General features: G+C 37.1%; 16 protein-coding genes and 2 long non-coding RNA genes across 22 annotated transcripts; 4 read left to right on the top strand and 14 right to left on the bottom strand.

Moving 5' to 3' along the window:
• The first annotated feature begins 6,884 nt into the window (after positions 1-6,884).
• On the top strand, positions 6,885-13,934 carry LOC120005062 (kinesin-like protein KIN-5D). Its single transcript, XM_038854499.1, has 23 exons — positions 6,885-7,117; positions 7,576-7,770; positions 7,920-8,049; positions 8,233-8,388; positions 8,477-8,953; positions 9,131-9,228; positions 9,326-9,482; positions 9,661-9,730; positions 9,836-9,912; positions 10,015-10,068; positions 10,145-10,225; positions 10,339-10,450; positions 10,882-10,968; positions 11,042-11,217; positions 11,309-11,470; positions 11,554-11,661; positions 11,745-11,903; positions 11,994-12,077; positions 12,178-12,383; positions 12,513-12,614; positions 12,705-12,814; positions 12,914-13,065; positions 13,363-13,934. The coding sequence occupies exons 2-23, from the start codon at positions 7,598-7,600 to the stop codon at positions 13,585-13,587; spliced, it is 3,156 nt and encodes a 1,051-aa protein (XP_038710427.1). The 5' UTR covers positions 6,885-7,117; positions 7,576-7,597; the 3' UTR covers positions 13,588-13,934.
• A 2,910-nt stretch (positions 13,935-16,844) lies between these two features.
• LOC120010778 (WUSCHEL-related homeobox 3) lies at positions 16,845-17,903 on the bottom strand. Its single transcript, XM_038861635.1, has 2 exons — positions 17,529-17,903; positions 16,845-17,087 (listed from the first exon to the last, which is right to left on the bottom strand). Exons 1-2 carry the CDS (start codon positions 17,901-17,903, stop codon positions 16,845-16,847), a joined length of 618 nt encoding a protein of 205 aa, XP_038717563.1.
• Positions 17,904-18,853: 950 nt separating this feature from the next.
• LOC120010774 lies at positions 18,854-25,389 on the top strand. Its single transcript, XM_038861628.1, has 4 exons — positions 18,854-18,860; positions 23,500-24,323; positions 24,417-24,962; positions 25,270-25,389. The coding sequence occupies exons 1-4, from the start codon at positions 18,854-18,856 to the stop codon at positions 25,387-25,389; spliced, it is 1,497 nt and encodes a 498-aa protein (XP_038717556.1).
• A 383-nt stretch (positions 25,390-25,772) lies between these two features.
• LOC119981778 lies at positions 25,773-27,256 on the bottom strand. Its single transcript, XM_038824910.1, has 2 exons — positions 26,924-27,256; positions 25,773-26,183 (listed from the first exon to the last, which is right to left on the bottom strand). The coding sequence occupies exons 1-2, from the start codon at positions 27,087-27,089 to the stop codon at positions 25,999-26,001; spliced, it is 351 nt and encodes a 116-aa protein (XP_038680838.1). The 5' UTR covers positions 27,090-27,256; the 3' UTR covers positions 25,773-25,998.
• Positions 27,257-28,160: 904 nt separating this feature from the next.
• LOC119981771 (probable serine/threonine-protein kinase PBL5) lies at positions 28,161-32,032 on the bottom strand. 2 transcript variants are annotated; one of them, XM_038824909.1, is made up of 6 exons: positions 31,773-32,019; positions 31,253-31,305; positions 30,695-30,948; positions 30,312-30,501; positions 29,798-30,189; positions 28,161-28,747 (listed from the first exon to the last, which is right to left on the bottom strand). In XM_038824909.1, the coding sequence occupies exons 4-6, from the start codon at positions 30,433-30,435 to the stop codon at positions 28,448-28,450; spliced, it is 816 nt and encodes a 271-aa protein (XP_038680837.1). In that variant the 5' UTR covers positions 30,436-30,501; positions 30,695-30,948; positions 31,253-31,305; positions 31,773-32,019; the 3' UTR covers positions 28,161-28,447. The 2 variants fall into 2 exon arrangements, with proteins under 2 accessions (XP_038680837.1, XP_038680829.1); XM_038824901.1 differs by lacking the exon at positions 31,253-31,305 and having other exon boundaries at positions 31,773-32,032.
• A 4,194-nt stretch (positions 32,033-36,226) lies between these two features.
• On the bottom strand, positions 36,227-43,470 carry LOC120013946 (two-component response regulator-like APRR3). The gene is made up of 11 exons (XM_038865938.1): positions 43,254-43,470; positions 42,016-42,492; positions 41,099-41,260; positions 40,857-40,990; positions 40,343-40,504; positions 38,999-39,182; positions 38,447-38,882; positions 38,331-38,358; positions 37,352-38,140; positions 36,689-36,762; positions 36,227-36,597 (listed from the first exon to the last, which is right to left on the bottom strand). The coding sequence occupies exons 2-11, from the start codon at positions 42,362-42,364 to the stop codon at positions 36,519-36,521; spliced, it is 2,397 nt and encodes a 798-aa protein (XP_038721866.1). The 5' UTR covers positions 42,365-42,492; positions 43,254-43,470; the 3' UTR covers positions 36,227-36,518.
• Positions 43,471-44,670: 1,200 nt separating this feature from the next.
• On the top strand, positions 44,671-45,458 carry LOC120017215 (histone H4). 2 transcript variants are annotated; one of them, XM_038870366.1, is made up of 2 exons: positions 44,671-44,810; positions 44,919-45,458. In XM_038870366.1, the coding sequence occupies exon 2, from the start codon at positions 44,946-44,948 to the stop codon at positions 45,255-45,257; it is 312 nt and encodes a 103-aa protein (XP_038726294.1). In that variant the 5' UTR covers positions 44,671-44,810; positions 44,919-44,945; the 3' UTR covers positions 45,258-45,458. The 2 variants fall into 2 exon arrangements, with proteins under 2 accessions (XP_038726294.1, XP_038726304.1); XM_038870376.1 differs by having other exon boundaries at positions 44,683-44,810; positions 44,941-45,458.
• A 994-nt stretch (positions 45,459-46,452) lies between these two features.
• Positions 46,453-53,589, bottom strand: LOC120007767 (calcium-transporting ATPase 4, endoplasmic reticulum-type-like). Its single transcript, XM_038858199.1, has 9 exons — positions 53,428-53,589; positions 51,441-52,920; positions 50,801-50,873; positions 50,588-50,709; positions 49,368-49,649; positions 48,883-49,260; positions 48,152-48,261; positions 47,420-47,648; positions 46,453-47,275 (listed from the first exon to the last, which is right to left on the bottom strand). The coding sequence occupies exons 2-9, from the start codon at positions 52,851-52,853 to the stop codon at positions 46,694-46,696; spliced, it is 3,189 nt and encodes a 1,062-aa protein (XP_038714127.1). The 5' UTR covers positions 52,854-52,920; positions 53,428-53,589; the 3' UTR covers positions 46,453-46,693.
• Positions 53,590-58,488: 4,899 nt separating this feature from the next.
• Positions 58,489-62,038, bottom strand: LOC120007732 (receptor-like protein kinase HERK 1). Its single transcript, XM_038858140.1, has one exon. It carries the CDS (start codon positions 61,224-61,226, stop codon positions 58,728-58,730), a length of 2,499 nt encoding a protein of 832 aa, XP_038714068.1. The 5' UTR covers positions 61,227-62,038; the 3' UTR covers positions 58,489-58,727.
• Positions 62,039-64,198: 2,160 nt separating this feature from the next.
• Positions 64,199-72,512, bottom strand: LOC120007740 (E3 UFM1-protein ligase 1 homolog). Its single transcript, XM_038858153.1, has 20 exons — positions 72,184-72,512; positions 71,439-71,750; positions 71,083-71,349; positions 70,223-70,270; positions 70,028-70,093; positions 69,808-69,911; positions 69,100-69,193; positions 68,916-68,972; positions 68,266-68,710; positions 68,008-68,156; positions 67,778-67,843; positions 67,628-67,696; positions 67,416-67,508; positions 67,255-67,320; positions 66,542-66,588; positions 66,385-66,448; positions 65,801-65,878; positions 65,652-65,714; positions 64,796-64,888; positions 64,199-64,581 (listed from the first exon to the last, which is right to left on the bottom strand). Exons 1-20 carry the CDS (start codon positions 72,355-72,357, stop codon positions 64,477-64,479), a joined length of 2,460 nt encoding a protein of 819 aa, XP_038714081.1. The 5' UTR covers positions 72,358-72,512; the 3' UTR covers positions 64,199-64,476.
• Positions 72,513-73,109: 597 nt separating this feature from the next.
• LOC120013492 (ankyrin repeat-containing protein At5g02620-like) lies at positions 73,110-75,912 on the bottom strand. The gene is made up of 5 exons (XM_038865329.1): positions 75,791-75,912; positions 75,547-75,675; positions 74,873-75,452; positions 74,365-74,774; positions 73,110-74,141 (listed from the first exon to the last, which is right to left on the bottom strand). Exons 3-5 carry the CDS (start codon positions 75,216-75,218, stop codon positions 73,260-73,262), a joined length of 1,638 nt encoding a protein of 545 aa, XP_038721257.1. The 5' UTR covers positions 75,219-75,452; positions 75,547-75,675; positions 75,791-75,912; the 3' UTR covers positions 73,110-73,259.
• A 5,582-nt stretch (positions 75,913-81,494) lies between these two features.
• LOC120013514 lies at positions 81,495-82,151 on the bottom strand. Its single transcript, XR_005471417.1, has 2 exons — positions 82,078-82,151; positions 81,495-81,968 (listed from the first exon to the last, which is right to left on the bottom strand). It is a non-coding gene; the product is annotated as an uncharacterized LOC120013514 (long non-coding RNA).
• A 70-nt stretch (positions 82,152-82,221) lies between these two features.
• LOC120013502 (nudix hydrolase 9) lies at positions 82,222-88,124 on the bottom strand. Its single transcript, XM_038865340.1, has 9 exons — positions 87,893-88,124; positions 87,717-87,791; positions 87,368-87,424; positions 86,907-86,989; positions 86,295-86,353; positions 85,694-85,842; positions 85,277-85,420; positions 84,332-84,490; positions 82,222-82,768 (listed from the first exon to the last, which is right to left on the bottom strand). Exons 1-9 carry the CDS (start codon positions 87,989-87,991, stop codon positions 82,673-82,675), a joined length of 921 nt encoding a protein of 306 aa, XP_038721268.1. The 5' UTR covers positions 87,992-88,124; the 3' UTR covers positions 82,222-82,672.
• A 3,718-nt stretch (positions 88,125-91,842) lies between these two features.
• Positions 91,843-93,627, bottom strand: LOC120012185 (3-ketoacyl-CoA synthase 12-like). Its single transcript, XM_038863495.1, has one exon. It carries the CDS (start codon positions 93,510-93,512, stop codon positions 92,112-92,114), a length of 1,401 nt encoding a protein of 466 aa, XP_038719423.1. The 5' UTR covers positions 93,513-93,627; the 3' UTR covers positions 91,843-92,111.
• Positions 93,628-96,550: 2,923 nt separating this feature from the next.
• On the top strand, positions 96,551-97,944 carry LOC120010767 (60S ribosomal protein L14-2-like). Its single transcript, XM_038861620.1, has 4 exons — positions 96,551-96,607; positions 97,085-97,155; positions 97,258-97,432; positions 97,882-97,944. Exons 1-4 carry the CDS (start codon positions 96,551-96,553, stop codon positions 97,942-97,944), a joined length of 366 nt encoding a protein of 121 aa, XP_038717548.1.
• A 515-nt stretch (positions 97,945-98,459) lies between these two features.
• LOC120004921 lies at positions 98,460-99,723 on the bottom strand. 2 transcript variants are annotated; one of them, XR_005469681.1, is made up of 4 exons: positions 99,497-99,723; positions 98,889-99,341; positions 98,739-98,786; positions 98,460-98,635 (listed from the first exon to the last, which is right to left on the bottom strand). XR_005469681.1 is itself a non-coding variant. In XM_038854272.1 (3 exons), the coding sequence occupies exons 1-2, from the start codon at positions 99,356-99,358 to the stop codon at positions 98,771-98,773; spliced, it is 486 nt and encodes a 161-aa protein (XP_038710200.1). In that variant the 5' UTR covers positions 99,359-99,487; the 3' UTR covers positions 98,460-98,635; positions 98,739-98,770. The 2 variants fall into 2 exon arrangements, 1 of the variants encoding a protein (XP_038710200.1); XM_038854272.1 differs by lacking the exon at positions 99,497-99,723 and having other exon boundaries at positions 98,889-99,487.
• Positions 99,724-103,675: 3,952 nt separating this feature from the next.
• Positions 103,676-105,266, bottom strand: LOC119982551. 2 transcript variants are annotated; one of them, XR_005464424.1, is made up of 3 exons: positions 105,145-105,266; positions 104,533-104,884; positions 103,676-104,154 (listed from the first exon to the last, which is right to left on the bottom strand). It is a non-coding gene; the product is annotated as an uncharacterized LOC119982551 (long non-coding RNA). The 2 variants fall into 2 exon arrangements; XR_005464423.1 differs by having other exon boundaries at positions 104,533-105,198.
• A 3,709-nt stretch (positions 105,267-108,975) lies between these two features.
• Positions 108,976-111,168, bottom strand: LOC120008838 (exocyst complex component EXO70H1-like). Its single transcript, XM_038859200.1, has one exon. The coding sequence runs from the start codon at positions 111,087-111,089 to the stop codon at positions 109,236-109,238; it is 1,854 nt and encodes a 617-aa protein (XP_038715128.1). The 5' UTR covers positions 111,090-111,168; the 3' UTR covers positions 108,976-109,235.
• Positions 111,169-113,372: the final 2,204 nt, after the last annotated feature.

Genomic DNA, 113,372 nt, shown 5'->3' with positions numbered 1-113,372 from the left:
TATATATATCTCTGAGCTAGTTTTTCGGTGGGGAAGTTGAGAAATAGTGATGGATACATGAGGCCAAGTGGTCACCCAAAGATAAAAGCATATATGCAGTCCTTTTCATGAGTGTTTATTTCACTGAAAAAGATGACAGAAATTAACTTCTCCAAAAATGTCTCTAATCACTCACTTTTTCGTGAAGAAATCACCAATTATATGCCCCATGATAATTATTAGCCGATCAATGTCAACTTTTGTCACCGAAAGTAGAGTAGACTCGATTCGCTGCTTCCGCTCGCTGCACACACAACTGAGAATCCAATATTTTATTCAAATTCTCCATCCGCAATGAATTGAAAAAACTAAAAAGTCCAATTGAACTCAAGATTCGAGGGGAGAATTGGGACAAATGTTCCATTGATGGAAGCTTGAATTTGTTACCTTTATGTACCATGTTTGCATCTCTTAAAATCCTTGATTGAACCATAGAGATCGTACCGTTCTTGATCTACAGGAAGTCAACAGAGGATCGTTAGCTGAGATGGTGAACTTGACTGAGGTAACTCTTAACGCATGCGGGAGAACATGAATTCAAATCCCATGAGTATTTCTATTATCGCAATTTGTAGGATGGATTCTTGCTTAGCCAACGTGTTTTAATATCACCTTGCGTTATCTTTTGCATTGGGTCTCAACCCAGATCTCAACTGGTCCATGAGGATTGAAAGGGCTTCCACGTGGACTCTTTTTATTTATTTATTTATTTTTTACTTTTAATCCATTTTGCCCACCCTAAATCTCAATTATTGTCCTCCATAATATGCTTTGACCCAAGTCTCAGCCCAGCTTTCCCCCTTCTCTTCAACCTCTCATACCCTCTTGCTTGTAACAATATCAAAATATGGAAAATTGTCTAAGAACATTTGTAAATTAATTTTCAATTATTAAATCTCACAATTTGCAGGATGGATGCACTTGCTTAGCCAACGTGTGTTAATATCACCCTACATTATCTTTCGTATTGGGTCTCGGCCTAGGTCTCAACTAGTCCATGAGGGTTGAAAGAGCTTCCACGTGGACTATTTTTTTATTTTTATTTTTTTTACTTTTAATCCATTTGGTCCATCCTTTCAATTATTAAATATCACTATTATATAAGTTAATGATTTTTAGTGTTACTTTTTCGTATTTTCGAAAACATAATTAATAAATAATAAAAAATTTCCTAATTGGTTTTGCTCAACCTAACATAATATGCTGTGACCTTTCCCCCTTCTCTTCAAGCTCTCGTACCCTCTTGCTTGTAACGATATCAGAATATGGAAAATTGTCAAGAACATTTGTAAATTAATTTTCAATTATTAAATATCACAATTTGCAGGATGAGCTCCCTTGTTTAGCCAACGTGTGTTAATATCACCTTACGTTATCTTTCATATTGGGTCTCAGCCCAGGTCTCAATTGGTCTATGAGGATTGAAAGAGCTTCCATGTGGACTATTTTTTTATTTTATTTTTACTTTTAATCCATTTTGCCCACCCTTTCAATTATTAAATATCACTATTAATTGAAAATATCACTATTATATAAGTTAATGATTTTTAGTGTTACTTTTTCGTATTTTCAATTAATAAATAATAAAAAATTTCCTAATTGATTTTGCCCAACCTAACATAAATTTCTGCATTCGCCATTGATCTACAGGGAAGCCAATAAAGGGGCTTCAACTAGCAAATTGGCATGATCCAATAGATTTGACCTTTCTTAGTTCTGCACTTCCGCTTGTTCAGGCTTGGTATATCAGGCTGGACGGGTCTCATCTGGTATGATCCAATATGACATCTGACCAGTGACCACTCACATGGTTTGGGTTCCAGTTCATGTACAATGGGCTTCAACTTGAAAGTGGGCCTCATCCAACAGATTTAGAGTTCGTTAGGCCCGTGTATTGTTGAGGCCTGGTCAATCAAGCAGGACGGATCTGATCTGGTATGGCCCAATATGAAATCTGCCTACTGGTCATCAATTGGGCTCACGTTCATGCACCATACCAATTCAAATTCCCATGCAAGTGAAGGAAGAACATCTTGTTAGAAAGTCACTACCACGTTGGCAGTGTATGGGCTAATAGTCCAATATATAAGAGTGGCCACTCCATTCACTCACAACAATTGATTTTTCAAGTAAATCTTGGAGGTCGGTTGGATCTGTCCTCCCTGACCTAATTCAGAGATCAAAAATCCGCGAGGGCTCAATTTCAATAGGCCCAAATATTGAAACCTCTCGACTCTAGAGGTTGTGAAGGAGTGTATCCATTAGTAACTCCTTCAATATTTCAACTACTAATACACGTCTAATGCAGGGAAAAAGTTATGGTCATGATCGTAAAGTCTAGTTTTGTAGAGCCATTGTCACATGCTTGCCCACTTTTCTTTCACCAGAAAAGACAAAAGAGATATTATTCCTAGAGGACTGAATGAATGAGACTCCTAAACTGTTACATAGGATACCAATACAACAACATTCTAGCTGTGCTGTCCTAATTCCTAAAGCCCCCTTTGGTAGCTTGGTCGTTTGAGAATATTTTCCATCAAGCAATTACATACCACATGCATTGTGATTATTCTTAAATGTGAATTTCCCCCTTAAAGAGAAACTAAAACCTACCCCACTCATAATTTGTTCGTTTGATTTACTCCCCATATTGTATGCCATCATTCCTTCCCAACCCCACTGCGCAATCCACATGATGATGGCTCGCATTTTTGCTGTACAATGCGCGATAGCACCACCAAAGCCAATGAGACGTCCCCACATACAGTTCCAATTTACTTTTCTTTTTTTTAAAAAAAAATTTGTTGACCTGTGGACTCCGCAGTTCAACTCGGAAATTAATCTGCATGTTTTCATTGAGCCAACTCGCGCAGATTGCGTCCTACCAACTAACGAGGATGATATATTGATATGTGTGTGTGTGGCCATCATTTTTTGTTTGGGTACGTACTATATATATATATACCATAAATATAAGTTATCTACTAAAGTATGCGGACAAGTGGGGAAAATGTAATAACTAGCGGAAAAATATAGTGGAACAGTTTGAAGACTTCCTGATACATATGTATAGATGTCAGAAAAAAGAGTGAAGTAAAGCATACGAAGCATATACATAGAGTATGTCCCAAGTATTTAATGGTTCCCATTATACTTCACTGCATGAAGCAGAGCCAGCCTTTTGCTTTTTGGTATATATATATATATATCTTATCGGTGTGAAACTAGAAGTAGTGACATATTTGCTCAAGGGAAATGTAGTAACCCGCTCGAGTGGACGAGGCCATAAGTATCTATCTATAATGTCAACCTTAGTGGTGCTGGACGAGCTACCGAATGGTAAAGAGACAAAGTGATCTAAATCCCATAGGTAGGAAGAAGTGAAGTGTAGAATATAATAGGTCAAATTTTAAAACCAATATTTAGCATTTTTCCTGAATTCAAATTAGTATATGTTAGCGTTGGTTTTAGGAAGACAAAATTATGCGGGCAAGTATAGATTGCCTTCAAAACGGACAAAATGATACTAATACGGAGGGAGGAATGTGAGAACTTTATAATTAACATGCCAAAAGAGATTTAATGGCATAATCTGATACCATCCGCAGTATGTTGAGCAATCCTTTTCTTGGTATTGCTTAGGTGAAACCTTCACCTGCTGGCACATGGCTTTAGAAATTCTACTTAAAAGGTAGAATTGATCAGCTTTGTAAGTGTTATTATAAGAATGGAATGGCCAGCTCAAAAGTAGATGAAATTAATTAAAGATGGCATGCATGCTAAATCTTGTCTATATTTATTAGACGACTAAACTGGGCTTCTTTAATTTTAAGCCTCTTGTTTATGTGGGTGGGACAAGCTTGATTGTTGTTATCAGGTCTAAAATGTGTAATCAGCATTTGTTTCTCTTTTGACTATAATTTTAGTTAATAATTATGTTGGTTTATGGAAATGGGCTTGACTTAAATCCTTCTGGTATATCATGCATACATTGATGAGATTCTAGGAACCAAACAAAGCAGTCTGGTGTATGTCTTGTATCTTAATTAGAGTGTAAAAATGGACCTATCAGTGCTTGATTCACTTGCAAGCATAGTTTTTAAACCCGATCCGTGCATCGAACCATCAAGGTTGAAAGGTCAAAGGTTTCGAGGTTTAACCGTTATGAAGGAGGTTGTACCACAGATTTTTAATAAATAATAAAATAATAAATATTTATAGTTTAATAGTTATATACTATATAACTATATACTATATAGCAAGTTAGATGAGCATACCTATACAATTTAGTCTTAATTTCTATGCAAAAATTTACTAAATTCTATAAGGCCAATTGTCACAGACACCCCCTGTGGTTAGGGTCATTTTTACGTACACCCCATTGTCTTGAATTTGCAAGAATTAGATCCCTTGTGGTTTCATTTCGTGTCATCCTGGATCCTTCCATCCAGTTGACTGTTAAGACTAAAGGACACCAAAAATTGTGTAGTTTTGAAATCATTTTTTTAAGTAAATAGGACAAAACGATGTCGTTTTACAAAGTAAAAAACAAAAAATTTTAAAAAAAAGCCATAGATCAAAAGTGGGTATCTCTCTAGCCTCTAGGTCTCTGTCATTTCCAAGCTCTCAAATCCTACTTCTTCGCCCGCTTCTCAGTTGTTGTCCTCTTCGTTGAGGTTTCGATCTTCTCTGCTGCCCAAGTTTTCTGTTGATTTCCGTGGCCGAGTTTGTTCAGATTTCAATGCGAGAGTTGAATCTTCTAGGTTGTCTCTACCAAGCAACCGAGCTTTGACGGGGTCCTTGTTGTGAGTATTGCTTGGAAATCAATTTATGTTTGTGATCGTCGATTTTTTTGTTTGTGCTTTTGATGTATATGAATCGGATGAAGTTTCGAGTCCACATCCATATTATTTCTTATATTTTGAAGCCGCATGATGTTCTTGATCTTCATATGGAACCTTGAATTAATGTTGGAGTAGCGGAGTCAGATGATTTTCACTGAGCTTTCACTTTGTGTGATGCGTGTGTATCCGAAGCTTAGACCAATTACATGTGATGACTCTTTGATGCTTTTAAGAATATGGGTTTTGGTGCTTTTGAGAAGATGAAGATGTTTCATTTTTTTTTTTAATTTTATTATGTTAAAACGGTGCCATCTTATGTCTTTTATGTGTGTTCCGTTAGTCAATCACAGTCAATGGATGGAAGGACCCAGGATGACACAAAATGAAACCACAGGGGGTCTAATTCTTACAAATTCAAAACGAGGGGGTGTACGTAGAAATGACCCTAACCACAGGGGGTGTCTGTGACAATTGACCATTCTATAACAATAAGTAAATCAAATAAACAATTCATAAACCAAACACAAAGTTGCAAATAAACATATTTGGCCTCAAAATTGTTTTTAAGTCATTTTACAACACATGCGGTTTTGTTTCACGTTTGTGCGATTTTCTGGGTTAACCCACGGTTTGACACGGGTTAATGCACAAACGATCTTTTTCCAGTAAAAAACCGTGGAGGACGCCGGTTCGCGGGTTTCACGGTCCACCAGGCGGATCGGCTCAATTTAAAAACTATGCTTGTAAGCTTTGAGCGTCGAGTGTTTGTAAAGTTGATTGTGATAACTCTTTGTAAATGCTGGAAGTCTCAAGTTCAACTCTCACCCAACAGTTCTGACATTATTTCCTTGCATGAGCTAAAGGTTCATGGGAGGCTTTGTAGAGTAGACGCTTCTTTGTGGGCTTTAGTCTCGTACTCTCGTTCACCATGCATGGATTTCGTTCCTATTATACATGTCATCAGCGTGAAATAGATTGGATTGATGGTTTGATTTTAAAACAGACCTAATTGTTTGGTGAACATGTTAATGAGAAATTCTAAGAAAAAGAAAAGTGTTTGTGTTTTTAGGTCGAAAAATCATCCGGTCGGACGCAGCCAATGTGGCATGTGCCTCCTCAGTTCTCACATCACTATCTATCACGTTGGGCAGCTTTGCCACCACACACTCACCCCACTTTTGTCTTCCTTTTTTTGAACACTAATTTCCATATCCTTCTAAAAAATCACAAAACATCCACCAATCATTCTGAAATTCAATTTATCAAATTACTAAAAAAATAAATATAATTAGTTCAAAATAAATGGTAGCAAATAAAAATAATTAATTTCAAAATCTTTTTTTATAGATAATTGGGTCCACTGCATTATTCTTTTGGATGTACTAATTATTATCTTTCTTTTAAATTTAAATGTGACAAGACCAGTTGTACTAATTATATGGTTTTTCCGTTTTGTATTATAGAAAGATGATGCTATGAAAGGGCAAAAAAAAGTGCCACATAATATTTATTCTCAGATAAATAAACCTGTTATTGAAAAAATAATAACGGTTCACACTGTCCGGGTTTAACTTGGGACAATGTTATTCGGGTACATTTCGGTGTTGCTCTGTGTTTGTTCTTCGATTTTATAATTCATTTACTAGTGTTTGTAAATTCTTAGACCGTTTAGTGTAACGTTTGTTATTATGAAATAAAATAATGTCTTTTATCAAAAAAGAATGACTTAATAATACAAAATTTAAGTCAAAAAATAAAAATTTTAAAAAGTTCAGGGCCAAATATTTTATTTGGCTTAAAAATATTTATTTATCAGGTAGAAAACTAGAAATAGAAAAGGCATTTTGTCCATTTATAACGGTCATATATTGCGATAAACGCATAGATAGATCACACCGTGAAGCCCCACAGTCAATCTGTCCTCACAAATTCAAACGTGGCCGTAACGGTATAAAATCCTCTTTAGCTCCTCTGTTTGAACTCACATAACAGTCACGCACATTCTCTCTCCATCATCTTTGCTTCCCTCACACATCTCCGTCTCTACAGCTCTCTCTCTGTCTCCTCTTTCTTTTAACATCTTATAATTATACAATTAATATTGAGATTTCTCTCTCAGTCTCTCTCTAGAGCACAGTCGCCTTCTCGTCTCCAATTGTCGCCATTGTTTCAAACAATCTCTCTATTGCACGGCCGGCCTGTCGTTTCGATTTGTAGATTCTGAGCTTCGATCGGTAATTTATTCTTCAAATCTGATTCTTACGCATATGTGGATTGTATTCGACTGATAAATCCAATATTTGCATTGTAATCCTCACCTACTTTTTCTCTTGCTTGGACTTTCTGAACTGATTGATTATTAACTGGTAAGAGTGCTGATCTTCAGCGAGTTTTGTTTGAAATTGACTCAATGAGTTGATGTTTGAGGAACTCCGTTCAAATAAGGATTCGACAATTGAAGTTCGAATGACAATGTAGCTCCAAGGAATCTTTCCTTATTTTTTGGTTAATATTAATTTGTTCAAATCAAAAAAATTACATCTACGAATCAATGTTTGTTTTACTTTCGTTTCTTTCGATTCTCGTTAATAATTTGGATTTCAAACTGATTCAGATTTTCATACCACTAGTCGTAGTGTTATTAATATTTGATTTAGCTGATATGAGTTGACTCAGTGGTTTGTACTATTAGGCGTCTTTGCAGAGCTAGATACATGGATTCTTCACAGATACAGCTGAAAAGAGGAGGCTTGGTTTCACTATCGCCGTCACAGACTCCACGCTCCAGTGACAAATCAGTGCGAGATCTGCGATCTGGAGACACAAATTCAAGCAGCAAGCATGACAAAGACAAGGGCGTTAATGTGCAGGTTATTGTGCGATGCAGGCAAGTGGAGATTCTCAATTTTCAATTGTTCTCATTATCAAGTTAGAAACAAGTTCATTCATAAGTTTTTGATGGGCGTTCCTTCTAAATTGGGGGTTGTTTCAGGTATTGAATTGGTGATTGATTTTATTTTTCCTTTTAATATGCAGGCCATTGAGTGAGGATGAGGCGAGGGTGCATACACCTGTGGTGATCACATGTAATGATGGTAGGAGAGAGGTTAATGCTGTTCAGAACATTGCAAACAAGCAGATTGATAGAACATTTCTATTTGATAAGGTTTGGATACTTATCTAATTCCTTTCATGCAATGTGGTTCTTTTTAAAACTTAGCAAACACCTGAGATGAGACTTGAGAGAGCTACTGGATGTCGTGTTGATAGTGATAGAGTGATTTGAGCATCATAGCTTATAATAGGGTGACTTGGTTTTCCTCGTGTGTTCATAATTTTATTTATTTAGGTATTTGGTCCAGCATCCCAACAAATGGACTTGTATGATCATGCTGTGTCTCCAATTGTCAATGAAGTTCTTGAGGGCTACAATTGCACCATCTTTGCATATGGTCAAACAGGAACAGGGAAGACGTACACAATGGAAGGAGGGGCTAGAAAAAAGGTTACTTCATTTAGATATTTCAATTCATCCATTTTATAGTATGCTTTCAGCAACAGTTCTTTACTGTTGATTTTTGTGAAATTTGTAGAATGGAGAATTTCCAAGCGATGCTGGTGTCATCCCAAGAGCTGTTAAACAAATTTTTGATATATTAGAAGCTCAGAATGCTGAGTATAGCATGAAAGTATCGTTTTTGGAACTTTACAATGAGGAGATAACTGATCTTTTGGCTCCAGAAGAAGCTTCAAAATTCATAGATGACAAATCAAAGAAACCTATAGCTCTCATGGAAGATGGAAAAGGGGGTGTTTTTGTTAGAGGCTTGGAAGAAGAGATAGTTTGTACTGCAAATGAAATTTATAAAATATTAGAGAGAGGTTCTGCAAAAAGGCGAACAGCAGAGACTCTTCTTAACAAACAAAGCAGCCGTTCTCACTCAATATTTTCTATAACAATCCACAATAAGGAGTTTACTCCGGAGGGGGAAGAGATGATTAAGTGTGGAAAGCTAAATCTTGTTGATCTTGCTGGTTCTGAGAATATTTCACGTTCTGGTGCCCGAGAGGTATGCCATAAAACTGCAATTGACTCAACTCTTGCACATAATATAACAAGAAGGAAACATCATATCTCTGCGGTGGTTGATTGGAATCTTACACTTGTCTTTCTTTTGGCTTTTGATTGACTGGATTACCATGCGTGCTAAATTGCTAATTAACTGGATTACCAATGGATCCTGCAGGGCAGAGCAAGGGAAGCTGGGGAGATCAATAAAAGCTTGCTGACACTCGGCCGTGTCATTAATGCCCTCGTTGAGCACTCCGGCCATGTTCCATATAGGTATGAGAATGACTGGTAGTAAATTTTCAGTGTTCTCTTTGTTGTTTCCTAACCCTGAAAGTTGAATTGATTAAAACAATTACCTTGGAATTTCCAGGGATAGCAAACTAACAAGGTTGTTGAGGGACTCATTGGGAGGGAAAACAAAAACATGCATAATTGCCACTATATCACCCTCCATCCACTGTTTGGAAGAAACATTAAGCACTCTTGATTATGCTCACCGTGCCAAGAACATCAAGAACAAACCAGAGGTCAATATTTCAACTGCTGCTGTTATAACATGCACACTTTCTTTTTTTTTTCGGTCGTTAGATTTTTTTTTATGAGAAACCCTTTCTTTATCAGTTTATCTTATATCATGAGTATATCCTGTAGAACAACAACAAAAAATTTCTTGCATCTAAAAAATGAAGTTAATTACTATTTCAGGTCAATCAGAAGATGATGAAGTCTGCAATGATGAAGGATTTGTATTCTGAAATTGACCGGCTGAAGCAAGGTAATTCATAGCTTACTGAAGTATATTCAAAGAACCACATGTTATTGACAGTTGGTCTCAAAAGAACTCGTATGACAAAGCTAATGTTTGTCGTTGGTCTATTAGAGGTATATGCTGCAAGGGAGAAGAATGGGATTTACATACCACGGGATCGTTATCTTGCTGAAGAAGCCGAGAAAAAGGTTCAATTCTTGTCAGTTAGTAGATGATGGAGTTAAACCTGGGTTTTTTTTTGAAGGAATTAAGATGTTGGCATTTTCCTTATATCATTGTCTTTGCCACAGGAAATGTCTGAAAAAATAGAACGCATGGAACTTGAATCAGAATCCAAGGACAAGGTATTAGATTCAGGCAGACATCCTTCCAAGTTTGCCATGTCAAAATATCTAATTAACTAGTTTGCCTTGTTCACAGCAACTGTTGGAGATTCAGGAGCTCTACAATTCCCAGCTACTCTTGACAGCAGAGCGAACTGAGAAACTTGAGAAGACTGAGGTATATTATACAATGTCCTGGTCAACAAATACAACCCTTCCCACATTAAGTAAAAGATACATTCCCTCATCTTGTGCAAGAATTTATGTTTCTATCTTCTTCATGAACTTCAGAAAAAGCTTGAGGAAACTGAAAATTCATTGTTTGATCTCGAAGAAAAGCATAGACAGGCTAATGCAACAATTAAAGAGAAGGAATTTCTGATTTCTAATCTCCTTAAATCCGGTGAGTTAAGAGTTGCTTATACTTCAGACTACCTTTCTCATGACTAATCTGCTTATATTTTCCTTTTTGAGATGAGAGCAGTAAAGTCACTCTGGGATGTTCTTTTGTTTTTTCATTATGTTTTAACTTCGTTTGATCTCTTTCTTTTCTACACATTCATAGGGTTTAAAAGTATGCGCCTCCTCCTTGCTTTAAATTCCTTAAGCATGTACACTGACCAAACTGATTAAACTATCCAAAGAATAGTTAGAAGAAAAAAAATATATATATGTCTATATATTTGGCCAACTTTTTGGTTTAGCTCTCTCAAACTGGTCTTGTTTTCATAGTTTAAGTTTCTGCCAACTTCATCAAGCCAAACTCTGAACAGACCTAACTTAAGACTACATTTTTGCACTTTCTAACAATGCCTCTATTGTTAATTTTCACAGAGAAGGTACTCATGGAGCGTGCATTTGAGCTTCGAGCAGAGCTAGAGAATGCAGCATCAGATGTTTCTAGTTTATTTGCCAAAATTGGTATGTCCTTGCAAAAGTTGAACTGCATTCCACTTGATTAGAAACTAAGGGAATTTCTTAATATGGTTTTCAGAGAGAAAGGATAAAATTGAAGAAGAAAACAAAGTACTTGTCCAGAGATTCCAATCACAATTAACACAGCAACTTGAAATCTTGCATAAGACTGTGGCAGCTTCTGTGATTCAACAAGAGCAGCAACTGAAAGATATGGAAGAAGATATGCTATCCTTTGTATCAACCAAAGCAGAGGTGAGTTACAAGATGTTTATACACATTGCTAGATTTAATTGTCACTCGTCAGTCAGCAAGATAAAAACAATTTTTTCTGTCCTTAAAAAAGACCACCGAAAAACTTCGAGGAGAGATAGGAAAGTTGAAAACCATGCATGGTTCTGGTATCAAAGCTTTGGATGACATGGCTAGTAAGCTTGATGAAAATTCCCAAAGTACTTTTGGTGACCTGAACTCTGAAGTAGCCAAGCATTCGCAAGCTCTCGAGAATGTAAGTTTTTTACTCAACAACCATATCTAAGTAATCCGTGCTTCATGTACGTGTGCCTGACATTTATTTTGTGTATCCGTCAGCTCTTTAAAGGAATTGCTTCAGAAGCTGATGCACTACTTAGCGATCTTCAAACTAGTCTGTACAAGCAGGAGGAAAAGCTTAATGCACATGCACAACAACAGCGTGAGGTTTGTTGTTCGTTATTTTCGCTGTTTTTTATGCATTATTATCATCACCATTTTTTATTATTTCTACTTGGGATTAAATACAGGCACATTCCAGAGCAGTAGAAACAGCACGTTCTGTTTCTAAAATTACTGTGAACTTCTTCAAAACTCTAGACATGCATGTGTCCAACCTATCCCAAATTGTGGAAGATTCGCAAATTGTCAATAACCAGAAATTGTCTGAACTAGAAAAGAAGTTTGAGGTAATTTTAATGGTCTATTCAAGATGTATGGATTATCATGGAAGCTTTGTTTTCCCTGGGTGTTAAAAAAGGTATTTCTAATTCCTGTAGGAGTGTGCTGCTAATGAGGAAAGGCAACTGTTAGAAAAAGTGGCGGAGCTGCTTGCAAGTTCAAATGCAAGGAAGAAAAAACTGGTGATTATTCTGAAATGTTTAATCTGGTGTAATTTTGACCTTGTTTTTGGTTTCTGATACTAAAGGTTTATAATGTAATGATCTTCTCTTTGCTCCTCAGGTCCAAATGGCAGTGCATGATCTCCAGGAAAGTGCAACCAGCAGAACTAATAAGCTGCAGGAAGAAATGTCAACCATGCAGCAGTCCACTTCTTCTGTCAAAGCTGAATGGACAGTTCACATGGAAAAGACAGAAACACACTATCTTCAGGATACTTCTGGTGTGGAAAGTGGAAAGAGAGACATGGAGGAGGTGCTTCAAAATTGGTACAAGCTTTTGTCTTCCAGATCATCATATTTGTTTGCTATTTATTTATTTTTTTCCAAATACTAAATTCTGCTGCTTGAATGCTTCTCGTCTGTCCCTTAACGTGCCCTAATGGGAAAATTGTGCAGCTTGAAGAAGGCGAAAATGGGTCTGCAACAATGGAGAGATGCTCAAGGATCCTTGTTGACCCTAGAGAAAAGCAACGTTGCTTCTGTGGATTCCATTGTTAGGTATATTAGTTTTTTACAGCTTTCAGTTGACAATCACTGATGATTTGTTGGTAGTTCAAGATCTCTGATTTCTTTTATATTCTAAACCAGTGGAGGGATGGAAGAGAACCAAGTACTGCGAGCACAATTTTCTTCTGCAGTCTCAACAGCTCTTGAAGATGTAGATGCTGCAAACAAAAATCTTCTTGCATCCATTGATCGTAAGTATCCAGTTTTGTGCTAATGTGAATGTGAATTTGAATTTATGTTGGTGGAAAACAATATTATCAAATTATTACTAACTGTAAAATAACCTGCAGATTCATTGCAACTTGACCGTGATGCATGTGGGAATCTTGATGCCATGGTTGGACCTTGTTGTGAAGATTTGAGGGAATTGAAGAGTGGTCACTATCATAAGATAGTAGAAATTACAGAAAATGCCGGAAAATGTCTTCAAGATGAGTACATGGTAAGACCATCACTTTTTTTTTTTCCTCATGCTGTTTTAGTTGCTATATATCCAACATAGTTGTCTGGTTTAAGCAATGTCGTCACCTCTTCCAATGCTTGGTGATGTAAAACTATTTTAAGTCACTGTCAAATGTCGGACATCTTGGAAGATGAAAATGCATTATCTTCAGTAAAGAAGTCTAAGAAGAATACAAAACACAGAAAAGAAAAAACACCTTGTTTTATACATTCGAGACTAATGTTATCCAGTTTTTATAGCTAGTTCTCAAAGTTCTTCCTTCTGCAATCTCTACAGGTGGACCAGCAGTCTTGTTCAACGCCACAAAAGAGATCATTCAATTTACCAAGCATCTCATCAATTGAGGAGCTCAGAACTCCTGCTTTTGAGGAATTGTTGAAATCGTTTTGGGATGCAAAATATGCAAAGCTCGCAAACGGTGATGCAAAACATATTGTTGGAGCGTATGAGGCTGCCCAGTCCTTGAGGGATTCCAGATTTCCTCTCACTGCTATTAATTGAGGTTAGTGGAAACAAAATAGATAAGTATAGTGGCGATAAACAAAAAGGTGTGTACAGAATATACGAGTCAAGTATTAATTCTCGCCTACTATTTGTTGATTTTGCTTGTTCAAGAGTTCCATCTTGATGCAGGAAAATATAATAGATTTCGTTTCAAGTCAGGGCTGATATGCAGAGATATCTGTTACTTATATAATAAGTTTTCTAGTTTTGATGTTGCAATTGATGATATTTTTTCTTCCTTAGAATGGAAGAGATATCTGTAACTTATATACGTTTTCTAGTTTTGATGTTGGAATGGATGATGTTTTCCTTCCTTATTTAGAATGGAAGAGAATATTTGGTGATTTAACAATGTACCTAAAAACATTCACATGAGAAGATGTCTCAACCTCTTGTTATAATTCAATTTGTCCCTACCCCACCTTTATATGTAAAGAAAAAAGAAAAAGAAATCTATATATTCAATTTGATTCATTCAAAAATCAAGATAGAAAATGAAAAAAAATAAATAAATAGTACCCATCTTATTTTCCAGTATCTTTCTGTATGTGTTTGTTAGATGAGAAATCTCCATTCAGAAAATTAATCACCTGCAGCTCAAAGGCAAACACAGGACTTTTAATATAAATGAGAGAACAAAGCAAGCTATATGCGAAGCAAACTGAGGATGCAATGTACATTCAAAAATATTATTTAAGGGGTGCCAACACATAGACATCCACTATCCTACGCTCAGTCAAACTGTGAAATGCTAAGAATGGGGTTGACATTGTGTCGGAAAGTCGGGTTAAATCAAAATTCAAGTACAAAACATACCATAATTTTGAAACTCCAACAAGTTATTATCTTCTAAGGCCAAAATCCGTCCTGAAACTAAATTCTACTCAACAAGACCCAGGAGAGCCATAGTCTAGTTCAACAGGCACATGGTTAAGAATTTCTACTCAACAAGGCCAACGAGAGCCATGGTCGAACCAACAGATCCACGGTCTGAGCTATCTACTCAACAAGGCTCACGAGAGCCATGATCGAGCCCAACAGGCCCACAACCTAGGTTGTCTACTCAACAAGGCTCATGAGAACCATTGTCGAGCCCAACAGGCCCACGGCCTGGGCTGTCTACTCAACAAAGCCCACGCGTGCCTCATAATCTAGCTTGGCATGCCCACGGCTTGGGGTTTCTACTCAAAGGTCCAAAGTCTATACTGCCAGCAGGAAGCTACCTCTTAGGCCCATGACCTGATTAAGGCCTATTGCTTACCAGCTCAGAGCTCATGTGGTGAGGAGGTCTATAAATACATGTGGTCCAGCCACAAAGGGGATCCAACTTTTGGAGGTATTCTGCTCTCCCTCTCTCTCTAAACTTTTCACTTCTCTCACTAGCTACAAATTCGACCACCGTCCGCTGACTTGACCATCAGAGCTTTCTCACCGGCGCCACATCGGTGTCAAGCTTCACGATCTACTTTCAGTTTGATCTTTGTAAGATTGTCAAAGGTCTCGATCGACTTTACTTGATTACAGATCTCCAAATCTACAAATGTAATGTGGAATGTTGATAGATAAGAACACATTTTGCAAGACCCAACTAGAGAAAGGTGTTCTTCTCAGCTTGGTAACTAAGTCTATGTTTGGATTTAAGAATTTGGGGGAAGGGAAGAGAATGGAAATGAGGTTTCTTTCTAATTCTCTCGTTTGGATAGTTTAAAAAAAAAATAAAGGAAAGGATTTGAAAAGAATTGGGGGAAGATTTCCTCAAATTTTTGCCAAACTACTTCCTATTTTACCTTTCTACATAATATTTTAATAAAAAATAAGGATAAATTAGTAAATTAAATCAATTTCTTTTCATTGCATTTCTTTTATGATGTCTATTCAAACAAGACAAATAACAATTAATTTCTTTTATTTTTTATTTATCCAAATATGAGAGATGAAAAAATATTTTATCTTCCAATCTCTCCCCTTCCCTCAAATCCCTCAAAACACACCCTAAGTCTACATATGATAAACTGTAATTAGCCATGAATATATTGATACAGAGTATATAATAAGCCTAATTCTGTGTTTTTTGGAGGTATTTTCTAGTGTGGAATTGCCACACTAACCAAACCACTAAAGCGTCTTCACCATGAATTTAGCATGAATACTACGACTCTCTTCCAGTTTCATAAGGAGAACTTTTAGAGTAGCTATCACACATAGATCAACCCTAGATTTACTTGTGGAACTTTGGCTCAAAAACTTACTTAATTGGGTAGATTATGTGAGATAGAGCTTAAATAACTCCGCTCGAACAAAATCGTATGTGACATGATTTCATATTAGGTTTAAATAGAAACTAAACCTAATTTGTATTAATGTAACAGTTTATAGCCGCAAGAGAGAGAGAGTGTGAGAGCCTTTCTTGGGAGAGAAACCTTAGTCCTCTTGTAAAGTGTGAGTTTCACTCATTGTAATCTTCTCCACTCCAATATAGTGAATCGTGATATTTGTTATCTGTGAACGTAAGCTATTGTCGAACCATGTAAATCTCTTCCGTTTTTTACTGTTTTGTTTTGATTTGCTTTGATCTTCTATAAGAAGATCTCCACTTGGTCTTAATTGTGCAACTATGGCTTTTCATTCAGACTTTTGTCCACTGGCCTCAAATTCCTGGTAAATCTTCTAGTTATGTGGAATGGAGTCTGGCATTTAGATGTTGTTCATGATTTATGTGTAAAGTTGTAATGCTGCATTGACTTGTCCAAAAGTTGAAAGCTCCAAGACCATGACAAAGTTTTTAAGACTTCCATACACAAACACTTGACAACATGTGTCCACAAAGTGCTGGTATTAATTCCAACTTGTAGCATTCATATACACACACAGACAAATTGAAAAGAGCCAAAAGGTAATTAAAATCAGTGCAAAACGACACACACCCTTTTCAGGGCCAAAGCTGATTTGGAATTAATTTTACAAATTAAACACTCATACAGCAATTAAAACAAAGTTGGAGGAGCAGTAACATTATTCACTAGACAATTGAGAACTATCTCACCCTAGATACACTAGAGTCCAGACACACACCCATGCAGACATATATAAACAGAGAAACCAAGACAAATTGAAGAAAAAAAGCATGATTAGATCTTACAGTGCAGTAACCTAAAAGATCTAGAGAGGGAGAGAGGGAGAGAGGACAATTCATGCATGCAGTTGAAATTAGGTGGTTGGTGTGTGTACAAGAGAAAGGCAAGCTTGGATTTGTGTCACTCTTCTTCTTTGAGATTTGTTGCTGTGAGTGGGAAGAGTTCAAGGGTCTTGAGAGGTCTAGCAGTAGTAATAGTACTACTATTGCTGCTACATTGGATGGGCAGTGAACTCACATTCATCAACATCATCCAATCATGCTGCTCATACATCATCATGGACTTTTCTGCATTACTCTCTCTAATTTCTGGTATCTCCAACTTCCACCTATAGTTGGCTGCTCTTGCGCCTTCAAGTCCTCCCTACATACATGAATCCCAAAAGATACATACATTCTTGGATTATATATAATCAGAAGATAATATTAAAAATAAAAAAAAAACGCTTGTTGAATGCCTATGTTATCTACATGGTAAGAATATTAGGGTTTAGGAGAATGATTTATAAGAAATCTCATCCCATACATGCTAACCATATTATATTGTTCGCTTTGAGCTACCCGGTTTCCGTAGATACATTGGGTTCGCACGACTTTGTTTCTCCTTGAGCCGTTTCATTTAATGGTGCTTGAGTCCAAAGAAAAATGCTTAGTTGACATGAAAAGAGGTGAGCTTGCTCATATAAGCCACTTAGTTGGGACTTATCCAACCTATATTGTATATGAGTCATAACATGATTAGCTACCTATGGAAGCAATTCCCTACTTATTATAAGAATAATAATAACAAGAATGAAAAGAATACCTCATGAGATAGAAAAGTTGAAGAGTGGTGATGGGACAATTGATGAAAAGCACAAGCAGCTGGAGGCTCAAAGTAGTTAGGGTGGTTCTGTTGTAGCTGATGAAGATTATGATGATTGTAAAGCTGCTGCTGCTGTTGTTGTTGTTGAAGTTGGTTGCCTAGCTTCCTCCTAAGTTTCTGTCTATCCCTTGCTTTATGATTCTGAAACCAATAGAACACATTCTTGCCTTCAATCTTTCCATAGAAAGAGAGCTGGGCAGTGATGTGTTGAATTTGAGAAGCATTAGGAGTCCTAATACCAGTCCTATACAATTCTTCCAAGATCATCAATTGCTCTGGTGTTGGACACCACCTTGAAGAAGCTGCAGGAGACATACTAGCTAGAGCTACCTCTTTATATGATCACTAGATTCACTACATACAAGCGTCTTTGGCTTTGGGGTTGAAATAATGATCAGTTATGGTTCAGTTCATGGAGTGTGATCGATATAAATAGAGAGAAAGGTACAATGAAATGGAGACAAAAGGGATATGGAGAATTGGTGAGAGAGAGAAGTGGTGGGAGAGGGTTAAATTAAGAAGTCAATGAAAGAAATAGAGAGAGAGAGAGAGAGGACAAAAAAAAAAGGTACCAGTGTTGGGTTATTGTCATGCTGATGTCTCCTTGAGAGGGGCATTCAAGTGTATGTTTCAGGTCATGCAATATATTGCAGGGAATCTATAGAATGAGATAGTTATATATATATATACATATATATATATATGAATGGAGGAAAGTTTAGTGTTGGGGGTTTGAGATATGATGATGTATGGATGCATGTACTTCAATGATAATGTCATCATCACCATATCATATATTTACTTTCTCATCAACAGAATGAGACACTCCATGCATGTGAATCTGGACATTATGGAACCTCAAGGTATCCCTAACTTGTAAAACATTATGAAAACCTCATCAACACATTTTCAATGACAATATTTTATGAACCCTAAAAGGGTTATCATCAGTTATTGACCAAACTGTTGATTAGCTCAGCTAGTCAGCAGAATGACACTCAAGAAATGACAAGTAATCCTTCTAGTCAATGAATTAAATATAAGCTATATGACTCTTCCTAAATGACAACATATATATATATATATGTATGTATACATTATTGATTTTTTGGCCCCCCCAACCCAACCCAAAACTGTGTAGACATATCATTTAGCATTAGCTTTCAGATTTAGCACTTCCAAAACTGTTCGACCCTTTAAAAAGCCTGACAGTAGCATTGACGGTAGCTCGATCCTCATTCATTAGCTCTTGTAGAGAGAAGTGTATGTATAGTGTGTAGGTTGCCTTTCCCAATTTCATAGGTGGTGGGTCAAGACAAACCAGAATTATATCCCATAAATGCATGTGTAGTCCATTTGCCTGCCTTTTTGTCTTTGTATTGGCCTTGTCTACTCAACATTCCCATTAATCCCAACCCTTGCTTTTCTACTCATAAATATATGCAAATAGTCCTCATGCCAATCTTTTTTTTAAACGTGAAAACCACTCAGTTGCTCATTTGACAATTGACAAGTAAATTTTGGGCCACGTACATGGAAAATTCCACAATCTCATGGTGCTGGAAGATAATACATGGTGACATTCGTATACATTGGCTCGACTAAGTGAGAGCCCATCTCGCAAATTGTAATATATGAAAACACCAATGAGACTTGAACTCATGACCTTTCATTTGCGCTAAAAATCAACGCAGTCAAGTTCACCATTTCATGACAACCACCGTCCAATTAAAGACATCATCAAGACACTTCACTGTTATGCATAGACTCTACTATTTGTTTTTGTTTAATGGGTGCTGTCTGGTCATTGAATTGTATATTTGGCTATTTGCATGTGATGCAGTTCAGTGAGGCATTTCGTCGAACAGTTGGGAGTCCCCCCATTGCGAGCCATCAGTCACTGCATCAGCGGGGCTAAATAAAGTCAGGGCAGGTACCCATTACAGTCATGTAGTCGGAGAAAGAGCCTTAAAACAGAATTGGATGCCTGATGATGATGCCATCACCCTCAGTTTTAGAGAGGGAGAGAGGGAGACAGGTCTACACAAAATTGTCTAGGCCATCCAAGACTATTAATTGCTACACAGAAAGTGGAGGATTCCACAAGCACCGTATAATTGAACTGTCTAATCATGTATCATGTATCATGTATCATGTATCAGTGCGTACCTTCGCAACAGAAGAGAGCAAGAAAATTTTAATTTCTTCCAAACAGCAAGGAAAATAGAAAATGCCGAATCAAAGTTGATTGGTGGGGGAAGAAATGATTTATTCATTCACTTATTTATTTTGGGTAAATTTAGGTGCTTTCGTCATATTCATGGATTAAGCGTTGAACGCCTGCCTGGATCATGATTGGACACATCCTTGTGTTTCTGCGCACTTTCTTATTCTCTCACACGCCAAATCTCTCCTTTCCACGTCCTCTCTTTCATGAGTTTAATTCTTTCTTTTCAAATTAACGAAAATAAATAAATTGAATCAAAATCAACACCGGGAAGAGGAGAAGAGCACTTAGAGAGCAGCAACTTCTTCTGAATTAACTAAACAAAACTCGAATATATAAAATTTATGGAAATAAAAAAGAGAAAGAAGATACGAGATTTAACGATATTCGACATAATTTATCTACGTTCTCCAGCGAAAAACAACGAAGACTCTGATTAATATGAAGAATATTATAAAAGAGACGAGCTCACTTAAAAACTAACTCAAATCTCTCTCACTCTAAATGACACTTTTTCAGTGTTTAATTACAATTCAATACAACCGTCTCTAATCGGTTCTTCTGAAACCCTACAAATCTGCGACATCCATCTGAATGACTCAGGAAGCGGTCTGGACGAATACTAACCTGTCTTCAAAAAAGAACCTTATGTCCGGACATCTCCATGTATGAGCCAAAAAGCCTCACAACTGTGGAGGTCAAAAGTCAAGAGAAAGGATGGCAGCAAGAAGACAAAAACTTCCAGTTTTCTCCAGCCAAGGTAATCAGGGTGGGCAAAAAACAAAGTGATTAATACACGCTAAATAAGTAAGAAATGATCATTTTGATATGACTAGTGACCCATCAAACCACTGTCTCTATTTCTATATATGGCACAGTGCTATGCTGCAAAATATATATATAATTATATATGCTTGCACTATCTTATCATGTCAGCCCTTGATTAACAACTCATTAATCAAGTCTAGACAAGATTAATCATATTAGAAATCATTATTTAATCATTGATAGATGAATAAAAATCCCAAAACAGAAATCCGATCCAAATCGGAATTACTAGTTATCAAATATCAAACATGCACGGGAAAGTGAAAGACAAAAGCACAGAAAGTAAAAAATAAAAATGTTAAGGACAAAAATTATGAGATAAAGATTAAAAAGACTTTCATTCAAAGTTGGAACAGAATCCAACTAAATGTGATGGGACATATCAAGGTTAATTGGTGAGGAAACAAAAGAAAAAAGGTTACCATTTCCGTACAAAATTGTACGTGCTGTTCATAGGCAACCTAGCTACCTTTCTTGTCTCCCATATTTACAGGCACTTCTGGTTGGTTTGATTAATTGATTGTAAGAAACCAAAAGTTACATGCACACTTTACTGTACTTTGCTAGGAGTTGTGTGTGCGCCTTTTCGATCGATTTTAATTGAATTCCACAGTTTCTTCCACACATTAATTGATTACTTTGCTGTATTGGATAGTTAATTTCACGAGCAATCTTTAAGAGAATTAATGGTGCCATGAAACCTATGGTATCACTTTTGTTTCTTGTTTCTTGTTTTAGTTTTCAAAAAATAGAAAATAAAAACAAAAAATATTGTTTGTTTGTATTTTCTGTTTTGGTTTTCGGTTTTTATGAAAACCAAAAACAGGTTTTCAAAATTTTTGAAAACAAGAAAAAAACTTTTTAAAAATTTTGGAAACAGAACTAGTTACACTTATTATAGATTGCACTTTCTTTAAGATTTCAGATTGTAAATTGCATAGAGATATGAAAACAATAATCAAATATACTTTGGGTTATTGTTTTGTTTCTTATCTTTTTTTTTCTTTCTGTTGATGTTTTCAATGGTGAATTACGTTGCAATAGACACGGCAAATACTGCAGTTATGAAAAATATAGTGATGTGGATATATTCTATTATTATGAAAATAAAAGCATAAACACACATTTTTTTTTCCAATTTTACGCTTTCAGCTTTTTGTTTTTAGTTTTAAGTGTTCAACCAAACAAGTTTCAATTTTATGTTTTCATTTTATGTTTTATGTTTTTGTTTTTTATTTTTGTTTTCAAAATTTTTGGAAGTGATACCAAACACAACCTTACTTTTTCATTAATTAAAAAAATTAATGGGAATGTCTTCGCTTTACCCTTTTGTCGAAAAAGATAAGCCCTTATTGTCAACCAAATTGATTAAAAGGGCTATACATGTACAATAGTTGTTGTGGGTACTTATTTTGCTCGTCACAAAGTAGGAGGGTTAAGTATATTTTTCATTACCAAAAGATTGATCATTTTTTAATTTAGTCACGGAATATTCAAACATTGAATCATTGAATTAATGATTTAAAGTTTGAATTTATTTCAAACTGATAACTTGGTCAGATTTTATTCCAAAGTCCAAATTGAAACTTTGAGCATTTTACACCTTAACTTACTTGAGTTGGCTAGAGATTCACCACATTAGAACTCTGCATTAACACAACTGACATTTTTTTCACAAACATGCCTAGGCAAGTATTGGCGAAAATATAAAAATCCAAGCTGAGACGAGGCCCTTCTACTACCCGATCGAATCTGCATGAAATCTGGTCGCAGAGAGAGTGGTGGAAAAAAGGTCGAATGAATTGATTTCGAAGAAAACACTAGCTTTTTTGTTGAGAGAGAGTTAAATTAGTGGACTCCACGTTACTGCTATATCAACAACCGGAATGGCTGAGATACCAATTGCTGGAAGCCTAGAATCTCTAAGATTATTGGGGGGACAAGTAACGAAAATATCCCTCTACTTACAAAAAATGGTCAACCAGACCCTCTACTTTTTTTCGTGCCAATGAAGTCCCTCCACTATGAAAAACGGACCACTTTAGCCCTTTGAGCTCATTTTCCGTCAAATGATGCTGACATTGCTGTTAGTGGATGATGTGGAATTTAATTATTTTTGTTTACATTCCACATGTAATCCAGGTGTCATTGACCAATAAATTTTTGACACGTGTCATTAAAATTTTAGGTAGTTAATTTCAAACTTGAATTATGAAATTCTAGAAAGTTACAATTTCCGCCCATAGTATACAATTGTCTGTGGCCCATACATTTTACACAGCTAGCTTCGGGGTCTGCTGCCTGGGCTAGATTTTCATTAGCTGAATCTGTGGCCCATAGTCTAACTTCTAATGGGCTTCAAAAATGGCCCAAGAGTCATTGGTACCGATTTGGGCTTTTTTGACTCAGCTAGATACTGGATTCGATCTTCATCAAGAACAGCGCGGCCCACAATCTACAAGCCTATTGGGTCAGTTATCTGGGCTAGATTTTCAATAGGCAAACCCATGGCCCATTAGTCTACAACCATATAATGGGCTTCCAAAACGGCCCAACATCATTAAAATACTAATGAGAAATACCCGCAGAGCTACAAGCCTACAACTTCCACAAAACTCAACCACAAATGGAAATGAAAGATCATTTTGATTTTTCTTTCCTGAGAAAAATAAATGAAGAATCTGTCTTCGGATCCGAAGAAATCTCAGTCCAAGACTGCGTCAATTCCCCTAACCATCTCCTTCTTTGAGCTGAAAACATGGGAAGCACAGAAACACAGTTAAACAAAATCAAAAACAGAGAAATAGTTGGATCAAATTCAAAACACACAACACGTACAGATGAACTCAAAAACAGGCTTTCGAGCCTCTCTTGTATGGGTTTTTATCATCATGACCGTCCTCTACATTCTCTACTCTTCCAATCTCATCTTAACCGATGATCGCAAAGAATGCAACAACACAATCTCTACAGAAGAAAACATTGTTACATCCACCAATTTATCCTCCACCACGGCTTCTCTGCAAGCTGAAGAGCCAGAGAAATTTGAAACTGCTGTACTCCCCCACAAACCAAAAAATCAAGATTTGGAGCTTAAACACATTGTTTTTGGTATCGCAGCATCGTCAAAATTGTGGGAGAAAAGAAAGGAGTACATCAAAGTATGGTGGAGGCCTAAAGTGACAAGAGGGGTGGTTTGGGTGGACAAGAGTGTAAGGACTAGGAGGAATGAAGGATTGCCAGAGATTAGAGTCTCCGGTGACACATCAAAGTTCAGGTACACGAATAGGCAGGGACAGAGATCCGCGTTGAGGATTTCGAGGGTGGTTTCGGAGACATTAAGGCTTGGATTGAAGGATGTGAGGTGGTTTGTGATGGGTGATGATGACACAGTGTTTTTGGTAGATAATATGGTTAGGATACTATCAAAGTATGATCACAACCAGTTTTATTATGTTGGAAGCTCGTCGGAGAGTCATGTTCAGAACATTTTCTTTTCGTACGCTATGGCATATGGAGGTGGTGGATTTGCTATAAGCTATCCTCTGGCAAAGGAGCTGGAGAAGATGCAGGACAGGTGCATACATAGGTATCCGGGGCTTTACGGTAGCGATGACAGAATTCAGGCTTGTATGGCTGAGCTTGGAGTTCCACTCACCAAGGAAGCTGGATTTCATCAGGTAATAGTAATACATACATTGATCAAACACTTATTTACCTTTTTCGGATTGGATTTGCAGCGAAGTATGTAATTGTTCCTTGTGGTTGTGCAGTATGATGTGTATGGAAACCTATTAGGCCTTTTGGCAGCACATCCTGTGACTCCATTGCTATCACTGCATCACCTTGATGTGGTGGAGCCGATTTTCCCTCGCACGACAAGAGTTAAAGCCCTTCAACGCTTATTCCAGTATTCGGTCAAGCTTGATTCTGCAAGTGTGATGCAACAATCCATCTGCTATGACAAGAAACGTTTTTGGTCCATCTCAGTCTCGTGGGGTTTTGTGGTTCAAATCATAAGGGGAGTGATGTCTCCTAGAGAGCTTGAGATGCCCACAAGAACTTTTCTTAATTGGTATAAAAGAGCTGATTACACTGCATATGCATTCAACACAAGACCTGTGAGCAAGCACCCTTGTCAGAAACCCTTCGTCTTCTATATGAACTCTGCCAAATATGATAAGTCCAGGAAGCAAATCATTGGCGTTTACTCTCGCGATAGATCTCCTGCTCCTTTTTGCCGGTGGAAAATGCATTCTCCAGATAAAATCGATACTATTGTAGTCTTGAAAAGGCCGGACGGACTTCGTTGGCAGAAGGTAAGCTGTGTGTTATCCTTAAAAAAAAAACATGACATTGTTGGATGCTTTGATTGGTACTTCTCATGCCTGCATCATGCTAAAAAAAGGGCCCTCTTATAAAGAAATGGAAAATTGTTATAGATCACTTCTGCTAGCAATTGTGAAAGAAACAATGCTATCAACAAATAATGTGTTATCTATATTTTTTTCATTTCCACTTCTCCTAATGCAATGAAGTCACAATATCAGTTATTGGCAATACATGTTCTAAATTTCCTGGCAATGAATTGATGTTATAGCTAACTTGATCAACTTTCTTTTGCAGTCTCCAAGGAGGGATAGTTGCAGAGTTCTGCCATCTAGAAAAGCCTCAACTATGTACTTATGGGTGGGAAATTATCGAGATGGCGAAGTTAGCGAATTCGTGCAGCAACAGGAAGTATAGATTGTGCTACTTTTCTCCTGATTTTTACCTAGATTTCCAAAGAATGCCTCAGGTTTTGTTAGGGGTGTTGATGGGAATAGGGGTCTGAAATGATGATGAGGGTTAACTGGAACAGATGCTAGAAGATTAATTTTACATAGATTTCCAAAGAATGCCCCAGGCTTTGTTAGGAAGATGTTTCTTGATGTCTCTTTAGTGTACCAATAGAAAGAACATCTAGTTTTTTTTTTCCCCCATGCAGCAAACATAAAGATATAAGAACCTGTCCAATAAGTACTTCAAGAACAAAAATTGATTATGAAGCGAATGAATCTTATTATCCATGAACAGTTGTAACCTTCACAGGAAAAGAACTCTTTGAAACAATATTTTCTTGGCAGAACAATTGTATCTACAAATCATAGGTGCAGTAAGAATCCTGGCGTTTCTTTAGTGTACAGATTGGAAAAAAATCTATTAATTTTTCTATGAAACAAACAAAAGAATTGGGGTGTTTAAGGACATCAATGTGTGATTGGTACTTGAACAGAATCCGACTTTGGAGCAAACAAATGTCACTCAGCAATATAACTCTTGAAACCAGCTTTTCAAACAGAAGAGAAGAGTTTTTCAATCGGTCTTGCTCACCGTATGAACTTGAGTTTCATTATTCCCTGTGACATTCTGAAGCACGGAGGGAATTGGTGATGCAGCATATGCCAGAATGGCAAGCTCAACATGACTTTTATGGAGAGACAGTGGCTCATCGACTTGATATATAGCTTCAATTCTGCCATCCCTGATCTCCACATTCACTACTTTAAAAGAAATAATGAAAGAAAAAAAGGATTATGGTTCCATAAATGTCTGTTTAAAAACACAAGGAGCAGATCGAATTAGGGTTCGCAAGATAAAGTGTTTTAAGGTCTTCTTCCATAAATGTCTCAGCAATCAGAAATCGGAATTAATTAGAGTTTTGTTAAAGTGAAAGGAAAGAGATCAAGAAAAATAGCCAATTTCCCCTAATAATCTGTTCCTTTTCTTGTATAAGGATTAAGGATCAAGTAACTAAAGTTCAATTTCGCCATATGTATGCAGAAACAAAGGGAAACACCGACTATGCTGGATCTTGAAAAGGATGAAGGAGAGTGATAAAAACTGTTGATTTTGCTAAACTGCTTAAAAGATTCAATGGTTTCCTTCGTATTCGCCTTATTCTTTTGAGATTTCAGATGAAAGTTAGGTTGTTAAGCAGGCTATTTCTGAAGAGTGACTACCTCTATTTACTTGCAAGATTCATAAATTTTCTTTCCAGTTCTCTGTTTTCTTGACAACCAAACAGAAAGTGCCAATTTCTTGCCCTAAACACCAATACTCCAACGTCCACTCAAGAAATCATGGAACAAAGAAGAAAAGCATATCTCAAAGAAAATAATTGAACTAAAGCAATAAATAATCAGATCAACATCAAAGTGAACAGCAGAACAAAGTTTGTGAACCATTAAAGGAATTTAAATGAGAATGAGTTCTTGTACATCAACACAAGAAAGAGTACCTGGATGAGAGAACCAGTAGAGGATGAAGATAGAAATAAGCACGATCGCTGGAATTGCGTGGATATACCTCTTCGGCTTGCAGCATCGTGACTTCGACAGTAGACTTCCTCTGTTCTTCCGAGCGCGGATAGAGTGTGGAGAGTAGATTGGAAGACGATCATCCATGATTCTTGATGGATTTTTCACTTGCAGTTGCTCGTCTGGTTCTCGATATGAGCATTACAGTAGACGGAGAGAGCGAGAAAGTGTGTGTGTTTGTGTTGTGTGTTGACTGTGTGTTGGGTTTGTTAGTTTGGGTTCGGTTAGTTTCGCCTTTGTAACGACTTCGAGCGGGAAAATTCTCCCCCGGAGTCCTGAGGGTGCGACGCGCGTCACATTCTAAAGATGAGGGCTTACTTCGATGGGCCGCTTCAAGTTTCAATTTCGGCCCAAATAATTTTTTATTAGCGGACTTAAAGTTTGGGGAAAAGACACTTAACCCCCCACTCTTGTTTGAAAAAGACATCACCTTCCTCATTGTTGTTGATTCATTGGACACATAACGCCCCGATGTTAGCTAAGGGTTTACTAAAATTCAAAAATTAAAATACCTAAACTATCCTTCTTTTCTTTAATCCGAAATCTTTTTCCAATTAACCCTAGCAAAAGATACATGCTCAAATTACTAAATATCCAAAAAATCAAAGTCCTAGATTTCTCATAGTTAGCTTGGAATGGATCGAAGAGATTGATTAGTTACGGACGAGGTTTAACCAATCTCTTTAAAAAGCTCTCATACCTTCTCGTTGGTATTGATACTTTATTTTCGGTTGATGACCCAAACACCGAAGGCATAATAATAGTCAGGGGCATAACCAACATTGAATATTAGGCGGGTCAAAATTTTGTGCAGGAGTCCTAATGCACATGAATTGCTTTCCTACCTTTATTAATTCTAATAAATATCGAGGCTTTCAATATTAACTTGACAGTTATTTGACTTCTAAGGAACCTAAGTATCCTTTTTTTCAAACACAAGGAGGCTTGCAACCTTTTCTCAAAATTTCAAGTCACAGAGTGTATTTTACCCTTTGCAAAACCATTGCCCTTAACAATAGAATCCATACTATGCTGCCTCTTATACTTATGATTCACTCTGTATTCCATTATATATTCATGATTCGTCAGTCACCATTGGCAGACTTCAACTGCAAATCTCATTGTTAGGAATGGCATGCTCTAAAGACGGGGGGAAAAGAAGAGCAAAATTCCCATTGGAGGGGCAATTATTATTATGAATATTAAGATTGAACAACTGGTTCCTACGCAGAGGCAACTTAGGTACAAGAACCTTTGCTAGCATGTACACCGAAGAGAAGGAAGGGACGAGAAGAAAAAAAAAGAAAAGAATTTCCTGTATGTGATGCTTTAAGGATGGAGGCAAGCACCTGTTATCTTCTGGAACATGAAAAATTGACAACCAAGTACTTCCATGACAAAGCATGAATGTAGACTACTTTGTTATTGACTTGATCCTCCCCAGCTTAATCTCTTTCGAGCCTGTCACTTTCAGTTTGTTCACTGTCAATCCTTCTTGCTACATCTTGAGATGGACTTCTTCGGGAGCTACGGACTGGAGGTTTTCGAGAATCATATTTCTGGGAAGCAAGGTAATTCAGAGCTATAACCACATCAGATGTAGCTGGTCGCAAAGCTGGCTGCTCTTGGACACACATTGCAGCAATTGCAAGCGCTTGGTACAAACCTCTAACAGGGTATTGGCCTTGAAGCCTTGGGTCTATCATTTTCGAAAAGTTCCTCCTGTCTTTGAACATAGGTCGTGCCTGCAACCAGTACCAATGCTTATCAGATTTTGGCAATACAACTTCAAGAAATCTTTGATCTCTCCTCCATATAAGTATCTCTAAAACAAAGCTAATGTTATTCCGTCTAGCCAAATAGAGTGCAACAAATTCTTCATAGGTGAGCAATTAAGCATTAAACCACGAGTGTATAAAATCACACACATTTCAGGCTCCTTTATAATAGATGTCAAAGTACGAGAGAGAAATAGACACCAACTACAAGTATATAGCAGGTGCATACAGTGGCATCTCAGATTTATACATGGCACCATACCACCATTATAGTCTAGACAAGTATCGAAATTTGAATGAACGGTAGAAGTTCAAGAGTAAAAGACTGAGGACTAAATAACCAAGGATAAAAAGTACGAGGCAAGTCAGTGGCTCCTGATATTGAAAATGTTCATTTTTTCCACCTTGGTAAGATTGTCATAATAGTCTCTTTCGTATTATTGTAAAAAGCAAGGTAAACAACTCCCGCAGTGGGCAGGGTCAAGGACATGCAAGATATAAGCGGACCTTATCCCTACATAACATGTGGAGAATTTGTTACCTAGAGTTCATATGTAATTACGTACCCATATTCATTTGGCTTTTATTGAACGAATTTCATGATCCCCTATACAAGTGAAAATGCTTAAGAAAAATATCACTTAGGACGAACCAACTGCAGTAGTTTCAGCATTCAGAGGCTACTGAATAGTACATATCCTCTTGGCAAGGACACATCGCAAAATTAAAAAAAGGTAAAAATGGAGTACTAAAAAACAAAACCCCCAGCAGTGGTACCTCCAAATTACTGCAAAACTATGTAACGGGATGTCAAATATTGGCTCTAAAACAACTAATACATAGAAATGGCATTTGAGTGATCATATGGTTAAAGCAATTCCAATCAAATCTATACATCACTCCGATGACTGATGCCCAAATATGAAGTACAAAATAATAACAAAATCAATTATAAGCCTAAAACAAACCCAAAACAACAGAACATCATTAGGAGAGAGTGGATAGCAATTATCTTACCCATGCAACTAGATTTTGCTCCTCACGCTCTTTTTCAGGATCAATTGCTTTCCGGCCAGTGATGAGCTCCAGAAGAAAAACCCCAAAACTGTACATATCTGACTTAAAAGTCAGCTGACCAGTCATTGCATAATCAGGAGCACAATACCCATACGTTCCCATAACCCTAGTAGAGACATGAGTCTGTTCTCCTTTGGGACCTACTTTGGCCAGGCCAAAATCAGATAGCTTGGGCTGATACCCCTCACCAAGTAATATGTTCGAGCATTTCAGATCTCGATATATAATGGAAGGATCCATTTTATCATGCAAATACTCCAAGCCCCTTGCTGCACCAGCTGCAATACTCATTCTGGTATTCCAATCCAGAGGCGTCCTCAAGGGTGGAAGATCTGGACCAAAAAACATTGAAAGGAAAATTATTAGGAATAAGACAAATTAAGTATGGCAAGATGCAAAACAAAGGAAACAAAAGGATGATATGAGGAGAAGAAACACAAAAAGACTCACGGACCATACAGGTGATTTTCCAAAGATCCTAGAGGCATGTATTCATATACCAGTAGCCTCTGAGCTCCTTCAGCGCAAAAACCAAGCAATTTGACAAGATTAGGATGATCCGCCTTACTCAATGTCATTACTTCAATAACGAATTCCCTAATACCTTGGACCCCATTTGGATCAAGCTGTTTAATAGCGACCACCTACAATATGTTAAAGTAACAAAACATCAGGTCACCAGCAGGTCCATTCCCCAAATCAGAGCACAAACTTAGTGGGAGAGATAATTAGCTTGAATATTATTTTTGTCAATTCTAGCATGATAATACAACCTTAATGCTACTGCATAATTAACATTGCTATCTTAAAAAACCTTTTAAAACAAAATCGACAAACCTGGTTGATTTTCGCAATATGCCCCTTATAGACTTTGCCAAAACCTCCCTCACCCACGAAACAATCTGATCTAAAGTTGCCCGTGGCATCCGCAAGTTCAGCAAATGTAAATGTCTGAACGTTGCTGTCATTGCCATTCCCATCCTTAGAAACGTCAACCTTCAAATTTAGATTCTTCGCATCCAAAGATAATTGGTCGTCTTTAGAAACATCTTCCTTCTTTGAATTTACATTAGACTTCACTTTCAACAACTCTATAAGACAAACCAAAAAGAAGGGTTAAAGAAGAGTATTAACAGAAGAGCAGATACATAGACAAAAAAAAAAAAGAAAAAAAAAGAGGATGGTCTTGATACGATTTCCCAGAATTGGATAAAACGATTCAGAAGTTATTGTTGTTCAATATCAAAAACATTATGTCATTGATTACTATTTGCAATACATGAGCGCTGTACAGTTGACAATCGGATTCAAAAAAGATACAAACGTATATCTTATCAACAAAATACAAAATGTTCAAAATGTATAAAAGTTGTTGCTACGGAGATTTCAAAATACATGATAGAGCAGAAGTTGCAGCTGTCACGCCAGGCGATTCAGACAAAGAATTTCTGTTAACATCCATTAACAACAACGAAGGTTAATAGCACTTGAAACATAGCAACATGAACCCAAAAACAAAGAAACAAAATTACCTATAAAATAGAGAGAAAATAAACTATCTTGATGTGAAAACAAATCTTCAACATAATATTTATACTAAAATTCATATTCAGCAACCAGATTAAGAGAGGCAACACAGATTAAACCTAAAAAAGTATTAAAAAAAAAAAACCGCACAACACACCGGGAGAACCAACAGGGGCCGGTTTAATTCAGAAACCCATTATGGAATGAAATCTTCCGTAGCTGAATCAAATAAATTTGAGCAATTTACGCAGAAAATTGAGGGTGAAAAAGAAAGAAAAAGTAAAGGGCACGGATATTGTAGACTTACCATCTTAAATTAAATGCAAAGCAAATAATTTCCAAAATTTTAAAAAAAAATTGTGAATAAAAGCTAAACAATATGACATACCTGAAGTGGGTCTTGTTCGATCATCACGTTTGATGACATCGACGTTCTTGTCGTTGTTTTCCTCTGAACGTTTCCTTGATTTTCCGTTGAATCGAAAACAACTCATGATAGAAGTAAAACAATACGTTTTCTCCCACTTGACCCCTGTTTCTCAGCTATATCGATGACCCAACATCAAATGAAACAACCAAACAGGAACAGAGCAGAGAGAATGAGTTACAAATTCCACAGAGAGCGAGAAATCCAGTTCTTCTAAGAATTTAGTCCTTTTTTATACCCAGCTTTTCTTTTTTGTTCATTATAATTATGTTTCGCTGCGGATCACCCTACATGTTCAAACAATCTTGACCAATAGTACCGTCCCACGTTACAGAGCAGTTGGCTATCCACCGAATGAAGACACGACACGAGTCGAAATCAGGGACAGTTTGGGAAAATCACGTTGTAGCGGATGGTGGCCTTTTTTTGTCTCCTTGTGTTGACCAAATACTATTCGGCGACGTGGAGAACAGTGATGGCCTACTGTGATACGGAGTTGCAACGGATCTTTGTCGTTTCTCTAGAAGCTTTTTCATCTCCCTAAAATAAATAAAATAAATGTATTTACCTGCCTGTGATTTAAGTTTCGCTTATCACCGTCTAATTTGAATTTTTAAAAGGCAAGTCAAATCCCTATAAATTTTCTCCCACCTCGATCTGCTACAACCTAGTTGGACCCACTGACACACGCGGTTTCACATTTATGAATTTAGCGGTGATCCACGCAGTCAGATGTTGACGTCTTCGGCAACCGGGTGTTTTCGGCAGCAGTGGAACACCGCGCCCTATACGTCGCTGTGCGCAATTTAACTCGTTTGACTAAACGCGGTGATTAGTTAAAACAAACGCGGTAATTAGTTAAAACAAGGGAAGACATTTACGGGGGGTTTAGTTTGACCCCCCAACTACTCATTTATTATACGTTGTTGTTTATAACGAGAGAAACTTCATTTCATGTGTACATTCGTATTAGAAATTTTAGTTGAACATTTAATGCACATTGTTTACAACAATGTGTTAAATAACATAAGGATGAACCCAAACATATATTTATGGTTGGGTTTGATTTTTTTTGGAGGTAATAGGGTATGTTTTGCCCTTTCAAAAAAAAAACATAAGGATGAACCCAATCATATATTTACTTAAAAAATTTTGAAAATTTTTTATTTATATTCCGATCGATTTCATGAATCCAATAATATATTTTTTTGTCCTGACCAAAAATCAAATTCAACAAGAAAAATACATGATGATTTGGATCGTTTGATATAAACTCAAAACATTTTATGTATTTTTCGTGATGAATTTGATTTTTGTTTGAGATAAATAATGTATCTTTGAATTTGTTAGATTAAGTACTATACACTTATGATTTTTGAAAAAATAATGAAAATGTAATGTACACTAAATTGATTATAGCGAGGGCTGTTGTCGGCTCTAATTTTATTACAACAACACCTCAGCACCCATGACATAAACATATGTAAATTGATCGAGACGTGTCAATTTTGGTAAGTTTTTCCTTAATTTGATTTCCAAACACTAAACTAACCTTAATTTAGATTTGTTCGTCCAAATTCGAATTTTTCTGAATTCAATTTTGAACTTTAGCTGAATAGCTTTGATAGCAACCTTCACCTAAGTTTGAACTTTGAAATCAAGAGTTTGAAATATTTTTTGTTTTTTGAAAAATGAAAAAGAAAAAATATATGAAGAACAAACATACCAAACATACCCTGATATTTATCTTCCAAAATATACTATCAACACCATGATAAAGTTTCCTTTATTTTATTTTATTTTATTTTTTATTTTGAAGTCCCAATTCCCAAATGATTCTCACCTACAAATATTAATTATTGATTGAAGTGTAAAGATAAAGATCCACGAAGGACACGTACCAGTCCCTTTTGTTTTCCCTAGTTGCGTGATTCCTTTTACAACACATATAATTTATGGGGACACAAATATTAATTAAAAGTTTTTCTAAATTGTCTCAGAAAACAATGCTTGAGATCAGAAAAAATCTTCATTGATTGAGAGAACCTTGAATTTTTTTTACGAGCCACATCGTTTGGTGTTGCTAAGCGATGTGAGATTATAAACCTAATTACATGACTCGTGATAATTAATTTATAATAAAGCACAACTTTTATAAGCCATAACAAATCAATTAAGTAACATCTTCCTCTTGGTGCATGAACGGTGCAACAACCCAAAAGGGACACCATGATTGTGTTCATAGTTGGTGTATAAAGTTAAAAAGACATATATATACATAGTAGTTTTGACAGATGGAGGGGTACGTACGTATGACAAAAATGTTATGAAAATGGTGGTTTACACACTTGTCAGGGAATTATGTGTCTATTAGTCATCTTAATTTATTACACAAATGACATAATCAACGTATTTTTAATAGGATTAAACTAATAATCATAACCCACTTCCGAGATTGTTATGTCTTAATAATGGTGTATACAAGAGTGCACGCGTCCACCATATTACTCTCTCTGGATTATCTAAAAAAATAGAATTACATAATTAAGCAGTACCCTTGAAACTAATTATCCAAACAGTACTTAATTAGTCCAAATAAGTACGTATTAGTCATGTAGACTTATTATGAGATGAAAATTCAAAATTATGACAACCATTTGGATCAAATTACGAGCATCCACAATGGTTTAACTTGTACACACACTCCAAATTTCCTTAAATTATACTCTCTCTCTTCTCCTCTCTCTTAGGTGGCACAATTTAATTGGATGATTGGGTCCCACAACCTACACTATTCATCACATCTCCATACATTCCAACACTCTATACTCATTTTCTTTATTTTCTCTCTTATCGTTTTCATCATCTCTCTCTTATTTTCCATCACCTCTCTCTTCCTTTTCATCTTCTTTCTCTTTCTTTCCATCATCTCTCTTACTTTTCATCACATCTCTCTTCCTTTTTCATCATCTCTCTTCACTATTCATCAATTACCATACACTTCAAAGATCAAGTATGGACTAATTTTTCAAGTGTCATTTTTTATCATAAGTGTGCATGTAGTGCTTAACTTATCAAGAAAGTATCATCTCAAGTACCCATTGTGAACATCTAACGCTTAATTTTATCAAGAAAGTATCATCTCAAGCACTTCAAAATCATCCCATTGTGGATGCTTAAGAGCTTGTCTTTGTTATTAGTTTACTCCTTAATTTGTATGTGTATATATATGTATACTAATCATCCATCGACAATCATGATCATAATACTGACGAAGCCACCAGCAAGATATATACCTCAATCAGTCAGTATATGGCAAAAAAGGTTTGATTGCTATTGATTGGAGTTTAATTAAATCCAGTTGGCCAGCTCTTGCCTCTCAACAGGTAGCATGCAAAATAGGCAGTTAAGGACGCGTTTGTGTTAATTATGAGCTCAGATCCAAACCACAACTTTTTGATGGTTGGCACCTCTTCAATGTTGTGCGGAAGAGCGTCCATCAATTTATTACCATGCTGCATTTCTGCATACATATATAGTGGTAGTTGAGGGGCCCTGCAGTAGATTTTCAACTGCAGGGCTGGCAGTAGGCCAATTTTGACCATCAAAATTTTTTAAAAAATTGTATAAAAATTATAAATATAATGCTTATAGTGTTTAGATTAGCATTGTGTATTTTTTTAAAAAATTAAATTTTATGACAAAAGATTGATACAAATATGAAGCATTTTTTATCGTTGGATAAACACCTATTTTATTTTTTCTTATTTGTCAATGAATTTAGCTTTTCTTCCTTAAAAAAACACATGATATTGATCTATACACTAAATACTTTGCATCTACTATTTTTTTAGAATTTATTAAAATTTAATTAAGCTTTAACTGAGTCTACTGCTGTCCCTGCAGTAGATGGCCTACTGCAGGGCCCCCAAACTCGTATAGTGGCGGCCCGGCAAAACCTATCCTGCCCCTGCTCATTGTCAAAGCAATAATAATTGAGAAAGCAAGTTATTTATATATGCATTGCAAGAAGGGAAAGAGAAAAAAAGCAGGTTGGGATCTTGCCAGTCAGATGACCCATTGACTGTCGATCAGAGAGAGACCTTAACGGTATGGTCAGCCACTAGCAACTCCACTGGAACATAGAACTGAATCCCACTACTGAAGTTTAAGTCACTGAGATGACAACTTTTGAGTTTTTCTGTCTTGTCAAATAAAATTTGAGCACCCCATGCACCCCATGGATCTAAAAACATAATAACAATTCATTCTTGTAGAAAAAATACGAGACATAGAGAACCTGATTTTCCATACCAGATCACGATTACCATCAGCTAAAGCTCCCATGATCCAGGTGACCTCTCAGGAGTTGCCATTGACCTGAACGACAAGGTAAATTCCAAACGACAGAACCGTTTAGAGAAACATAAATGCATTACCATGACCGATTAATTGGACCGGAGGTTACCCTATGCAAGGGCTGCCTGCCATATAAAACCATCATGGTGTACAAACACAAGAGTCCGACCTAATAAAACACAGGCTAAAAGTATCTCGTAAAAGTTTTACAAAGATTACAAATATCTCCGAAACAAGTATCATCCGCCATAAATCCATTTACATAACATCAGTGCCGGAGTCATGTACACTGATTAACATGCACAATCAGGAACAAGGGTTGAATCAGCAATCTCCATCATTCCAATGTTATCTGGCACTCTCACTGGAATTGTCTTTGTAGCTCAGGTCATTGCCAGGACAATCCTTGGATGCTTTGTTGTCAGACCTGGAAAGCAAGACAAGCAAGAGCAGGGATATGGATAGTATGAATCATGATAGAAACCAAAGTTTGAACTCATTTTTTGGTGTTACCATACATTATCTGCCGAACAAATTGTCCCCTGACACGAGGGCGTTGTTCAGCCAACTTTTTCCTGCTTTGATATCGTACCTGAAAAAAAAAAGGGGTGAGGAAGACCTAGCTAGGTCAACCAATTATTAATCTGTTTGACAAAGCCTCCTGCCTTAATGCATCATATGGCTGTACCAACATGGACAAAACTGACTTCACGATTCCAATGCCAATCTATTAAGGTTTCTAGAGTTCAATATGTTCAATGCAATCATGCACATTATATGACGGAAAGATTTTAATGATTAACCCTATGTCAACTTCAAAAGTTTTATTATCTAGGATGCTGATTATCTCGCACAAGCTTCAACATACATAGATAATAGCCTGATGGTACCAGATACGGTGTCTACAATCACCAACTGAACCAATTAGGATAAGTTCTCCATTGAATTATCACTTCGATTAACTTCATCTCCTATTGCTTGCATTTGTTTTAGGCCACTCAGAGGATACCACTTCCATTTGGAGAAACTTTAGGTGCTGATAATCGTGGGTCAATTCTTTTTGGATTATTAACACAACTTACCATAGCCAATATGGAACTGTAACAGTGTAACTAAGCAAAACATGATGTAAATTCTAAGAAGGGCAAAAAAAAGCTTTAAAAGAAAAAGGAGCAGGTTACCCTCTTTTCAAAGCATCTTTCTTTCCTTTTCTGACGAAATTTGTTCAAGGCAGCCTCTCGTAGTGCAATACGGTCATCATCTGTTCCATTTTCACTCACTCTCCCACTGATGGCAGCAGTCCCACTATCACCAGCTGCCCCATTGTCACTTTCCATATTTGTTGCTCCAGCATTCATGGCAGTGCTGCTCCCATTTTGCCCATCACTACCATGGTTGCTCCCGGAGGCACTCCCATTCACACTGTAGTTTCCAGCATTACCTTCAAGGAGACCTCCTAACATGTTAGATGACCCACATAGTGGAGCAGTTGATGCCATATTCCTTAATGATGTATCATCATGATCTGGCTGTGATTGATGCTTCTGCTTGGTATTGACATGATAATAATGATCATGGTGATGATGGTGGTGGTGGTGATGATGCTGGACTTGGACCTGCTGGCATGAACTTCTGTGATGTGCTTGAACTGTGTTAACCACCAACTCATCTGACTTCACAGGGGTCACTTGCAGAGTTGCACTGGCACGGTCATTCTGAGCAGATTGGAATGCAGAAGACTGAAATGATTTGAATGCTGATGTCGAATCAGACTGAACATTGAAAGCTTCAGGCTTAGGGGTAACATATTCTGCAGTGGAGGCAATTTCATTGTTGTTGCTACTTCCATCAGACTGCTGATTGAGAGGAGCTCCATTCAAATCAGGTGGACTTTGCTGCATTTTTTCTGTCTTAGTTGCAATAGAACTATTGTTGAGTGGAGAACAGGAACCTACATTCGCAGTGGGAGCCTGGATAAAAGGTGAATAATTAAATATGCACCACAGAAATATATATACATACTCACACCCAATAACATTTCAGTATTTCACTCTTACTCATACAATCAAAGTGCCCTATCAAGGAAAAAGATAAGCAGAAGAAATTTACAACGCACACAATGTAACTGCAGCACGGGATGCCAGAGATTAGTAAAGATACCTGATTAGCAGAAGAGGCGGTATTGTATCTGCATATTTAATGGGAAAGGGACACAGTTATATTCAAGCCTAATCATAGTCCTAGCATGATAATCTTAGTTTGTGTTCACCACTTACTTTGAGAATGCTGACAGATCTGAATGTCTTAGAACATTACGGTCATCAGTTGTAGTATTTCCACTGTCTCCAGTTCCTTTAAGCCTTTTCAAAGTCAACTCAAGGGATGGAAATTCTCCAGAAACACAACATGCTTTATCCCTGACAAGTGATATCCCAAAAGGATCATTTGAAGCATCAACGTCTTTGCTTTCAGCTGGTGGGTTAAAATAGTTAGTAAGTGAATTTATCAATTTTGGGCCTTCGTCTGTTCGCATGCTGCTTATATTCTCATTATTGACCTCCAGTTGAGTATTATTGGGCAGCTTACTATCTACTTCAGATGACTTGTTTTGCCATTTGCTCGATGGGCGTGAAGATGTCTCGCACTGATACTCAAGTCGTGAATCTGGTTTAGATACTCCAATTTCCAAGTCTTTGCCCATCGCAGCATTTTCTTTGCAATGAGGTCAGACAGCAATGTTCAACGGCAAAGGAAGAAAGAAAAACAGAGATAAGTCCAAAGAAGAATGGTTAATTAAGAAAAACTAGTTCTAAATTAAGTTAGCGTACCAAGTCGTTCATCCTGTTCTGGGCACTCTTTTGTCTCAGTAACATGCACCCACTTGTTGCCATATGTTTCAGGCTTCAAATGTATCACCTGGGCACAAGTACTATCAGGACCATCCACGAGTGGGCAGGAGGGCGATAATGATTGAAGACCTTCACTTTCAGCAGCCCTCTTTGTCCATGAACTCTGCAAGATAAAACTGTTCTTATGCATAGCTTTCGTCATCCATAAGCTTTAAGAATTGACATTTCATCCTCTACTTACTTCAAGATTATTATATAGAATGCTATACATGCAAAATTGATAATTCAAGCTCATGGAATTCATATTGAAAACAGAAAGTGATTAAAAGCCAGTAATTGAATCAATGGAAGTCCACAGGATTTCCAGATCAGATGTTATTATGTCAGAGTGGCAATAGCTGGAAGGCCATGCAAAGAATGGAATAAGGTAACATACAAATTAGTCACATTTCAATCAGCAAAAAACTTAATTTTTGGACATAAAAGGGGGGAATTTTTCTGTCGAAGGATTACTATATATATTCCCATTAGAATAAAATAGAAAGGTTCAAATTCGAGACAATCATTTTTCTTTGATAGTTTGAGTGAAAAAGAGAAGTGAAACAAAAAAAAATAAAAATGAATGGGAGTGATAAGAAAGGATGTGAACTTTATAGGATTAGTGGAGACTGCAATTATAGATAGAAGAAAATGGCAAAAGAGAATCCAAGTAGTAGATTCTAAATGATTTCTCAAAGGGATTCATGTAGTTAACCCCAAACTGTTTGAGACAAAGCTTTCGACAATGATCTCTTCCTTTGCCAAAAGTACAAATAAATCAGAATAATTTCCAACAGGGAAAAAACATGAATAAAAAATCATGTCATTCTAAATTATGACATAACAGTTCCAGAGTCCAAAAAGTGATGCATTTCTCTACTCCACATCTCTACGAAATACATAGGTATATTTCCTCTTTTATGCCTTAAACAGATTTGTAAAAGCTGCATCACAATTTAGTTTGAATTCTTGAAACTTCAGATCTGACAGAAGTGTAAAGGAAAGCACGTAGATGGTATCAACTTGTGCTTTTGATTTAATCATGTATAATATAATTAAATTGTGCAAAGATAAGAAAATGAAAAGAAAAAAAGTTTTTTCACATCAATTGAGGGCAAATATTATCAATTCCCGTAAAGTTGTTTCTCTGGATTTTTTGGAGGTATGAGAGAGCTCATGCACATATTAAGACAGTTATCCATTATTTAGTACACATGAGACATCAATGTATGCACTAACCAACATCAAGGTATACAATTAAGAAAGAAGGGTCTGGAGAGTTACCTGAGTGCACCTTCCATCATCACTTCCATCCCGAATACTAGGTCCATTACTGCCATTATCTTGCTCATCACCACTGCTGGTATCATTTTCATAGTCATCATTACTTTTTGACTTTACAGATTTTTTTGTCTGGGTCCCGCTTTCACTTCCACTGCCACTAGACTGAGAGAGAGAGAGAGAGAGAAAATATCAAAGTTTGAGCATGGAATTCAATTATTATTGTACAACCATCAATAGAATAGCAATACAATCTAAAATACAAGGATATGCTGAAAACACAAACTCGATGTAAAGCCAAAAGTGTCTCAATAACCAGAAATTGTGCTCTAGCAGTAGCAGATAATCAGTGTCACTGGAAAAATATAATGGAATAGCAATCTCTAAGGAAGTACCAATTAAACAATGAATGCTAAAAGAATTCCATTTGTAATTAGAAGTACCAACCCACCTACAAAAATTGTCCAGATAAGTTCATAATGCATATTTTCTTGTCTAAAGATGAACAGAAACTTACACTGTGGCATCTCCTCCAGACATGCTGCCACAGGTTCTTAAGTTCATTCTTTCTAATAGGTTTCACAAGAAAATCAACTGCACCCTTTGACAAACACTTAAAGACAATACCCATAGAGTCGTGAGATGACATCACTGCAAGAAATACTTATCAGGTGTGCAAGGCAAATAGATCACCAAAAATAATGGGATGATGAAATTCATCACTCTAGTTCAAAGCAGACAGTACGAGAAAGTACTTACTAATCACAGGAATATTTGTCAAAGTTCCGTGGCTCATAATCTTGCATAAGAGACCGATTCCCGACAAAATTGGCATGACTACCTCTGTTAGGATGAGATCAATATGGTTATTCCGATCTTCCAGGATTTTCCAAGCTTGAAATCCATTTGCAACGGCAGTGACTGCCATACCAAAGTGAAAGATTATAAAAATGAAGAAGAAACAGAGGAGTAAGTAAAACTTAAGTTTGTAGACAGAACTCCGCTGATCTTGGGTGAAACGTCCTCCTTGTCATAAACAGGATGACTTCTCAAACAAAAAAAAAAAGCTTGACGCAGCTCAAAAAAAATGGACTTACCATTGCATGATAAAAATAAAAATAAAAATTTGCTAAATAGTGTTGTCACCAAATAACACAATAGTAAACCACTGAAACAAGATTCTATCTATATCAGGATCTTGCAATGACAAAGCTTTCAGAAAGAGATCGACCAAGCAATGGATTTGCAAGAACAAGTTGGCCAAGGTTGAAAAGAAGAGCTTTTAAACTAAATTATTGCGGAAGCCCAACGATTGACCAAGTATTTGAGGTAAATGCAAACCCAAATTCGGTTCTTCAATGAAGCAAGCCTAAGCGCATTAGAGATAAAATCGGATACAAATGAATCTTTTTAACAGACAACAAACCAAATTGAGGAAAGATTGTACTTACAGACACTCTATGCAAACTAGTTTTTTGTTAACAAATGTGAAAGCTTTTAAAGTTTCTAACAGGCACTCCCAAACAATAATATATAGCCCCCATTCAAGTGAATCCTTATTCTAAGCATGACATGTTTGTTCACGAATCAATACCAAACGAATATCATATAAATGTGAAAAGTGGATGCATATGATCACCTGATAAAAGAATCACTAATTACCACATTTTACCAACCTTCATAACTGCAATTCCGTAGTAGAGCACTGACAACATGACGTGTAGAATCATCATTTTCCACTAAAAGAACCTTCAGCGACCTAGTAGGGAGAAACCTTTCCCAATGTATTATTGTAGCAGAACCTTGAGGTTGTTGTTGTATCTGCAAACCATCGTGTAATTGAATAGCCGCTCCAGGTCCATTCACTACATCAGCAACTGCACCATCTGCCCTAGTCACATCCTCATTGGATGAGCCATAAGGCCCATAACCTTGCCTCTCTCCCATCACTCCATTGCTGGCTTTCTTCTGTTCATAACACATATGGTTATCCTGTCCACCAACAGCTACTTTCGACAATAGCATCAGTCAACACAACAGCTATCATCTACCAGTTCCAGAAAAGACAAAAATGTGGCAGCAGAGACTCGCATAGATGAGATATCATGGTATATTTTATGGTGGTACACGATGCCTTCTTCAGAATTCAATCTCTGCAAATATATAATCCCTATTAAATCCAACGACAAGAAATACCAAATATGGGACTACTGTGACATCAACCGCATATAAAATCAATTTACTCATGTCTCAGATTATACTCTTAAACATCGTTGTTTCATCAAAAACCACCAAAAATCCTGAAAAACACTCATACAGACAGAGTATATAAACTACGTTACAATTGCAATAATATATTAATAACTAACACGAAACAATCAGCGGGAAAAAAAACACCAAACATCACAGGAAGAAAAAATTAATCTCCACACATCGACAATATTTCACAAATAACTTATGACCATCATTTTTTCTTCAGCAAAAAGTTACAAACCCTAAGACCATTCAAAATCATTTGTTTTAAAAATAGCTGACTTCAAGTCTCAAAACCCCCCAACTGTAATATAAAAGCAGATCAAAACCGTAAAGTACACATCATCTAAATGGCAACAGAACACTGATGACATCTGACAGATAACTCAAAATCACCAATCTGAGTTCCATTAATCTCTTTGTTATCACATCACAAATACTTTTGCCGCGGCTCAGTAGTTGATAGAAACACAGTACCTCGGAATATTCTTATATACATAACAAAGAGATGGTAAATTTGCTAATCAAATAAACAGAGCTCAAATTTTCAATTTACAGATTAGCACAACTTCTTCCAAAGCTGAGAAAAAGCAGATCAGTTTCTATTTTAACTAATAAGAGAACTGTCAAAGCTACTACTCATAATCAGTTTCTATTTTACCTCGTAATATTATCAGACGAACACAAATACTCCATTGTTGAGCAGATAAAATAACAGATCAGAAAAGAACAATTTCTCAAGATCAATGGATAAATAAAAATTGAGAAAAACAATTATACGAGTATTGTAAAACCGATGATGTTAAGAAGAAAGATTGACTACTTTGCAGACACTCGAGGAGGAAAAGGAGGTAGAGGCAAGGAGAGACGGGATAGAAGATGGGGGAGAAGATATTTATTCTTGGGATGCGGATGTGGAACAAGGCGAGGTCCAGAGAGGCTTCACTATAGACGTGGCAAAGGGCCCCAGGTGACATGGACACGATCAAGGCCATCGCTGCGAATGACGTGGACAAAATCTAAAGCTGAGAGTGCAAGAGCGGAGCGTCGAATCTCAAACGATGTTCCAGATCTGGAGGTGGACGCGTGGCGCAGCTAAAGTCTCTATTGCTGAGATTTATTAACGGCGTCGTTCTTAGGTCGTGATGTCCAAACGCCGGAGCATTATTTGTCAGTATTTTCGGCTCCATATATCGCTGTTGCATTTGTTTCCAACATTTTTCGGTACAAAAAAGTTGTTTCTCCCAGTAACTAGGATCTCAATTGATAGTTGTTGAAGTGTACGAAGAAGATTAAAAGTGCAAGTGATGGACCCCACTTACACTTTTAATTTCCTCCATACATCTCAACAACTGAGATCACTGAGATCCTAATTGTTGAGACGAGTTGCAGGGCTATTTTCTGTATTTGATATATTTGTAGGGTACACGGTCCTGCCCATTTTATTTATCCTAATATGGTATTCCTCGGTTATCCATTATCCACTCTTGTTCAAAGCCTTTGTTCTAATATGATATTTGTAGTGGCCAAAAATAATTAGACCCATTTTCTAGAGGTATGACTCTAAATCCATCTAACTCTTTGCCTAATACGGCTTTAAGGATCATGTGTTTATGTATCACATGTATGACTGGACATCTTGTTAATATCATTCCCAAGAGTTCGAGACCCCTAGTACTCCTCGAAGTATCCATTGCAGCCGCAAAGTTTGAAACCCTCATTGCTGTACAAAAGCAGCTGATAATTATTTTATTGTTTTTTTATTTTTTGACATCACCAGTATCTTAACCTCCATTGCAAAATGGTAGTTTTTACTTTTTTAAACCAACAAGCCCAAACCCAAATCCACAAGGCCCATCCAGTTTTCATAGCAGGCCCGATGTTCGGTTATTTGAGGACCAATGCGTCATTTCGTTACAGTGCCAAATTATACCGCGCCTTTTTGGAAATCAAAATCCCAAAAGAACCAAAAACCGCTCAAAACTACCGCACTTCAGCCACGTCATCGATCCATTCCGCTGTTAAAACTCTCATCGCAACCGTCAGTTTAAAATGATCAACGGCAATATATCCTTTCTCTTCGTTCCACACGGATCCGTTCCCTTATCTCTGTAATTCATCTCTTTCCTATATATACCACCACAAGTATCAACGCACAGAAGCACACAAGATATCTCCCAACCGAGCTCCTCGAACAATCACAGATCTCAAGCTTTAGGTATTTTCCACTTCGTTCTTCTTGTAAATCTGTCGCCGTTACTTGTGAGTTCTGATTGTGTGTTTCACTGGACTGCAATTTCTGAGTTTTTTGGTTTAATTGTTCCAGGATTTTGATTTTCTACCTACAGACAAGATGTCAGGTCGCGGAAAGGGAGGCAAGGGTCTAGGCAAAGGAGGAGCAAAGAGACACCGCAAGGTCCTCCGTGATAACATCCAGGGCATCACTAAGCCTGCGATTCGTCGTCTTGCTCGCAGAGGAGGAGTCAAGAGGATCAGTGGTTTGATCTACGAAGAGACCCGAGGCGTTTTGAAGATATTCCTGGAGAACGTGATCCGCGATGCTGTTACCTATACTGAGCATGCCAGAAGGAAAACTGTGACAGCCATGGATGTGGTGTATGCCTTGAAGCGCCAAGGAAGGACTCTGTATGGCTTCGGAGGTTAGGGCCTTGTTTTTATGTGGGAAAAGTCTTGCTGTCAAGAAATCAATCGGTAGTGGTGGTTTGGGTTATGTTTAGGATGTTATGGAATCCCTAATTAGCTGTTTAGGTGATTTGGGCTTTGATATGTTTCTGCATCTGTGTTTTAGGTTGTAAATCGTCGGTTGAATTGCAATACAAATGAAAGAGTTTCTTCGTTACTATCATTTTCAAATTATTTATTGTTTCTATTTGCAACTGTTCTCGCCTTGGATTCGTGACTGTAATCTTGGCTTTAGTTATATGTGAACTGTTGCTCAAATTAGAAATCCTTGATATAGGCCTGCCTTGCGAGAGTTTGTTTAAGACTTCCTTGATTCTTTCCTCTTAGAGCATCTCCAACGGGTGCGCTATATGTGAGTAACTGCTAAAATCGTGCCCCACCATCATTTGGATGAATTCCAATGGGGGTGCTATGGAGGGTGATAAAATAGTACTTTTCATGTTGAGGTTAGATTTAGAACCCCAGAAAAAAGAAAACAAAAGAACAAAAATTTAGAGAAAAATCTAAATACATTGGTGGAAATATGAGATTCATTTGCTGCAGAAGCTTGAAAAGATTGGCTGCGCAAGGAAGTGGCTGTCAAGAGAGGTTGAAGGAAGAAGAAAACACGGCCGTGCAAATCGGAGGAAAAGATTTTAGGGTTTCGGCTGTCATTTAGTTTGAGCATTATTAATGAGCTAAAATGGGCTTAATTTGTTGTTGTATCATATAATGGGCTATTGTTAAGGGCAGATTTAATGGGCTTGAATTTTGGAAATTCACATGCGGCAAGTGATTTTTAGTGGGCTTCATGATGCTTTACTTTGTCTAATTTTTTTGTTAAAATTTTGAAGATAATACTAATTAAATAAAAAGTACGTGATTAAAATTAAACTTTATACCCAAAATACATCTTTCCGGAGAAAACATAAATTGACAAAAATAAAAAGATAATTCATAAAAATGTTTAAAATGCACCCCATTTTAGCAGGTTGGAGTTGCTCTAAAAAGAAATGAAGAGGTTTGATTGATGATTATATCAGCTTTAATTCTATACTGCAAAAACCAGGGGAAAAAAAAAAACAGCTGCCGTCAACGTAGAGAGCACAAACCACCAATCTTCACATATAATTTTGTGGTATTATACAATTGAGCTTTAAGGGGTGAAAGTCAAGCCATCAAAATGCAGACAAAATGCAATTTTGCTTTAGAAGGTGTTGGAACAAACCCGAAATAAGAGTTCAAACAACTAATTTTGGTCTCAAATTATCCTCTACCGAATGTATTACAATTCTGTCTAATCAAACTTAACAAATCATTTTTGACTTGAAGGAAAGGGGTTTACAGGAGGGATCCAGAGTAATTCATAAAGACGACCAATTAAGGTTATCTTATCCAATTATAATTCCTATTTGGTACTCACTCTGCCTTGTATTTGGCGGATCTCCAGTCAGAATTCCTAAGCCCACTTGTGCACCTTCCAATGAATTTGAGAACCTCGTCAATCAGAATGACTGGCAAAGACACAGCCAACACCAAAAGCCATTCATTCAAGCTGAGAGGAACAATGCCAAATACTTGAGCAAGGAATGGCACGTAGAGGATCAAGAAGTGCAGGCCAAATGAGACGGACATGGCTAGGAGGAGCCATGGGTTGACCCAAGGGGGCATTGTCAACAAACTTCCATCCTCAGAGAGAGCATTGAGCGAATTGAACATCTCAATGGCAACCAATACAGACAGTGAAAGAGTTGAAGCTTTGATTTTACCCGAGCGGAAGTATTCACAAGGATTATCATCAAATTTGAAAACTTGTGACCCAGCCGTAAAGGTTGACACTGAAAAACCCTCCCACGAAGAACACTGACCCCAATTTGCAAGTTGAGAATAGGTTACAAGACTATGACCATCTCCGCTCAGGTCGATGCCCAAGAATGTGTGATGCGTGTACCATATGATAAATACACCAACAGTGGCTACCCCCACATAGAGTCCAATTACCTGCATAAAATTAGATGGAAGTTGGCAGATGGGGTAACTACAACATAAGATTCTACTTCAGCAAAATAGATAGTTATGGGGTTAACAAGCATTCTTTTTTTCCCTCAAGAAAAATAATGTTTGGAAAAATAGAGCACTATTTACCAGATAGCGGAACAAAATCCAAGCAGTGATCAATGAGTCATCACTTCTTCTAGGGGGCTTCTTCATTATATCTTTGTCTGGGGGATTAAATCCTAATGCTGTTGCTGGGGGCCCATCAGTGACAAGATTAACCCAAAGGAGTTGAACAGGGATCATGCCTTCTGGAATACCCAAAGCAGCTGTCAAAAATATGGATGCAACCTCACCAATATTTGAGGAGATCATGTATCTGCAATTTTGTTTAATAAATGTTAATGAAAATAATGAAAGAATTAAACATGTAAGATAATGAAAATTTTCAGAACTGGAATCTAGTTAAGTTCATTGGAGACAATGTTCTAAAGTAAAGAGAAGAGGTCATGTGACGAGTGTGGGTTCTTGATTCACCACATCTCCAAGAGCAAAAACACATGAGAGAACCTCAATGATCTCATTATCAAGTCATTTTCTAAATAAAAGATTCATTTGGTTCCTGTCAATTCGATTTCTAATTAGGTCATCATCGATCCAATGCCCACAGTAGACACATAGATCACCCACTAGGACAAGTAAGCAAATGCACTCAACACAGCAGATAAGAAAGTGTTTTGAAACTATTAGAGTCGCCATTAAGTATGTTAAAATTCCACTCAACAGACATAAGAATAATTAAAAATAGTTTCATTCCTCAATTCTCAAAAGCATCTCAATAAATGATTCCAAATGATTTTGCCGGAATGGAATAGTTCAAACCTGATAAAAGCCTTCATATTGTTGTAGATAGATCTGCCTTCACCAACAGCAGCAACTATAGTGCTAAAATTGTCATCTGCCAACACCATGTCAGAGGCTTCCTTTGCAACCTAGGATATGTGGAGCAGTTGGGACAAACATTAACAGACAACAGAGAGTAATAACCCCAAAGCTGCTTGGTACAAATCATCTACGGGCATCAGCACACGAGTGATATCACATGAAATATGCAAGTAATCAGGTCGCGTGTGACAAAGGCCCCACAACAGCACTAGAGGTACGAGAAATGGAGTTCAAGTAAAAGGACAGCTGAGATGACCCATATGAATGTCAAGGACTTTAACATCAAAGAAAATACAGGCTTTAACAAGACGCAGTGGTAGAGCCTGCTGATGGCGATCGATGCGTGTAAGCTTAGACTCTTTGTGAAAGGAAAAAATGGGCTTTCATATGATTAAATTGGCAGAAACAAATATCATTACAGTGAGTGGATACATGTAAGATTAAACTTGTACTATCATAAGTAATTAAAACACGGATATGACCATGAGACTAATCTGCTGAACCAAGTATATCACATATTTTTAGATGTTCGTCCAAAATTAAGCATTAAAGACTCAAGAAAAAAAAACTTTCGAAGTAAGTTGAATTGTGATCCTGCTTGACGTTTAACTGTATAAGATCCAAGTCTCTTAACAAATATATACCCTCCATTCAAGAAAACCAATTACCTCTGTCCCTGCAATGCCCATTGCTATTCCAATATCAGCCAATTTCAATGCAGGCGCATCATTCACCCCATCTCCAGTCATTGCCACCACTTCCCCATCATTTTTGAGCAACCTCACGATTTCTTGTTTATGTCTTGGTTCAGCACGAGAAAACAGGAGTCCTCCACTCTGTCTCAGAAGACCCTTCTGATCAGGATGATCCATAAAGTCTCTTCCAGTCAAGCTTCTTGAAGTGATATCTTCATGAGATCCAAATACACCTATTTCACGACAGATAGCTTCTGCTGTATTTTTGTTGTCACCAGTGATTACCATGACACGGATGCCAGCTGTTTTGCAATCCTCGATGGCTTGGCGAACCTCTTTCCGAGGAGGATCCTTCAATAATTTGGAATAAACAAATGAATGTAGAATAATTTTGAACCGATTATTGGTAGCAAATATTAAATGGCAGAAACAAAATACAAATGAAAAATACACCTCACCCTTAGCCCTACTAAACCAACAAAAACGAGATTGCTCTCAATTGTAGAATACTTGGACAGATTAAGCAGCAGCTGATGAGCAGGATGGTCTTCATCACCATCATACGTTGCAAACTCCACAATATCTTCTTTGAATGCAAAACCAAGGCAACGCAATGCACCTGATGACATTTCGTGAAGATTTTCTAAAATGAGATCCTTCGAATATTGATCAAGTTCCACTATGGAACCATCGAGCAGTTGAATATGTGAGCTTCTCTCCAATACATTTTCAACAGCACCCTGCAACATTTGCCAAGAGCTTTTACTTGTTGTCATGGATGTTTCATAAACTATAATTTAAGTTTACGAAAGATTGATAATTTTGAGTGACTATAGATATCATTTCAGGCACGATGACCGGCAGATGTAAGACTTTGACCTTTGCAATTAACAGTAGTTATTTCAAATAAAGAAAAGTTTAAGTGAAAATCTAATAAAATGACATCAGTTTTATGCCAAAAAATGCGCAAAAAAAGAAAGCACAATAATATACTTAATTATCAAGGTTGTCACATATGGAAAAGAGGCAGTGGTGCAGCTGTCCCTAGAAAGATGACATTAATAAGGTGGCAAGGGCAGAAAAATAAGAGAGTGGCTTGCAGAACACATATTGTGATAATAAGAATATGAACTATGCAGCACAATATTGGATATTTTATATATTTGCCCAGCAAATCTATGATGAAATTAAATCAACAAATGGATAGATTTATTTTGCTGAGTAACAAATGTAAAAGGTTCATATACAGTTGCAATATATAACATACAAACGAATACATCAACTGTACATTGTAGAAAATAGAAATAAAAAACATAAACATCAAATCTTTTTTTAATAGAAAAATGTTATTAACAGCACCGCGGGAGTGCAAACCAAGAACAAACAAGATTACATTGAAAGGGATCCGAGACTATCAAAAATGTTGAAACAAGTTCCATTCAACCAAAGTTTAAGCACAGAAAGTCAACCATCCAAAAAGACCCCAATCGAGCACTCCTTGTCATGAAATATCCTAGAGTTCCGCTCTTTTCTAATTAGAAGCAAAAAATAAAAGGCTACCATAACAAGGAAAGGACTCACTTGATCATCTTAAATCTTAATACTAAATAAAAGAACCTTTTAAAAAAAAAAATAGTCTATACGGCAACAAGTATGATATCAAGGGAGAATAATGAACCTTTACAAGCAACGACTTTCTTCCAGAACTGGAATCAACAATGACCCCCATGGATTTCCGATCACGATCAAACTCCAGAGTGGCAATACGCCGTTCCATTTTGTTCCAGAGTTGGCAGAAACCTTGTGGGATAATAGAATTTAAAGAAGCATTAATAGCCACGGAAACAATACCAAGAATAAAATATTTCTCAGATTATATCAAGAAACATACGTAGAACTTCTCCTTCGTTAGAAGACGAAGTAGTGTCAGCTCCTCCTGGGAACCCCATTTTCTCAACCATAACCTGATAAGTTGAAGAAAAGGCATGGAGAAAAAAACAGAATGATAAACAAGAAGAAAAGAAAAAATGTAGTTAACACCCAAATTACTTCATGCAGTAACAAGTGCTAAACGAGTCTCAACAATGTAGCATCCAATGGACAGTGGATCCGTTGCATTGGCAGTTAACGCCCACACACACAAAAAAAGAAAGAAAGAAAAAAAAAAGAAAAAAAGAAAGCCCACCTATTATTTCACCGTTTTTAATTTTCCATAAAAAATCCAGTTTTATATTAACATGTAAGTCAAATTACTAGATAATTACATATAATTAACAAAAAGCAATTGGTTTCTTTGAAAAGCACGAAATGAAGTCCAAGGGAATAAGGGAAACCAATGAACTCATTCCTGTCACCTGTCACCTGTTCATACTTCAATTCATATTTCAAATAATACTTTGGAGAACCACAAACTCAAAAACATAATACTAAAAGTTTCAATAAATCTTTGTTTTTCCTAGATTTTTGCTTTGCTCATTTTGACAAGGGGTGGCTTTACTGGAGAACTTTACCAAACTAGTTGTAAATGTTACCTTCAATGCTGCCTCAGTGGGCATTCCAGTAGCAACGTAATGATCAGCAGACTTCTCAACACCAGCATCATTGCAAACAGCAGCAATCTTTGCAATCGTTTGAAGATTAGCATCAAAGCGACCCACTGGCCAGTCATGTATTTTTCCATCAAGTGGACTATATGTAGTTCCTTCCACATTAAAGGAGCGAAGAGTGCCAATTCTAGAGCCCATTCCCACGAGCTTTGCCACAGCCATCTGATTAGTAGTCAAAGTCCCAGTTTTATCAGAACAAATTACAGTTGTGCATCCTAGGGTCTCAACGCTAGGCAACTTCCTAACCAGTGCATTCTTTTGAGCCATCTTTCTTGTGCCCAATGCCAAACATGTAGTAATCACAGCAGGCAAACCTTCTGGAATAGCTGCCACTGCCAATGCCACAGCAATCTCAAAGTAATATGTGCACTTCTCAAATGAAAACTTAAAATTTCTGGGCCAGCCATCAACATATTCCCAAGTGAGAAAGTACTTCACATTAATAAGCCACACCAATGCACAAATTAAACCAATTATCATGGTCAAAACCTCCCCAAATTCATTCAACTTCTTCTTCAGAGGGGTATCTTCCTCACTCTCTGAAGCTTCTTGAATCTGTGAATGCACTTTCCCAATCTCTGTATCCATTCCCGTTTGTGTAACCAAGCATATACAGTTTCCATTGACAACTGTTGTCCCTGCAAAGACCATACATTTCTTACCTTGAATATCTGAATTCTCAGCAACTGCTTTAATGGTTTTGCTCACCGCTTCACTCTCTCCGGTCAAAGACCCTTGCTCAACTCTGCATGTGGAGCTTATCAAACTTAAAACTCGCATATCAGCAGGCACCTTGTCACCAACTCTTAATTCCACTATATCACCTGGAACAAGTTCCTTAGCAGGCAAGTTTGAGATCTTTTTTCCATCTCGAATCACAGTCGCCTGCTCTGACTGAATCTCCTTCAAAGCCTCCAACGCTTTCTCTGCGTTGCTCTCTTGCCAAACTCCCACAATTGCATTCAAAATTAAAATCAAGAAAATTACAAGAGGCTCCACAAATGCTGTAATTTCCATCTCTCCTCCCTCGTCTCCATCATACCAAGCTAACACAAACGATATGATAGCAGCAGCTAACAGAATCCTTACTAATGTGTCATTAAATTGGTCCAATATCAGCTTGAAGATTGACGTTCCTTCATTCTTTTCCAGTTCATTGTAGCCATAGATCTGGAGCCTCTTTTCAACTTCTGCAGCTGATAATCCAAATTGCCAGTTCACATGGAATTTCTCTCCACAATCTTTGACGTCTTTTGACCAAGCAGGGAAAATCTCCATGTTTTGTGTGCTAGAACTTAATGTTTCTCCTTTTCCATAGTCTTCCCCCCCTTTCCCCATTGAACTTGAAAGACAACTCTTCAAGTTTGCAAAATCAATTTAATCCTTCCCACCCCTTGACCTGAAACTGATTGCATTCACCAGAGAAATATCATAATTTGATACAGCAAAATTAAGCCATATAAATATAAGCTGCATCCCTCTTTTTCGTCACTGAGAAAAGCAAATCAAAAAAGAAAAGCATAGAATTCTCCCTATAAACAATACTACTCAACTAACTATACAGTTTTTGCCTCGTTCAACCAACGAATATTAACAATTTTATCAAGTAAAGAAACACATCAGTTCCGTAGCAGCCCTCTGTTCCGTCACTGTGAAAAACCAAATCAAAAAGGAAAAGTATATATTCAAACTTAGATTATCTTCGTGAGTAATGAAGCAAAACCAAAATACTTGGAGTATCAATGTCAAAAATCTTACAATTTAATGAATGAATCAGATTTATTTCCTTAAAGTCGATTTTCTTAGCAGCCAAACAGATCCAAGAAGCAGAAAATCAACGCAATGGGAAAACAAATCACAAATCTGAACATTAAAATAAGCCAATTCCATCGAGATTTAGGGTTTGGCATACCAGTTTGGAATCGCGTGATATCGATCTGAAGCAGCTATCTCCGTACCTACTCTCTCCCCTATAATCTGCAGTGGAGTGAGAGAGACGTGGATGTATGGAGCGATTCAATTGCTTATATCTCTCCCTGATACCTTTTGTTGTTGCTTTTCGTTTCTTCCTCTTTATTGTTTGGTAGGGCTGAATGTGCAAGTTTTTGTGGAGTAACCAGATTCCCGCATAGACTTCTCCAATAAGATCGCGCCACGTCTAAAATGTTTTGACGTTATGATGACATGTGCTTTGAACTAGTGGTAGACCTACCGTAATGTTGGTGAGGTTACCGCATTGAATCGGTTTCATTTTATTTTTTTGTGTGGAAAATAGTGGTTGCGGATTTTTTTAAATGCAGTACGAAATTTCCTCCCTGTTGCCTTCCAATGAAGAAGCACTGGGGTGGTTATTTCCTTATAAAAATAATAATATTTGGTGGTTCCTTGATGTTTCGATATTAATTAATTATTTATATTTTTATATATATTATTATAATTATTATAACATTATAGTGCTTTTCCTTATGGATTGGCATATTCCAAAGAGAGAGCATCGGCAAATGAGTTATTAGTTGAGTGGCAACGACTTTGCATGTCTCTGACTTCAGGTCATGAGTTCTAGTCTCACCTCCTCCGAATATTTATAAGGAAGTGCGTGGGCTGAGTCTGCCCTGTGTGGGCTTGATAGTCTGCCTCTGCGCGGGCTTGATTTGTACCTCCTGCATGGGACCTGTTGACACACTTACTTTCATAGGTTTGATCTGGTGATGTGTCGTATATTGTATTTATAGCTAAAAAAAAAAAAGAAAAAAGAGAGAGCATCTAATAGGAGCCAATTGAATCATAGCCGTTCATTAGTTTCATGGGGAGCGACAGTTTAAGAGTCTTCAATTTCACATGACTTCAAAAAAGTGCAGTTTATGGAGTACGCTTATAATTTATTAGATTCAAATTTAGGCTATTTTGAGTTGAGTTTATTATAGAGATTTGTTCAATTAGCGTTGTTTTTTTTTTTTTCTTTCGACATCCTCTCCACCAAAGCAAAGGACCTTTAATTGCGTACTCAATGTGTCGCCAAGGCATTCGCGCCTCTAGAGTTGTCATTCCACTGGATTTTTGGAAGAGTTGGGTTCGCTATTCAATGGGGATTGGTTGCCTCTCTTGTGGCACGTCTACCTTAGGGTTGTTGTCCTGTTTTCTCCTCTATTTTAATTTACTTTATCTTTTGGTAATGAATTTAGTTTTGTTTTGCTTAAGATTTTGATGATGTTAAAATAAAATGTCTCACATATGAAATTTGCAAAAAAAAAAAGCGCTTATTAAGTTGATATTCAACACTTTTTAATTTTAAAGGGTTCTTTTAAAGACAAGATCGTGCGGTTATTGAGGCCCAAAACAAACAACACTTGTACAATTTATTTGGTATGATTTTCTTACATATGAATATATCTGTTACATATAAAAATACACCGATGCCACGTGGCGTAACAATGCTATTTAATTTGCTGAATGAAGGTTGAATAAACGGCCAGGGTCAGACAACGATTGGACGAGCTGGGAGCTTGAGCAAGGAATATCGATCAAACAGCTGGCAAATGACCGAAACAAGTGGCAGCAGTAGTTACACAAGTATCTCGACGTGTAAAGGAGAGTGCCCGACGTGGGAGTCATGGTTCAACAGAAGCAAAGCAAGATTAGGACGTGGAGGACACGTGTCAACCAGGGAGGTACCAGTTATTCAACACTACCAAGCGGTTAAGAGAACGTGAGACATTTGACAGCAAATCAACGGATCCAATTGTAAATATCAGCGGTAACAGTTCATGCACAAATTATCTGATCTTATTTATTCGCAACACCCAAATTCCGTCGCAAACTATATCATATGCATAATCAAATTAGAGTCGGTTGTCTTAAAAAAAATGAGTTTAATATATTTTTTTTGAGAATACGTCATACTGTGGTACATGAGGTAAAAAAAAACTAATTTGGAATTTGCATTGGATGTTAGAGCGACAAATTGGGTCAACCCTCACACAAGTCGTGTTCAATGAAGCAACTCTTTATCAGCCGAAGAGCTACACATCACAAACTACGGACTTTTGCTTTAATAAAGTCACGCCTTAGTTTCGCAGAACTTGTTATAGAAGCATTTGACCAATAATGTGTCCAGTTTTCAATTTGTTTTTGGGTCTCCAATTTGCAATTACTGTACACAATCGAATCAGTCCCGCTCTTTGCACTATTATAGATTTATAGTTCCCATTTGATTTGAATGGTCCGGACTTTTTGTGTGATTGCAATGCACATCTCAACCTTTCTAGCTATAAAGTGTTTCATCGGGGGCCCAGTGGAGGAGGGTATCGTGAATCGTGATATCGTGGTCATGATCACGGGGCCGTATCGTTATGTTGTTCGGCCGCATCGGACACAAAAATAGTGGTGTGTATGCAGAGTCAAACCAATAACCCTTTATGGGTCCCAGATATAGTTTGGACTTTGACACCCACTACCAAGCACGCAAAAAAAATGAGTTCAATATATTCTTGAGAATACGTCATATTGTGGCACATGAGATTAAAAAATCTAGTTTGGAATTTGCATTGGATGTGAGAGGGACAAATTGGGTCAACCCGCACACAAGTCGTGTTGAATGAAGCAACTCTTTAGCAGCCGAAGAGGTACACAAACTACGGACTTCTGCTTTAGTAAAGTCATGCCTTAGTTACGCAGAACTTGTTATAGAAGCATTTGACCAAGAATGTGTTTGTTTTTGGGTCTCCAATTTGCAATTTACCATACAATCGAATCAGTCCCGCTCTTTGCACTATTAAAGATTTATAGTTCCCATTTGATTTGAATGGTCCGGACTTTTTGTGTGATTTCAATGCACATGTCAACCTTTCTAGCTATAAAGGGTTTCATTGGGGGCCCAGTGGAGGAGGGTATCGTGAATCGTGATATGGTGGTCAGGTCATGATCATTTGGCCGTATCGTTATGTTGTTCGGCCTTATCGGACACAAAAATAGTGATGTGGATATTATAATGCGAAGTCAAACCAATAACCCTTTTTGGGTCCCAGATGTAGTTTGGACTTTGGCACCCACAACCAAGCACGCAAAAAAATCGCTACTTTTCTTTTCTGTATGTATGGTCTCGTATGGGGACGCAGTAGATTCCAAATGAAGCCCAATTACCAGACTTTGTTATTGCAAAAGCCGAAAAGCTGAAGAGTCTGACATTCGCAGGCCCGAATAAATTTTGGGCTGAAGCCTGTTAAAAGCCCAACTGTCTGAGCTCCTTTTTTGGGAAGGAAATGTTAAATACAACGTAGTTTTTGTTAAGGACAATACTGTAAAAATTTTATAATTTTTGGACAATCATGTCCCTTTGAAGATGACTAAAAAGTAAAAATAAGGATGATTTGGTTGCTTTTTTTTTATATACCCATATTATTTTTCGTGATCTATATCACGGGATCAATATGATATAATTAAAAAAAATGAATTAGAGTAATAGAGAACTGACGTTGGATTTATAATCCAACATGGGTAATGATATGTAGGGGGGACCAAATGTCCTCACTGATGGATGATTAAAAGAATGGAACAGTGTAATGTAAGATTTGGTTTCAACCATGCTATTTGAACTATAGTTTATAGTTGTTGATTATTATGGGTGGGGGTTGTATGTTTGTTTGTAGATGTGAATTTATCAGAATAAATTAAGGGATATAATAGTAAAATTGATGTAAGAACAAATGAATTTAAAATTAATATTGTGGTGTATTTAACAAAAAGTGTCCCAAGAAGAAAGAGATGGCGAGGGATAGGGTGTAAAGAGTAAATGTCTAAACAAACACAAAGTCAATGTAGATCGAGATATTGTTAGTAAAATTCGGAGTGTGACTAAAGTTTCCCCTCCCTTTTGTTGTAATAAAGTAATAATGTCTGTTTGTCAACTGAACTGAACATCGAACATAGGAAAAAAGCTTGAAGCTAATACAATGCACGAAATTTATATCATGAACAGAGGGGATAACAAATGGTGAGCCAACTTATGCTCCAACAATCATAAAATTAGGGTTGTTATTGGTACGGTTATCGTTACCAAACACGAAATACCGTTACCATACCAATTCTTTCGGTAACTCAAAAAATGTTACCGTTACCGTTACCGTTACCAGAAGAGTTGGTATACCGATGGTCGGTATACCGATCGATCGGTAATAGTAAATCGGTAATTGATAAATTTACCAATTCTTAAAACCTATTTAAAAAAGAGAAGAAAAAAAATGCATCAAGTAGCATTGTGCTTAATAGTCATTGTATGAGACTATAACACTTTCATCTTGCCTACAATACCAATAATAAAAATGATAGATTAATGAGAAGGATCATTGTGCTACATGTGAATAAGAGAAAATACCTATCAGTCGGATAAAAAAAGAAAGGAGAATTCACATAACATTATTCTAACAATCTATAACGGAAAATCTTTCATTTCATTAATTTCTAATATTTTTAGTATCCGAAGTGTTTTAAACTCCATAGCAGGAAAGCTAGAAGAAACAAGATAAATAAAGATAAAAGACCATAATGGAAAGGGAGAAGAAAAACATGTAATCAATACCAACAAAGCATTTTGTTATGTAACAAACACTGCTTTAAAGTTAATGAAATTGCTACGAGTAATATATAAATGATAACCCTAAAAATAATCAATGGTCTAGATTAAATTAGATCAATCTAATGGTCATAATTAAATAAAACTAAAAATAATATTAATATATATTTAATATATATGTCGGTAATCAGAAAATTTACCGGTTTTGAACTTTGTTTACCGATACCGTTACCAAAATCATCGGTAAATTTACCGTACCGAACAATTGGTAACGGTATACCAATCTTCTGCTATTTTCGGTAACCAATTCGTCGGTAATGGTATACCAATGGATAATTTACCATACCAATAACAGCCCTACATAAAATTATCAAGAGATGGAAAAAAATGGTGGTTAGGCATAAATTCAACACAACTAACAGAGAGAATCATAACTGAATATCTCTGCATTTCATCCAAGAGTTTCCCTTTGCTGTACAAATAACTCAATCCCACATGCAGTTTCATCTTATCCACTTCAACTTCTGTCCAACTACTAAGTACTAAGTACCTGCATTGCCCCAGTTTGATGTTTGAAGCAGTGTGCTGCCCAAAGAATTTTTCTGCAAGGGCTAAAGGCCATGGAAGATGGCATCTTTGAGGAGTCACCTACCCTCAGACTTCACAAGCTGCGCGAACACCCGACTCATGGAAACACCTGATAGATCATCCACGCTCGATGCTTCGAATTGTGTAACAGAAACATTGCTATCGGCCTGACTGAAGTTGTTTATTTGAGGAGCGAGCTCGCCAATCATATTGGTACTATTCTCTTTTGGATCACCTTCAGGAACTGCTGTTTGAAGTTGAAGGGCATACTCCAAGTTCCATAAGACATCTCCCATAGAAGGCCTGTCAACACCAAAGTCGGCCAAGCATTTCTCAGCAGTTTCTCCAAACTTCCTCAGAGAATCTGGTTGGATTCTGCCGACCAGATTGGAATCAATTATTTGCTCCAGCTGACCTCTCGTTTGCCATTTCATCGCCCATTCAGCCAAGTTCACCATTTCCCTAGGGAGTGAAGGATCTATCACAGGTCTTGCACAAACAACTTCAAATAAAACCACGCCGAATGAATACACGTCAGATTTCTCTGTCAACTGTTGCCTTCTGAAATATTCTGGATCTAAGTAACCAAAACTCCCTTTTACTGCTGTACTCACATGGGTCTGATCGATCTCGGGACCTGTCTTTGAGAGTCCAAAATCAGCAACTTTGGCCATGAAATTCTCATCAAGCAAGATATTTGCAGATTTTACGTCGCGATGGATAACAGCTTTTGCATAGCCCGTATGGAGATAGTGAAGCCCTCTAGCTGCTCCAATGCATATCTCGAGCCTCTGCTTCCAACTCAAGTTGGGAAGACCTGAGCCATAGAGGTGACCCTTTAGGGTCCCATTTTCCATATATTCATAAATCAATATCATCTCATTCTTCTCGTCACAATACCCAATTAATGAAACTAAATGGCGATGGCGGAACTGAGACAACATCTCAATTTCCGTCTGAAACTCTGCAAGTCCTTGTTGGGAACGCGGATTTCCCCTCTTAACAGCCACTTTTGTGCCATCAGCTAGTGTTCCCTTGTATACCTTTCCAAACCCACCAATTCCAATAACCCAACTTTCATCGAAGTTGTTTGTGGCCTCTTGAATTGCTGCAAAAGGATAGCAATATCCCAAGTTTGATCCAGTGCTAACTGCTGTTCCATTAGAGTATTTACTTACCGTAGTGTGAGAGTTTCCTCCATTCACAGACAAAGGAATCCATGACTTGGAAGGACCATGTGTCAATCTTCTTCTCTTTCTGCACAAAGTAAAGATAATTCCTATAAACAACACTGCAATAAATGCTCCGATGCTCCCACCCACAATCGCTCCCACATTTTTCTTCGAACCTGTAGCTGAAGAAATAGTGGCTGGTCCACTGAGGCTGCCCATGGAATTGTTCATTTTCAATATCTCCAGTCCATTCAGAATGGCATCAGGATAAACATTGATAGTAGTAGAAGGGCCAATGCTTACACGAAGCTTGCTGCTAGCAGTCAACGGTGTGACATAATCCGCATAATATGCAGCAGCCAAAGTGTTAACCAGATAAGAACTCAGATCAAGATCCCCAACAACGATAGAGGTGTCAATATAAACATTGAAGTAAAGCTGGTTGAGAGATTTGCTCACTATGTCGCAAAAGTGAAAGCGAACAAGGTACTGAAATCCAGGATCCACACTGAACTCCCAGGTAACGTTAAAATTGCTGTTGGGATCATCCGCTGAGTTCATCTTTGTAGCAGTACCATATACAGTATTTGGTGCAATATCTGGAGTTGCACCCCCCTTCACATAATTCACAGCTCTAATATTGGAAACATTCGCAGCAAGATTTGTCTGTACTATGAAACTTCGATCAGGAACCCAAGTTCGCCAGAGGGTGTCATTTTCAAAGGAGACTGTTGGTCCACCCATGTTCACTCTTGCAACTGTCTCCAATGCTTGTGAAAGCAGGCCTTGGAATCTGCCATTCGGACTATAGGTTCCGGCATCATCAGTAATGATTTCATCAGGAACAGAAACAACTTCTAAGGCATTCAAGAATGCAAACGAGTTGCTGACAGGGGTGAAAGTGATAACAAGAGTATCTGAGGTTACATTTACTGAAAATTCTTTGACAAGATTAGTGGCCGTGCCAAAATCACTCAGGAGGACAAAATTTTGGGCAGAGACAGTGAAATTTGCCTTGCTCATGTTGTAGCTGTCATGAACAAAGGGATAAAAGTAAAGGCGGATCCAGTGTCTCCCGGATTTCCCAATCGAAAAACTATATTTTGAGGTTCCATCAAGGATCCTTGCCGTCTCATAGAGCGGTGAATCATCAGATGAAGTGACTGATTTTGAAATCTTGGCAAAGATTTCTCGTGGGGTTGAAAGGAAGCGAGAAGCATGGCTTTCAGAAACAAAGACACGATCACCTACCGTAGTATTGGAGGTTGATCCACAGTCTATAAGGTAATTGTCTACAGGAGAAAATCCACTGGAAAAGCATGTCAAATTCAAGATTGAAAAGACCCATATGAGCAAATGAACTTTTCTAAACTCCATCATCATCTATATGAAAATCAATCAAATAACATATAGATGGGTTCTGTTTAAGCTTAATTGGAGCTGACCTCTAGGGTTCGTAATCGAAACCAAAATCCCAAGAGGAGAACTGACCGAGGGAGAGAAATATGGAATTTTTAGACGGGAAAAGCAGTTCACGAACTACAGTCTACAGCTATTTCAATCAGAGGTATAATCAGTATTAAAACCCACGAAGAGAAATGTACAAAGAACAGAAAAAATGGCACCTTTATGATCTACGAATTGAAAACGACCGAAGTGAAGAAACCCAAATGAAAAGGCGAATCTGCTGTGACCCTTCTTGGAGTTGGATGGATTTTTTATGCAAAGTTGAAGAAAACAAACATATATAGCGCGTAAATCCTGCGAAGCCCTAGCTGGTTTTAAGTAGGTGACAACCCCAGAAAATTGACAGATTCCTCATCACCAGATAATAAGAAAAAAAAATCCGGTTGCGTCAAGTAAAGCTTTTATTTGGTCAATAGTAGAAGGAGCAGAGGTTTAAAATAAGAAAAACAGCTAATAAGAATCTGACCTTGATTTGGTGGTCGATTTCAGACTCAGAACAGTGCAACAAATCTCATCTACCATGTCGAGGTATAGAATCTGTTTGCTGGAGTGGAAAGTTAAAGCAGAGAAAAAGGTTTTTTATTTGGTAATTTAATGTGGGTGACGGGTGACGGGTGACGAGAGCTGAGTAACTGACCCAGAGTAAATGCCATTGTGGATTGACTGTGCACAACAATGGTGAAGTGCACAGTGATGATATCTACTCAAGCTCAACACAAATTAGTTGGAAAAGTAGGTCACTTCACTTGGGTAATTGATTATTCACAGAATTCCATTCCAACTGTTAATCTGTTTCAATCTTCTTTCCTCAGTTGTGTTAATATGCAGGATTTACCAGAAAGGACTTGGATTGACAATTAAGTCCATCAATGTCATGTTCATGAACTAGGGATAAGCTTTCACCGCCATTCAAGGAGAAAAAGACATCCTCTGAAACCTAATCATTGTCTTTCCAGACTTGGGGGGTCCAACATATTAAAACCTCAATAACTATATCTTAGCTTGGTTTTTAAATTTTCAATCTATAAGAAGCATCAACAATTATTTCATTGGATTGAAAGGGAAAAAAAAAACAATATTTCATTGGATGATGTTGGCAACATATCAATGCATTATGTTAAAACAGTTTGCATCTTAAATTCAAGCATCACAAATGCATGATGGTAAACTCTTATCGGTTCAAGACAATATGAGAACTAAAAATATTGAAGCTAGCAATGTTTGGGGCAGTTGGTTTGTATATAACAATCATGGGCGGATCTAGAAAATGGATTTAGGGGTTGGTCAATAGTGGATGTAAGAATTTATAAGAGGGGAGTCGAAGGTTGACGGGGTTAGGGGTAACTTTTTCAAAATTTATTTTAAGACATTTAATGAAAAGGGATTGAGAATAAACACATATCTATATAGTTCTTAAATTAAATAAATATCTATATTGTTATTAAATAAAGTTGCATGAACAAGACTCTTTAGTTGGCAAATGGAGGCATACTAATACTCAATTCATATTAAATAGAAAATTGTGATAAGATAATGCAGAAGAAATCATGCATGTAGGACCGAAGCCAAAAGTGTGAAATAATTATTCTAACACCATGATTAAGAGCCTTAATTTGTTGTAATAATAAGCCATTATCCTGTTGGTTTCATCATTCATGCCATATCAGATAAACAATTGGGGGTGCTTACTTGACAAGTTATGAATTTAATTCAACTCAGTTGAAACGTGGATCACAACACTTAACTGCAGGGATGACAATTAAAATGGCTTTTAATTTTTAATAAGAAAATTATGCTCCGTTTATTAGGCAAAAAACATATATTTTGGAATAATTCTTATTTTTCAGTGTTTGATTGGGAAAAAAATAAGTATTTTAATGAAAATAAAATCCTTGGCGAAAGAAAAACTAAAGCTGAACTCCGTAAAACAACATCCGCTCCTCGCGAGTGGATGTTTTCTATCACGGTTTCAGACATTGTGTGTGTTTGAGAGGGCGTTAAGCTCAGCTTACAGCTAGCGGTTGCATCTCAACCAAACAGAAATAAGCTAGATTAACCGCCCTCAAAACGGCTTAGTTACCGCTTAAAAAAAAGAAGCTCTCAACCCGAGCTTATGTCGAGCGGTTTATACCTTGTATATCCTTTGTTTGGTAACCAGTTCTTTCTCTCTCTCTTCACGCGTTCAACAATTTCGTCGGCCGAAGCTCTCTGCCTATCACGGTGTCCATCTCTTCGTCAAGGTGTGTTGATCTTGATTTCTCTTTGTTCGACTTTATTTTACAGCTTTAAGCTCAGCTTATTGGATGGTTTTTTTTTTCTTTTTTCTTTTGGCCAACAGATTTATAATCAAAGTAATTAAACGGAGAAAAATTTAAAAACAAATAAATCCAGCAAAATAGGACAAGACTATCGATTGTGACAAATAATTAAAAGTTGTTAAATGTTTGACACAACATAAATGCAAAAAGAATACGAAATAAATGGAAGAGCTGGGCCAGCTGGCCGCCTGGCCGGACCAAGGACCAGGCCCTTTGATGCATTTGGCACCATACCTGTTTCAAACCAACATTTACTATGAAAAAATGGTCGGGATTTGGAAAGTTTTAGTAACATTTTATACAAATATGCTTAAAATTTGAGAAGTTCAGGCTGGGCCGGGCTGACTTGGTATTGATTAGGCCAGGCCAAGCCGGGCCCTGACCACAAGTCTAAAATAGCTGCCCGAGCCTGTAACTTTACTGGGCCAGGCTTCAAGGCTTACGATCAGCTCTGATAGACGAATTCTCGAACAAAATCGAGATGATTGTTTTGATTTATTTTCATTTAAAGGTATATTAAATGAAAAATATTCTAAAAATGATGTAAACTAAACACTTTTACGGTGTATAAATAAAAGAATAAATTTCTCTTGTTTCTTTAGATTCTTGAATATAACAAGATTTATTTAATTATTTCTATAACTTACTAATCAATCAGTGGCTGTCAGTGGATCAGATACCCAATCTTACCCCTTACAACTACCATAACCGAAACTGACATTTCCCCCCTTTCCACTAAAATTCCTCTCCTCGACTCAAATATACAACTTATGCATATCCTCCAATGAAACAGAATATAATGCAGTTTCCTGTTAATAAATAAAAGCTGTAATATATTGATTGCATGCCTAGTCAAGACTACGCGTTGCTAAGACAAGGGCTTTCAACGCTGGAATATGACTCTCCAGAAGTTCCCGTTTACTCGAAATTCTATCAGACGTACAGTCGTGCTCCTGAGCAAAACAGAGATGAGCAAAGTTTTATCAAAACAGCAATGTTGAATGCATCGAATCCCCGGTCAATTGGGAAAGTTCAGCACACATTTCCAGTTATCAGAAAGAATTAAGAACGTCCACAAAAGACATTTCAAAGCATAACCAAACGAAAAATGGAGATGGATAACTGAAATAATTGAAAGAGTAACTGAAATGCAGACTATATACTCACATCACCAGTAGCAGCAGACATAAGTGCTAAGAGCATCACTGTTGCCGACTGATAATCAGCCAAGATCTTGTATGCTGAATCATCCAGTTTATCCTGAAAATTTGAAACACGTATTTGAACAAGCACAGATTAACAACATACAGAAGATAGCTTAAATACACTTCTGGGTAACTAATCAATTTGTTTGTACTTGTAACAGATCCACTTTTGGCAGATTAACGAGGAACATCTCGTAGTTGAATTCCGTTTGCATCTTGCCACATTCATATCAAGTAATTAATACATGTCCTCATAAAAGATAAAACTAATACACGTGGTTCAATTATAAGTTCGTTACTCTACTTCTGCTCAATATGTGGCAGACCAAATAGGGCCATCAATGGTAAAATCAAGCACGTCCACTTTTAAATCTAATGACAAATGTGAAATAAATTGTCCAAACTATATCATTATTCTCTGAACCCGGATACAATAAAGGGGGAAGGGAACAAAAAGGAGGCGACTTGTTAAGTTTAAAATGAATAACGTGTTCAACTTGTGAACTTTGAAATGCATACCATCAGACCCCAAGTCTATCAAATCTAGTAGCATTTCTAGACCAAACTTGATTTAATTACTTTTAATTCAAATAGCCCCAAAGTCAAGACAAAAATACAACAATGCCAGGGGGGTTGGGACAAACAAAAGAATCAGTGGAGAGAATTTGGTTATTTAAGAAGGGTTACGACTTACGCAACACTGTTTTTGCAGGATCATGACGACAGATTTTTCCAATACCATTCAAAGAAAACAGGACATAAAAGGAGAGATGCATTTTGCGTGGTAGTGGAATTTAAGTGAAAAATAAACCCTATACCTTCAGTCGAGAAACTGCAATAGAAATGGCTCTTCCAGGGGCTTGAAGAGCTTTATTGTGAACCTATGAACAATAATTTCCACATTTAGAATTGGTCAAAGAAAATAGTCAGTACATATGTGTCCAATCTCAAACCGATAATAACAAACCTGTGCATAAAGTAGGGACACGACTTTGGGTAGAAGGGAAACAGGGTCGGATTCGGCGGAAACTTGCGATGTAAGATCCTGAAATGACATAATTCAAATGAGCAAGTACACAAGACTGCTTTACAGATCATAATAACTCTCTCTGTGTGTGTGTGTGTGTGTGAGAAAGAGAGAGGGAGGGAGGGAGATTGTATTTCTATGCATTATTGTCTTACTTTTCAAAGAAAACAAAACCTACTAAAAGAGAGTTGAGCACACATGTACAAAATTACTAGAAAATAAATAAAACATCTTTAACGAACAGTTGAACAATCAACTGAAGTCTGAAAGTGCCATGAGTGCAATGCAAGTTCAACAGCAGTACTTTGTACATCAAGAATGCGAGCATCATGGATAATGAGCCATAATACTCTGTCTAAATGCAACATTAACATTATAATAGCTTCAGTAATACAATAAAAAAAACAATGTAGTCCAGTAAGGTACAGAAAGTCGCTGTGGGATTATGAATATTCCCTAAATAACTTTTTAAACCACTACTTATTTATCAAAGCCAAATTCTTATGAACAATAAGCGAGTATACCTTGCGATATGAGTGCAGAAGAGTCCTTTCCAATTTCTTGTCAAGCTTTTTCAAGAGTAAACCACTAGAAAATGTATCCCCGAACGTCAAGCACCATGTCAGTCAAGCTGTTTCACAATTCAAATGGAAACTTTCTTCAACAGAGAAACATACATACCTCTCTTCCACTAGCTCCCTAAACACGGTCATGAATGTTTCAACTTGCTGTCAGAGAAAGATTTATAGTCATTGTCATCATTCAGAAAGTAATGAGCTACACATGGAATCTCCCCAGTGTGTGGGATGCATATTGCAGAGCAGAACGATTAAAATAACAGAGAGGTATATATATCATCTCATTGGAAACAAACAAACTAGAAGTACGAAACAACCAACATTTTATCTGAACTGTTGGATTTGACTGACCGACTCCCCGTGTAAAGCAACATTAACCACTGGTATCACAGATTCTTTCTTTGACATGGATGGAAGTGATAACAAAGAACTTGGACTCCATAGGATGTAAAGTGACAGTGTAGCTTTTCACAGAAGTGAATGGTAAAAGAGAATTCATGTGAGAGATTCTCCCTAATTTCTCATATGGTTCATGTAGAATTTGATGATGATCAGAAGTGCAAAATCAATAAAATGAGAAATGCAGCAAAAGGCCAGGATTCATATTCACCATGCAGAATAAGTCATCAAAGTGAACAAACATAAACCCAACAAAAATTATTATGACAAAACACTTTTTTTGAGGTCAAACGTAAAGATCAAAAGTTATGATTGCTAACAAAATCTCTCGTGAAGAAGGTAACATAAATTATTGCTATAGGAAAAACTGCCAACCATCCAACAGTGAGGTTCTCTTTATCATAACTAAGAACTGACCTTCCCTTCCAAAGCTTCATTGACTGCAAGAGCCCTCTTTGAAAGAGATCCTTGTAAACTCTTGGCCTGTAAATGCCAAAGGATACATGAAAAATGTAGGCCTGAATTCATATGTCTCATATGTCAGAAAAAATTTGAGCAAGTAGTGGCGCAATTCATACAAGGGCAGTTCTTTCTCCAGAATTAAATGAGATGGATTCCAAATTTTGAGATTCCTCAACCTCAATTCCATTCTTCAACTTGTTGTGCATATCCTACATTTCAAAGACTTTGAGTTTAAGGCTGCTGCCATGTCTCATACGACTAATTAAAACCAAGACACAGCTGAATCAAGAAAAGATGAAAAGAAAAATCAAGGTTACATAAAGATTACCAAGTTAAGAAAAAGAATGTCCACAATGGAAGCAGCTGTTGTCCTAAGCAAATGCCTGTGCAGAATAACCTGTAAATTGTAGATGAATTTAAACAATTTTAAAACATAGAATAACATCTTAGTGTATCAATAAATAAATAAATGACATACTGATGTAGACGGGTCATCCTCAAACAAGTCCAATGCTTTTTCATAAAGCTGCAAATTCAAGAAGGACTGCCAACGAGGGGAACAAATATTAATAAAAGTAGTATAAGTTAGCATATAGAGGGAGAAAGTTCATAAAATAAAAACAGAATTTCCAGGAGACTTCTACTTAGAATGCAAAATCACCAGACAGTAAATATAATGAAGCAGACAACAATTTTAACCACAATAACCTCATCAAGTCTTCTTTGCAAATTATCAAGCAAATGCTTCATTTTCTCTGCGTTTTCAGTGAACAATGCCTTTCTTCTCTCCTTCAAAGAATTAATCAACATAGGCCTGAAATGACTTGCTAGAGGTTTAAGAATAATTTCTGGGTCATCTACAATTGCCACACCATAGCAGTAAATCAGGTTAAAATTGGCAAGGAGACAATTCACAACATCCACAACAACTTCAGAAAAGAAAAGAATTTATAAACAAAACCTGACCTTGCTCGTCAAATTCAGGAACCAGCATCATTATCTGTTTCATTACCCAATCTTCAGAAGGAATGCTATTGTCCTCTTGCATCTTAGCCGCATCTTTCTTGGCCCCTGATTTTGATTCTGACATTTGCAAGGAAGATGTATCCTTAGTTTTCCTCTGGTTTTTCTTAGATTTTGTAGGCATGTACTCCTGGTTATCCATGCCACTTTCAGCTACAGCTGTCTTTGTACTTCCAGCAGACCTTCCCTTTTTCTTCTTTGATCCTTTCTCCACACTCTGTTTAGTGTGACCAATCTCATCAATAGTTTCATTCAACTCAATAGACCTGCTGGAATCAAGCCTGCCTGTAGCTTCCTTGACCATGAGCGAATCATTAGGCTGAAACACACCAGGAGACCCTGAGAGACAGAGGGTCTCCATCTCTTTTTCCATGCGCACATAGGTATCCTGTCCAATGAGAAGGAAAAAAGCATAAATCAGACCATAAAGGAAAATATAAGCAGTCTAGACTTTCTTCACTGATTATAAAGGATTAAATTATGTGCAATAAGAATCACAGATAAATAAGCATAGGGAACTAAGAAACATTTATTTCAGTTTCAAAGTATGAAGTTGTGATGCTTTACAGATCATGCTTATGCTTTACTCTTACCTTGACAAAGCCGTCACTAAATATGTAGGATTCAACCACGATGAGTGCTTTATTAGCCTGGAAAGAAACCGTTACGGAAAAATATATGACAGATTAGCATCATCATCATCCAAGCCCTTTCCAAAATAGTTTGGGGCCAGCTACATGAATCCATAAGAGAAGATACTGAAAAACGAAATTGTACCTTGGAGGCCAACTGAACTGATGGACAAAGTGACAAAATCTTACTTGCATCTTGAGATCCAAATGATGCCGGTAAGACAGACAGAGAATCAATCCTGCAACATAAAAGATCATGAGGAAAAGTTCAACACTTTCTTCCTAATGATTTTCTGTAAACATCACCGAATGGGATTGGATCTCCAAGAATATATTATATGCATTCCACTTACAATAATAGAGCCACTAGATATGATAAATAATTCATTATCCACTTGTTTATGATGATAGTCTGGTAATTTTTAGTTGCCCACAGTCAAAGAGAATGACATTGTCTTATCAATTGAAAAGGCCATATTCTATATGAAGGCAAATACAGAATACGAGACCTTGTGCGAGCTAACATCCAATTTGATACTAAAACTTTATCTCACACACGCACACAAACTGTAAACACAAAAACCTGGCAATCATTCTCAAATCTAGCATAACTTTTATACCCAAAAAATAGCTTCAACAAATTAAGAACTCAATTTACCATCTTAATTAAGCATTTATGAACAAAAGGCTTGGCCTAAAAACAATTAAAACATCAAGACTGGAAACCACATTTGAATCTTTGAGCTAGTTTAGGTTATGTGTTGGTCCTAGAATTACTCTCTATATGACAAAAGGATAATTAAGAAAAGAAAAACATAAACAAAAGTGAAGAATACAGATGTGAACCCCTTACCAGCTACCACGTTCAATAGCATCCTCAGTGGCTGAATCCAGCATTTCAATCGTTGAGGGGTGGATAAACACTGTAACTAAGGGTATACCTTCAGGATACCTGGACTAAATTGATGTGCATGATCACAGCTTCAATTAGATGAGAATCAGATAAGCATCCTCAAATATTTTTAAAAAAATCACTCCCGAGAAATCCCTAAATAAACATAAACAAAAAGTACCTGCAAGAACTGAACAGGCTGGGAAATTCCAAGTTTGTTAAGCGCTTCATAGCTGATAAATGAATTCTGTAAAGCACAAATGAAACAGCAAAAAGACAAAAACAAAGAAGTATTTTGTCATACTTCATTCTAAATAAAACCCCCCTGATATTTTACATCTAACATAAATTAGAACGAGCATTGGACTCTCCAAACCTGTGAGAAGAAGGAATCTATGCATTCCCTTTGAGCAATAGCAAAGACCTGTTGCACAAAAGTGCGCAATATAAGAAAAACCATCACTGTTTAAACTTTAAAATAATAATGCACCAGGCTATTTGAGAAAATGAAAAGCACAACCTTCCTCATATTTCCCTTTTGGATGTTCAATGAGATTTGTCATGTTAGATTAAACAAGTCACAAAAATAGGCAAACAACTCCCGTGCACAATGCACAAGACTCCTGCAGTGGGCGGGGTCGGGGACAGACAGGATGTACCTCCACATGATACGTGGAGAGGTTGTTTCCAGGAATTGAACCCGTGACTTTTAGGTTGCACCCTACAACTCTACCACTCGGCCACATCAGGTTAAGCACATTCCTACATAAGCTTTATGAAGCCAACCAGTAAATGCTAAAAAAGAAGCAAGGTACAAGGATGATATATTGAGATAGAAGGGCCCTCAAATTTCATATTGATTTTCTTCTCCTTAATTGCTTTTAGTTGAACTCCCATAATAAGTAGATTCAAAAAAATTACATTATAATATAAAATTTCACAACATTAGAAGAAAAAAAATCTTATGTTTAGTTACAAACAGAAAAGGCAATAAAACCTGCACTCCCATTTCAATTGAATGGAAGCTTTAGGAGGCAAAAGAAAATTCCACTTCATTCAAAATTTCCAAGGCCAGCAACCTTAATAAATTGCTTTGACACATAACTTTTTGTCTAGAAATATCAAAAAGTCTCACAACTATGCCCAAGATTATAACAAAGACATGAAACTCACCCTTCACATAAAGCATGCCTCAACAGCAAAAAAAATATAAGAACAAAAGAACACAGTACATACAGTTGGTGTCCAGTGAACTCCAGCGCGAAGGAAACCTAAGACCTCCCCTTCTTTGACCAGTCCATTAAACAAGGATTGGAAAAACATACTCTCAACAGCCACACCACTGGCTCCCTCCATTTCATGCAGTAACTGCTGTAAAGCACTCCACAACACTGACAAATTTGTTGGAACTGTGATTCCCCTTGCAGCGCCACGAACCATGGCAGTGACACGAGCAACATATGCAGGTGTATACAATTGACCTCCTTCAAGTCTGCCCTTCACCTATGTAGAGAAACAACCTCGTCAAAAAATTGTGTACAGTTGTACATGCATACAAATATAACAATTTGGAACTACAAATTTCATGTTACCAATGTCCCTAGCCGGGGTTCCAACATGGACGCAACCAACTCAGAGCCAACTTGTAATTGGGCCGCAATTTCTGCCAAAGCAATCTGACTGGATTCTTGAAGCCTCTCGTTAATTTCTTCAGCTACATTGTCCCAATACGATTGTGATATTATTTCTCCTTGAATCAGCATAAGCCCAGCATCATCTGCTACTATAAGTTGAGCTTGCTTCTCAACATGGTATAAATCAACTGCAGTAGCGTCCGCAAGATCAATCAAAGTAGCACGGCCTAGTTTCCTGACTTCAGCCAAAATGTCATTCCTCAATTGCTCCTGTACACCATTCATACAATCACATTTATTTCACTCAAAACGACACTCGCTCAATAAGCATATATCATCGGAAGAATAATCACCTCGTTAAGAAAACTTGCAGAAACAACGATCTTGTTATGGATAAATTAAATAATGATTCCTAATTTAGGTTTTCGAAAATAAAATTTATGCATTTTGAAGTTTACACCATCTGTGACTTGGACCACGCGAGACAGCGACGATATTTTCAACATCTAATTTTCAACATAGCGCAAAAACTTCATAAATAAAGCAAAAGCACACACAATTTTCTTTCGAATTTGAAATTGAATATCCAGTTTTATCGTTAAAGCTGAAAGATCCAAAGAAAGTTTGATGTTTTGACTGATTTATTGTTTTCAAAGAACCAAATAGCAGCTGAAAGAGAGCGATGGAGAGGGGAGACGCGTACAGGAGTGATGAATTCTTTTCCGGAGACGGTGTGAAGAAGATCGAAATCGATGATGTGAAGTTCTTGTAGCTTTTGCACTAATTCCACGACGTTTCGCTCTGACAGTCTAATGCTCGACTTCGCTTGCTGAGCAAACTCGAATTGCTTTTGCAACTCCAGCAGTTCATCATCCATTTCACGTTTGATCACAAAAGACAGAGATGTTAGGGTTTTACAACTAATTGAATTTCTCTCTTCCGAATCAGATTTGACAGTTTCGAATCAAATAAGCTTCCAGTTTTCAGACGCCTTATTGACGGAAATCAGCTATCAAGGCCGCGGAGAGGCGATTAATGGGCTCTGCTTCAGTTCAATAACATACCCAAACCCGTTTAGTGCTCCTGGTAAAACAATGGGCCCAATGTTTATTGAAGGCTTGCATCAAGGCAATTATATGGGCTTATGAAAAAATGATGAGCCCATTTTTGGTTTAAAGAGAACCTAGCCCATTCTTTTGTTGGAAATTTATGGGCTTAGTTTTGGTGAGGCAGTTATATGGGCTTAGTTTTGGCGAGGCAATTTATGGACAGGTAGCTTTTCACACCCGTCAACTGATTTTTATAAGAGGTGGTCAACTTAGATTGAAGTGTCTTTAGAAAAAACTGGGCTGTGACTAAAGTTACCCTTTATGGACTCATGCTCAGTCTATCTAGTTGAAAATTTATGGTCTACTCTTCAGTATTGGAGTCTGGAGACTGCGAGACGCAGTCATATGGGCGTAGTCTGCTCGGAGGATTTGAGATGGGTGAGAAAGAGTTTGTTTGGTATGCTTGTTTTCTATGCACTTTCTGCTTTCATTTTATGAATTTTAATAGAATACAAAACCAAACGAATCTGAAAACCATACGATTCCCTGTGCTTGAGCTGTTTGACTTCAAAAGTCATCCTTAACCATGAACAGTACGAAGGAATTATTCACATTGAATGATGTGTTGTTACAAAGATCAGAATTTTCGAAGAAAAAGGATGATCAGCTCTTCAAGAAATATACATTGATAAGTTTAACTTATACAATGGCCAAAATCTATATAAAATCTTCAAATTGCATACATTTTCTTGTACTCATTGTTTAAAAGTTCAGAATCTGACATCACAACAGACATGGAAAACGATCTGGACCTACTCCCCATCGATGATTTCCGAATGCTTCTTATATTGGATGCCTCAATCCGATGCTTGATTACCCAATATAACATAGTTCCCAAGGTTGTGGCCATCACAGTTGTTCCTATGAAGGTTACTCCAATGGCTAACCACCTCTCATTCTCACCCACCACAACAAACGATAGAGCCAAGAATGCCACTGAAACCAGTGCACAAGCCAACCACATCAATTTGTTGATTATCGCCATCATTTGTTTCTTTGCCTTGCTTTCAATCACTACAACTGAAGTTTGCACCACCACAACAGCCAGAGAAATGAAGAGGGCAATAGAATCAAAGATGAAGAAGATTATGAAAGGAACTTTTGGGGCAATGTTTGCTTCTCCTAGTGATAGGCCAGGAGTGATGTCATTTGGATCATCAACATATTGGCCAGGGACAGTAAAAATGGCTGCAAAGGCGACTGTGGCAATAAGGACGGCGACAACAGTGGTGGAGTTGATGGCATTGTTAAGGCCTTCTGCGTGCATTTTGTTCAGACGTTGGGCAATGCCTTGCACGCGTTTTCTGGTTTGGCGGGTGTTTTCAAGCTGGTGATGAACTTCATGCTTTATGTCACTTACAGATTGTTTCAATTCGCGAGCAGGGTTTGTTGCTTGTGGCTTGATTACTTTGGCACTCTGAACCCCATGTTCACGCAGAATTGCTCCAACATCAGAATTCCCAATTTTCTCAGCAGTGTCAATGGCTGTTTCACCAGTTCTATTCACAGCTCTTTTGTCCATCTCCTTTTGTGCAAGTAACAGCCTAAGAATCTGCACAAACGATACCAAAATCATCTCAGCAGTTATACCATGTTATAAAATCATTGCTTTGATATCAATGCTGTGAACTAGACAAATAATTACTAAGGCTATGATATGAAATGAAAATGATATCTTTTCATGAAATCCAAGCTTGACACTTTCAATGAAGTCGAAATTAGAGAAAAACAAGTATAATGTCCAAATGAGGCTACCATAGGCTTTGTTAATATACCTGAGCTCTTCCCTTCCTGGTTGCAATATGTAATGCTGTGTTTCCCTTGGTATCAGTGAGGTTTATTGAAGAAGGGTCTGCTTTAATCAATTCCTCCACCACTTCAACGTTTTGGCCCTTTACCGCCATCTGAAGCGGAGTCTGCCCCTTCTTATCCATCCTTCTTGCAATCCCAGGCTCCACTGCTAAAAATGCCTTGACAACCTCCAAGTGACCATTTCTTGCTGCAGAATGCAAGGCTGTTTTCCCGTTACTTCTCGCAATGGTGGCCAAACTACTCCCTGCCTCCAACAGAAAATTCACAATCTCTATATGCCCTTGCGTTGCAGCAGTGTGCAACGCAGTGGTGTTCGATAAGTCGACAGTCATAGACAGTTCCGGATGAGCCTCCATTAGTACTTTCAACACCTCTACAGCAAGGCAAACCAGGACTCAAAAAGTTCAATTTTTCAGAACGAAATTATCACAATGAGCAAAAGCAAAAGAAATTATTGAACATTTTACATACCCAAATCCCCTTGTTTGGCAGCAATGTGGAATGCATCAAACCCATTTCTGGCTTTAATACTGGCATCGGCAAGATCATAGCACTGAATCATCTCCCTAACCACATCAACATAACCATATTCTGCAGCCACATAAAGTGCTGTTTCACCTGATTGGTTTTGCTTCCCTAACAATTCCTTCAACTCACCCTCTTCAGTGCTGGTAAGTGTTTCTCTTACTGCACTCAGATTTCCAGCTCTCGCTGCAGAATGCAACGTCGTGTCGTCCCGCTTTCCTGTTAACTGTTTGGTCATCTTCTTTCTGGGCGCGCTTGGTTGCCCGGTAGGTGTGGCTGGTTGTGTCTCCATCTGATCTTACTAGAAAAAGAAATTTCTCTGTTCTAAGTTAATCTAATAGATAATTAAAGTTTTCTTTATTTCCCAGCAAGAACCCAGATCAAACTTGGAATTTATCATGTAGAGGAATCATTATATGTCGACAACAAGCTAGTTGATAATTTCTGATTCAACAATCTGAATCTTTTGGGGCTTGATTCTGACCTCCATATCTGGTTCTACACACTCTGGGGTCCCAAATTATTGAAAAAAAACAAACCATGAGTCTTCCTCTGTCTTCTTAAATTCAATAGATGGTTGACAATAAAGAAAAATGGAAGAAAAAGAGGGCCCTGTATTTACCTGGGTCTGAAGGAAGGAGCTCAGCTACTTTTGCTCTCCTCCATGAAAGACCAAAGAGCCCATACAATTTGAGAAGCCCCCAGTCTCTCTCTAGAGAACCAGAAGACAATCAGATCATGAAAACAACCTGGAATGTATGTTTTTTTAAGGAATATATATATATATCACAAGAAAGGAATAACAATTAATCTATGTTATGTGAACGGTGAACCTAAAAAATGAACCCAGAAGAAGCATTATACATTGAAAGACTTTTGTAAAGGTCGTGATGATAACAACGTAAGCTGAGGCCTGAGGCCTGAGGCAGAGGCAGAGGCAGAGGCAGAGGCAGAGGCTGAGGCTGAGGGAGAGAAATAAAAAGGAGAAAGTAATCAGAGGTGGTCGCTAATGGGGACAACCGAAATAACAGAACCACGTACGCGCCTTGAGTGTCCTTCGTAACGCGGGTGAGAGAGGCCTTTCACCCAACAGTTCTTAGATTGACTCGTTTCCGGTCTCTTTCTTTCTTATCTTAATGTTCGCGTAACACGTTCTCACAAATGCCATTGGCTCTTTAATTAATTAATTAAGTTTTTTTTACACTCGAATCACTAGTTAAAGTTAAAGTAGTAAGAATGGTGTACATTACCCTAATGATCAGGGTTAAATCCTCCTTCCTGTTTCAATATATATATATATATATATATATATATATATATATATATGTCGGATTGGTAGGTATTTTATTGACAAATGGAACACAAAATACCGACGATAGACATGATTTAGGGATAACACTAATAAAACCCATCAAGCATATTGCCTTTAGATACATACAACACAAAGGGTTTAGGAGGAAATGAGTCAATGAGGGTTCCGGAATGAACTATCAATCAATCTATATATATATAATGGAGGATCCAAAAGGCTTCTCCTTGGTGCCACGTGGATGCCTCTAAAAAAACCTACACAAAAAACAAAAGAAAAAAATTAAATATATTAAATAACTTTAAGACCCACAAGAACATACAATTAATAATATACAAATAATTTTAAAATGATATTTAATAATACAACAAATAGTCATATCAATTATCACCTATTAATTGCATATAAAAACAAAAAGATAAAAGCTTAAATGAAACATATTCACAATATAAGTATAAAATAACACACAAAAACATATAATATCACAATAAATTCTAAGACATACTACAAAAACTTCATGGGAAAAATGAACAATTTCAACAAAATTCCTAACGATATGTCCCTACAAATCATGGAATTAGTTGTCAAACAACAACCAATGATGATGGAAAAGATCCAGTTTAGGATGCATTCTTAGGAGATTTCATAGAGGATGATCCCAATGATCCCGTATAAGATACATAGTATGAAGAATTTAATCAAATGTGAGATACATAGTATAACAAATTATATATTATATATGCTTATTGACATAGTATGAAAAATTATGGCTTGTTGACATAAGAAGTAATAATAAATGAGATGTAAAAACTAGGAGATAAAGAAGTTGCGCTATATTTTCTATAGAATTTATAATTTATGAGATGTTTTTTAGTTATTTTACAACTTTGTTCAAAAAACCAACGCAAAAAATAATTGTTAAACTCTGAGCATATTTTTTCTTTATGTATCAAATTTTTCGCTCATTCTTAGAAAATTATTTATTAACATATTGAGAAAAATGTATTGTAGTTATTTGTTCATCTCATAATTATTTTTATTTTCTATACTTCAAGCTCCGTTATTCATTATGGTAATAAAGTATCGAAAAATTATCAAAAATATTTATTTTTTAAATTAATTATGTGTCGCGCGAAGCGCGAGCATACAACTAGTTTATTGTAGAGCAGAAGTAGACTATATTTGGGCCAATTAATTTTTTAAAATTTTATTTAAAATAATAAATAGAAAGTATACAACATTTTGAATTGAATACTGCTTTTTTTTTTAATGAGAAAAAACAAATTCATCGACAAAAAAGACATAACTATTATCTACGTCAGAGTTCCTCTTTAAATTTTTTTTTAATGAAATAAATATGGTCCACTGCTTCTCTGCCAGTTCACTGATGAGTCCTCATCCTGTTTAGTATATTTTTCAAATAGCAATATGACATAATTAGTAGGTGGGTCTTCTTACATCATCCAGTGGCAGCCACAAAATTAGGTCCAAAGAGCAATGTGTTCTCTATAAGATAAAACACGACACAAGTAATAATTCAGAGTAGACACGAGTCAGTGGGTGGCGTACCTGAGTCCTCCGAGAGCCCTGAGCGAACCTTTAAAAATGGATCCTTTGGAAAAAAAATTTAATGTCGCATATTTCTTAAAAATATTAATCTTGTAAAATTTTAAAATGTAAAATCACTAATTATATTGATATAATCAATCTTTTCAGGACAATCACTTTCAATAGATAATATAATTTATTCATTTAACATTTCTTGTGACTTCGGTATTAATAGTCTAGTATTTTTTTTTCTAAAATATGGGCCTTAACGTTTTGGGGGCTTTGGGCGGCCATTCGTCTCCTCCGTCCCCAGAGACGCCCTTGACACGAGTTAAAAACACATAATTATTTAGATAATTTCAACTAGTTTGAATCTTTCATCAGCACATGCAGACAATCATCTAAACATTTTAAGGAACCAATTGTCCCTTCCCCTTATTTATCCTTATTTCTTGAGAGGGGGGTGGTGTGGTCAGTAAAATATAAGAGCAGAGCTTAAATGGGTGAATGGAAAGTAGAAAACACACCCCACCAAGTCACCAACACTTGCACATACATTTGGTTTTGTTTGGGATCGAGTGCTGTCAACTGCTGTGAGGTACTGTGAGTTATAAAACTGTGGTGCTGTGAGATGAGTCGAAACGCAAAAAACTGTTTGACGCATCATTTTTAAAATTGTGGTGTTGTGCAGTGAGGTGCGTTTGACGTAATTAAATTATGGTTATATTAGATGACTAATAATATTAATATAAAATCACTTAACATTTACATTGTACATTAATCTAAAATAAAATAATTTACCTAATTTGATTACGTGGGACAATTCAACATATATTTGTAAGCGTTTGGGAGTGCGGTGAGGTGAGGTGAGGTGCTGTGAGGTAAAAAGTTGTGGTGCTGTGAGGTGAGTTATGCTGTAAAAAGTTTGACGTGTCACAAAAAACTACGATACTGTGAGATGAGGTGCAACTGAACGCAATAAAAACGTACTGTCAAACATATACATTGTTTTCTTTTATAATAAGCGAATAAGGAACAAAGGAAAGCAACACACACGGCAACACAACATGACTAAAACGACGACGCACTCATGATTCGTTGAATCTACATTCATTGCGATAATCCAATATATGTATCAATCAACTATAATAAGTGACATGGCGCACAGCTGACTAATGCGCGAAAAGTGGGTCCCAGTCGGCGTCATTGCAGGGTCCACAAGCGTAGACCTCGAGTGTCGTTGGACGCACCCACGCTGCTCGCAGTCGCAACTTGTGAGTTAAGACAAAAAAAAAAAAAACACGCTTCATTTAGTTCATTTACTTTGTCACAGAACATGGAGCCCACGCGCGTTCTCGAAACCACTAGAAGAAGATGACTGCAAGTACACGCGCTCTTGGATTTTTTTATATATATAAAGCAAATTTATCAAAAATTACCCCCACTACCTGCCCAAAACAAACGGGAATGCCTTAATCTCCGCTGAAATATTATTGCCCCGGGATACTGAATCTCATGTTGTCTACCACATGATGGTGATGCGAAATGAATCAATCATTCCACCCCCTACATATAATTTCAAATCCAAATTAGCATTTAATGGATAACTACAGATTTGCATAACTTATTTATACCAATATCTACTTTATATTTGTGTAACAGTAGTGTTAGGTGCAAATGAGTCATTGATTGAGTGATAATGACTTTGCATGTCCCTGACTTCAGGTCATTGGTTCTAGTCTCATCTCCTCCGAATATTTATAAGGAGGTGTGTGGGTTTAGTCAGCCCCTGCGTGAGCCTCATTTGTGCCTCCTGCATAGGTCCTGTTGACACCTGTACTTTCGTAGGCTTGATATGATGATGTGTCGTATATTGTATTTGTACTTATACTTAAAAAAAAACAATAGTGTTAAGGAACTCATATAGTGCTAGTCCAAATCTTTTAAACGAAATTTAAAACGTTTTAACTCTTAAAATACATATTAGATTTTAAAAAGAAATTACATGTTCGGAATTCGGAATCAACGCATAAAACTCTTTCAAACAATATCCATTGTCGATAAGTTTTATCGGGTGAATCTTAATTCCATTGTTTTTTTCAATGGAATTTAAAAAATAATGAATTCATAACTAAAACAATGAATTATAAACTCTGATTTAAAAAACAATTGAATCTATATTAAAAACAATAAATTTTAGACAACAAATTCTAGGATAAAATAGTGGAATAAACTTATTGGGCCATATGTCATCATCGTTTGTGTAAATTAAGACACCTTGCGACCAGATGGAACTAAACAAAAGCTATTGATGACACATCAAATTTGTTTATTATTAAGAAATCCCACCCCAATCACATATATGATACTGTCTGCTTTGAATTTGCCTTTTCTTATAGATACATCGGACCATATGATTCATTACTCATCAAGAAAAATAAAAAATCATTTACATGTAGTCGTCCAATAGGCCATTGACTTCATTGATTGCGATTGAATGACAATGGTTACTTATGGACCCCTTCCTATTTTTCTTGTTTTTTGTTTCTTGTAGGGTAGATAACGCTAGCCACAGTCATTTGCATCACCAAGATTATGAAAGCAAATAGAATACATTACTTTAGAGTTTAGGAGACTGACCAAGTTTTTTGTCATTGTAATGTAATGACTTACATGAATTTACTCTTGGGCCCCTTCAAATGACCACAATCAACCACGACTAGCTTATTAACAAAACCAATGGTCTAACCTAACCATTAACGAATCAATTATATCCCCAAACAATACAAAACAACATATAAAAAGGAAAATTAAGAATCCTATCACTTTCAACATTGTTCGTTCTTTGGGTTGAATTTGAATTAAGATTAGTGGTGTTAGTTAACAGTTCATGGGGGAGGCCTATATATCAACATATGCCCAACAAAATCTCCTAAAATCTATTTATCCAGCACTGTTGTGCAATCACTATAAACAAATTCATCTGCCTGGAAAAAGACGAGCATAAACACAGAAAGCCAAAGGCAGCACAAGTGCACAACTATTTCGTCTAAGTTAAGTTGTAAAGGCAAATACTTCATATCGAAGAAAGCAGAAAAGGCCACAAAAATATACACTTTTTTATCATCCAACTTCTTTGATTTCAAATTTCATTGGCCTTAAACTTTATGGGATAATTTTTAATTTTAATCTTGCACTGCCCCTAAAAGAATACTGTATACCTAGTAAAATATACTTCCAACAGGGTCCGCACACATCCAATATAAAATACAGTCCAAACAAGACCTCCACGTACCTTTTCACATGGTTAAATTCTCTTTAAGAGTAAAGAACTCTCCTATGGACAGGATAGCTACAAACCGCACGTGTGTTGAGCATGTGATGCTCCAGACAAGGTTGTTGGTACCTGATGGTCTTGCCCAAATCACTGCACATTTTACTAGCTACCATGTTGTTGTCGTTCTCATTTAAGCCAGGTAAAAAGTATAAAATTTACCATGTGATGCATGTAGCACATTCAAAAATGCCTATGTGGTGAATAATATATTGGTCTGTCTTGGTATAGGGTTGGTTGACCGTTGACTCGTCCATGCTAAGTTGCCAACAATAATTGTTTCCATTGGCAGTATGTGCCTTGAGGTCCTGTTGGCTCGGGTGTTTGATGCCCCGGATGTTCCTTCTTGTTTTCCCTCCCTTGGAAGGCCTCATTCATTGGGGGGAAAAAGAGGCCTACTACATTAATAATCGAAATATCAATAGGGTCCGGTCGAGTTGTAATTGTCTTCTTCTAGGATGAAAGTGTTGGATCCAAAATGTAATGGGACCAACGAATCCTAGGGGGTTGATCATTTGGGAGAGAAACCTAAACAGTAACAGAGGAGGAAATACATCATGAAGTATGGCCATTATTCCAGACTTTTTTAAAATATAAAAACATAAAAGACAACTGTGAAAAGAGATCACAGATGAAAATAAATAAGAACGAAAATTCTCAGTACTAGGCTGCAAGACGCAAAAACAGTAAAAAAAAAAAAAAGGTACTGACAAATGTAAGATGGTAGACCAACTGACCAAGTGTTACCTCTTCCGTTTATGCATTGTATCGACCCCACCAAGTTCTAAGAAAAGGTTGAACCATCCTTTTCGAACCCCTTTTTTCCCACCATGAACATGTGGAAATGTTTGCTGTCGGCATGAAGTGATGTATAAGCATCAAATGGAAAACAGAGTACAAATGTTACACAACTTTGAAGAGGATACAAAACAATTAGAGTAGTCGTGAGTCAGAGTTTACATGGACATAGAGGAATGAACAGGACCTCGTGAAGGCTTTTACTGCTAAGCTTCTGCATCATCTGTAAAGGTCTAACAAGTAAAGATCTAGACTCTGAGCCCAGACGTTTGAACCCCATTCCCATGACAGAAACAGATGCGCGCACAAAAACACACACACAAGAGTACTTACTTGCATGCACACATGTAATTAGCAAATGAAGATGTTATGAGGTGCCACTACAATCATGAGTACATAAGACTTATATTATGTTTATGTTACAAGTATTGTATGCAAGAATATTACTAAGAATTATTAACCAATAAAGGTTAAATGTTATGGGACACATTGGCCCCGCATCAGGGTTCCACATCATCAAAAGAAAATGATGTCACCAAGTGAACCTGCCATCCTTTTGCAAAGATAAGACCATCTTGCATAATCATGTCTCTACGTATATCTAACAATATGTCATGTAAAGAATCAAACAGTAGGCTTCAAGTTTTGCTCTGAATTGCAAAGTAAAATACCAAAATTTCTGAGACACTAAGGGCTGACAACTTCAGTGGACCAGCAGTTATGAACTTCCATCAGATACTCCTCAAAGGTTCTACCATCAGATATTCCTCAAAGCTTCTACCATCAACTTATAGAGGGCAAATCCACCTTGATGGCAGCCAGGCATTTTAGATGCCATATTCTCTAAATCAGTCTGCACATAGACATGACTGAGAAATCATATCTACCACAAACAAAAAAAGTTGCAATCGAGATATTCATAGCAATATCAGTTGTAAAGACAAGCAACTCACATATATAGTACACCATATCAGATATGGTCCTCACTTAACATTCACAAATACATATCGAGTACCTAGAAATATTATACGTTAAAATTTTAAAATTTATTTTAGGATGCTTTAAAAAGCAGAAAGGATACCTAGTATCGAAAGTTTACTCAGTATTATTCACTTCATAAAAGAAATGAGGCAATTAAGATAAATTTTTCACAAAGTCATTAGTCGTGAGAAGAAGTTAAGGATCTTTCCCTCTAACTATTTCCTTATCCCTGTACCAGTTACATTTGCAAAGGTCTATATAAAAGTTTGCTTACATTTACAGAAAGTAAAAAACATATTTAGTTACTTTATTTATCATAAATTATATAGGATATCACAAAAGCCAGAGTTCTTCAGATAGAAATAGAATTAAGGCCCCGTTTGAAGGAGTATTTTTTGTAACATTTATACTACTTGCTAGTATAAATGCTACAGCCTTACCAAACAAGTTTTTTTGGCACGTAATCCGAGACATTTTTACTCAGCATTTTATGCTACTTTTGACATGCTACCTGTATAAAGCATTTTAGTAGCATTTCACCGTCAAAAGTCAATATTATCCCCATTAATTTTTTTATTCCATTTATACCCTCACTTCATGTGTTATTATAAATTAATTAATAAATAAATAAATTTATTGATATTATAAAATATTTATCATTTAATATATGCTACTCAGCAAAAATGTTACCAGCAAAAGTTCAACCAAACACCACACAACATTCGAGCAGCATTTCTACTACTAAAATTCTCCAACATTTCTGCTACCACCATTTCCACTAGTATATCTGCTATTTTCAAAATGCCTTACCAAACTAGGCCTAAGTTTATTCTAAATACTTTTTAATCCTATCCAAGCCCCTGTAGCATTGATCCTCTTATTTTGATAACAATGTATTAAGATGTGCTGTACCAACATAGACGAAACTTATCATACCCGTTTCATTCATCACTTATCACGATTCGTCGCCTCTGTCAAACAAATTTAAATCCATGTAAGGAACAAATGGAGTGGTGCTTGATTTCAGTAAAACACCTCTATACTAATCTTAAAGCTCTATTTTGGCTACACCTAATAAACGGTAAATACACATCACCTTACCAATACAGTAAGCAACAATATAAGCTTTAAAATCGCACTTCTAATACCGTCACATCCCTCTAATACAATGACTGCACATCCCAAACTTCCCCAGCCATTGCTACCAGCCTATCACTGCTGTTGGTGCCCATCAATATAGACTTTTCAACTGAATCATCAAAATCACTGTAAGATTCCACTATACCCAATTCAATCACACACTTCCCCCTACTGCTTTCATCACTGAGTGGGTACTTTCTCTGTTTCTCGACCACTAGCAGAAAGCTACACCAAGCAAATTTTCACAAAAGATGGACCAAACATGATGTCACAGAAAAATGAAATGTGAACTGACCACTGAAACTGTATGAAGTTGGGTTGACTCAAACTGATCTTGTGCATTAGAATACAATTTCTGGATTTCAGAGGACTCGAGATTGCATTTTATGAAGAAGAAAGCAGCCGGTCTAACATTCAACTCCCTGCGGGATATACCAATAAACAGAGGACTGCTCTGCAAGAGATTCACAATGTCAATATTACATAAGGTAAGGATGAAGATGATCAATAGACACATTCGTAGTCAGATTGACCAGCACAGTCTTCTCAAGTAGTAGAAATTCCTAAATCAGGGTAAATATAAACATGGTCAATAGACGCAACGGGGTAAATATGCAGCTTTTTTCAAATTTAACAAAAGATTTATTAACAGCATAAACAAGGCATCCACTAATCTTTTTTCCCACACCAACTCCTAGTATTCACAAGGACTCTCCTTTTAGTAAGTGAAACAGCTTCTAACTTCATGCTGATGGATTCTGCCCTCAGTGCCATCGAGTATGATCCAGAGACAGTGTTCTTCCCAGTGATCAATGCCTCTGTTTCTGATTTCATCATTAATCTTGTTAAAGCCATATTGAATATATACTCATTAATTCTACTACTTACCTTGCTTCAAATGACACTATCTGCAATATATATATATATTGTTAATCTGTTTGCTGGCTAGTAATATGTACAAAGATCATAATCTGATAATAGGAGTCGCATATAATTCTTCTTCCATTCCAACAGATCTTGTAAGGAAAACAATAGACAAATTTGTGCACACAAAATTATGCTGGAAATCTTGGCAACAGCAGAGAGGGAGTAGGATAGTACTAATATTGATTCAAAGAAAACTTTTACCATGCTACTGGGGAAAAAAATAATAGAGCTGCGGGAAAGGTATGTGCAACAAACCACTACGCAAAAGAAAACAAAAATAATATCCTATTCAACTTAAGAAACTGTGACTTACAAGAGATTCAGCGGGAGCTCCAATTTCTTCAATCACCTCACGGACAATGCTGTCAAACATCTCTTGAGAGATAAGCTTGTTAATAATTTCAGAGTTTCTCAGGTCCTCACTGCTCCTATGAGAAGTTATTCCAACTTCTTCGGGCTGTGGATCACCACAAAAACATAATGGCACCAATAATTCTAATCCGATTTCTCTGCCGAAAAAACAAAACTAAAGCGAAATGTTCCCCATAGTCAATAATATAGTAAAATGCTAGAGAGGAAGTGTAAACTAGATTCAGGCACACAAAAAGAACTGAAAACATGTTAGTCAAAAAGCTAATTAATTACCCCATCACACTAGGATATAAAGCCAATTGAATCCAGCATATCAGTTAGAAACAAGATAAGCATTGTTCAATTGAAAATTCCATACTTCTGGATGACCTCCTGGGAAAACGAAGTGCCCAGGAAATTCCCCAACATTATTACTCCTTTTTAACACAACTATCTTCTTGTCAGATGTCTCCACAACTGCTCCATTACCCAGCGGACTAGATGTGTGTTGACAACACTGAATGTCATCTATAGGAAAGAAAATCCATAAATCTTCAAATATATCAATGTAACAAATAGAAAATAAATAAGCTAAGAAGCAGACCAAGAATGATTCCTTATCATAATTTCAAATAACAATTAAACTTAGAATCTTCAAACTGAAATTATTAAGTCATGCATTTGAACATATGGTTTAAGATCTCGTATGATTTTATCCAGTGGTAAAATACATTAACTTCAGACAAAATAAATATACTATAGTCCATAGCTTAATAAAAATATCCATCTGACCAGCATAGAATTCACTTCATGCTAAGCAGAGAAGAATGATTTATGACAAAAAGGAGTTTGCCAAGTCATGCCCTCATGTACAATCTTAATGCAGTAATCAAATCAATTATGACAGATAAATAGAGGGAAAGAGTAAGAAATATATATACTATACGATAAATTGTTAGAATTGCACACCTAACACTTACCTTCTGATGGAGCGAGGAACTTTTCCCACAGAGGATTTAAGTTTGTACCAACAAAAGTCCTGACAGAAAGAAGATGTGGCATTCATTCCCATTATTGTGAGAGACAAGCATCAAGGAAATATAATATAAATCAAAATGTTGGGATAAGTGTATAGAATATAGTCAAAACTGAGGATACATAGAAGGATGTCATAAAAGTCAATCATAATCGGAAAGAAATAAACAAGCGGAAGAATGTTAGGCATGTTGCACGTCATATTTTATAGAGCTATTCAAAATTCGTTTTCAGTGATTGTAGCATAGAGATGTTCAACAAGAGCATGATGCAGTTTAAACTACATAGCACTTGAACACAAGATCCCCAAACTAATATGGCATACATATCCTATACCAAGTTTTGCACAAAATAAACTATTCATGCTCACCTAAGGTCACCAATTGCAAGTTTGTCAGAACATCAATTGTTAAAACAAGTAAAACTATACTATACTACTAAAGAAGCTACACGAGTTTCGTGAAATAAGATTTTCTAAGGAATAACACCTACAATTTGCAAGGACGAAACAAACACACAAAGAGACAAACAAGAGAGAGAGTGAGAGAGGTAGAGACCTATAATCTGTCAATCCAAGGAACAAGCATACACGAGTTTCCTGGTTGGATTCACCGCCATCAAGCAGCGTACAACCTCCATACTGTTAAATTATTAACCAAACATACGATAAGATGTAAGTAGGTAAAAAAATTTGTATAATGCATATAAATACTCTTTAGTTGCTGTATTAACAGATTTCTCTTGTATCAATCTTTTCCTCATTTTCCTTCATTGATCACATGTGACTGTTTTGTTAAGAGTGAATGAGATCATGCAAGCATTCCCCAGTTTCCTTCGTTGGTCAATAAACTAAGTCGAATGCATGGTGCTCATGTTAATCGTATTGCCTGATCCAAGTTATTAACTAATTTGACAATCAAGTAAGTGGTAAAATTACAGTAATTAATGTCCTCCAATTTATGAAATGTAAGAAAACTAACACTAAGATAAACTTGTGCAATAAAGGAGACGGACATACCCTGAACTTTGTTCCGTTGAATAATGAGGCATTTTTTGCTAACCTCTTATCCCATATCTAAACATAACAGGCAAAATCAAAGTGTTTCAGCGAGCAGTTCATATATTCATTCAGATTGAACACTGAACCATCCAAATATGTAATCAACACCAATTTGATAATTACAACCAAAATTGGACAGGCCTAGCTCGAAATCCTTCACAAGAGAAAAAGGATTGATTCCTTTTATCCAATTAACCAAGCTTAGCAAGCCAAAACCATCTTTTCATGAAGCAATTTCAGCTAGGCCTACAAACGCTAAATCTGTTTCCAAGTAATTCCATATTTCGAATTCAAAAGTAAAATTCACCTCAGAAATTGACTTTTCTAGGTTAATATCGGGATGCGGAATCCTATCGTATCTCGGATCGAAACACACCGATACCTTCGAAAACAACAAAACAAACAAATTGTGCGTTTCAAATCAGAACGGTCTCCACACGAAAATTTATATAATATATGACAGTAAAAGTGAAAAACAAGAACCTCTGAATGCGAAAGGCCACGGGGACAAGAGAACAGGGGCTTATAGGGAGGAAAGGATTCATCAGTCTGAGAACGCGCAATGAGCTGTGCCTTCTCCATTGAAGTGGCTCTTGAGGAAGAATGTCCGATCAAACTCAATGTGTATAGATATTCGTCCCAAAATTCCTATAAGGGATGCTACTTCTTAGTTTTTACTTTTCCTCTTGGCTTTTGGCAACTTTTTCTTTCCCTATTGTTTAAAATTTCAATGAAAGATGCGTGACTACGCATGATGGACGTTAGAAAAAAGTTTAAAATTTGATATTTTCACCGTCCAACATAATTTGGTAATATTTTTTTTTATGTGTTTTGTAGTTATCTAGTGTCCTAAGATCAATACAAATTTATCATTTCATATCATGTCTGATGAATATTCTCCAAAAAGATCAACTTAAATCCTCCAATTATTTCTGCTAAACTGACATATTTCCTTAGAGAATCGATAAAAAATTCCGCTGTTAGCGATAAAAAACGCTTTATTTTTCATGCTCTTGCTACAATTAAACGATCATCTTCTGATAATTGTTCCAACCTCAAAATAATTATAATATCTTGAAGCTCTATGTAAAGTTATAAAATTTTCTGACCTATTTTTTGAAACTTAAAATATGCATTACAATAGAATTTTTTCAGACTTTAAAAAACCATTACATCATTCATCTAATGTCGTAAGCACACTCAATAGCATTTCCCATATGTTATTGGTTTTGGTAAAATCACAATAGTGAATGCACACAGCATACCATGGAATCCACGGGACCATGACCCCTGAATATCTTAAATCTCACAGAATGTAGCTGGGCATGCCACATCAGCTACACATTTTATTTCTTACGTCGGAGTCGAATTGGAAATTCGAGAGAGCGAGATCCAGCCGCTGCTATATATGGCTAGTTTACAAACCCAACGACATACAAAGCGATGAGAGGTGGCAATGTGGCATGTTAATGGTTATGGAGATAGCTAGCCAGGTCTTACATATAACGTTGGGCCTTTTCCAACAAATTGCAAGAGAAAGTGGCCCACGTTTGGTTTTTAAAATGGGCCCACGCTTGGGCTGACCCAAATGATATCAGGGTTTTGTCACTAAAATGGATCTGACGGGATCATTTTAGTGTTACTGTTAAGTCATTCAGATATGGTGTAGGATCATGTCATGTTAAACAAGACTGATAAACATCTAAGCAGTTCGGATCTCAGTTATCCTAGTTAATTGGACGCACATAATCTAAATGCATTCATGAGTTTCGCATGAAGCATTAAAATATTGTGCATACGACTTAATAGCTGGGATAACTCAAATACGTGTTCCTGAGATCTCTACCATAACTGCATGCTAAATGATTCATCGTACAAACACGGATTCATTTCAACATCAATTAAGCAGAGAATTAATTGGAGTTCGGCCGGGAAGGATTGATGCTTGGCAAAGAGATATTTATAGGGTGATTGTTAGTGGTTCTATCCTTTAATGGTCGTTCATTAATAGCAAAACTCAACTTACTATCTTCCTTGACAGATGGAAAGGCATTATATATATTGGGTGATTCAATTTGTGAGGTGGAAAATTGAACACTAGTTGCTATCTTGCTCACTCAGACAGCCTTTTTCAAATTCATCGATCATATACAATTAACGGATGGATGGTCTGTCCAAATATTGCCATTTGCATAAGAATGTGTCCTTGATATGTGGGTGTCTGTTAGAATCATCCCATAACTATTACCGAAAGACCTAAAATCATCATTTAAGAGAGTGGGCCTTGAGTACTGTACTTTGACATACAAGACATTCTACAGCGGCATCTCAATTGAGCCCTTGTGTGTGTTGTTTTTTTTTTTTTTTTTATCAAATTAGTCCCTCAACTTCAAGCAATGGTCCACGTTAGCCCTTCGATTTATTTTTCGTCAAAATAGTGCTGAGGTTGCAGTTAGTCACTGATGTGTAAATTTTATTTTTTTTAATGATATCTGACGTGGTAGACATGTGGCATTGCTCGATGAAAGGATGACAAGTAGCCTGAATTTATATCAAAAATAAAAAATCAAGAAAAATGAAGATTCAAGGGTGGTAAGGAGCAGCAGTCAAATGGAATTAACAACAAAATGATGTAAGGACAAATGTGGATCATTTCTTGAAGGGGAGGGATTGATTTGGCACAAAAAAAAAAGCACAAGGGCTCAATTGAACCTTTTTGGTAAGTTCAAGAGTTTTTGCGATACTTATCTCTAATTTTTTTTAATATTTTGAACAATTAAGATATATTCGATTCATCTTAAACGTCTTTTGGTTAAGCATTTATCTTATTACGGGTATGGGATCCCTAATCGGCATGCGCATTACTTCTGGCACTCTCCTTTTCTTGCAGTTGACAATATTTTAGCTGCAAAGCTGATCAGGCGCTATTTTGTTTAATGTCAACAACAATTGCAACGGAGGCAGAGGAGCAATAACTCCTGTCTCTTACATTTTTTTTTTCTCTTTTCTGTGTTGTTATTGTCCAAATTAATGCACCAGCAAAAGCTACTTTAAAGAGTCCCGTTGCACAAAGAGCATTCACAAGAAAGAAACCGATCGAGCCTTTTTCTATGCCTGCTTTGATATTTAAAATGAAGTTCGTCTTCATGGACCACCTTGATCTGGAAAGTGAGAGTCAGACCCAATTATACATGGATTGTTTTCTCTACCAGCTCTAGAATCCGTCCTGGTGGATTAACTGATGTCAATACCCGCCACCAGGCCAAGGTGGCCCGGTATTATACATGGATTGTTATTTGTACCAATCCACGTATATTGAGTTCACATATTGTTGTAAATCCACTCATTTATACCAACAATATTATATGTTTTGGGTTGTTCGGTTCCCATGAATATATCGGGTTCGCACGGTTTTATTTCTCCTTAGGCTCAAGCAGGTGGACTAAACCCAACTCATTTAAACCTAGAAAAAGGTCTTGTTGTAGAGTGTCTTGCCAGTATAAAGGGGTTTTATATATCTACATATTTTTGATGTGATATATATTAACACTTCCTTACATTTGTGAGTTGGGTTATGTTAAGACTCAACAAATGAAGTAAAGGTCATTTCCGATTGGTATTTATTTCATGGTAGTTGATCTCGATCATACGAGTTCGCAATCAAAGCTTAGTCTGCGTATGCGCGTGCAGCCGGGCTACATCTATGGGTGAGAGGGGGCTGCCCCCACTGTAGTCCAATAATAGGACTCAAAATTTGAAAAAAAAAATTTGAAAAATTATATCTATATTATGATCGCCTCTATGAATCTAACCATATAATATTTGTTCAAGACAAAAATTAAATTCAACATAAAAGTATATGATAATTTTGAACCGTTGGATATAAATTAAAAACAATACAATACTTTTTCAAGTTGAATTTGATTTTTGTTTGAAACAAAAAAATATATCATTAGATTCGTGAAATCGATCAAAATATAAATATAATTTTTAAAAATTAAAATAAAAAATTAAAGTCCTCCAAAAAGAATTGACAGCGGTTTCTACAGCTGAGCCCGACACCCACAACATCTATAATGGGTCCTATTTTTTTAATTGGGCCCTAGGTGTACTGGACTTGCAATTACTGCTCTTCATTTATACGCAAACACAAGTGCACAAAACAGCATGGGCTGTATACAGGTTGTAAAACCAGAGTCTCTCTCACCCAAAAAAGAAGAAGAGAAAAAACGAACTTAAATCTTTTATATTCCATTGAAAATCGACAATACCAATATCAATATCAAATCTATAAACCCCAAAAATTCAAAAAAAAAATCGAGAATGATAAAGATCCGAACAGTTTAATATCCCAATTATTCTAACTGCTGAGTTGGTCGCACATGATTTAAGTGAATTCACGAGCTCCACATGTCACACAAGATACACATAAAATCCTGTATGTACAATTCAACAGCTGAGATAACTGGGATATATGCTCTTAGGATACATATCGCTATTGGAAAGAAAAATAAAGACAGAAAAGTTTTTGTTTTTTCCCTGGAAAAAAATTACATGTAGCCTTCCAATACGTTCCCACCTTATTGGGTTATGAAATCCACGAAGGTGTTAAACAATAGGGTAATAACAAGAACTAAGAAGAGAACAATAGTGTACAGAAAAATACCTTTTTTATAAAGAAAAAAGAATTCCACCTTCTTTTTTATTTAGGCACGACGAATGTTGAAGGGTCTTCGTCATTAATCCATCCATATTTCTCCATGAATGGGTTAGCCAGTGTCTTTGGTGGGTAGCTATCAATGCTGTCTTTCCACACATTTGGTCCATCACCCAAGTCCCTCACGACCTCCCACAAACAGCTGTTACACTTGAACCCTGCACCGAAGCTTATCATTAACACTCTTTCTCCCTTCTTCAGCCTCTTCTTGGCCTCCATGTAACCCAAAACATACCATAGACTGCTAGCCGATGTGTTCCCGAATCGATGCAGAGTCATTCTCGCTGGCTCTAAATCATACTCGCTTAATTCCAGACTCATACCAAGTCCATCGATCACTGCCTTGCCACCTGTGTGAACACAGAAGTGGTCAACACCAGTCTTGAAATTAATCACTGGCCTAGGAGAATTAGAATTAGACCCTCCTTTGGTTGAGCTAACAGTGGTCAGTTTTCGAACAAGGGTGACCACCATGAACCGAATCAGCTCCGAAATTGGCAGGATTTTGGGAGCTATGACTTTCAAATTGTCGACGAGTGCGCGGGTTGCAGCTTTGGGGAGGGACTTGTCGAGGTGAAATCCTTGTCTTCCCTGTGAATCCTCTGTTTGAATGCAGCAATTGTAAGAATCATCTTTGGATCCGTGGTGGGTTCTGACTAGACACTTGAGCTTCAACATGGATTTGTTCTTCAAAGCTCGATTGTTTGTCAAAAGAACTGCACACCCACCACTCCGAAACAAACAATTTGAAAGAATCATCGATCTGTCATTCCCGGAATACCAATTTGGACTCAGAGACTCTGAAGTCACGACGAGTGCGTACTTGTTCTTGTAAGACTTGAAAATGCTTTGAACAATATTGACAGATATCAAACTCGCACTACAACCCATCCCGGTGAGATTAAAGACCTTGATGTCTTCCCTCATCTTGTAGTGATTCACAATCATGGCGGACAAAGAAGGAGCTATTGGTAGCATTGACACATTAACAACAAGAACATCGATTTCTTGAGCAGAAATTCCTGACCTGGTTAGAAGCTTCTGAATGGTATCTTGGAAGAATTCCTGCATCTCCAAAATCCCATCTTGAAGAGTTGGGTTTTCTTCTCTGCCTTCGAACATGATTCTTGGTGCGTAGGTTTGCTCTCCAAGCCCAGAACTCACAATGGCTTTCAAGAGAAACTTGTACTCAATGAGACCAAGAGCTTTCTGCCTCTTTATAACCTCCCCAGAGAACTCTGTATCGACCATTCTATCATCACTTGGTTTGTAACATTCATAGTCGAGTATATAACATTCTTGATCTCTTTTTCTATCAATCCACTTCCAGATCATGAAGAGGAATTGGTATATCAAGAATGCATAGGCTAAAATCAGAAACCCCATTTGAAATCAGAGAAAAGCAGATGAAGAGACAGAAGTACTGAGGGAAGGAAAGAAAAAAACAGAGGCGGCAGAGGTTTATATGGCTCTGCAACTTTTGTTTTGTCAGACGGAAATCATAAAAGCTTAGACTTATTTATAAGAGTGTGTATGTGGGGGTGGAGGGTTGAGATCCCCTCCAATTACCAACTAATTGGAGAGTTACTAATTGATTGGAGGGTGTCAATTCACCCATTTTGACATAGGAAACAATTTTAATGTATCCCTAATAAATTTCATTAAAAATATACATAACAAATTTGTGCAAATGGATATTGAGGGTGTAGCTTATAATATTTTAGAAAAATTACAGATAATTCTCTAAGTTAAAATTTTTTTTCCAATAAGAACACTTATATAAGTTTTGTTCCATGAGATCCATAATGTTTAACAATATTTCGTAAAAGACAAAAAGTTATAAACAATTATTTTATTGACATAAATACCATCATTTTTCCCATTTGATATCCACATCGGATCTTCCTACTCCGAAAACTATTTCGGCCAATCAATAGATGGGGATAGTGCGCCTAAGTTTGGGCAATACTCTCGTGGTGGTTGCTTGAGGCGGCGTTGTCTCTGGCGACCGTTGAAACCAGCAGCTGACGGTGGCGAATGATGGCTGCAGGTTGGTATTGGTGCTGTAGCGCTTCTCTTTGGTGGGTCAACGACCTTGATCGGTGATCGGACGATGTTAGTCCACTTTGCTCGTGGAATCTGTTGATATGTTATCTGTTTCGACCTGTTGATATTATCTCTGTTTTATTATATATGTCTTACTATATTTGTTTTATTATATCTATGTTTATTATATATGTTTGAAGATTAAAACGCGAGAATTTTATTTGGTAATGTTGCCACAATAATGGTCGAAATACAAAATTTTCATTTAAACATATATAATATCATCATATCCAATACAGATATAATATAATACCAAGCTTTTTCGACGACTCATGTGATCATCGATGGTCGGTGATGATTGGGTTTTGGTTGAGTTGCCATGAAGCTTCATTTAGGTGGTTTGTTCCTCAGGAACGATGGTCGGACAATAGACTTCTTTTTCGGAGGCGCAAGGAAGAAGAAGACAGAAGAAGAAGAAATATCTTTGACAATATAAGGATGTTTTAGTAAGTTTATAATTTTTGCCTTTATTTCTAAAATTAATTTTGACTTGTCCATATATTGAAATGCAACTCTCACATGAAATTCCCCCAATATTTATTTATTTTCCATTTCAATTACTTGAAAACATGATCTGACGGTCAAAATCATGCATAGTTACTATTTAATAATTTTCTAAAATTTTAGAAAATTATCTAACAAGATAACATGATAAATTGGACGACTTAGTAATTGGAGGGGGTCCATATTTTAGAGTGATAGCATGAGTTGGACATGTCACATGTGAGTATTGTTAAGGCCCATTTCAATCGCGCAACCCCTCCAACTGAATTTCGTTCAACTTTCGTGTCAATCTTAATTACAAATTCAACTCTTTAAGTCACACCTTAGCATGTGACCAAAAGAAACAAACCGCGAAGCCTTCGTTTCTCTCTTTTTCTCTCTCTATATCTCTATTTTCTTTGTTCATTATATAAATTATTAAAGCTATCTTCTATATCTAGAAAAAGCCATTATATATGGTTCACATTACGAAGATAAACGTTCCAATATTTGAGATTCCAGGGATCTCAGTTGCTGAAGTGTTTGAACGAAAATTAAATACTATCTATACACCTTAGTAACTGGGACGTCTAGCACCGTTGTTCACAGTAAATAGCTTTAGATAACGTCGTAGATACTGTTATAATACAAAAACGGTGGGTATTGAATTGCATTATTTAAAATTGAGTTAAAAACAGAGAAGAAAAATAAAGGAGAAAGATAAGAGAGTAGCATCTGTGGCACGAAATTGACCATAATGAGCTATGGATGCGCCCAACTAAGTTTTTCACTTAATTATTGGCCGGCTACCAAGAAATAATTAAAAGAGATATATATAACACACACACATGCAATGCATTCGGGAGTCATTAATATGGTCACTGTCAAGTCAAGTAAATTTGCAATATTTCATTATTGAGGTTAAGAGGATTTCTCTTATGAGATTCTAAAATGAGGTTTTAAAATGAAATTTTAATTTTTATGGTTCTAAATTTTTAAAAAAAAATTTGGAAAAAATATATTTATATCTTGATCGGTCTTACGAATCCAATGATATATTTTTTTATTAGAAAAAAATATCAAATTCAACATGAATAGTGCAGTATAATTCTGGATCGTTAAATATAAAAAAAAAAAAAATTTCATACTCTTTTTAGGTTGCATTTGATTTTTGTTTCGAACAAAAAATATATCGTTGGATTCGTAAGACCAATCAAGATACAAATAATTTTTTTTCAAATTTTTTAAAAATATTTTAAACCCTAAAAGTGAATCTTAAAAATTATAACCTCATTTTAGTGTATATGGTTTAGACAGTAACATAACAACTACCATGAGTTGCTCTACTAAATCCTAGGACGGCCAAGATAATGCAATATTATTTTAAGGCCATATACTATATGTACAACTAAGTAGGTACGATATTCAGCGATCGCGTTTTGGTGCAACATCACTATATATCAACTAGTTTTCTTGAGGTCGGGGGACTCACTTGCCCTTGGTTACCATGTAGGGCAGGGTCAAATATACCCGTGTCTTAGATGAGTTAATTTCTCGTTAATAAAAAAACACTAGTTTTCTCATATTTATGCAAGCAATTTAATTGGAGGCAATACAAACCCATGTGACATGATTTTCGGGTACGCCAACTTGGAATTTATGGCTTTGTAAGCATGTATTGATTATCTTAGGTAAGCTCTTGTTTAGCTTAGCAGAAGTCTGTCTTGATCGTTTAAGTCGATTGGACGTCATTATCCTAATGCCATGTGATCGAAGACACTTTATAAGTTGATCAATCAAGCTGTTTGATTATAATTTGGCTATTTTGATTAGACATGGCATTAATCCCAGAAAGAGACCATGCTTTTGAATCAAATTGTGTTGCTTATCATGTAAGTGAGTTCAAAGAATCAATTTCGTACTGCATAAACAGCATAAGAATAACATATATATATATATACATACATATACATACAGGTTTTCTCTTATAAGGACTCAAGAGAAGGACTCAAAGTAAGGACTGGTTTAATAGTCATTGGATCAAACCAAGAGACCAGATTAGATCTCAAAAACATAACCCTTAAAATCCACTCCCACGCGTGTTCCTTCTTCGCTGGTTCTCTCTCTCTCTCTCTCTCTCTCTCTCTCTCGTGAATCTCTCGTTCTCTCTGTCACGAGACCAGCCTGGGATGAACCTCCCTTTCCAGTCCTTCTATTCCCGAAATTAACATAACATCTCTCCATAATATCTCTTCTCTTGCTTCTCTCACTCTCTTGCTTGACTCACTCGAAGACCCAGACGGAGAGATTTCGAATCGTGAACCACGAAATCGTGGAACCCATGATTATATGGTGATATTTCGATTTAGGATTCTGGTGTGATTGCCATGATTTGGGATGAAATCGCACAGTTGATTAATGCTTTGATTAAGTTACAGAGGTATGGATGATAGAAAAGTGGGAAAGACTATGGCAGGTTCGTTGTCATCATCGATGTCCTCTATCAGAACAGAGCTCTAGTTGATGCCTTGGATATGATTAGGACCCAAATGAATTTCAAGAGGTTGTCTTTAACTGACATCAAGATTGAGATTAACCGGGTGCCCAGGAAGAAGAATCTGATTGAAGCTATGGAGAAGGCTGATGTCAAGAACAAGTGGGAGAATAGCTCTTGGGGTAGGAAGCTGATTGTTCAGAAGAGAAGGGCATCTCTTAGAGTGTGTTTGGATTGAGGGATTTGGAGAGGAGGGAAGAGAAGGGAAATGGAGTTTCCTTCCAATTCCTTTGTTTGGATAGTTTATAAAAAAATTGAGGGGAGGGATTTGAGGGGATTTGGGAGGAAGATTTTTTTAATTTTTTGTCAAAATTCTTTCTTCCCAAAATGGAGTCATTTGGAGGGAAGAGATTACTAATTAAGTTACTTATAAGTTTAAAACCTATTTTACCCTTGGACATAACACTTAAACATAAAAAATAAGGATAAAATAGTAAATTAAACTACTTTTCTTTCCTTTCTTTTTTTTTATCTATCCAAACATGAGAGAGGGAAATGTATTTTCCCTTCCATTCTCTTCCCTTCTCTTCCTTCCCTTTCCCTTCCCCCCAAATCTCTCAATCCAAACACACTCTTAATGACTTTGATAGATTTAAAATTATGTTGGCAAAGATCAAGAAATCTGGATTGGTGAAGCATGAGCTTTCAAAATTGAAGAGAGAAAATGCGTCTTAGGCAATTATTTATAAGAACTTCCCAGTTTTGTTTGCAGTGTTCTTGAAATGCTGATGTTTTTGGATCTTACTATTTTTCTTGTGTAATTTAGAAAAGTGGATTTTGCCGGGCATGATGAATGAATGGATACAAATATTTTTCTGAGTCATTTTTGCTGGACAAATAATATGATATGGAATTTGGTTGGCTTGGCTTACTTTTATATGGGTCCTCCCCCCCTTCTCCTATATTGGGGCTTGGATCGTCGGCCTGGCCATGAGTGAATTACAGTATCATAGTATCATGAATGAATTATGAGTGAGATTTTTCATCAAAAAATCATCTGTAAACTGGCAAAGAAATCTGCATGTGATCACTCAATATTGAAATTATAAGGCTAGGTTGTTTACTGACTGGTCTCTCTGTTCTAAGCAAATTGACTTTGTTGAATTATAATTATCTTTCAAAATAGTTCAACAACCATGTCAACAATACATCAATAACCATGTCAACATTACATGGTAAGAATCAATTTTCCAGAATGAGTGCAGCTCCAACAAATCTCAGTTTGAAAGAATGAGTGCAGCCCCAACAAATCCCAGTTTTGCACTTTGTTGCAGCTCCAACAAATCCCATTTTTTTCACTTTGCTATAGCTCCAACAACTCCAAGTTTTCCAGTTTGAGTGCAGCTCAAAAAAAATGTCAGCCAAACTGAAAAAAAACAAAACAGAAGTAATTTTCAGTTTCTTAATACATCTCCAAATTGAGGGTTTACCTATAATACATGTCAATATCAAACTGAAAAACAGATTACATAGGTTCTTGTAGTTGAATCATTCCCCAAGATCATGCCGTATCATTCCTGCATGAGAAAAAAAAAGCAGCATAAATTAAATAGTAACAATTTCTAATAAGTGAACAATAAGTGGACAATTTCTCTAATAACTGAACAATATCAGCTTACCTATTTTTAATAAATGGACAATTTCTCTTGTCATGTGATTGCCCTTTTAGCCTGCAACCATTACAACGCCTATCATTCTTAGTCGATGTTTCTTTGCCACCCTTGAGCCTCTTTCCACTACCCTTTGCTCTAACCTTTTCAGGCTCATTGAAAATACGTTCTGACTGAGTAATACTAGGTGTAGAAGACTGTCCTCCATCATTGTTTGACATGGTGTTGAATGTGCATTTAAGGGAGTCCAATGCACTAAACGCCAGCTTATATTTTTCTTCATTTAACAATGCATCCTCAACAATATTTGCCGCAAGCCGACGCAATGAGTTGTGATTCAACACTACATTTGAATCACATGTACCTCTGCCATCCCTTGAGCCTCCATAAGATTTTGCAGATTTGGTCCATCTACGTAGTACACATATATCCGACAGTGGTTCATGGACTTGATTCTTGAGGCTAATAATTCCCAACATGAATTCTCAAAATTAATCCCCAACTCAATCACTGTTTGTTCATAACCTAACATCCAATTTTTGCCTAAACTTCATTTATTTTTTTAGAGATTCGTATCAGATATACGAAATAATAAAATGCAAAGGATTTGTGATTACCTTTAGACAACTCGAAGATGAGAGATGTGAGCCTATTGTTCTGTGTTGACAGTTTTGTTAGTTCGAGCAAGACAGGTTTCTCTCCGGCTGGGTCTTCGAGTGAGAGAAGCAAGAGATCGCTTGTGTGATTTCTAGAGATGTTATGGTTAATTTAGGGAAGAGAATGACTGGAAAGGGAGGTTCATCCCAGGTTGGTCTCGCGACAGAGAGAACGAGAGATTCACGATGGAGAGAGAGAGAACGAGAGAAGAAGAGGCGCATGGGAGTGAATGAAGAGGGTTTCATTTTGAGATCTAATCTGGTCCTTTGATTTGATCCAATGGCTATTAAATCAGTCCTCGCTTTGAGTCCTTATTTTGAGTCCTTATATATATAGACACACATATATGTATGTATGATAATTGAGGCAACTTGTTGGGTATCAAATTTAGTGTCATTTTAATGTACCTATCTGTCGCTCGTTTCTTTTCCAAAGCTACGTCAAACATTTATATAGTTTACAAGTCCCAAATCTCATGTAGTATGACTCGTGTCGAGTTTAATTATATATTAAAAATTTCTTGAGGCTATCTTTGCACGAAAGTAGTGATTTGTAACAACCAAAGTTAAATATGGATTGATAATACCAGAATCACCCTCCACTAGAATAATGACGAGTGACGTGGAGATGTTGATGGACTGATCGTAGTACCGAACAAGCTCGCTCCGAGCTACTGGCCAAGGTATAATCAAGTAACAGGCCGATCAGATGGCACCCGAGTATTGTAGCCTAGTCAAGAAGACATCTTGGTACTAAATCGATCATCATCACCTCGGAAATCTGGGTGGCCGAATAACAAGAGAAACTGAGAGCCCTGAAGGAGACATACTTCAATTAGGATTTAGGAAAATGAATCAAGATGGGATTCACCCTCCTCAAAAATCCGTCTAAAAATCAAGAATGCATAGATTTACCCCTACCAAAATTAAACCTCTCAAACTCATATAAATTGGGGCCTCCAACCAGCTCCATGTAAACGATTCTGAATCCTACACTTTTGATTGTCAGTCTAAAGAAAGAGCTTCGACCACTTCCAGCTAATAACATCTCAAACTGACTTGAACGTCGAAAAGGTTCACCGAGAACAAACTCAGGGGCCTCCCTAGCTTATGTTTTCTCCTGTGTAGGAAGAGAATGACAATCGAACAATCATCTCTGACAGTTAATCCGACCATCTGATACGACACCAAAACCGAGCTAGTTTAATTTGAAGATCATCACCGATAATTCGAAGAAACAACAATATCTCTAGCTAATACGAATTAATGCCATATTAAACACTTGATTATAAAACTTCCTTGAGGCTCAAACTCGATATTTGAAGGAACGAGAAACAGAACATAATTAATACTTTGACAAACAAAACTAGAGAAGCAAAAAAAAAATAGAGAAGGCCATGACATTCTCAGTTCATGACGTGCCTGTTGTAAGAAAATATGCATATAGCTCTTTGGATGGGAAAGCATACTTAGTAAACAGCACACACACAATTGGCAACAATAAATGAAATGACGAATTTGCTTTTGATTAAAATTATTAATTTGGAGTGCTTGTTGCTTTGATTGCTTCATAACCTTGTCATCGGCTAATTAATAAGAGCAGTTGGTGTGATCCCACACGTAGGAATTCTAAATTACGCACGCTTCAACTTGACTTTTAATTGGCCTCAACCAATCGGACCACACAACCTTCTTGACAGGAGTATTGTTTGGGGGTCTCTTGGAGGTCATTTTTTGAGGGTCTCAAGCATTATCCACATATTAAAATTCTAGCTATATAAGGCATCTTGACTTTTGTCCTTACTATTATTGAGAAAAAAATATGTACAACTTTAATGAAAAAAATATATATAAGAAAATAAGGTCATTAGATGTGTAGTGTAGATGCCCAAATCCACAATCGTTGAACAGTCAACATAATTTGTCTTGAGCCATTTACAGCAAATCTTAAGAAACAAAGCAACGATCAAGATAAAAAGACTTGATCACTAGTGGAGTGCCTACCAAAGAACCTCTGACGATCAAGTCAGTAATCGAAAGAATGTTGGGTAAAGTAGTTATATCAAAGATGTAAAGTATGGGATGCACATATGAGATGGGGGTGCAAGGGATCTGTCGTAGGCAGAAGGTTGAGGGAGTTGAGTGTTTTGAGCTATGAGTGCATATGATTCAACGTGCCCTTCTAAGGAGAAGGAGAGGGGTTTTTATAATAGGGTCTTGGGCGACCAAGACTGACATGAGGTACATGTTGCAGGTGGTTGTGGGAAGGTAGTTCGAGGTATGTAATGGTCGGATCACGGATGTCAGGGCACGCGCGTGGCTTGCTATGAGTGGTTGAGGACAGGGTCGTAAAAAGGCAGACGGCGCTATGTCAAGTAGTGGTTGCAGGTTGTCTGATTTGACGTGCTTGGCTTAGAAGCCGTATTTGGTCTGTCTAAGTCAGATTCGACAGTGGTATGTGGTGACCGTTGCCTTTGGACGGCTGAGTCAAGACAGAGATATCGTGGTTCAGATGCACGATTGGCATGGGGTGGATCACATATGTCCATGAGTGTGATATGCAATAGAGTTGGCTTGGATGACCGATACTTAAGGCGAGCATGATTATGCTCACCGATTGCGCGTGTGTTTGGGCGCCCAAGAGTGCGCCACTAGTAGGCTTGGCCGCTTGTGGGCTTGTTAGACTTAGCCCTGTTTTGACCAAATTTACTGACTGGTAGATCAAGACGATTTTCAGTCACTATAGTTAATTTGAACATGCACAGACGAACTTGTCTCATTTATGTTCATTAGAGTGGTTCGTTCAACTAATTGAATTTTATACAATGTACACAAGAGAATTATGTCTTTTCCTCTTTGAATTTTGAAGCACTCATCAGAAATTTCAGTTCAACCGTAAAAATAGTACTAAATACTTGTTCTTCGACACGTACGATTCTCTGCAGACACGGTCTCTTGCTTTGTCTATGAAGGACATAACCCATGCCAGGAATTAACCACTTAACGTACGAGCCCCATACATGCACTTGGGTGGACGTCTCACTTTGACTTATTATATCAACATTGTTGTGCCCACCATATTCGACAAGCTTATCGCCCACGTTGACTTGAGTAATTTAGTACACAAAATTCCACACTCACGCGGTCAACATTTTTGGACCTATATATATTAGCCTTTAACTCTTTCGTATTCTCAATTATTACAAATATACATAACAACGTTAGCGGAAAAATTTGTGAAACGTCTTCAAATAAGCTCCTCGTTAGAGCTTTTCTTTTCCAACAGATCCGTTGGCGGAACCACCTTGTTTGGTGGAACTGCTCCGCCGATGGAACCGCCTTAATTACCACAAGCAGATAGTTTGTAATTTGTATTACTACCTTAAGCTTTACTGTTTTAAGAGCAAGCGACTGTCTCTCCAGTCTTCATCATGCATGGTAGGTCGTCATTAATAATCTATCTAGCTAGCTAATTGTATGTCTTAAATACTAATGACCCACAATATGCATGTTAGACCGAAGTTAAACGACACCATATTCATATGCATGTCAAGTTGTTTGTGTTAGGATGAAATATTCCACATCGGTTATAAACCAGACAAAGTGCCTGTATATAGGAGCAAGCCCCCTCTCCCCTTAATAGGCCTTTTAGGGGGAGGCCCAAGGGGGCCCATAAATATTTACATGGTATCGGAGCAGGTGTGCGCTCGTCCTCGAAATAAAGTCCACTCGTTGGGCCTTGGGCATAGATACCCAGTTCACGAGTGCGGGGGAGTGTTAGGATGAAATATCCCACATCGGTTATAAACCAGGCAAAGTGCCTGTATATAGGAGCAAGCTCCCTCTCCCCTTAACAGGCCTTTTAGGGGGAGGCCCAAGGGGGCCCAGAAATATTTACAGTTTGACTTGTTGAAGCTGATGGATCGACTTTGATAAGCTGACTGGGTCTAACAAGGCAACTTGGACGTGCAATATTATATTATACTAGGAAGAAGCCCGCACTTTGCGGCGGGTGTTGTTGTTGTTATGAGTGATATACTTAGGCAAAAAGAACGAATCGTAGAAAACAATGCAACATTAAACAATGACAACAATATAACAAATTGATGCTGATGAACTCACAGAAGGATTTTGGAAATGCATAGTAACTGATATCTTTCTTAAGATGTTCAATACCATTAAAAATTCATTCCTGAGAATCTGCAGCCAAGAAATGAATGACATAAGACTATTCTCATGTGCAAGAATTTTGATTTGATTCAATCGGGAATGACCACACACAGAGGACAATATGCATAAACTGCTTCATAACCATTGGGAAGTGGCAGAGCCACCAATGTGTTTTCCATTGAGAACCGCCTGCAATGATGTTAAACATTTACGAATCCTTGCTGAGAAATTTAACAACTAATAGCATAACAATGTTAGTTTTCTACCCACAAAACTAAATAGATATTGAGTGAACCCTTTAAAACATGGACTAATATGAAAGTAAATACTATACTCCAAAATGAATCAATTTCAACCAATCCTCGACAACATCAATACTTTACCTTAACTATAGCTGAAGATAGCCGTCATTTTGCTGTAGGCTGATCTTCCACTCCTGTTCTATCTGCCTGCAATCAGATTACAAAAAGCTCATCTAAGAGACAACTCGAAAGAAACACATAAGCAAAGCTTGCGTTGGCTTTGGTTTCAAGATTTGGAAGAAAATGACAAAATTGAAAAAGTAGAGCGCCAATTCAAAGAAAAACATGGCACAAATCAAATGCATGAACATGAACCCAATACTCTCATATTCTTGGCCTCACCATAGTTCTCCAACAAAATGAAATTGAGGGACTACAGGCGAAGAAAAATGTCATGGGATTGCCGTTAAACCACTACCAAATGCTTTGATAATCAACACTGGAGACATTTTTACCCGAACCACAATTGGATAAAACCCAACGACACCAACATAGGAACTCAAATTAACGACAATTGAACCTCACCTGAGCAATCGAAAGGAACCCACACCACAACGGGAAGTAGCCCAATCGAAAGGAACCCACACCACAACGGAAAGTAGCCCAACCAAATAAAACTTCAGATCAAATAAACCCCCTACAAAATATCTAGAGCTTTGCAAACCATAATAACATATACATGCATCGTAGAGCACAGCTTCGACTCTAGCAAACACGCCGTCGACAGAAGAAGACACTTGGAAAAGTTATGCTCACAAGAAGACAAACGGCATAAAAAAAATGCCCAATTGATACGATTTTGTAAGTAAAATTTCTTTGATTCCAAGAGAACAATTTGAGTGAGGAGAGGTGAGCTGCAAAGCAATGGCCAACCTTCCTGAATAAGCCAAAGGAAAAAGACAAAAATCTTTAGATCAAACGGCCCACATTCTTACACACATGCCCTCCACAAGATCAAGACACCTGAGCAATTTTTGGTACATGAACCGTAGAACTCAAACTCTATAAGCTCTGTGACGAAGAGATGGCGACACGTACACAAAGTGCCTCTCAAAGAAGACAAAACCTGATGAAAAAGTTCTGGCAAAAGACGATAAAAACGGCATAAAAAGACAACAAAAGCACGCAATCACTCACGAGAAAGCCACAACAACCATAGGATTAGAACCCATACTCCGCCATCGGACGCCCGAGAACCAAGGCTACTGAGGACCAAACACGCAAGTATGCATTGCGGAGGGAACTCGCTAGGAAATGGGCCAAATTCTAGCAATCTTATATATAAGTAATAGATATATACGATACCATCATATATATGCGCAATATTTGATGATAACAATGTAGTTAAGCCCTATCTATATACAAGTCAAATAGTCAAATTACGTAACCCACTAATTAATGATAAAAGTGTACGGTCGAAGACGATATATATATCCTAGTTGACCCCTAGCCAGCAAGTAATTGTTGCAGGTTAACTTGCAATCAAAGTAGCGACTTGTGGCTTTCATCATAAATATCTTTTTTGGACTTGAAAGTCATGAGTATTACTTCAAAGTCAAAGACTGATCAATTATTTAAATTAATCAATTTACAACCATTGAAATTTAATTCAAATCTTTGATGCTTATCCGATACATTGTTGGGATATACACATGTGACGAGAGTCTCGTATCGATTAAGTATAAGAAAGTTAAATGATTCATATATTCGGATGGTTCTTAACCTATTGCTTTTAGATTTAGATGAATTTCAAAAGTGTATGTTAATCGCGTAGGTCTATGGATTTGCAGGTATAAACATGGACACTTTCCGATTAAATCTCCCCAACATACATAATATTCATTTTCCAAGTTCGGAGACTCACTCGAGTCAATTTCACTTAATAGCTCAACAACTAGCACGCGCCTTTAGTTGGTCCAAATCAATGGCCTTTTAATCAACTAGCACAGTAGCACTCACGAGTTTCAGATTTAGAACATGGTATCTGAACATAGACTCGATCCTAAAAGATCTCTACAGTGTCCATGTTGGCCCTTGCATAATCGAGCCTACACGGTCACACGTGTGGAAAAATTCTAAGACTTGTATCCCACTGATGTGATTTATAAGTAAAGATCGAAAGTTGTTACGAGTTAATGTCTCACGTCATTTGGCTTGAGCTTTTTCCCTTGGGCCCAAGTACCATTAAATGAGACGATCCATAGAGGAACAAAGTCACACGGGGCTGATGTTTCCTCGGAAATCAGCGGATAATATCATGGATGTGAGTAGAGTTGAGATTTTCTACGAAAGTTAACGATGAACATCAATTACATGCATGGACTCTTGTATTCAATTCCGCTCAACAATAATTGCAGCCAAATTAGGTGTGCAAACTATTCATGATCAGCAGCAACTTGATTTCAACTGTCATAATAATATTAACCAAACATACCACAAACGATGGTACTATTTGGTCATCGAATTTGTTTCTTCTAGTTACTCAGGAAGGTAATTCAAAATTGGCAAACGAAGCGTTTCATTGGCGTAATTAGACATCCACCTAAGTCATCAATGATAACAGTAGAAAGAGGTGGTGGATAGTTTTTTACATGCCGTCGATCACCTTAAGTTGTCGTAGGGTTAGGGATTGGTAACTAACCAATTTCAGACACGGGATTGGATATTTTCTTGGGGATTCCCTTCATTTATTTTGAATCCAAACGAAAATAGGGACTTTTGGAGGCCGGTACATTTGATTATACTTAATTGTAAAAAAGTACAATCACTAAAACATCCTTTTAAAAAAGTACACTGGGGATCATCTTTTACCAAAATAACCTCAATTTTGATTTTCTCTCTCCACGAATTGTGATACAATAGTGATACTTTTAAATAGAAGATCCAATTTAGTGTTCAATTTATATTTTTGGCTCATAAAATGATGATATAAATGTTAGAACGTAAATTTGATAGCATTACATGTCTTTCTGGTTCAGTTATGTCATTTTAGTGGATTTTTGATGTTCGTGATACTATAGTGATACATCTCTGTAGCTGTAAATGTTTTTCCAAAACGAGCAAGAGATGAACAAACCAAGAAAAGAAAACCAAGAAAGGAAAAGTAATTAGGAAGAAGAAGTATGCATATTGGTTCAATTGTATCATTTTAATGAATTTTTTGTGTTCGTGATACTATAGTGATACATCTCTGCACTTGTAAATGTTTTTTCAAAACGAACAAGAGAAGTAACCAAGAAAAGAAAATCAAGAAAGGAAAAGTAGTTAGGAAGATGAAGTATGCATACTAGTTTCATCATTTTAGTGGTTTTTTGGTGTTGGTGATACTATGGTGATACTATAGTGATACATCTCTGCAAAAAACGAACCAGAGTCCAGATCTGCAAAAAAACAAAGCACAACCCAGATTGAACAACGAAGCATAGTCCAGATCTGTCAAAAACGAAGCAGAGCAACTCGATGCAGTCCAGATTGAGCAATGACGAAGAAGGAGATGAAGAGAGGAGAAACTCGGCCAAAAACGGAGAAGAAGACAGCGAAGAACCAGATCGAGAACCAGAAGAAGAAGAAGAAGAAGAAGAAGAAGAAGAAGAAGAAGGAGAGAAAGAAGGAGATAACTTTTAGAGTGTGTTTGGATTGAGGGATTTGGGGGGAAGGGAAGGGAAGGGAAAGGGAAGGAAGAGAAGGGAAGAGAATGGAAGGGAAAATATATTTCCATCTCTCATGTTTGGATAGATAAAAAAAGAAAGGAAAGAAAAGTAGTTTAATTTACTAGTTTATCCTTATTTTTTATGTTTAAGTGTTATGTCCAAGGGTAAAATAGGTTTTTAACTTATAAGTAACTTAATTAGTAATCTCTTCCCTCCAAATGACTCCATTTTGGGAGGAAAGAATTTTGACAAAAATTTAAAGAAATCTTCCTCCCAAATCTCTCCCCTCAATTTTTTATAAACTATCCAAACAAGAGAATTGGAAGGAAACTCCCTTTCCCTTCTCTTCCCTCCCCTCCAAATCCCTCAATCCAAACACACTCTTAGTAGAGAAGAAGGAGAGAAAGAGAGGACACACTAGAGTTGGATAGTTGGAGGGAGAAGAAGAAGAAGAAGAAGAAGAAAGAGTAGGGTATTGTAGGTATAAACTAAAAAATATCTTAAGTTAGATGACCAAATTACCCTTAAATTGCACTTTTTTACAATTTTAAAAATATCCATGACCTTTTTACAATTAAGTTGTCTAAAGTGCTCTTACTGCCAATTGTCCCACGAAAATATTACAATTAAGGACCAATTCGTAAGGAGGTGAAGGTCAGTCTTGATTCATGAAAGACTCTAAATAAACCTATAGCCTACAGGGCCTCCATAAAAAAACATATAGGGCTTACGGTCTAATGAAGTCCAATGGACCCTATTGTCATATTAAGATTCAAAACAATCCAACGCGTAAAACTAAAAGCCCAAACGAAACCTAGCGCGCATGATCAAACGCAGCGCAAGACACAAGTCATATTTGGCATATTCCCATGAATCCCATCCGCTAAAAGGTTAAAAAAAAGGGTCACTTGGACCTTACATAGTAAGCCAACTGCATCGCAGACTGGGCAGAGAGTGGACAAGTATTTGATGCCCGATAAGTGGAGATTGAATGTAGGTCCAGCCCACTTTTTAAGGCCCAGTGCGGGACAAGACCGATGTTGAGCTAATCCATGGGCAGCATGTCCACAGCTCACTCTTGCTATATACACTAGCAACTGGTTCACAGCTCTCACTCTTGCAACATACTAATCTGCGTTTACTAAGCTCATATCAAAAGGTTTTGGCCCTACCCATTTTGTCGTTTTGTTAAGGCGGACTTCTCTATTTCATTGTGCCGCCCTCCAATTCTCCTCCAATATTCATGGACTCCAACTCACAAACAAACATATTTGGCAGCTTTGGATTATCCATCCAAAAAACTTAACTACAACGATAATTGACAAAAACAATTGCCATTTATTTTATATCCAATGAATAGTGGTTGTGATTCTGTTACTTTACACCCGCGAATCAACGGTCAATCTCTACACAATGATGTATACACGCACGTGTTCTTTGTTCTTTACACTCTCTCATGTTCTTCTTGGATTTGTTTGGCCGGCCATTCAAAATCTTCCAATAAACAGGCTCAACGGCCGCCCTTGGGGGAAAACGACGAAGTACTGTAATTCGACGAAACACTCCCTGATCCCCCGCTTACACATAGAATAGCTCCGATAAGTGATTTCCCAAATCATCAGGGGCAAATCTGACCAATTCCTCACTCCCAACTGCCCTCCTAATGACCATCCGATGCATGGCGTAAAATTCCCGATATGCCGGCAAAAGTTTCTTCGCCACCGAAACTTTAATCTCGTCTCGGAGTTTGGAGTCCGGGATCACCCACGAGCTCTGCTTCTTGTACGTCTCTTCAAAGGCAAAATTGAATCTCCGGAAATGATCTTTCACATGCAGGAGCGAAATATCGCCCGTTGGATTTTCCGGTAACGAAGCTAATACTTTGCTCCATCCCATTCGCTCGTAATTCGCTGCGTATTGCTTCACTTTCGCCTCGTGCTTTTCAATCCATTCGTCTCCAAATAGGGAGCTCAGGTTCGACGTTCGGACCTTAACGACGACGTATTGCAGATTATTGGCTAAAAACAGATACGACAGTGCCACGTCCTTGTAGAGCTCTGCTTTGCCGTCCAGTTTGCAGAGCAAGACAAGGACGAGCCAGTTAAGTCTCGATGAGATTGGAGACGAAACGTTGTTATCGGCTACCGGACTCCCAAAGTAGGCTTCCGGTAGCGGAGACGGCACTGTTAGTGGCCAATCGGCTAGTATATCGGCGAGGATTCCGCTGTAATCTGTGAGGAAGGTTAGGTAGTTCATTACGTAGCGCGTCAGAGGGTGGATCCCGCCGCTTGGGACCGGCTTCTTGGAGTTGTCCTTCTGAATCGCCGCTTCGAAGTCCGTTAGCATCATGCGGACCGCCTCACCGAGCTTTACCAGCGAATTAACCGCCTGGGATCGGATGCCTGAGGTTGATTCGAAAGCAAAAATTGATTCAATCTCAGACCAGAGATCTGCTATGGCTTCGTATAGGTCCAATGTACGGAACATTTTCTCGGGACTTTTCTTGCATTTGGCAAAATTTTCAGGGAATACGAACAGAGCCATGGCCCCCTCTCGTGAAATGTCCACGAAGACGGACTCTGCAACTGACAGAGAAGCAGAGAACACTTGATCACAGAGAATTCTCTCGCCGGTGAAGATAGTTTTAACAGCAAAGTTCACTGCGTTCAACCAGGTTTTGATCTTTATTTCCACAATCTCCCAGTCCATCTTTCGAAGCTGCGAGAAAGTCAGTCTCTCCACTCCAAGATGATACAGAGCCTCATCCACAATTGATTTACGAACAATTTTGTATATTTTCACACACTCTCTACCATAACCAGAAGAAATCATGCAATTGGCAATGGCTTTCAAGTCCGTCACGGCACTAATCGAAACTTGCTCAACCTCCGATACCAAATCTCCAGCGACCTCCGATGTCGATTCTCGAGCGACCTCCAATGCCGAATTCGTCACAAATTTGAACTCTTCCTCTGAATCATAGTCGAATCCCGAAAAACTAGATCTTGGCGTAGCCGATGATCTGGTCGAAACAGATTCTGGATCTAAATACTCCCGATTGTTTTTTAATATATAATAAAACTCCTTCTCTAATCGTTTCATGGCAATTTGCATAAGATTCTGAGCCCGAACAAGCTTCTCAGAGTTCGAATTGTCTGTCACAAGATGTTTCATGGCGGACTGAAGGTCTTTGACGGAGTTGAGGTACTGCCTTGATTCATGGCGGTTGATAGAGAAGAGGGAGGTGTGGTCGGCATAATTGGAGGCCTCTGACTCCCATTTGTTTATCAAAGTTTGTGCATTCTCAATGTTGTCCTCCATTAAAGACTCAGAGAAGGTGTGCCGCGCCGGTGATAGAGCCGGAGAGTTAAAGGGCGATGGTGATCTCGCCGGTGAGTTGGAGAATATGCTTGTCATCCCCTTCCTCGGCATAAACTTCACTGGATATAACTAAAGTGGTTTTGGCTGAGAGAGAGAGAGAGAGTTGTTTGTGTGTTTTGTGGGTGGTGGATTTTGGGGGTTCAGTTTTGGGAGAGAGTGAGGGTATTCATGGGGTATTTATAGAGGGAGATTGAGCGTTGTACAATATTGAGGAGCCTCCTTCAGATACACATTTGTTTGACTGTAATGAATGAGTCAACGCGGTATCACTTTCGCTTTTTCATAATATTCGTTTTTCCTGTTTTGGATAGTACGTTCGTTTTTATATTTTGTTATTAATAAATAAATATTATGACTTGTTTGCGTGGGGAATAAAGAGATTGAATGGTCAAGATTTGTTTGTTTATATTTATTGATTTAGTCATTGTGTGGTGTGGGTGCAAGAAACTTCCTTGGAATGTACTTTTTATATGGGGGGAAAAAAACTTCCTCAAAATGTAGAATGTTCTTATAAACTTTCGATTAATACAACGATAATTTTTTGGTTGCATAAGCTGCTGGCATTTTTTTTTTGTTGCACAAAATATTGACAGTAATGCCATTGAGGCATTTACGTCACAGCTGAGAGTGCTGTAAACTAGGGTGGTAAAAAATCTTTTATTGGGTTAAGCGGAAAAATAAACTCAAAAGACGAATGACTCGGTTAATGATGATAATACATTTTTCCCTTAACCTAATAAAAGATTAATCATAAAGAAGTACTCATTTTATAATCTAGACAAAATTTAAAAAGTGTTTGATCAAATTCATAATGAGGTTATTATGTAATATTATAAAAACGACAAAACATGATAACTCGAAAAGAAATTCTAATCGTTTTTACTTTTATCTTAATGTTAATAAGCTATATATATATATATATAACATGTAAAAATAAATAAATTTGGGGCCGTTGACTCCAAAGTTCTAGCTATTAGCTAATACGATGTGTATACTTAACGTAATAATTTACATTTGTTTATATATAGTTTAAGCGCGTGACTTTATTGGGCAAAAATAGAGTCGCACAAATTTTAGAGTAGTTGGACCACTACTCTCCATATATGATAGATGGTCTACACGTCCACAGCATATTTAGTTTTAACGTAAATGGCATGCAATAGCAATAATATTATAGCCTATTACACAAAAGGGCCTGACATTCATTTATGTCCTCGAGCAAAGGGCTGAAACATGCAACTTGCCTGTTGAGCTGAAGACCACAAGAGTAAGAGTTGTAGTAGTAGTAGGGCAGCATTTAATTGTGTGACCAATTCAAGATATATAACAGATCTAATGACTTCCTGGAAGTTGTATGAGAAGGAACGAACATCCTTTAATAGTACTTAATTGCATATATCGTAAGGAATTCATATTCTTCGAAGACTCGTACGTTAATTCATCTTTGAAGACAGACTCGTTCCATTAGATGGAGAAGCAAGGAAGTGGTCTGTCATCGATCAAGGACTTGTCAATGATTGATTACTTGGATCAAAGTTTTGATAGATTATTTGCTGGTTTTTTACAGGGTAAATTAACAGCTAGCTTTGCAATGCAAGTAATAAATTGAAATTCCCCCGCTACTCAAGGTAAATGAATTCACATATAATAAAATTCAACTTTTAACTCATCATCAATCCGAGTTTTTATCTAAAAAGTTCCGGGTCGCTACACGAGTTTATGAGAACATGTTTTTCGTTTTGTTGATATCATAGTAGGTAGGTTGAATTATTAATCATTCCTCGGGGAACATGTTTTTTGTTTTGTTTCTTGGCAATATTACTTGGTTATCAACCACTCTCCAATTAAGCCTGCCGAATGTTATGTTATTAGGTCAAAATACAGAACCATCTTGGCTATTATCTTATGTTTCAATCACTTTCTGTCTGTTGAGCTGTGCTATTTTGATGTTAGTGTTCTTACAAAGACATTAAATATATGCTCCTAAAATGTATAATACTGAATTGTTTTTCACTTTTTCTTCATAATCATTTTCAAAGGGTTTTAAGTTTTTAGGTTTCCATCCCCTTATATATACATACACACATATACATAATAAATGCATTAATAATTATACCAAACAATATTCAAAATTCGCGACGCTTAATTATGACCTTGAAAGTCTTTTATATATGTTGTTGATCCGGAGGCACTTATAAAAATGGTGTATTTAAAATGTGGAGAAATTTTTTGAGTAAATCTCATGACATAAATTAATGTTAGAAGGTCAGCCAAGTGTGCCACAATCTTGGACCAAAAGGCCAGTCCAAGATTAATTATAATATATTTATATAT

This window comes from Tripterygium wilfordii, chromosome 2 (genome assembly GCF_013401445.1).
Source record: "Tripterygium wilfordii isolate XIE 37 chromosome 2, ASM1340144v1, whole genome shotgun sequence".
NCBI classification, from domain to species: Eukaryota; Viridiplantae; Streptophyta; class Magnoliopsida; order Celastrales; family Celastraceae; genus Tripterygium; species Tripterygium wilfordii.
This window is presented reverse-complemented; position numbering and strand designations above follow the sequence as displayed.

Excerpts from the sequence above, each read along its gene's own strand:
- LOC120005062 (XM_038854499.1), top strand. The coding sequence starts at position 7,598 with ATGGATTCTTCACAGATACAGCTGAAAAGAGGAGGCTTGGTTTCACTA. Across the intron at positions 9,229-9,325 it reads TCCGGCCATGTTCCATATAG|GGATAGCAAACTAACAAGGT; the intron begins GTATGAGAATGA and ends TGGAATTTCCAG. Across the intron at positions 12,078-12,177 it reads ATGCAAGGAAGAAAAAACTG|GTCCAAATGGCAGTGCATGA; the intron begins GTGATTATTCTG and ends TTTGCTCCTCAG.
- LOC120010778 (XM_038861635.1), bottom strand. The coding sequence starts at position 17,903 with ATGTCTCCTGCAGCTTCTTCAAGGTGGTGTCCAACACCAGAGCAATTG. Across the intron at positions 17,088-17,528 it reads CAACTTTTCTATCTCATGAG|GGAGGACTTGAAGGCGCAAG; the intron begins GTATTCTTTTCA and ends TCATGTATGTAG.
- LOC120010774 (XM_038861628.1), top strand. Across the intron at positions 24,324-24,416 it reads AGGAAGCTGGATTTCATCAG|TATGATGTGTATGGAAACCT; the intron begins GTAATAGTAATA and ends GTGGTTGTGCAG. Across the intron at positions 24,963-25,269 it reads ACGGACTTCGTTGGCAGAAG|TCTCCAAGGAGGGATAGTTG; the intron begins GTAAGCTGTGTG and ends TTTCTTTTGCAG.
- LOC119981778 (XM_038824910.1), bottom strand. The coding sequence starts at position 27,089 with ATGGATGATCGTCTTCCAATCTACTCTCCACACTCTATCCGCGCTCGG. Across the intron at positions 26,184-26,923 it reads CTACTGGTTCTCTCATCCAG|TGAATGTGGAGATCAGGGAT; the intron begins GTACTCTTTCTT and ends CTTTTAAAGTAG.
- LOC119981771 (XM_038824901.1), bottom strand. The coding sequence starts at position 31,878 with ATGAGTTGTTTTCGATTCAACGGAAAATCAAGGAAACGTTCAGAGGAA. Across the intron at positions 30,949-31,772 it reads TCGAACAAGACCCACTTCAG|AGTTGTTGAAAGTGAAGTCT; the intron begins GTATGTCATATT and ends TTTGTCTTATAG. Across the intron at positions 30,502-30,694 it reads ATATTGCGAAAATCAACCAG|GTGGTCGCTATTAAACAGCT; the intron begins GTTTGTCGATTT and ends AACATATTGTAG.
- LOC120013946 (XM_038865938.1), bottom strand. The coding sequence starts at position 42,364 with ATGCTATTGTCGAAAGTAGCTGTTGGTGGACAGGATAACCATATGTGT. Across the intron at positions 41,261-42,015 it reads ACGGAATTGCAGTTATGAAG|TCACTGCCGTTGCAAATGGA; the intron begins GTTGGTAAAATG and ends TTGGTATGGCAG. Across the intron at positions 38,359-38,446 it reads GATCTGTCAGCATTCTCAAA|ATACAATACCGCCTCTTCTG; the intron begins GTAAGTGGTGAA and ends TTAAATATGCAG.
- LOC120017215 (XM_038870366.1), top strand. The coding sequence starts at position 44,946 with ATGTCAGGTCGCGGAAAGGGAGGCAAGGGTCTAGGCAAAGGAGGAGCA.
- LOC120007767 (XM_038858199.1), bottom strand. The coding sequence starts at position 52,853 with ATGGGGAAAGGGGGGGAAGACTATGGAAAAGGAGAAACATTAAGTTCT. Across the intron at positions 50,874-51,440 it reads CCACTGAGGCAGCATTGAAG|GTTATGGTTGAGAAAATGGG; the intron begins GTAACATTTACA and ends TCAACTTATCAG. Across the intron at positions 50,710-50,800 it reads TAACGAAGGAGAAGTTCTAC|GTTTCTGCCAACTCTGGAAC; the intron begins GTATGTTTCTTG and ends TTATCCCACAAG.
- LOC120007732 (XM_038858140.1), bottom strand. The coding sequence starts at position 61,226 with ATGATGATGGAGTTTAGAAAAGTTCATTTGCTCATATGGGTCTTTTCA.
- LOC120007740 (XM_038858153.1), bottom strand. The coding sequence starts at position 72,357 with ATGGATGATGAACTGCTGGAGTTGCAAAAGCAATTCGAGTTTGCTCAG. Across the intron at positions 67,844-68,007 it reads TGCAAAGAAGACTTGATGAG|TCCTTCTTGAATTTGCAGCT; the intron begins GTTATTGTGGTT and ends CCTCGTTGGCAG. Across the intron at positions 65,879-66,384 it reads TTCTGCACTCATATCGCAAG|GATCTTACATCGCAAGTTTC; the intron begins GTATACTCGCTT and ends ATGTCATTTCAG.
- LOC120013492 (XM_038865329.1), bottom strand. The coding sequence starts at position 75,218 with ATGGAGACACAACCAGCCACACCTACCGGGCAACCAAGCGCGCCCAGA. Across the intron at positions 74,775-74,872 it reads TGCCAAACAAGGGGATTTGG|AGGTGTTGAAAGTACTAATG; the intron begins GTATGTAAAATG and ends GCCTTGCTGTAG. Across the intron at positions 74,142-74,364 it reads CCAGGAAGGGAAGAGCTCAG|ATTCTTAGGCTGTTACTTGC; the intron begins GTATATTAACAA and ends TCGTTTGTGCAG.
- LOC120013502 (XM_038865340.1), bottom strand. The coding sequence starts at position 87,991 with ATGGAGAAGGCACAGCTCATTGCGCGTTCTCAGACTGATGAATCCTTT. Across the intron at positions 87,792-87,892 it reads GTGGCCTTTCGCATTCAGAG|GTATCGGTGTGTTTCGATCC; the intron begins GTTCTTGTTTTT and ends TTGTTTTCGAAG. Across the intron at positions 86,990-87,367 it reads TCAACGGAACAAAGTTCAGG|TATGGAGGTTGTACGCTGCT; the intron begins GTATGTCCGTCT and ends ATAATTTAACAG.
- LOC120012185 (XM_038863495.1), bottom strand. The coding sequence starts at position 93,512 with ATGGGGTTTCTGATTTTAGCCTATGCATTCTTGATATACCAATTCCTC.
- LOC120010767 (XM_038861620.1), top strand. The coding sequence starts at position 96,551 with ATGGCATTAATCCCAGAAAGAGACCATGCTTTTGAATCAAATTGTGTT. Across the intron at positions 97,156-97,257 it reads GCTTTGATTAAGTTACAGAG|GACCCAAATGAATTTCAAGA; the intron begins GTATGGATGATA and ends GGATATGATTAG. Across the intron at positions 97,433-97,881 it reads AGAGAAGGGCATCTCTTAGA|ATCAAGAAATCTGGATTGGT; the intron begins GTGTGTTTGGAT and ends ATGTTGGCAAAG.
- LOC120004921 (XM_038854272.1), bottom strand. The coding sequence starts at position 99,358 with ATGTTGGGAATTATTAGCCTCAAGAATCAAGTCCATGAACCACTGTCG.
- LOC120008838 (XM_038859200.1), bottom strand. The coding sequence starts at position 111,089 with ATGCCGAGGAAGGGGATGACAAGCATATTCTCCAACTCACCGGCGAGA.